Source organism: Episyrphus balteatus, chromosome 4, assembly GCF_945859705.1.
Source record: "Episyrphus balteatus chromosome 4, idEpiBalt1.1, whole genome shotgun sequence".
Lineage (NCBI taxonomy): Eukaryota > Metazoa > Arthropoda > Insecta > Diptera > Syrphidae > Episyrphus > Episyrphus balteatus.
The window spans coordinates 33,606,888-33,720,553 of NC_079137.1; the positions used below are offsets into that span (position 1 = coordinate 33,606,888).

The 113,666-nt window shown below is 32.3% G+C and overlaps 1 protein-coding gene across 1 annotated transcript; it reads right to left on the reverse strand.

Annotated features, from left to right (window-relative positions):
* Nucleotides 1-943: 943 nt before the first annotated feature.
* Nucleotides 944-81,200, reverse strand: LOC129917668 (protein slit). Its single transcript, XM_055997709.1, is given in 22 exon segments — nt 944-4,169; nt 4,384-4,526; nt 6,368-6,521; nt 6,590-7,593; nt 13,673-14,193; nt 14,344-14,487; nt 15,120-15,191; nt 15,293-15,661; nt 20,316-20,387; nt 20,538-20,756; nt 20,826-20,979; nt 24,517-24,674; nt 27,493-27,708; nt 27,982-28,125; nt 28,280-28,421; nt 32,536-32,771; nt 32,903-33,046; nt 33,678-33,749; nt 34,032-34,103; nt 42,708-42,779; nt 70,862-72,517; nt 81,088-81,200. Coding segments are annotated over 21 exon segments (6,495 nt in total). The 5' UTR covers nt 71,224-72,517; nt 81,088-81,200; the 3' UTR covers nt 944-2,144.
* Nucleotides 81,201-113,666: the final 32,466 nt, after the last annotated feature.

Below are 113,666 nucleotides of genomic sequence, written 5' to 3' on the forward strand. Positions count from 1 at the left end.
ATCAGTAATAGACGTTACTCGGTGTGACTCCCACTAGTACGCGCCATTCGCTGGCTCCAACCAACTTCTTTCTTGTCGCATCTTCTTTGCATCCGGATCCGCATGAAGATCCGCATTGATTATTGCGGATGCGGAGGCGGATGTCCCAAATCATGTGGAAGTTCCGCATTTGCGGATGCAAATTCTGTATTTGGGTTATTTTTTTTTGATTGATCAAGTACCTACCACTCAATTTCCTTCTGTCAATTTCCTTCATCCTATGTTAAAAATCAATAAAATTCTCAGTGTAAAGCATTTTACAGTCAGTTTTTTCATTGTTTGTTATTTTTTTTCAATTTTTATTTTATTTTAAATATATGCAATTATATATTTGTTTTATTGTTACGTTATAAATTTAATTTACACTTTTTCTTATATAAAAATGAACTTGTATGCGTATTATTTTTGTTTTGTTTGTAATGTAATATTATTATGCATATAAAACATTTTATTATTAAACATTTATTATTTTCTCTTTTCATAATATTTTTTTGTTTTTATTAAATTTTATTTTGTATGCATTAAAAATAAAAATAATACAAAATTTAAAAAAAAAAATGTTTAAAAAATAATAACTTAAATGCGTTGGATTCGAGAAAAAAATAATATTTATATATATATTCGAAGACTAAAACGCAAAGTATAACAGGTAATAATATATAATTTTTTTTTTAAATACACAAAAATAGATTATAAACAATACTAATAGAATAATTTAGTTTTTTTTTTGTTTTTCTTTTGTATGTATATAATATATATATATATATATTTATGCATATCTATTTGTTAATAATTTTTAAGAGTTAAACATTTTACACATAATTTTTTTTATTAGTTGCATTTGTTTTGTTGTAAATTACTTTTTTATCCGGTTTTTTGTTTTATTTGTTTAGGATTTACATGCGACTACCCAGCTTAGATGTTTAATGTTAAAATTGTGTTTTTTTTTTTTTCTTAAGGACTTAATTTTTTTTATCTGTTTAGAACACGATTTTTTTTTGTATCTTATTTAACGTTAAGGATTCAATACAAAATTAAATAAATACTATCTTATTACATTTCGATTTCTGATTTTTTATCATTTTTTGTTTTTTTTTTTTGGTCTCTAATTACAATTTTATAACAAAATAAGTTACAAAAATTTGTTCAATTATTTAAAAAAAAAAAACAGTCATTTTGTTAATTTTTTTTTCAGTGTACTTGAATGAGTGTGATTCCAATATTTGTTCCGATTTCTTTAAAATTTTTAATTCTTTTTTGTTTTAATTTTATTTTTAAATACCGGAAGGAATGAAGGGAAGGCTCACAACAGGTCAACAGTTATGCTTTTTGTGTTGAGTTTTTTTTTTTGTTTTTATTGCACGAGCACTTATTTGTTTTTTTTTCTTACTAATACATTAATGATTTTTTTTTTGTTTTGTATCGATAAAACTCGATAAGATAAGGGTGTATTTATTTATTCCAATTAAAAGGACATTTTAATGTGGTTTATAATTCTTTCAAAGCCAGTTTTCACTCAATAATTTATTTATCAGTTTGATTTGCACTCAAAACTTGAGTGGAAATCAAAAAGAGTACAATTTTTTCAGAGAAAGCAAACTGGATGCAAAAGAAGTTAACAGTCGATTTCTTAACAGTTTGGGCCGTTGAAAATCATACTTTCGCAACTCAATTGTTTTGATTGATAACTCAAGTTTTCACTCAAAATTACACATTTGAGTCGAGTAAATATGGTTTTCGAAAGCACTACACTGTTGTAGAAAAGACAAAATGTATTGTGGGTGTGAATGCGATGACTAAAACTACGACATTGAGGCGATTGTTGGATTGGAGTTTTTAGAGAGAGAAAGAGTAAAAAGGAAGAATAAACAGTTACAAAGTGAGACAAAAGTTTTTTTTAGTTTTTGTTTAAATTCGATTTTGAAAAAGTCCTCACAAATTGAGACTCAATTAGTAGGGAGAATACGAGGATCACTTTTTTTTTTGTTTTAATTGTTGAAACAACTGGGTAGTTCTCCTTTTGTTAGTTGTTGATGGTGTTGTTAACGGAAACTATAAATGGGTATTCAATGTAATGGCAGCTACAGTTGAATACCCTTGTGATACTACCAATGCATCAGACGAATTTGATCGAGAACTCGCTGCTTAAAGAAGGTACCTAGCATGCCAAAGACAGTTGAAACGGCAGCAATACCCATTGTGGCCTGCATAATGCAGTGAATACTAGACAAATCTTGTTGATTGTGCTTATGACGATGACGTTGTCTATGATGACGCCTAATCTCATGATCTCGGAATCGTTGTTGCCTCTCGAATTCCTCATCAAAGTGTGGAATAATGGCAAGATTGACAACTTCTGTCTTTGAGAGGATATCTTGAGTGGCAATTGAAGATGCATCTGTATGATCGGGTGCATTATTGTTGTCACTTTGCGATTCACTAGCTGCAGGATATTGAGGTTGATTGTGGTTTCGCTTGCGCTCATCCAACATAGTTGTGTCTTGACTGAAATCAAAATCATGATTTCGTGATTTTGATGGATAATTAGCCATATTGACTTTTTTCGTCAGGAAATGCAACCCAAATGGAGGTTCTGTTGTTGTGGTTGTTGGCGAGTCTTTAACTCGAAACTGTCTAAATTGATTCTTTTTAATGCCCAGCACTTCGGACAGTGGCCGATTTATCATCGGCAAAACAGAATTCGATCGATCTATATCGATGACAGGTGGTGGCGTCGGTGCAGCTTGTTCGGTGACGGAGTTTTCATCCGAACTATCCTCCTCGTCACCATCCAAGCTAGCATCGACCTCACTCCCGTCAGAATCCTGATTACTTTGGTCTTCGTCTTCATCTTTATCAGCGTCGGTATTGCTTGGAGCAATAGTAGCAGCACTTGTCTTATTGTCATAGAGATTAAACTTATGTGTTAGATTAAGAATAGGTTCGTATTTTGTGTTTTCAGAGTCTCCACGATAAAGCAGGGCAACCTTGCCATCGGCTGTGAGTACGGGTGTGATTTTCGGATGCAATGACGCCCGACGATGGGTATTGGGGTCGGCTGGTGACAGTGCGTCAAAGTCGGTAAATTGTGTTTTACTTGAACTCAATGAAGTACCAGATGCAGTATCATCGCTCTTAGGTTGTTCTGGTGGTGTCTGTTGGTAGACAATACCAACTTTTCCTAATGGAGTTGATATGATTTTAATAGCATCGTTGGTATTTTTTCGGAAATATCGACTATTTGACTTTCTCTTGGAGGAGAAGAAATCGTCATTTGTACCACCACCATCGTCGTCGTCGTCTTCGTTATCGTCGTCGTCGTTGGCAAAATTACCGCTACCTTCTCGTCTAGGCTCACCATCATCATCATCGTCGTCATCATCATCTTCGCCACCATCGTCGCCCTCATCGGCTCTATAGATCTTTTGTTGTTTTCTTTTGAATTTTTCTAGATAGTCTAACCTAAATCTACTTTGTTGTTTATATCGTCTGCCACTACCTTCTTCATTCATGAAATCCTTTTGATCTCCCTGTGGTGGCAAACGCTTTGGTGGCTCATCATCTTCATCATAGCCCAAATCGACTTCTTCTTCTTCTTGGTCGATTTTTGCCGTTCGTTTAGCTGCTATTGGCATTTCAGCTGTTTCTGTTTCAGTTTCTTCACTATACTCTTCATCGTCCTCTTCTTCCTCATCATCATAGTCATTGTCATCGTAAAAGTCCGTACTCGGATTTGATTGCATTCTTTCGTCTCCGTCGGCATAACTGTCGGTGGTTTGTGCCCAACCTTCTTCTAGCATCTTTTCATTACTATCGCCCTCTATTGCTGCCCTACTACTATCACTTTTCTCATCAGTACTTTCACTATGTTTATCATCGTCCTTATTGAAATAATTAATATTTATATTTATTTTTAAATTACTATCATAACTATTACTATTACTTATACTACTACTACTAGTACTACTACTTAATTGGGTATCTTGTTCTAAATTTACATCTAAGCTTCTATTATTTAATAATTGGGTAGTCGCATCTTTCAGTCAGTAGCATTTCTTTGTACATCCGCATTTACGCACGATATCTAGATTTTTAACGTATTTTTCGTTATTGCTGCACACCATGCGAACCTAGAATAAAAATACAAAATGTTAGTTGTTAAAAACAATGTTGGAATTGGATGCCATTTGATTGGCTAGCTGTCATTTGAGAATTGACAGTTGATAGCGAATCAAATGAGACATCCATTTTGTTTATTTCGATCGTTTTGTATGTATGAAGACGGCTTTCATAGCTGTCAAACATTTACAATTTTTCTCGAGAATTAAGATAAGACAAACTTACCTTTCGTCGTCTTACGACTTTGGCAGCACAGCATTGGTTACCGCAACCGCCAACGCATTTAGCGTATTTAAGTGGCTGCCGCGATCTACAGTCATTCTCAGTGTAGTATTCACGTACTTGTTCTTTTCGACAAGTAGAAGCTGCTATATAGATGAAAGTAATACAAAAAAGTTAATATAAAAAAACATGTCTTTGGAGAAAAATACTCTTGACTATGACCATGATATCACGTCTATTACATTTTACAGTGTCAGATTGCTACTCTTGTTTCAAGTTAAAATATAAGATGGAAGCCCGTTAGTGACTATTAATGACCAATAGAATATGGCTTAAACATAGAGGTTTTTAGAATGAATATGATTATGATTTAGATACGAGAATAATGTTGAATCTACACTAACGAAAAAGTGACATAAATGTTTTTTATATTAAGTTCGCTCTTTCGCAAATTATATTACACTTTTAGCAGAATTCACTATTTTGCAACAAAATTCATTCCTTTGCAAATCAAATTCACCTTCTGAAAATGTAGTATTTTAACCTTTCAAAGGATCTTCTGTTTATACTTGTTTGTATGTTTGTTGGAACTACAGATTTTCAAAAAAAGGATAGGATATTATTTGTTAAAAAAAAGTTTATAACTTAAGTACACAGGTTTGCAAAGATTAAGGTCTCGAGGTTTAAGGAAAAGCACAGAGCATCAGTTCTTATAATTGATGTGTGAATTAATTGAAACATTCTAGTATTTGATTTTATAGAAGGTGAATTTGTTTTGCAAAAATGGGAACTTGGTTTGAAACGGAATTAATTTAGTTTTTGGGTCGCTGAAACTGAATCCGAAGTCCGTTTTGCCCCATCACGTCAGGTTTTCGAGATAACCTCAAAAATGTCACGAAAAAAAAGATTTTTTCTCTGATCTGGATGTGCGAATATGTTAATCATATAGTTTTTGAATCGCTGAATTCAGATTTGAAGTCAATTTTGCCCTATCACGTCAGGTTTCTGAGATATCCTCAAAAAAATGGCAAAACCAAAAAAATAAAATTTCTTATCTGACCTGGGGTTGCGACTAAGTTTTTCATATAGTTTTTGGGTTGCTTAAACCGAATCCGAAGTCTATTTTACCGTGTCGCGTCAGGTTTTTGAGATATCCTCAAAAAATGTCAGATAAGAATTTTTTTTTTGAGTTTAGACATTTTTTGAAGATATTTCAAAAACCTGACGTGATACGGCAAAATAAACTTCGGATTCGGTTTTAGCGACCCAAAAACTATATGAAAAACCTAGTGTCAACTCCAGATAAGAACTTTTGTTTATTTGCTTTTGACATTTTTTGAGGATATCTCAGAAACCTGACGTGATAGGGCGAAATTGACTCCGAATCTGGATTTAGCGATCCAAAAACTATATGATGACATATTCGCACATCCAGATCAGAGAAAAAAATTTTTTTTTTCGTGAAATTTTTTGAGGTTATCTCGAAAACCTGACGTGATGGGGCAAAACGGACTCCGGATTCGGTTTCAGCGACCCAAAAACTATATGAAAAACCTAGTCGCAACCCCAGGTCAGAACTTTTATATTTTTTTGTGTGGCTGTGTTGTTATTATTAAAAATTATTATGTGACGCAATGTTTTTAAATGTAGAAAATTTACGTTGAGTTAAATCTCTATTTAAATACGGTGAGTTAAAATGGAATTTAAAAATGAGTTTAAATATGTAGTAATTTTTACGAAACGTAATGTTGAGTTAAATGTTACAGATTAAGAGCAGAAATGCATATGATGATGAAGTTGTACAACTGACACTGTGAAAATCAAACGTGCTATCATCTTGATTTCTTTCATTTTAATGGCTTTTAGGTTGATGTATTAATAAAAAGCGATCAATTCTATATAATTTTTAGAAATACCTAAAGCCTTATAAAGCGATAGTCAAAAGAGTGCTTAGTTAAATGTTAATATAAAATTAAATAATTAGTACCAGTGACTGCAGGGGGCTCTGTGATGCCCTCACCTTGATCGCAATATCTGCCTTTTGTGCCTTGTTTGCACTTGCAGATGTAGCCCTCCTTTGAACTGCTATTCGCTAGACACCTACCACCTCTTCTGCACTTGTGATTTTCACATGGATCAACCTTGAAAAAAAAAAACACTCAATTTAAGAATCAAATATAAAATACACAAAATCCCTTTTAATACATACCTCTTTGTATGTGTGTGGCGTTTCATGCATAAAATATGACTCCTCATCGTCATCCTCTAAATTGTCGCCCTCCAGCAAACCACAGCCTGGTGTGATTTTTTGCTGCCTTGCCGCATTTCCAAAATCAACTAACTTATGATTTATCCAAACCTCCTTCATGCAACCTTTAAAACTAGTCAAATTCCTCAAGTGCCAGTTTTTATAAGCCTGTTGACCGGGCTCGGCAGGAAGGCCACCCAAAAACAATGGCGTCGTCAATTTCAAATAGTCCTTTGAACCTTCATTGATAATTGAACGTGCCAACCCTCGATCCACACGCAAAGTAAAATTCTTCTTGATGGCCAACAGCTCAACCATATGATATTTCCCATCAGCTACCATCTCGAAACTATACATCGTAGATACTGGATAATTACCCACATCATAGCTAACCCGTATACGCCCATTGAACAATTCCACGGCCAAATGCTCACTCTCTCCATCATACATCAAAATTCCATTTTGTTGTGTACTGCTAAACACTATGGTAACATTAGCTTCGGGCTTCGTACGCAACGGTTCCATTTCGGCAAACGAATTGTTATGAACGAAACTGATGCTGGTCAGATACTCGCACCATTTGCCCGAATAGCCTGGATGACATTTGCAAAGGTAATCCGAACCAGAGGGATTCGGCTGGAAGCATACACCGTGCTTGCATTCGTGATTTTGGCATGGCGATGTTTGGGGATACATCATGGCGACCATTGGGGTGCCTTCACAATATTTACCCGTGTACTCCTCGGGGCACTTGCATACATAATCATTTATGCCATCTACACAAGTGCCACCATTTTGGCAAATGTGATTTTGGCAATCGTCGATGTTATCTGTGCAATTGACACCATGGAAGCCCGGCATACACTCGCACGTGTAGTGAGTGAAATGGTCCACGCATTTGGCTTCGTTGGCACAAGGATTGAATTCCGGTGAGCAAAAGTTAATTTTTAAATCACAAAATTCACCTGGAATGAGAGTAAAGATAAAAATTTCAGAAATAATGCAAAAATAAATTAAAAAAAAAAAAAAGGATTATGCAATGGATGATTCTTTTTTTTAAATGAAAGATAAAAAAAAACTTGAATTCAAATAAAAAAGAAGAGAATAAAACAAAAAAAAAAGAAGTTAATAAACTCATTATTCAGCTGAACTCTTTAAAGGAGCTTCTTGAAACTCATAATTAAATAATTTTTGGAAATGACATACTTGCAGCTATAGCTGTTTCTATAGTTAATTGCATTAATCATTCAGAGATAGCAAAATTTGTAACATTACGTGTATTAGTTTGATTTTTGTTTCGATTGGTTAAAATGTTACTCATACGCCACAGTGACCTTTGAAACTTAAAAAATGTATTTAAAATTCTCTGCTGTTGATAAAATATTAAAATCAATTGACTTCTCTCAAGTATTTTATAACCTTTAAAATATTTAGTCTTCTGAAATTTCTGTGGCAACAAGGAATAACTACAAAAGTCAACTTATGTCGAAATTGAGTTTCTTATGGCGTTTTCGATTGGCAGTCCGGAAGCGTCCGGAATCATTCTGAAAAAATTTTATTCACACAAAACTGTCAGTTTTGTACGAATAAAACGCTTTCAGAATGATTCCGGACGCTTCCGGACTGCCAATCGAAAACGCCATTACAAAATTTGATTCCGTGTGCCATATTTTTTCGTATTTTTTTCTTAAAGAAAAATTATATATATATTGATTTGTAATGAGCAGCCAAATATTCAAAACGCTCACCTGGAAAGTTATAAAAACTGACTTATGTCGTTTTTCCTTGTTACCACTGATTTATTAAATGACGATGGGACATCTCATGGTTTTTTTCCGTTCATTTTATACTTTTAATTTTTTTTTTAAAAGGAAAGTGTTCATTACACAAGAAATTGAATGTTTGGAGGTTGAAAAAGTTCAAAAGCAATTTTGTAATTACTCTTACAAGAATTTTATTATAAACATTTCTTTTAAAATTTCTTTTCAAACTAAAACTAAGTTACTCATTTTTTTTTATTTTTACATACAAAGCGTGATCCTGTCTTGATGTTATGTTTTATTTTACTATTCGATCATTTTCGAGAAAGGCGCAGTTTGTCAACGATTTCTTAAGAAAGTTATAATATTTTTAAAAATAACTTTAAATTTTCGCACCAATTTTTTCAGACAGCTTTTTTTATTTATAGGTACCTAATGGAATTCTAACATAAATTAAGTGGTTTAAGTTAAGAAAGCGTTCCCGGCATGCTTGCTTTTTCGGTTGTTTTAAATTAAATGAAATAAAATAAAAAAATTTAGTAACTTTTTATTATTTTTGTAAGTTCTAATAAGTCTCTCTCTCTGAACTCTTTATAAACTGCACATCTTTGAGTTCTCATACTCCTTACAAGAAATTCTTAATTTGATCTAAATCGAATTTAATCAAAATCAATACTTGCCCTACAATCAATGAAGGAAGTACAAAAAACAGGGCATTCTTTGATGGTAATAAACATTTTTTTTATAAAAAGTAAGTCTGTATAAGAAAAACTAATCAAAAATCTCTTTCAAAAACAACTTTCTTACTTTCTTTCAGAAGAAAAAAAAAAAAAAAAACTCATCATCATCTTCTGGAATCAAAGTCCTCTCTCAAACCAATCTCATTGATGCCTTATTCTACACTCTTCCGTGGGGTTTAATTCAATATCCTACCGATGATATTCTTATCCATCTTTCTATGCCCCCAAAACTTTAAAAACATTTCCAAAATGGCATAGAGTCAATTTCAACGCAAAAAAAAAAAAACTACTCCGAAGGCGTAAATAGGGAACTTCTTTAAGTAAAACCCCATCACTATACTGCTACTGACATCGCATTAACTTTTTGTAGCTTCTTTCCAAACGTTCTTATAGTTGTTCTTTAATGTATACAACTTTTTTTTTTGTATTTTATGAAACTACATTACAATAGTATAGTGAGATGCCATAAACTCCTTTGGGCCATCCAATACCCTATATAGAGAGCATCAAAACGGAAAATTAAACCCAGCAAACGATTTCCCTCCAATGCATTCGATTAATATCTATGTATCTCACTAGCCGCCGAACCTATCTTTTTTAGTGAGCATGGAGAAAGACAGAGTTCGTCCCCCTTCACCACCCTTATCCCGATTGAATAGTTTACACTTTTACATGATAAACTCTGCCAGAATATTACTGCCACTACACGACAACTTCTTCGTCTTCTTTCATCAGTGCGCGGATAAAAATTTTCTAGCCCTCCGGTGTAACTCTGCACTTTTTCATTCAGCACTAAACAAAAAAAAAAAAAAAAAAACTGATAGCAATTCAAAGGACGACCAAGTACTTGCTGAAGAAGAGTGAAAACTTACAAAAAAAAAAAAAGTACCCCAAGACCGACTATACAAAAAAAGACTTTTATGCGGGTTATGCTCGGTATGAAAATATTCTCAAAATGCAGCACCCTTTCCCTTTCCTGGTTGTCACCATATCAACCCCTTAACTGCTTCTTCTTTTATGAAGATCTTTTTCATCCTTTTTACTTAGAACGAAACAGGAGAAGAATCTTGTTAAAAGTTCTCTCAGTAAACTTTTTTTTTTTTTTATAAAGTGCATTTCTATTTGGGCAAAGTGTTGTGGCAGAATGATATCAGTACACAGCTATCTGTGTTTTTGGCCTCCAGGAAGGTGTTTCTGCCAGGATTATGGGAATTTAATTTAAAGTTTTACAAATAATAATTAATAGCGTACATGAAACGGAGCTTGTCGTCTTCGTCCCTGAGACATATCTCAGACTTTGTTCCAAAAATTCTTGAGGTGTATGGTAAGTTACTGCTGGCATTTTCCGGTCGCTTTGTAGTCCTTTAAGGTTTGACAGTTTTGTTAATTGACACAAAAAACACCACCTACACGTATAACATTGACATTACTCCTGTAGTCTTCTCTTCTAATACTCGTTTACTGGTGTGTATACTCTACAGATACACCATGCAAACTTGTTTTAATTAAAAATCAATTGAAAAAGGACGACGACGACGAGGCGTGGGCAATAGTGAGGACGAGAGTCATCAAAGAAGGAACGAGGGGGTGATTGGGTGGACATTTTCGAACTCTGTGCGACGAAGTAGCAATAAGCTAATTGATGTGGGAATGCTGTGTTTTTTTTGTTAGTTCTTTTTTCTTCCCCTAATGGTGTGCTTTTGACAAGCGATAGGACAAGCACTAAGCTCATGTTTAATTAAAAAAGTTTTAATTTTCTTTTCGAGTGCTCACTTCATTGGTTTCGATATCAAATCGATATGTTGTAGTGCTGTGCGAATTGAAATTTACTTAGCTGAATTTTGTTTTTTGTTTCAATTTGTAAATAAAATATTTTTCAAAAATGCCTGAAGTTGAATAATATAGATTTATTTTTAATTGTTGTGCCTTATTTAAAAATATATTGTTATTTCATGGGTTTTGTGGGCGAAGGATAGGTATGCAAATAAATTCTCAGAGTAAAAAAATGAAGCAATGAAGGAATACATATTTTTTGAGTTAAAATTGTATTTATTTTCCAGAAATAATGAATATATTGTATTTTTAACTACCACAAACAATATGTAAATTCAATTTTATTTATAACTAATCCCATTCAAGTTAAATGATTTTTTTTTTGTTTTACTAAAAATTTAATTTCGGAGTTTTTTTTTTTTTATTTAAAGTGGAAAAATCCAATTGAATATCAATATAATTCAAGAGAAAAATGTTTTATGTTTAAATATTTCATTTCATTAAATTCAAAAAAACTATAATGTTCTCAATAGAAAAGTGCAGTGACAATTTAATGGTGAGATCGGCGTGAAAAACGTTTTCTGTGTGACGTGGCCATCAATGTGATGAATGATGGTAGAGATAATCATTCTGCTGTGGAGAAATAAGCAACACAATTACCTAAGAGTTGAAAGAGATCAAAAGAATCATCATCGGCCGGATGAGACTGAAAAAATTCAAAACGTGGAATTTCGAGGAAAGAACTTTTAACTGGAGAAGAAAGTTTTATCGAATATCAATATCATTTTCCCGAGTGAAAAATGAAAATCAAAGTACTTAATTCTGATACATATGCACCAAGTTCTCAACGATTTCAAAAGTGACTCTGACTTTTAAATTATATAAGAGCTATACCGTGCAATATCAAATTAGAGATGGCTCATTGTTTTTCTAGTTCTTTTTCATTGAATTCATGATCTCAGCTTGTAATAATTCTGTGTTAACACCTTAGGTTTTGCATGTGCGCTTTGTTGCCCATTGAATGAATTGTTAGTTTTCTTTATTCGATTAGATTTAAGGTGGTCTGCCTCTTTTTCACCGAAAAGACCTTGGGCTTTATTAAGACCCAGAATTCCAAGGGTTCGTTTTTTGTTACCAATTTAGGTTTCGGTTAGAATAGTTCTATTACCTGAATTGTTGTGGTGGTTCTAGCATGACAGTAACGCTCGTAGTTCGACTATTTAACATCGAAGAAAGTTAGTAAAAAATATTTAGTGTTACTTGTCAAAATCATAGAGGTAGATAATGTAGGCAGGTAGATAGAAATGGCGTCCCCTAGAAAACCTGGCTCAGAAAAGCCTAGTTAGATCTGATTTGCGCCTTTTTGATGAAGCCTCTGATAGTTTTAAGACCTTGGTAGCTTTGGCCAATAAAGGTGCTGAGTTATATACATTGCTCAAACTAATCACTTGGTCACTTGCCTGAGGCAAATTCGTCCTTAATACCCAGTATGCAAGTCTCTTACTCCAAAAGGTTTCAGTGTATTTCACTATTTCATGTCGTTTTGTTAGAGCTTTTAAGTTTTGTTTAGGAAAATTTTAAGGATACCTAATGTATAATTTTCAGGCATTTTTTTTTAAATCAAAATAACATTTAATTAAAGTTTCATAATATGTATGCATCTCGAAATAAATTCGTTTTCATTTTCATTCATCTAATATATATACAAAGAAGCATTTCGGGATCAGTTTCACCAATTAAGAGTCATTTCGGGAACACTTGTTTTGGGATGAATTTAGATTTCTTGGGATGAATTAAGATTTTATTTCGAGATTTTGTCACTACAATATCATCGAAATTTAAAGTTCTACTTATTTAATTCATACAACAATGCGTCGGCGTCGTTTCTAAAACGTGTCCTAAATACTTCGAAATTTTCATCATAAAATGAGATTAACCCTAATATCGTCGGAAAAAAAATGCTAGTATTGTAAGGCTTAAGTTAAGTTGAGTGTTTCAGACTTAAATTTCAAAATCATTTGAGGTTATCTAGAAAACTTGACGTGATCGAGTAGAGCGGACTTCGGATTCGGCTTCCAGCAATCTAAAAAACATTGGCCTCATAAGGAAACCTCGTAACTCCCAAATCAAAGTTTTACAGGAGAGACGAAAGAGTAGAGAAACAACAGAGTAGTTGGGAGTTAAGTGGTGTGCAAAATTTGAATTAAAGTCTATTTATAGTTTTCGGAACGACTTCAAATTTTCTGGGTTGCTCCGGTAAAAAATGGCATTCAAAAGTCATTTTCGAAAAAAGGTGGAGTTACGAGGTTTCCTTATGAGGCCGACGATATGTAAAATTTAAATAGTCGCACTCCAGGTTAGATTTTTTTTTTATTTCGAAAAGCAATAGGTATTTTAGAAGCAGAAGAAATCGTAGAGACGACATTTAACTCATGTTACTACAAAAAAAAATCTATTACCACAAAACTTCTTTAAATACTCAAGAATCAAAAAAATGTTCCTAGTCAATCTGAACTTTTAACAGTCCTCGAATTTAGCTACTCCAGTAAATTGAAACTCACAATACAAAGAAAAAACGTCTAACAAATTTACCACATTACTGTTTAATGAGCCTTAGCAAAAACTTCTTAATTTCTTGTTTTATTTTGCAATTTACTTAAGGACTTCTTTAATTAGAATAATCAAATTAAAAAAAAAAAAAATATATAATACACTAAATTAGTCTTCATAAAAAAATACATTTATATTATAATAGAAAACCATTAACTTACCATTAAATCCAGGCTGACAATTACATGTATAAGATTCCACACCATCAATGCATGTAGCATTATTATGGCACTTGTTGCCATTGCAATCATCAATGTTTGTCTCACATCTGACACCAGTGTAACCCGGCGAACATTGGCAACTGAAACGACCCTCCTCCAGAACAGTGCATGTCGCATTGTTTCGACATGGATTACCATAGCAAGCATCAATCATGAATTCACAATGTCGTCCATGGTAACCGGGCTGACAACGGCATTGATAATCACGTTGCGGTAGTGGATTGCATTCGCCCTTATTTTGGCATGGCATCGTATAGCACGCATCGCATTTCGAAAGGATCTCATTGCTGATTTTCTCCTTGCAGGCAAAATGTTGCGACGGTGTTGATAGGATCAATTTGTCCTTCATCGATTCGGGCTCAGCGCATCGTGCAATACCGGGCTCAACGTAATCCAACTTTATCCAATCTGAGAACCACTTCAGTGAGCAGTCACAATACAGAGGATTACTACCTAGAGCTCTGTAAAATACACACATACCAAAACCAAAAACAGATGAGAATATGTATGAATATCTTAGCAACTATAAAATCCTTTTGTAGGTACCCCCTTTTATCCCCCCCCCCCCCATCTCTTACATATTTTGAATTTATGTAGGGAATTATACTTACATATGCGTTATGGTTTTGAGGTCTTCAAAGGAGCCTTCCGGAAGCATCGATATTTGATTACCGTGCAAGGATAGTACCCGTAGATTATGTAACCCAGTTAGAGCATGTCTTTGTAGGCACTGCAGTTTATTGTAAGAGATTATCCTATATTTCAGAGAAAAATGAATGAAGAAGAGAAGAAAAATAATGTTCTTTAGTTCAAGTATTCGCCTAATTGATTCGAAATTAGTTAGTGGACTGTTTTTTTGTTTTTTTTTTTGCTTTTTCCATCAAGGAGAAAGAAAAAAACATCCAAACCGACGAACATCAGAAAAACAACAAAATCACTTTCGAAACGAGGGCAGCAGGAAACCATTCGTGCTCAAGCATTTGATGGAAAAATTGTGCCATAAAGATTCGTGTACCTACATGTGGATTCATATTAAAAAGGTTACGGAGAGGCTATGTTATAACAGCCCTCGTGAGATCGAAGAGTTCGTTCGGAAATTGGAATCGTGTGCAGTATTTTTTTTTTGTAGTTGATGTTATTCCTTCTGTGTTCCAATAGTACAATGGTACCTATATAGATGCGGAACCTTTTTGTGTGCCACAATAACGACCGCACCACACGTAAATGTGTGCTAAGTGGGCAAGAAAAAACTTCTTCTTCCATCTTGAAGCCTGTGCCCTGCTGCCACCCTTTTTTCGGTTCGGTTCGATTCGACAGTCATTATGATGACGTGGACGTTATTTTTTTTTTTTTTGTAGGTATTCTTTTACTTGTTCGTTATACTTACAGAGTTGACAGCTTCGTGAGATTAGCAAAAGTGTAGTTGGAAAGAATTGTAATTTGATTATTACTCAGATCTCTATAAGGATGGGAAAAAGAAGATGAAGAAGAAAAAAAAATTTAGTACAAAAGTTTCTTTATTATTAGTTTCTCTATCAAAAAAAGGATAAAAAAACTCACAATCTAGTCAATGATTTTAGATGAGCAATGCGGTCCATATGAATCATTGTTATATCATTCGATTCCAAATACAATTCAGATGTTTCGGGTGGTATTCCTTTGGGTATTTCATTCAATTTATTTCTTGAGCAACGTACTACGGTGCCAGTGCACGTACACGAAGGCGGACAATAACCATCGCCAAGGCAACCTTCATTGTTGTCCGGTGTGCATTTGAATTCATTGTGGGGCAGATCCTTGATTTGAACGTCACGTACCTTGGATGGCGATGCACATCGTGCTGCACCACCAATCAGTCCTTTTTTACGCAACCAGTCTGAGAACCAAGCCAAATGACAATTGCAATTGAACGGATTCGATGCTAGGTTTCTGTGCGATGTATCGAAAAAAAGATAGAACACATACAGATTCATTTTTATTCATTTCGTATATCATCCATCCAGTCCAGAGAAGGAGAGTCAAAGTTATATATAAGGAAGCAAAGAAAAGAAAAAGGAATTGAATTTAGTTTTTTTTTTGTAATTTTCAATTTTTTATTTTTTTTTTTGATTTGATACTCGATCTAACTCTAACTCTGTCATCAAAAAGGGTATTGTTGAATTTAATTTCCAATTCGACGACCGACGACGAAGAACGAGTGTGTGGGTATAGATATCGTTTGAATAATAAAAAAAATCGTGCACCAAAAGAATTTTTCTCATGGTCCCCGCAATGTTTGGTCTTTTGTCCTTCCTTTTCCTTCCGTCTGCCCGCCCGTCCCCCATCGCCTCATCTCAAATCAAATTAAATCACGAACAACTTAATCGAGAACAACGAAATTACTATTTTGTACTTTTTCTTTTTTTGGTATGCGCTCTCTGCAAAGAGTGTGTAGGTTTAATCCTTAAGATTGAATATAGATGATATCAGTAATCTGCACACGATGCAGAGAAATGCCTTTGCAGGGAAGAATAATAGGCAAACCATAACTATCGACCATACTTTGTATAGAGAAGCAACAAGATCAAAAATCAAGATACCACATCTAATATGGCTGGGAGAATGGTGTATGGATGATGGTGTGTATGGAGTATGGGGTATTAACACGATTAGATGAAGGAGACTCTTCATTTGTGCAGCATCATTTATATTAGGTAAAGCGTGATGTGATGGGATATACACTACACACTGAATGTTATATGGATGTGAACCAGGTGGAGGAGCCACTCCTTTTAGCATCATTCCGTTTGCCTTTTACTCCCTACTATACTCATTTTTCTCCTCTTTTCCCCCCGTCTTTGAAGCTACTTCACTTGAGTCTGGCTGGGTGGTTGATGGCGGGTATAGAGGTAGAGAGAGTGTGTATAACCGTGCTATGAGTTTCAAGTGGCACAGATGAAGTAGCAGATTTCCCGGTTACCCCATTCAAAAGATTCCAAGTGGATTAAAAAATTAAAATTTAATTAAAGCACAGACATACATACATAGAGAAACGTCAGAGCAGAGTGAAACCAGGAAAAAGCAAAGAAAATTTATAAAAAGGCAGATATACTAAATGGGGAGAACGAGGAAGAAAAAAAATAAAAAAGAGAGAAGGAGAAGAATAAGAAGACAGGTAGTCATGCTGGATTAACATCAATCGGAAATTAGCATCAATAGATTGTAAATCGCGCGTATAGCTGCGATATAATTAAGAGTTGCAAGAACTTTCTTTATTTTAAATAAATAAATTCGAGATGGGGAGAAAGGGTTGTTAAATATATCTACTTTTTTTAAAAGAAAGAAAAATTGGGGAGAGACAAAAATGAATCCCTTTAAATGTGTTTAAGAGTTTATTTTAAATAAAGGATGACAAAACTTTTTAAATTGTTGTTGTTAGAGAATGTTTGGGTGAAAAAGTTTGAAAAAATTTTAGAAAAACTCTTGAAAATAAAATAAATGGCTGGGTTGCTTGTCAAGGGTGATTTTTTTCTTTAAAGATTTTAAAGGATTTTTGGCTCATGGATGTGGTTCATTTTAAAAACAGTTCTTGAACACTTTTTTAAGAATTTGGATTAGGTATATTCCACATAACAGGAATATTTTGACTTTGGCTTCCAAGGCGTCGATATGCCATTGAACTTGACAATCCCCATCAACGAAATAAGTGAAGAGTCGTAAAATGATAAGAAATTGAAATTCTATTTAAATAACTCTATTATACGAAGTAATGTGCTAATTGAATGTTTCCTTCAATTAGAATATCTCGTTTGAGGTATTGTACGTGGAGTAATCTTGCCGGAATCACACCTCTTTCACGTTGATGTCATTAATTTGGGGTAATAGCTTTACCAGGGTGTAGTACGATATTGTGTTGTATCCCGTGGCCAGGGCCGTACGTACCATTGAAATCGACTGGGCGGTGATCCGGGGCCTCAACGGATGCCAGGTACCCACGAGAAATTATATAGGTAAGAAAAAACTGTTTATATAAATTAAACTTAACCCAGCAATCAGATCTAAAAAAACTCATGAAAAAATAACAAAATGTTTTGTTGGAAGTTTCCAGAACCCAAACCTTCAAGAATCTTTTAGTTTGCAGTTATGAATAGAGCTTAAAGAGATCTTTATTTTGTCTAAACAAAAAAGTTCGTTTGTCCGGAGCCCTTGCAGCTCAACGTACCCGTCTTTCCTTGGTACGATGGACTATCACGGCAGAGGTTTTGGTCCTCATCCCAGCCTCTACCACCTTAAAAAAAAATATATTTTCAGGACTATACTACTTCTTACTGCTCAGCCAAGCTTTGTGCCATTTATTGAAACAAACAAGACCTGAAGAGTACGGTAGGTGGAATAAAACTTGCGATTTTAATATTTATTTCCAATAATGCCTTGACGACTTTTGCGGCATGTGGCCGAGCACGTCGGTCATGCTGCAGCATAACTTTATCGTGACTTTTTTGGCACTGTGGATGTTTTTTCTTTATTGTTTGGCTCAATTGTGTTCGATACTCATTCCCTGTGATAGTTTCAACAGCTCAAACAGCAAACAATTTTGCCCCTATAGATTTTTACAAGTGCTAATGCTAATACCTCCCAATGGATTGATTACCTTTACTTTAGCAAACATCTTTAATATGGTAGGGTAATATGGCCTGCAAAATATCTTTTGCAGTTCTTAGTTTTTTCTTATCTTATTTCTTTAATTATCTAGTAATGACAATAATGATCATTAACTCGAGCGAAAACGAAAAATATCGATTATAGCCGACGAAGAAGATCAAATTATTTTGAAGAATATCTCATTTCAGTAAATTAGTGCTTTTTAGCGGACATGCCTTATTACCCACACCAACCTTGCTATGGTCTAAATGGAACAGCAATAAAATCAATTTGCAGCTTATGCAAAGCTTAACCAAAAGTAGTATGTATACAACAAAGTTTTACTGAATTTTTGAGAGCTGGTTTTGAAAAACAAGCTTGATTCATGAGAAGCATTTGTATGACCAATTATTCTACTTTTATGAACGATATAAGAGATAAGCCTTGCACATACTACACCCATCCTCACAACTTTTCCTGACAAGCCGTGTTCATTATAATGAGTTCTCTCGGTCTCGCGGCGCTCAGCTGTCAAAAGGTTTTTTATTTGAATGTCAAAAAAGTACACTTATAAATGATCCCAAAAAAATTTATAAATGTCAAGTAAAATGTAAGGAACTCTTGTAATTTCTCTGTCCCTGAATAACATGAATTCATTTCAAAGCACCAGGTGTCAAGGATATAATACAAATAAAAGACTAAAACCATGTTATAGCACATCAAGTGTTCAATGGCATACAAAACCAGACTCTCAAATTAACAAACAAAAAAAAGAAAAATGCAAAAAAAGCCGCATTAACTCTGAGTGGAGTTAAGACTAAGGGCATCATTTTACAGTCAAATGTTGAATATAAAAGAAGAAATCTTTTTAAAGCCAACAAAGTGTAATAATCTCCTGATGAAAATCCATTACCACAATCATACCCATGCACTTGTTGCAAATCAACATCATGCAGTGTGTCAGCGTGAAGTGAGAAAACGAACAGGATTTCTCATGTTTAATTTTTTTTAACTATTAAGTCCGCGTGGTTTCACTCATAAGTATACTCCCAGAGTTGAATTGTGCGAGAATATTATTCTCACTGTATAAAAGTTAAAAAAAATATGGTGTCCTTGTGACGCGTGTATATTCCAAACATTCTCCCAAACGCACAACGCGCGAACACACTTGTGATAATTTCTCATTTTATTTTTTTCACTGATGATTGCTATATAATATGCATGCATGGAATGCGCGAACGCACTAAGATGTTCGCATTAATCACAAACGGAACGATGGAACAGCCTCCAGAAGGAGTATAATAAATTAGCCCATACATCATCTTGCTGTGGCGCGTTTCGCTTCCAGCCATCGACGTGCTAAAATTAATCCCTAGTGCATGCACAAACTATAGAGGTACGGTACGGATATATGGCGAATAGCTGATGTATATCATCATCATCGCTAGAGCATACTCGCGCGTACTCCTCTCTTGAATAAAACTCAATTTTCCGCAATTAGAGTACACGAGTAGGTATACTCTATATGAGTGCCTACAAGCTACGATGAGAGTCGGATGGCTGCAGAAGCAAATGCAGACGCAGAGAGAGTTGTTGCGGATTCTCCAATGTTATGGTATACTGGGCGTGAAGAAGAGGAAGTTCAGTAAATCGGGTAACTTAATCCGCGTAAAAAAAGGGGGCTTTCTGCATCAGCAAACTGAGTCAACTTATATAAACATCATTTGAGATCAATTAATTTTGATTTCCCGCACAAAAACAGAAGTGATGGAATCAATTATGTGTAAACCTATTGTCAATAAAAAATAAAACACTGTTCTAGATCTATCATTTTATTGATCGATTCATAAATAGATAACTAATGATGGCCTTAATTAAGAAGAATGTCAAATAAGTACGTACTCTACTCGTAGTAAAGTGGGAAATGAAAGGTTTGTTTGTTTGTAAAAAAATATTGACTTACAGTGAATTCAGGGATGTCAAAAAGTCAAATGAGCCCGGCATAACGCAGGAAATCATGTTGTCATAGAGTGACCTAGAAAAAATAAAACAAAGATCATGATTAAATCAAAATGAATTGAACGAACATATAGTACATAAATAAAAAGATAAGATCAAATGTCAAAATAATAACGAGTTAAAGATTGATTAATCATGCTGTCATTTAGGTTTGTTTGTTACTTACAATGTTTTAAGATAGTGTAGTCCGAGGAACATTTTATTATGAACCTCTTTGATTTTATTTTCTCCCAGTTGTAGATCTTGGATTTTAGAGGCTCCTTCAAATGCATTCGGTTCGATTCCGGTGATTTGATTGCGTTTTAAATCGAGTTTAACCAAATTCGGTAAGCGACCAAATAGTCCATCTGATTTAATTCGCCCTAATTCGTTGTCGTTGAGTAAACTGTCAAAAAAAAAAAAAGTGACATTAGGTCAGTGACAATTATAGAAAATGGTGAAAATCAACTCTTACAGTTCGGTTGTATAAAGAGGAATGTCTCGAGGAATTTCCTTTAATCCACGTGCAGAGCAATCCACGGTTGTTCCATCACAATGGCACGTCGAGGGACATTCAGTATCCATTCGGCATTCATTGGTCATTTTCGTGCGAAGCTCATCAGTTGAACCTAAAAGTATAGAAATGTGTAGGTATCCTTGTTATTTGATCGGTGTAGTAAAAAGTTAACCCTTGCATTTGATTCTAAAGCAAAACTTTTGCCCCCATATCCCCGTTTGTTGATAGAAGGTTATAAACCTTTCCCCATACTATATAACAATATCATGAAATCAAGTTTCCACCCTTTCAAACCTCAAACATAACGCCTGATTGGCTTTTGAATTCCGGGCTGTTGAATAAATTCAGTCTCTATGATAGATATAGAGAGCAAAAAGGGTTCATTTAGAAGTGAAATTGTTATCAATTCTTTAGACAGGGGGTGTAATTATTTTATGAAAATGTTGCGCTAGCATAGAGAGATTGTATATGTATAGAAAGAGAGAGAGAGATATATAGGGAAGAAATATCATGCATCCGTAATTTTAGCTTTAACTGTGTTTACCATTAGAGAGGCTTCTATGGAATTGATAACATCTCCCTCTTTGTATCTCAAGGGACAATGATTGCAGTTATTATAGGCAACTTTGTTTTTCCATGGTATTGGTATAGGTTAACTGTAGGTTAGTTTAGTTTGTGATGGGTATAGAATTGCTTCTGGGCAAAAGTGTAACTTCAAAACTCATTGTCTGATGGTATTGTAATTAAAACTACCAATTGATATTTAAATTTTCGGTCTCCCCAAAGTACTTTAGACCTTGATAATTATGTAGATGATTTCCCACTGAATACTTTTGTTGTATGCGTAGAGAATAAGTTTGATTACTTTTTTTATGGACACCCTAAAGACATTTTTCAATTGGTCTTTGGCTTTAAAAATTGTCAAAGTATTTTTGTTTTTGTTTTGTTTCGAAGTTGACGGTGGGTATAAGTTATCAAAATATTTTTGTTAGATAAGGCAGTTTATGGAAATTCAACGTAACAAACTGAATCTCTTAGAACAGTCACGTAATTTGATGAAAATTTACTTTTTTTTTCGTTTGCCCTTAATTCTAGTATAGAATGGTCCAGTTTTCAATAAAATTGACTAAATTGAAAGGAATATTTTGACAACACATCAGAGACGTGAAGATTGACTATACGTTTTTAGTCCCTGAAGCCTATTTCACAAGAAGCTTGAGAAACGCCTAATCAACTTATTTATTCCATTATTTCGTTTTATTTACATTCGTTTTCAATTTGTTCGTTATGCTAATTAGAATGTGTTCCTAACAAATGTCTAATCGGGCCGTTTGGATGATTCGGGCTTCGTGTTTTTTTTTTTTTACCTAAAAAATCACAAGAAATAATTTTTTTTTTATTCAGTGTAAAAATTGTTGGTTTTGCACTGTGGCTCGTTCGCCCAATGTTAGCCCAGGATAGCCCAACTTTTGTTTTTCTTTATTCCACTACTTTTTAAAAAGATACAACAAAAAACTTTGATTTTTTGTTCCTGTAAAAAAATAGTTAGTTTAAAACAGTGGTTTGTTTGCCCAAGGTTAGCCCAGTATAGATCAACTTTTATTTTCGATATCATACGCTTAGTTTAAAAATTATAGAAGCATTACTTTTTATTCACTTCACAAAAAAAAAAAAAAAAAAAAAAATAGTACGCATACACCATAGTGACCTTTTTTTAATTTATTGGTAATTTAGAAAAGGAAGTCTACTGGTGTAGGCAATGCGCCTCAAATGTTATTTTATTTGAATAAGAATTCTAACTTGATTGAATGTAGTCCATATAACATTCCTGTTAAGAAGCTTAAGTTGAATTGTTTCATTGTTGTTTCATATTGTTATAACTTTTTGGTTCTATTTACATTTCTGTAAGTTTTTATATTGTTTTTAACAAGAAAAAAGTTATATTTTTCTCACTAGTTATTATTTAGTATAACTATCTGACACGGTCACGCTTTGATGTGTGTATCTCACAGCGATTCACCACCTTCGCCAATGAACGTTGGATCAAAATTTGAAAGCGATTGGCAAAGAACTTTTTGAGATTTGCTATTAATAGCGAATAAACATTGGATATACCAAACAACTTAAGATTTCTCGAAGTAGAAAAGAGATATTTAAGAGATTTAAACGGATTTAAAAAGACAAAATTAAGTTATTTTGGAAACCGTTACAAATTTATTTAAAACAAATAACCAAACGCTAAGAAATAATCTCGAAAACTGGTAAAAAGTGGCATTTTCGATTATCTAACGGGATTATCTCAAAAACGTGATGTGATAAATTATTCTAACTTCGGATTCGAGCTCAACGCACCTAAAAACCTATAGAAAAATATACCTTGGTTTCTGTAACAAAAAAAAAGTTTAATTTTGTTGAAGGTTTGTTGTTTGTGGTACCGCAGCCGTTTAACGATCTTTCAAAATTTGGATTTGTTTTCAAAATATGCTGAATTTTATTTTCAGTAAAATAAGACAAATAGTTGCTATTTTCAGAAAGACTTAAAAAATATTTGTTCACTGAGTTTTTGATGTCGTTTTCGATCGGGTGAATGTGTTTTAATCGCACGAAAGCGATTCAAGTTGTTTTATTGGTTTTCAGAAAGAGTGAATCCTTGAGTGATTGTCAACCTAGAATCTGTTTTAAAACAATAATATTTAAGTCAAATTGAATATAACAAGTCCCACTGTTTCAGCGAATGATACTCCTCAAACCATAACAATGCATGAAGCATTTAGGGCACCAGTTATTTTCATAGAATACGAGCTCAATTAATGCACTAAACCTGAATGTATTTCCAATAATGTTTAGATAAACCTTCATCAACTTTTGTCCAACGCTGCATTTTTCGCAACGTTTATCTTAGTCAGAAAACCATTTTGAATATCTAACCTATATTTTCGCATGTTACCCGTTGCACAAAATTTTCTTCGAATATTTTTTTTAATGATTTTTGTGAAGTAGATTGCACAAAAGTGAAGTTATCTCTCATTCAGCTCTTACTATATGCTTAAGCTGAATTGCTGAATATTTTCCATTTACAAGTATTTAAATGTAACATTGTGGCAGACAACATATTTGAAATAAATCAAACTCTATAGTTTTCTCAAAACCCATAATCTACTTCACAGAATATATCAAGAATACTTCAAAGTGCATTCAACTATTTTTGTAAGAGGACACAAATATATTGAATCAATAAGAAGAAATTTTGCAATCTCTTATCTAAGCAGTGAGCATACATTGTCAGCATATTTTAAGTCAAAATAATAAAATACAAAATTGCAAACATGAGGTTCCCATTGGGATGGGAGATGGGAGAATAGCTCCTTACCGCCATCTGATATCTGTTAACAAGCACCAAAACAACTACTACTACTCCCTACTCTATTGATAAGATCTCTTGTCTTTTGCCATCAGATTACGAAGGCGATACCCTTTTAAGTTGTCTTTTTCTGCTGTTGCTCCCTTGAAGGTTATTACAATGAAAATGAACACTCTAACACCCCCACTACTGCCATTACTCATGGTATTCTAGACCTTTAGTGTTATCTCGACTCTCCTCGTGAGTCTTAAAAAAAACTACAAAAAATAAATAAAATTAAATACTTACATTTGAATTTCTCATCGCGGAGCGATTCGATTCGTCTGCGTTGCATTCGCTTCGGTGCATCGCACTTAGCTCCGCTCGTCTCGATGGGATTCTTATGCAGGTAATCGGCAAGCCATCTTAAGTTGCAATCACATATGAATGGATTCCTTGCGAGGTGACTATAAGAGATAAAAAAATACAAAAAAAAAATTATAAAAAGGATAAAAGAAAGATTAACAAAGCTCTTTTCATGTAATGTGAAACTGTTGATATGTGTGATGTTGCATAACATAAGGGAAGCAAACCGTCTTCTCTATTGTGTCACAAAATAAAAAGGAAGTATTAAGTAGCTCCCTACTTTTGTACCTACGATGACGACGACAGCGACGAGGACGATGACGACGAATGTGATATAAATATACAAACCCCTCTACTATAATAGAGGTGGTGCTTTCTTCCATAAGGATGCAACAAAAATCCCTCAAATGAGCAGTAAAAATCCACGCATATGTCAAGATCTTATCTTCAAAATGTTAAATGCGCGCCGAATAGGAGCTAACGAGACATCCTATTGAGGATGTCAAGGATTCCCATGAAGACGAAGACTATATACGACTATGTGAGAATAACGACAACGACGACGAAGGAAGACGACGACAACACAATGTTCTGGCTCTGTTGTTACTCTTTAGAGGCGAGAACGATGATGCTATTCAAAGAGCGCATCCAAGCTACTACACAAAACATTAAGCAGCCATGAAGACGATGGCATTCATTTGCCATTGCCATATGATAGCTAGCTTCGTATAATAGTAGTAGTCGTAGGTACTGTTTAGTCGCCTGGTAAGGAGGATATGTGTAGCAATTTTTGAATTGAAACGACACATCACACAGCTAGCAAAGTCTTATATATTCATTCTTATAATTTTCCAGGAGGGATTAATCAAAAAACAAAGCCGGAAACTTAAACAACACACAAACAAACAGAATCAAAGCAGCAACAAGAACTTAAGCTGTTCGAAACAATGCTGTGTGCATATTTGTTGCTAAAATTCATGAAATTAGTTTTTTGGGACAAGATGCTTGGAAGTTATTAAAATTTGAAATTAGAATTTTCGTTCTTAATTTTTTGATGTTTGACAGTCAAAAATCCGGAAAATCTCAGGGATAACGAAGTGCGACGGTTAAATTCGAGGAAATACTATGTATACTTTATATTTCAAGAAAGTTTTTAACACCTTTGCGAACTTATTATGATGATGGGAAACTTAAGCTTCTAAGAGGTCAGTATCATTTACAGTTACAGCGAAAAGGTCTATACAAAGTTTAAACAAAAGTGGTGCCATTAAGTCAAAGCCAGGCACGGAACTGTGATATTTCTTTGCGATGATCCAATGCTTTCGAAGTCTTCTGAAAGTAAATACCAGTGTACCAAATAAAATAACACACAGGGCCTATTTTACGCACTGAGGGCAATCAGCAGTCAAAAATGGGATTAGGGTAAAAATCCTAAAAACCCCAAAAAATGCAGAAAACCCGACACCCAGAAAATCCAAAACCCCGAATGCCAATAATCCGGAAAATCCAAAATCCAGAAAAAACAGAATCTCGAAAGCCCAAAATTCCGAATGGTACGCTAAAATTCTGAAAAATTAGGTATATAAATTCAAAAATTTTTGATTTTATATAATTTTTCGGGATTTTGGTTTCGAAAAAATAATCCTTAGTGTAAATTACAATAATCCTAAATTGAATAGTTTCGTAAGTATCTCTCTGAACATAATTTCAAATTGTTGTTGTGCTTTCAAAAGTGTTGTGTTGTGATTGTGAACAGATAATTTTTAAAAGTTTTTTTTACTTTTTCTGTTTTATTTTCTAGATTTTGGAATTTCAGGATTGTGGGTTTTTGAAACTTGGATTTTCGTAATTCTCTGGATGCAGAATTTTGGGATTGTGTTTTCCATTGCAAATTCGCCATTTTTCACTGGAAACACTTTGATCAACAGTCGATAACAGTCAATTTGAAACATTGTAGATTTTCTTGGTAAAAAGAGATCACCAAGTTTCTGAGAAAAAGCTATTTACGGCAGTTCTGATAATAAAGATGGTCTTGCGTCAAGCTTGTTGTTGCTACAATAAAAGCTACATTTAAGTTTTGAAATAAGAAAAACGAACTTCTCGAATATATTTTGGGACACTGAACAAGCAGGAATCTAACACTAAATTGTTCTATATTATTCATATAAACAGCTATTATTTTCATTTTTATTATCAAAACAATGAGTCCAAATACACTTTCTGCTTACTAGAAGGTTTATGGATGAGTTTAAAATGGAGTAAGTCAAGGTTTCATATTAGCCCGCAAATTATTTTCATTGGCTTGATCCAAAAAATATAGTTTTGATGATGGGAAACACTGATTTCTGAAGAGAGTAGTGAAAATTGGGTGTTCTTAACCCAGAATAAAATTTGGTCAGTTTTGGTCTTATTCGTAATTCGTAGCGTACTAAGAATAGGTACTCCCGTCAGACAAGAAATATTTGCTAAGAAATTTGGTACCTACTATTCAAAAGGTCCTAATTTTGTAGTTAATATTTTGAGTACGACAGGACCCATGATACCAGATTAGTATTATTATTATTACGATGCGACGGAACCTGTGATATCTCTGGGCACCCAAAAATCAAAAAAAGAATTCTGAAATTGTATGTCTCTATCGAAGGCGAAAACCAACAACTTAAACAGCAGAATAAATACATCCTTGATTCCTTCTATCGGACCTCTTCTTTAGTGTCTTTTATCTACTTGATACTTGTCACGAGCGCTTTAGAATTCTTAACTCCTTCCTAAAGTTCTTCCCGCTTGTAAAAATTTGATTCAGAAACTTAAGAATATTAATTTTTTTCACATTACTGTTTAAGTAAAACGATGAACAAAAAGAACTGTCTCTTCCTTGTTCATCGTCATCGTATAAAAATCTTCTAGATATATACTTACAGAGTCTTGATGTTCTTTATTGAATCGAAAGTTCCATTTGCTAGCGACTGAATGTTGTTATCATACAGGGAGAGCAACGTTAAACTGTGTAGATCCTTGAATGCATCCTTTCTTATACACGATATCTCGTTGGCATTAAGCAGAAGTAGCTGCAGCGATGATAGGCCCTTAAATACTCCCGAGGGCAAGTCTTTTATCTTGTTGCCATATAGAACCCTGGTGGTATGGAAGAGAGACAAAAACAAAAAATTGCAAAACAGCGTGTTTAACAACATCAAACCGCAAACAAAATACAATCTATACAGTAAAAATGTATGTGTGTGTGTGTATGTAACTGATGTGAGGTTATGTCATAAACATTTTCTATAACAAAACTGACTTGACTCCTTCAATAGCATTACATACACACAACACACACCGTATACTAGAACTTCAGGTTAACCTTTTAGTGCAACAAAAGAGATGTGTTCTGTTGTGATGTATACTTACAGCGTTGTTAAAGCCTTAAGACCACTCAGGGCATCGTGTGCTATCCGGGAGATGTTATTGTTCGATAGATCGATCCGCCTTAGTCTGCGGAAATTCGCAAATGCCTTCGGAGGAAGTTCGGTGATGTAATTCTGCTCCAATCGACTGCAATGTAATAATAGCTAGGGCTTAAGTTCAGCTCATTTCAACAGTACAACAAAAAAAACAACAACAACAATACAAAATAATCCAAAAGATACGATAGTAGGAGGAAGGAGAAACTATTGTTTCAACTTTTGTGCTAAAGAAGAATACTTACAGTTCAGTGGTGTCATCCGGGAGGGAGTTGGGCACATTCGTGAGGCTTTTCTCTCGGCAATTTACAACGCCATCAGCACACCTACATGGGTGTGGACAACTGCTTGCTGCACCGCACTCCATTGGGGCGTTCTCTGTCAATCCTGCAACGGAATGCAATTGAAGAATAGAATCGCATTAGAGTTCACAGATAGATATAAAATAGATAGTAGTTAACTGCGAGAGGCATCATCATCGTGATGTCTAGTAATGGGTGTAATGTCAAATTGTAAAAAAGTTTAACGTTTAGGTCGGCGAACTGTCGGTCTAAGTCGTGTCGGGTTGTCAGTCATTATGTACAGAGATATAAAAAAAAGAAAATAAACGTGGGGTAAACTACCATCATCGCGGCTATAATTATCTCGTTTTGTAAGTAATTAAAATGCCATGATGGTTTTATTCTCACCCCCTTACAAAAAAAAAAAACGAAAGGCCATTTAAATTGTCGTAAAAATAGTTTTGAGTTGGTCTTTTTTAATGCTTTCCGCGCCCCTATTGTCTCTAAGACAAAAAGTTAAAGAAACGACAGAAAAAGATAATAAAATTTACTTGGGGACACTTGAGAATTTTTGTTTTTTTTTTTTACTACTTTTGCCTTGATTCGATGCACATTTTTATAGTTTTTGTTGAGCGATGATGAGGTTTTTGTTTTCGTTTTGTTGTTTTTTTGTTTCTTTTATTTTACTCTTCTTCAACTTGATGATGACTCGATGATAAGATCTCAGATTTTTTATCTTCTCACCCAAAAAGTCATCATTGTAGTTTTGAATGCAATGGATGGTTTTGATAATTTAAAGACAGACAGAAGTCACTAAATTGAATAGAGAAAGTCATGGAATTTCAGTCATATAGTCTTGGAGACATTGCTGCATTTTAAGGTTATATTTCCTAAATTTATTTTCAAAGAAATTAGCCTCAATTCTCAAATTTTTTTCGATATTCGGGAAATTTTTGAAAACTATCATAAGGTCTGAAGAAATTGAGTCTTAATTTACCTTTCAAAAAAGAAATCTCATTAACATGTTTAACTCGGCTGGAATATGAGGTTTACGGCCAAACCGGGGAGAACCTTAGACCTTTAGGAGGTCCGAAGCCCGAAGATTTGATGAAATTTGAACGTTTTATAGCCTATAACCACTTTACAAGCAATTTACTTCCAACGATACCACATTTGCCAAATTATGATAAGTAGTTTAGATGTTATGAGGGAACATTCATTAACACGTAGGTGCATAGAAGTTCTTTTAGATGGCAAAAGTAGTTCACTTGAACTATCTTATTTAGCACCAGGCAGTCGCAAGTTATGTTCGTGAAATATCGTAACAATAGTTAAAAAAACCTTCACAAGATTGCAAAGATCACCACGACTTGTGAGCTTTTAAGGAAAGGACCTTTACAACTTTATCCCTCAGACTATAACATAAGGTTAAGTATAAATTTGATCGTTCGTCATTCATGTTTTTCCTACCTATAAACATGTGCAACACAGCACAGGAAAATTAGTGGCATCTTTAATATCTGAACTAATCTTTCTATCTGATCTGAGAGAAAAAAAAGGGCATTCGAACCTGATTTCGGATAAATCATTAAATTTTAACCTGCTTTATAGCAATATAACTAATTCTTACCTATATAGACGAAGATATAAGAAATCATTAGATGAGATTAAAACTAAATCTATAGATACTGCAGTGTAGAATTTATAGGTTAAAGTTGGTGAAAGTTTTTTCTCCAGAAAGGGAAACATTATTATGGACTTAGGTTCCCATCATAAACATTGATGGATATAAAAAAAAATAAAACAAAAAAGAAGAAAATAACAAAACAAAATCCTGAGACTATCATTACAACTATTACCTATATAAGTTTTAAGCTGCTTATTATGGTGTGAAATGTGCATTAGGAACGCTTTCGTTTTATCAAAAATTAGACTTTACAACATGAAGATAATTGGAGTTCAAGTACTTTGAAGGCTTTGATTGGTTTTTCCTTGGAAAGGTGAAAGAGAATGTTGAAAATTTGTTACTGATAGAATGGATTTTGATGACAGAGTAACAGAAATAAAACAGGTCAGATAGATAGTATGTTCTTGTTTCTAATTATAAAAATAAACAAGTTGAAAAGCGTAAAGTAAAAGAAAGATGGTTTGCGATATAGCTACCCAAGTATTTGCGAGAATTTTTGGAAGTAAACTTTCAATCATTTATGGTTGGTATAGCAAAGTAGAGATAAGAACTTTTTTTTTTGATGCATAAAAGAATACATTTTTGAGAGTTGAAAGTCGTCATATAAAAACTTCGGTTTTCGATTCGTATATAAAGTCGCAATATCTTCTAAACAATCGCCCGTATTTTTAGTTGTTAAATGAGCGCAACTTTTTTTCGAGAGCCTTGCTATTTAATAGCAAATAGCAGAAAACAACTTTTTCGACTTTTGACAAATTTGTTAAATATTTTCAAAATTGAAGCTTTTAGAAAAAAACCTGTTGATATTTTTGTAAAATATCAAATAATATACAAATTGTGTCAAAACCTACCCAATCAATTTATCCGTTTAAGAGTTCTTTGCAAAAGACTGTTAAGAAATTAAATCCTACGAATTTTCAAAAAAATTTTTTGAACATTTTTTGTTATACAACCAAATTAACTTTATTTGGAAATTGAAACCGTTTTAAAATGTGTTTTCGTAATTTTGAAAAAAAAAAAATTTAAGTTGATACAATTATTTTTTCAGTCTATAAAAAGCTTTAATATTCTTAATTCACTAGAATGTCAAATTACTAAAAATTCTGAATAATAAAATTTTGAAATTAAATAACTGCGATTATCGCGTAAAAATCGTTTTTAACGAATCTAAAGCCTTATATTTGAAATTGCATAAATATTCAATTTTCAACCTAAAAACTATCTATTCCAAAATTCACGAAATTTTGTCAACTCTTTTAGGCGCTTTTGAACTTCGTTTTGTTTCGGTACAAATGGAAAGAACACAGGTGACTTTGGAAATGTTGCCGAAACAAAAATATACTTTTCTGAAGGTTTTCGGTGTGTTGAACTCGAATCCGAAGTCAGAAACAACTAATGAGCTCCCGTTTTTGAGATATTACCGTTAGAAAATGCAAAAACACGTTTTTCTGAGTTCTTCGGACCTTATTCTATTGTATAAGGAAAATTGTCTGAGCATAGTTAGTAACGGTTTCTATAAGAACTATTTTCCATCTTTCGATACCTGTTTAAATCTTTTCAATATCTTTTTCATTGCCCGAGATATCTTAAAATGAAGTAAGTGGGTTTGGCTTTATATAACATAAAAGAGATAATGACGTTATAAAATTTATAAAAATACCAAACAACTGAGGATATCTCGGGCAGTAAAAAAGATATCGGAAAGATTTAAAAAGATTTAAAAAGGTGGAAAATAGTTCTTATAAAAATCGTTACTAAATATGCTCAAACAATTTTCCTTATATAAAAGAAAAAGGTCCGAAGTACTGCAATTTCTAACGGTAATATTTCAAAAACGGGAGCTGATTCATTTTTTTTGGCTTCGGATTCGAGTTCAGCACACCGAAAACCTTCAGAAAAGTATATTTTTGTTTCGGCAACAAAAAAAAGTTAAATTTTGTTAACCAGTGTAATCGATTTCAAACGAACTCGCAATCAATTTGAAACTAATTTGTAATCGATTTGAAACTAATTTGAACACACTCAGAAACATATCGTCGGTCTCATGAGAAAACCTCGTAACTCCCGCAGGAGAGACGAAAGAATAAACAAACAACAGAGTAGTTTGGAAGAAGCGCGCTGTGCAAAATTTGAATTTAAATCTATTTAGAGTTTTCGGAATGACCTCCAATTTTTTTTGAAAAAAAGTGGAGTTACGAGGTTTTCTTATGAGACCGACGATATTTATTATTTAAGATTTTTATTTTCTTATTTTTAATTTTTATAATTTTTTAGTAAACAAGTATAAAAATATAATTTTAAAATTAAATTTGTTTGTTTAAATTTTAGTTTGTATATAATTGTTCCAATTTTCAACATAATTTATCCCACTGTTAAAACAAAAATAAATACAAAAACATTCAAAGTTAAACAAAATCCCCCAAGTTATAAACAATTCAAATGCTGTTAGTCCTCACGGTCAGACATATATTTCACAATATCGATTGATTTCCAATTCCAAAATGACTATTTGTACAGATCACCGATCACTTACCTGAGCATTTAAAGTCCTGATCGTGCAGATCTGCCACGTTTTGGCCCTTCAACTGACTCGGCGAATGGCATTTTGTGTACGGTGCCAGCCGCGGAGCACTGCGTAAGAATCTCGACAGCCAAGATAAATGGCAATCGCACGAAAACGGATTGTCAGATAGCCTTAGGGCTCGTAATCTTCCCAGTCCGGTGAAGACATTGTGCGGCAGCATCGTCAAATTGTTGTTGTTTAAAGTTCTATATAAAAAAAAACATCGAAAGAAGAAAAAAAAAAGTATTAAAAAAAAATCACAGTGTGTGTGGGGCAAATTTTAATATGCATTATGGATGAGGCATAGCAAATACAAAAAAAAAAAATAGAAGCTTACAATATCTCCAAGTCGACAAGACCCTTGAACGCCTGCTCGTCCATGCACATAATTTGATTGTTGTCCATTTGGAGGCTTCGCATCGATTGAGCACCTTTGAAGGCTTTCCTTGGAATTGTCGTAATGCCATTGTGTGAGATGTCCCTGAATAATGATGATGACGAAAATGATGATGATGATGAAAATAAAAAAAATTATTACTTAGAAAACTCTAAAGTACGCAACAGTAAATAAAATCAATGAATTCAATTCATAAATGAAGAAAAAAAAATTTGTATCTCTAAATACTATTTGTCAAAGTTGAAGCAATACGCTTTTTTTTTTTTTTACTTGGGTATAATATTTATTATTCCTTTCCGCCTCCTTTTTCTTCGTCTTCTTCATCTTTTTATTTTCCCTAAGGACATAATTTTGATTCAAACATATTTCACAATTGACTGACCCAAAATTGGTTCGACCCTTTTGCTGTTTCAAATCTATCTCTAGGTAAAATATAGCATCATCGGAAGACCGTCATCGAGAGAGAGCAAAATTGTTTCATGACCCCAACTGCTATCTAAATATTTACTCAATATTTCCATTAATCAAAATTTAGTCCTGGGTTGCGGTTGAAAAAGGGGCGATTTGCAAAAATTACTTCTAAATAAAGTTTAAAAGATAAACACAAAACAATTTTTTTTCTTTCTTTTGTGTTCTCTTTGACTATATTAAAAAAAAATATATATGTAGCTGTGTAAAATCTAAGAAGAAATGGAAAAAAAGCAAAACTACTTACAATCGCAAAAGACTCGCTGAACTTGTCACAAAGTTTTCAGGAATTGCCTTAAGCCGATTGTTGTTTAGGCGTCTGAGGCGTGCATCAAAAATATTACAGAAAAATAAAAGAAATAAGAAGAACAAAAATAAAAATTACAAAAAAAAATAACAAAATAAATAAAAAGAGATGGAAGATAAAATAGCAAAAATAAATTCAATCAAAATAATTTTTTTGTATTTATCAATAAATTTGCAGAAAAATATTTTCATAGTAGTAATTGATTAATCGTGCAAAAAATCGTTTTAGCATTTATATTATTAATTATGTTGCATGCTTTTAGGCTACTTGAATTAATTTTACTCCACTACTTACAGCCTCTCGAGTGAGATTAAATCCTGGAAGGCATCCTTCTCTATCGTGTGGATTTGATTGTCAGTTAGTTGTCTATTAAGATGAGAGATAGAAAAAGAAAAACAAGTATTATATAACCGCCTTGTGATATGCAACAAAAAATGAAAATAAACAAAAAACAAAAAAAAGTAAACAAATAGCTGAGAGGCTGACATAATTTCCACCTGTCAACCTAAGTTAGAGGGAAATTCCCTGCCAGAGGCCACAACCATGGTGGTAGTGGTGTGTTGGCTCCTAAGCTTGGACAGTGATGATGATGAGTCTAAGCACACACCTCCTTTACTGGCACATACAATATTCAAATGAATTTGGAGCACTCTATACTGCAGAAAGGCATAGAGTATAAAAGAGAGACGTTGTGCATATATGCATGCACAAAAGCTGACAGACATGAGACTTGCAGGTGAAGCAAATGATAATAGACGATGGCACCGCGATGACATATGGGAGGAGCACACACAAACAGTAGCAACAGAGTAGTAACAGCAGCAGTAGCACCTCTATTCTATCACCGTTGCCCGTTTGCCACTGATGCCTGTCAAACTATGTTTTGTGTGTGTGTTTGACATCGTGCTAAAGTCAGACGTGACTGTAATTCCAATAAATTGTGTTTTCTATCTGTAATTACATTATTCTCTACTCCCAATGTGCTAGGGATGAGTAAGTAAATCACATAAAGTGCCTGCTTGGTGTCTGCCTGCCTGCCTGCGGGACACCTGCTTGATTGCAGCATATAAATAATTATTATGTATAGTATATTTTTAGGAGGAGGAATGGGAAAAACAAGAATGTGTGGGGGGAGAAGGCAATTATCTCTGAAATGTTAAATACATTTCATGAGCACACACACACACAAGGAACCACTTTACGGGGCGATTATCTTTGAAAACCGCCACATTAAAAGCAACGATATTAAGAAACAAATTCAAAAGTGAGTATAGTGAACCAATGGAAATGAACAGTAGGGTTTAAAATTAATGATAAGTTTTTTCAAAACTTTTTTAGATAAAAAGTTTGAACATTTGAGCAGGCTGATTTACCTGAGATTTGAGGCAAGTTTTCAATCAATTGCAGGCTGATTTACAATCGATTTGAAACTAATTTGCAATCAGTTGCAGGCTGATTTAGCAGAGATTTCAAACTTATTCAAAAACAGTTGCAGGTTGATTTACCAGCGACTTAAAACTAGTTTTCAACCAGTTGCAGACTGATTTGATAGCAATTTGAAATCAGTTGCATTCTGAATTGAATTGAAATCAATTTGCAATCAGTTACAGGGTGATTTACTAATAAAATTCGAAATGAGTTGCAGGTTGACTTAACAACGATTTAAATCTAATTTACAATCAGTTTTTGACTGATTTACTATCAATTTGAAAATAATTTGCAATCAGTTGCAGGCTGATTTATCAGCAATTTAAGACGAAAACAGTTGCAGGTTGATTTACCAGCGATTTGGAACTAGTTTTAGACCAGTTGCAGACTGACTTCCAGAGCCAGAGATTTGAAACCAGTTTTCAACCAGTTGCAGGCTGATTTACTAGCGATTTGGAACTATTTTGCAATCAGTTGTAGACTGATTTACTACCAATTTGAAACTAATTTGCAATCAGTTGCAGTCTGATCTATCAACGATTTCAAACTTATTCGAAAACAGTTGCGAGTTGATTTACCAGTGATTTGAAACTTGTTTTCAACCAGTTGCAGACTGATTTACCAGAGATTTGAAACAAGTTTTCAACCAGTTGCAGGCTGATTTACCAGCGATTTAAAACTAGTTTGCAATCAGTCGTAGGCTGATTTTGTATCAGTGATTTGAAACTAATTTGCAATTGATTTTAAATTAATTTGTGATCGAACTTAAACTGATTTGCAATTAATTTTCAAAAACTCTAGATTGATTCTGATGTTTTAGAAATTTGAAAAAAAAACTGCAATTATTTTTTCTTTAATAAACAGTAAGTTCAAAATGTCTTGGCTGAACACGTAGTTTATTGGAAACAAAATTCAAAAATAATATTCATTTTGTAGAATTAATCAAGTGTATTTTGATTTTTATGCCACAGTGTTTTTTTTTTTTTATTGCCATCGACCCAGCGAAAAGATACATCTCGCCCTCGCTCGCCCAACTCCAACTGTATTGTATATCTTTTTACATATATATGAACTTAATTAAGATTTGAAAATTTCCAAATGTTTATGAACACGAAACTCATTTAAGCCGAAAATGTAATAAAGATAACAACCGAGGAGCATTCATCAAGATGAGGAGCAACAGCGGCAGCAACAACTCCAATGTTTGATGTTTTTGGCTTTTTTGGTCGAAGATGAGAGCAGTAACAGAACCAGCAGTGGCAGAGTAACAGAAGGAGAGAGGTGGTGCAGTGTAAAGAGTATTTCTCACTTGTGATATTGTTGAAGTTGAAGCTTGATGCACATGTGTGTAATGCTCTCTGATGCTAGCTAGGTACCATAAGTCCGTCCTTGGTTTGGGTTTTCGGTTCTACCAAATGCATGCGGCATTATGTTATATTGCCAGTGATAAACTTATCAAGCAAAAAACAGTGATGTGTGGCTGGTTGTTGTTGTTACTGCTGCTTGTGTTTTCCATTTTTTTTAAGGGATACCTACTCTCTGGTATATAGTATGCGTTTACCATCAGGAGCATGCTTTAGCTATTAAGCGAGCTGTTGCTATTATGGCTAAAGCTGACGCTGATGGCATAGAAGAGCAAGGAACACACAGATAAATTGGTGTTGTTAAACATTTGTAATTACTTACTGAGGTTGTTTCTGTTGGTATAATGTATAAAGTGAAGTGGTAGGGATATAGTTTTTCGTAAGCGTAGCCAATGAAAAGTTTTTTTTTTTCATTTTATTTATTGCAAAATGATTACATTTAACGGGGAAGAAGAAAAAATATACAATATTTTTTAAGTTGAGTGCTTAAGTGAGTTTAGTTATACATCATGAAGTTGTCAAAATTAATAATTTTGGATATTATGTTTCATAATATTTCAAAATTACTTGTTGATGATGAGGGCAATAAAATGAAAATGCTTCATGAATATTGAAAAGTTTCTAGCAAATTAGGGACATGACGAGATGATTGCACATGGACGTTGAAAGTTTCAAAGAGGTTCTACAAATACTATGAATGTAAGAAAAAAATAATAAAAATATGTCAAGGCTTTTTTAGCTATATGTTATAGATATTGGGTCACTGTGGTGTATACGTAACTTTCTTTTTACTACTACTTTTTAGTTTATATTCGACATGAAATGAGTATAAGAAGTATACTCAATTACAATGAAGGTTAGTACAAAACTTTTTTAGTTCATATATCTCATTAATATAATAGGAATTCTGTGTATTAAATTTTGTTTCTTAAATTTTGATTTGAATCGCGTGCAGTGAACTAGATTTTTAAATTATTGTATGGAATTAATATTTTTGAAGTTGAAAAATGTTATAATAAAAGCTTTGGTCCGTGTTTCTATAAAAATTGTGATAACTGGTAAAGATGAAAAAAATTGATTTTTTTTTTTTGAAAAATCAAATTTTCGAAAACGGGCAATTAAACTTTTTAAAATTTTATTTTTCAAAAAATGATTTATAAAAAAGTAGTTAAAAAAATGGCTATTTTAAAATTTTTTTCTAAAAATGCGTATAAATAAAATAAATTTGATTGTATGTTGTTTTTTCTCTTTGTGTATAAAAAATATTTATCAAACTAAGTATTTGTCTAAATGATTCTTACAAATCAGACTTTTTAGTTTTTCTTTTGACTGTTATGTTTATCTTTTAAAAAATTGAACCGCTTAAAAAATATAGTTCTTCTGATTTCACTGGTCGGCAACGAAAATAGAGCTTGAACCAAACCATACTTTTCTAAATGATTTTTGTGTGCTGATTCCGAATCCAAAGTTAAAATTTCACTGGCACGTCACATTTTAGAAATATTTTAATATTAACAGGTCAAAAACGCGTTTTTTGGTATTTTTGACAAAAGCCTTAAATATTTATTTTTTTTTTTCAAAATAATATTTTTCTAAAAGTTATTTGATATATGTAGAAATGTATGATATTTGAAAATCTTGGTGGTTAAGGTAACTTTTTGTTTTTTGAAGCAGATTTGAAATCAATTCCAGTTTTCGACTACTGATTTGGATGAAAAAAAAAGTAAAATATTACCTAAAAATATATATTTTAAATCAAATGTCAAAAAATATTACATTTAAAAATAAACGAAAATAGTGATGAACAGAGTTCAAAAATTAGACGTGATGGAATAAATCTGTAAGCAATTTTGAATTCTGCACATTCAAGTTAATCAAAATCACCTTACAGAGTTCTTGCTCCAGACTTTTTTTGTTTTTGCCGTGGAGTGTTTTTAAGGACAAAATGTATTAAAATTCTCAAAAAAAAAAAAAAAAATTGAAAATATAAAAAAAATAATATAATTTGGTTCGGATTTTTTTTTTTAATTTTTCAATTGATAAAATTAACAAAAGCTTTATTTTTCTTTATATTTTTAATAAAGCTCATAAATTGAATTCAAATGTCAAAGCAATATTAAATGTATTTGAAAAGTTTGCCGCAATATAGACATCAGTATTTCTTATTCCTGTTAACTGCGTGAAATCGACTGAATTAGTTAATTTTCAACTGAAGCATTTAGAGCTGAGAAATTTTCGATACCTATACCTACGTTGGCTGGCGACTTGTTTTACTGGTCACAAACAGTTTTATTAACCACGCACGGCTTAACAGAGAAATGAGTCCTTTAAATATATACAGCAAAATATAAACAAAAAAAAAGGACGTGATGGAAATTCGATGCAATCCCCGCTGTGAATTTAAATCTTCAAAACAATTTCTTTCTTAAAGCAGCGTTTGCCACTGCTTTCGAAATTGCAGATTTTCTTATGTTTAAAAGTTATTGAACATTTAGTTCAATTCTTATCGATTGAATAATAAAGAAAAAGACAATTATTTGTTCGATTGCGTTTAGATTTTTGACTGAAAACAAATAAAATATCAAAACAAATTTCACTTTCATTAAATGACAATGTCAATTGTAGAATCAGATAAAAATATTTTTGTTTAAAAGATATCCTCTTCTGTTGTATTTAAACCCGTAATACTTAAAAACACACTTATGTATAATTTATCAAGTTTTTTTTTTTAATTACAAAAACAAAATTAAAACCCTCACAATGCTATTTTTTCAATGAAAAGAGAAGCTTAACTTTATTTCAAAGAAATTATTTTTATACTTTACGCATTTAAAAAAAAAAACGTTTATTTTTTTGTCCAGCAAAATTAAATACTCAGACATAAATTTTTCATTCAATTTAATTATATTATAGTCTATTGAATAGACCCTTTTGGATGGAACAAATTCGTTCAAGAGTTTTTATTGCTGATTATGATTCCTTGGCATACAAGAATACTCCAGCCAAAAGTGCTACTAAATCCATTGATGCATTTCTGAGAAAACGGCAACACTGGTCGGTTTTCAGTTTTTTTGATTTAACTCGAAAACCAAGCCTGACTTTGAAATTGTTCAAAGACACTTTTCATAGCAAATTAAATTTTCTGTCAAGTTAAGATGGTTAAAAAATTTTAAAAATTATTTTTGACTAAAATTCTAACCTAAAATCAAAGAAAAAAAAGTTAAAAAATTGACAATTTTATTTTTTTTTACTAAATCAAGGGGCATTTTGTGTATGTAGCCGAGACGTCCAAACTTTGTACTAATGAAATAAAGTAGAGGTAAAATCCTTTGATAATATGCAATTTTTAATTTTTTTTGTCAAGAAACAACTTAAATGTACCTATTCAAAAACTAGCACTTTTTCTAAATTTTTGACTTTTTTAGTGAAAAGCAAGTTTTTAAAACTCGATAAAATCCTATTAATTGGTAACTTTTAGACTTTTAAAGTAAACATACTTCGAGGGATTGATTTAATATAAACTAAATATGACAAACAAAAAAATTTATTTGCATCCTTATGGCCTTTTGTGCAATTTTGTGTATGTGCATTTTTATAAATTCGGGTCGAATGGATGGACGGAGAGCCATTAGCTTTGGTCTATTGCATAGAAGAACATTTAATACCAACTCTTTTACTGTTTTCAATGGCCTGAAAAACAATTCTTGTAAAATCCGCGACCAACGAAAAGTTTCTCTTGAAAAACGAAAAAAATACTGTAATGAGTTTGAAACAAAATAGCTCAGGCAAATTAGTAAATCAAATTGCACTTTTCGCGGGACAAATTTTTTTCATGGAACGTGTTTAGGTGAATGTCCTGAATGAATTTTTTGGGATGATAAGATATCGGGAACAGCCGCCATCTTGGAAAAGAGGTCGGTGCCGTTTTTATTTTATAACTCCATTTTTACTCATTTAAACCAAAAATGTCCGAGGATAAACTTATTATCAATTAAATTATCTAAAAAATGATATACAAATGAATTCCGTGAGTTAGTTAAATTCAATTTTATAGTCGGTCAAAGTCCGGGTTCTTCTCGCTCGGTTAAGACAATATGACATTTTTTCAAATATCTGAAGAACTTTTGATTTGTTTGGGATTTTCTTCAAGAATGAATTATAGCACTTTTAATTATCTATGAAATGAACCCTTTATTGTTTTTGTAACCATCACATTGTAGAAGCAACCAAACGTCGAGGTCATGATATACGATTTTTTAACTGAACTTATTTGGGATTTCAATAGTTCAAATAAACAATCAAAAATTAAACACAATAGTCTCGAAAAGGTAACGGCTTACACACCTCATATCTTGAGTTATACTTATCGTAATGCTGAGATTGAGGTGTTCATGTTTTGGAAAAATGACAGGGCATCAGTTCTTATATTTAGAATCTTAAATAGTGTCACTTTAGCTTATTCACGTTAATTGGAAAATTCACTTCATTTAAAACCTCGAAAACCATATAAAGGTTAACATTAAAGATTTCAAACTTTGAATTCAATATTTAGACGAATATAGTTAAAAAACTGTTTACTTATATTTTGGTTATACCTCCACTTCAAAAATTTGCTCGGTCTAATAGAAGAAAACTTGTTATTTTCTCACTTTTGACTAGTAGAATGTGAACTTCGACGTTAGATGGCTTATACATTATGTTGGTTACAGTTTAGATAAAGGGCTCATTTTATAGATAATCAAAAGTGCTATAATTCATTCTTGAAGAAAATCCCAAACAAATCAAAAGTTCTTCAGATATTTGAAAAAATATCATATTGTCTTAACCTTGCGAGAAGAATTTGGACTTTGACCGACTATAAAATTGAATTTAACTAACTCACGGAATTCATTTGTATATCATTTTTTAGATAATTTAATTGTGAATAAGTCTATCCTCGGACATTTTTGGTTTAAATGAGTAAAAATGGAGTTATAAAATAAAAACGGCACCAACCTCTTTTCCAAGATGGCGGCTGTTCCCGATATCTTATCATCCCAAAAAATTCACTTTTACGATAAGGACATTCACCTAAACACGTTCCATGAAAAAAATTTGTCCCGCGAAAAGTGCAATTTGATTTACTAATTTGCCTGAGCTATTTTGTTTCAAACTCATTACAGTATTTTTTTCGTTTTTCAAGAGAAACTTTTCGTTGGTCGCGGATTTTACAAGAATTGTTTTTCAGGCCATTGAAAACAGTAAATGAGTTGGTATTAAATGTTCTTCTATGCAATAGACCAAAGCTAATGGCTCTCCGTCCATCCATTCGACCCGTATTTATAAAAATGCACATACACAAAATTGCACAAAAGGCCATAAGGATGCAAATAAATTTTTTTGTTTGTCATATTTAGTTTATATTAAATCAATCCCTCGAAGTATGTTTACTTTAAAAGTCTAAAAGTTACCAATTAATAGGATTTTATCGAGTTTTAAAAACTTGCTTTTCACTAAAAAAGTCAAAAATTTAGAAAAAGTGCTAGTTTTTGAATAGGTACATTTAAGTTGTTTCTTGACAAAAAAAATTAAAAATTACGTATTATCAAAGGATTTTACCTCTACTTTATTTCATTAGTACAAAGTTTGGACGTCCCGGCTACAGACACATAATGCCCCTTGATTTAGTAAAAAAAAATAAAATTGTCAATTTTTTAACTTTTTTTTCTTTGATTTTAGGTTAGAATTTTAGTCAAAAATAATTTTTAAAATTTTTTAACCATCTTAACTTGACAGAAAATTTAATTTGCTATGAAAAGTGTCTTTGAACAATTTCAAAGTCAGGCTTGGTTTTCGAGTTAAATCAAAAAAACTGAAAACCGACCAGTGTTGCCGTTTTCTCAGAAATGCACCAATGGATTTAGTAGCACTTTTGGCTGGAGTATTCTTGTATGCCAAGGAACCATAATCGCCAATAAAAAGTCTTGAACGAATTTGTTCTATTTTTGCTCTGGAGCTCGGGTCTATTAAATAGACTATTATTTGTGAAAGAAGAAATAAAAAAAAAAAATCAAATTTAAAAGCCACTTCAGCCATCATCAGGCTATACTATACAACATTCAAATATAGAATATAATTCCATTCAAGTCAAATTAAATTTTTATTCAAAAATCCCCACCAAAATAGAGTAGATACTTACAATATTCGCAGTTTGGTCAAGTGCTGGAAATCTGACTCAAATATCACTGTGATATTATTTCCTTGGAGGTCTCTGCAAATGAAAAGAAAAAGAAAAAAAAATTATGAGAAATAAAATAAAATATTTCATCTGCCTAATCATCGCTTTAAGTATCTCTTTAGAGATTTATTATATCAAAAACAAATACACACATACAATATAATAATTTATAGAGTGTTTTGGGGGTGGTAGAGAGGGGGTAGTTGGAAACGAAAAAATGGTGGTGGGGATATCGTTATTCATTACTTCCGCTGGCACTTAATGGCAGACGACTATACGATGACGACAACAACACAGTCTATATATTCGACATCCTGAATCGCCCAACGGGATGGAGCGTATAACGACGACGTAAAGATTTCCCACAGATTTTTCAACAAATCTTTCTACTAAAAGACGACATCCCTTTTTTTTTTTTCTTCTATCCGGGGGTATCCTGGGTGTACGATTTTTCTATCTCAGATTTTTGTTATTTTCAATTCGTTACTTTTTTTTTTATTATTTTTCTTCCTTTCACAAATTGAAAAGAAAAGCGAGTCAGGAAGTAAAGGAAGAACAAAATCTTTCGGTCTGATGTTATTCGGCATTCGTCCTGCAACTGTCGCAATTTATTTGCTAGCAATAAAATGTTTGAAGGCACACACATCCTTGTGACAATACTTAAAGTTTGTCAGCAAAAAAAAAATATATATAAGAAGAAAATTGTCGAACATCACCAATTTAACCTTCCTTCAAGGTTTGGCGCTTCACATCGATTTTTTTTTGTTTTGTCATTTTTTTGTTGTTCTTTCTTCAACATTATTTTGGAATTCTGGTCACATGAGTGAAAAGAACAATGTTTTAATGGAGAATCCAGTAAACAAAAAAAACAACAACACAAAAAACAACAAGTTACTCATTTTATCGGACGAAAGGTACCTACCTATCTTACCCACATTCATACCTACCTTTACGTGCCTGCATTTTTTCTTGTTAAGTTATTTATCTTGTTTTTTTTTGTTTTCATATTTCATATCTTTGAGATGTATCTCAGCTCTTATGATATATAATTACTAATGTTTGTGCGTGTACCTGCCTACAATTCCAGTTCTTCAAAAAGAAAACAGACAGACGGTCGGACGGACGGAAAAATGAACATCATCAGTGCGAGTAAAGGAACAAAAAAAAAAAAACCTACCTACAGTATGGACAAAAAATGGAAAGATAATATCCCCTCGTGTTCAGTTTTGTCTAAATCTTGTAAAACCATTTACCTTTGGGGTGTTTAGCAGCAAAAAAAAATGCCAACAACAAAAAAAAAGTATATTTTCTATAGTATCTATAACGAACCATCATCAGATGATATACACGGAGGTCATAAGTCATATCCAGGTAGTAGGCAAGTAAATTAGCCTGCGGGTGTTGTTTAGGTATTATGGCCGGGACGGGACATGGACGGCATTTTATGTCGACTGCCATTTTTAGAACTTTAACAAAAAAAAAAAAAACAAGAAAAAACAACACAGTGAAAAAAATAAATCTAAGAATCTTCCTTGAATTTAATGTTTTGATAAATGAGGAGCTACAGATATGGTTAAAGCGGTGTGTGTGTGTCTCGGCATATCGTCATCCTTAAATTCTTGGGGAAATCACATTTTTCTTTTGAGATATCTACGCCTTATCGGCGTGACAGTGGGGTTGAATGTCCTTTAAGATGAAAACTTTAGAAATCAAAAATGGGTCAAATGTTTATACGGGTAAGAATCCCGACGAAAAAAGAAAGAAAATTGTATGTCCTTAAACCCCTATTTGTCCTTACACCCGGTTTTTTAAGATTCGGGGTTTAATTAGAAGTTTTTACGAATACCTGCTTTTTTAAATTTTATTGGTTTGAGGAGTGAAAATTTCGGGTTTTTAGGTATTTGATGTTCCCAGAATTTAATGTTTTTGTTTAATTTCAATTTCAGCTACAGGATTTCTGGGTTTTTGGGATTTTGAAGTTTGATATTTTAGATTTCGTGACTAGAAAATTTTAAAACATTTTGTTATACAAGATTTTGGGTTTCGGAAGTGAACATTTTTTGGAATATTGGGTTTTTGAGGTTTTTGACTTTTGGAATTTCGGATTTGAAGATTTTTTTCGGATTGTTTACTTTTTGAATTTTTTAGATTTTGGATTCGGAGATCTTATAGTATCTTTGGAGTTTTGGGTTGGATTTTCTGGACTTCGGACTTTAAACTTCTTGGGTTTTGCGAGTCTATCGGTTTTCTGGTTTAATGGGTTATAGTTGTCCGATATAGATTTTAATTCTGGACTTTCTTTATTTTTAGCAGTTCAATTCAGTTTCTCTAAAATTAAACAGTTAATGGATTTTCGAGCTTGCGAGTTTTAGAAATTTTCCATTCGGGGATTTTAGAGTTTCGTAAATTTGTTGTTGAATTTTCTGGTTTTTGGATTTTTAGGTTCACATAACATTGACACATTGGTTTCAAATTAAAATTTTTGTGGACATGGTTTTTGAACACTAAGATTTTCTGAAATTTCTAGAAACTTTACAAATAACTTTGCAAGTTTTGATATTATTTTTACGCTCAAATGTTCGATTTGCCTGACTTTCAGCAATTTTTTTTTGCATTTTTGGAATTTCGGGTTTTTGAAATTTTGACTTTTTCGGGATAGAAATTTCCGATGATCTGGATCTGGATTGAAATTTTTCTGAATTTCAGTCTTTCTTAATTTTGAGTCTCTGGATTTCGGGCATAGCAAATTTGAGCTACAGCGATAGGTTTAATTAACAATGTTTAAAATTTTAAATAAACTGCTGCAAAGATGTCAATTTTGTGCCACTGTATACTCTGGCGGCGCCGGTGAAAGAAAAGTATCGCAAATTTTTTCTCTATGGGGGGACGCATTAAAAAGCCATCATACGCAGGCGAGATGAATTGTTTACCCCGCCCTTATGCTCCAAACCAGGATATTTTTTTTTGTCATTTTTTGTGTCATTTGTTTTGTATGTCAGACATCGCATCATCATTTACTCTAATTGCAACATTTAAATAAACAAACAATCATCCACCAAAACAGGTGTCGGATGGGGAAACACTGTTTTTTTTCTTCCTTCTGTCTTTCTTTTTCATCAAACGATTGCATTCCTGATGATGATGCATTATAACAAAAAATAAGAAAGGAGAGAATTTCCCAGAAGAACCGTGTCAATGCACATACAAACAAACAACAAAAAAGAACAGGATGTGAGAAACTATAAAACGCTCAACACGGAAGATCTCACACCAAGATATGCAACTAAATACATACATACGACCCCTCTATACGATATATGCATTTTTTAAACGTTTTTCAACATCACATACAGACATTCGTATGAAGTTCTAGAACGCTTATTTTCCTATTTTGTTGTTCTTTTATATGAGAAGAAAAAAGTATATTTTATGATATTTGACAGTTGTTGGTTTTGGTATTGAGAGGGAGGCGAAAAAATTCTTTGAAACATTCCCAAGGTTTTTCTTTTTCAGTTGAATTATTTTTTTTTTAGGTTTTTGGAGTTTGATGGAATGCAGACAGTCTTATATGAGCTGTTGCATATTTTAATACAAATCAAGAAGATTGGTGTGAAATTATTGTGTGTTATTAATGAGGGTTTTTTTGTTTCTGTTCGTCAACATTATTAAATTTATATATCTCTCGTTTTATTATGGATCTGATGGATTTCCATCATAAATTTATTATTTTTTTTTTGTGTCTCTCAACGAAATTTGAAACTTTTATAATTTTAGGAATGCTCTAATATTGATATTGTTATGTGTGAACAAATTTTTTTTGTTTGATTTTTTTTTAGAATGGAAGTATTGAATTTTTTATGGGCCAGTATTATGAGTTTAAATATTTATACATATATTAGAAATAATCCAGGTAGAAATGCTTTGATAAATTAAATTTATTTAAATACAAAATTAGATGAAATATATCATTTAACAAAAAGGTTAAAATGCGGGTGAAAATTCATTCAAACATACAAATTGAAATAATAAAAATGTTTCAGATATAATATTGCAAATGATTTTATTCATTTGTATTTAGATTTACTTTAAGTGTAAGTCCTTCCGAAAAAATTAAAAATTTGTGTAATTAGGTGTTAATGGATTAGTTGCCCACCATTTAATTTATAAATGCAATGAGTTTTACACACAGGGCTCAGAGCTGTGCTGGACAAAGTCCCAGAAATTTAATTAGTTGATATAAAAGGAGTTCAAAGTAAATACATTCCGTATGTCCTAGATCCTATCGATATAAAATTGTATTGTCTTAACATTAGAATTGGATACGTGAAAACCGAATAAAACTGTTGAGATATTCGTGATATTCGTATTCATGGATAATATTTATGTCAGAAAATGTTGTTGTTACAATTAAAAAGGGCTTTTGTGACAATTGAGGCAAAAACTCGATGTTTAAACACCAATTTAGAATCAAAAGGTCAGTTGTTCAAATATTTAAACCAAATGTTCACTGAAATCGGTGGTACAGCTGAAGTTAAGTTAATTAATATGTAAAAATAGCCAAGAAAATACTTAAAAAACCAGAAAAAATTAATAGCTAAAACGCAAAAATAGGACTTTGAAAAACTTAACTCAATGAATTATTATCTATATTTATTGATAATCCCATCAAAAAATCTTGCAAATGAAACATTGTGCAGGAAGTTTAATCATTGAAAATATTGTTTATAGTAATTAAAATTAGTTATTGTTGAATTTTTGTTTTTGTAATTTTGTTTTTAATAAAAAAAAACGTTTTCCTAGTTTCAGCATTGAATTTAAAAAAAGCACGTAGTTAGGTACTTCTACAGCTTATTTTTATTCCTATTTCAAAAAATCTCAATTTTAGCTCTAGGAAAGCTTCTAAGAGCTGTTTGCTCAAACGAAACTTAAGAATTTAAGTGCTACATTAAACTTTATATACAAAGTAGGGAATAAGAATTTACGTTCTACTTAAATTATTTGAGTTTCGTTTCAGCAAGCGGCTATAAGTATTTTAAATCGGTAAATTGCTAGGTAGTTCGGTTCGGGATTCATTGTGACTCGAGATAGACTCAGAATTACAATTACATTACTCTAGGTTTATTTTATCATAATATAGTAAAATATATCAGAAACAAGCTTAAATAAACCAGACGTAAAGTTGTCCGTGCGTTATATTCTATCTGTGTAAACTTGCTTTTACAGTAGGAAGAAACAATGAAATTATTGTAACTAATATTTGAATCGTTTATTTCAGAAACAGCATAAGTCCATGAGCACTAACTTTTCAGGAGCAACAAAAAACTGTTTTTTATGTTAAAACTCCACAACACTTCAAATTTAGAGTATGCCGAGTTATAATCTAGCTAAAGACGCATTTAAAAACCTTAAAAATATAAACTTTTTTTCAAGTCTTAGCGGGTTTTTAAGACTTTAAAGTCGCTGGACTTATGTCGTTTCTGCTCAAAACGAATTTTTGTTGGTTAAACTTTTGTTTTCATCTAGCTATAGCTTTTTAACCCCGCTTATGATTTTAATGAATAATATAGCAGTAGATAGAATAAATATTTACCTCTTCATTGATATATAATTTCAAAGCTTGCGTGTCATGATGGCTGCCAAAATAATTTAAAACTGGTAAAATGTCATACATTCAACATTTAAAAAAGCTGCCACCGCGAGAAATCTGGCTATAACTTTTGAACCCTGCGTTCAATTTTAATGAATTTAATAGATATAGATAGAGTGATTCCTTACCTTTTTAAAGATATATAACAAAAGGGTGTGCGTATCAAGATTACTGGCAAAATAATTTAAAACTGGTAAAAAGTCATGTATTTAACAATCAAAAATTTTGTCACCGGGTGAAATCTTGCCATATATTTTGAACCCTTTTCTTTCAGTTTTCGTATTTGGGGGGGGTCTGACACACTTAATTTTTTTCCAGAAGATGAATAACTATACATAAGTGAGAAATCTCTAAAAAAATTCATTTGACATGATTCGAATGTCAATAGCCAACAATCGGCATTTGCGTTACTTTAATAAATGTCTGAAACTTAAGGTCTTTTTTGAAAAACGAGAAGAAACTTATTAATTATTATTTTTTTTTTTTACTATTGTGTATTACCAATCTGCTCACCAGTAATAAAAAGTTTTGACATTAAACAAATTTTTAACAGAATTTTGCTCGTAATTATTCCTCGAAGTCAATAAATCTTGAAAAGACAATTTGGCGTATTCCCATATCAGCTTTGTGTCCTAGAAATTCTGAATAAATTCAATGGAAAATCTTTGAAGAGAGATTAGCATGTTTTGTGCACGAAGAATTTGAAAATTGAAGCCTTATTATTATTAAAACATTGCGTACTAAAAATTCCTTAGTCAATTTTGAAAAAAAAAAAATATTTAGAATTAAAAAACCGGTTTGTTTAATTGCGAAAATCCCAAATTACTTGTTTTACGTATGCCATAAAACAAATTGTCTCCTTAATTGAATTTTTTATGGCGAGTTAAACCATGCATTATATAAAATATATTAAATGACACCTAAATTCTTTTTACTAAAACAAAACAATAAAATGTAAAAAAAAAAAAAATATAAAATGCTATCGTAATGCAGGAATGGAATTTGCCAATTTTCCTTGGGGTAAATGTTTATTTCGGCTTTGCCGTTCCCAAAAAATAATTTCTGTCTTTTTTTCTCCCATAAACTTTCTAGCACAGCTTACTTTTGGGTTCTTAAATATTGTTTTTTTTTTTTAGTTAGTTCCCTAGTACCAACTATATTTTTAAACCATTTTCTTATAACATTCGAATCAGTCCAAAGAAAGAGTAGCTTACTTATTCAGTAAAAAAAAAAAAAATACATCAACAACTTCCCCTTCTGTATAATAACTTCTGTTCAAGAATAATGTAGAACCACTCAATCACCATCATTTAGTTTAATGACATTTTATGATTTACACCCAGAGTTTTCGGAAAGAAAAAGTTAAACTACCTTTTTTCTCGTCAACATTGGAATGTAATTTTTAATATTTTTTTCTCAGCCACTTGAATCAAGTCTAACAAAATTCTCCAACCATTTCAACTGAACAAATATAACTACATATTCATATGAAACATATATGATCTTAGGTCAAACAAGCCCACAATCTCACTCAATTAGAAAAAGTTCAAGTAAAACCGACATAACCTAGTTTTTATTGCAACAACAACAAGAGTCATCATCGTAAATGTTATTTGATTTACTTTTTCCTCCATTTTTTTACATGGCAAGTTGATTTACAGACCCTTTTCCTAGTTTTTAATATAGTTATAGTTAGCTTAAGAGGTCAAATTGTGTATAGCTATACTATAACCACTATAGCTCTGGGGTGTACCTAGCTTGCCAAGGTGAACCAGAGAGAGCCAGACCCTGTGCATTTTTTTTTTCTAAAAAAAGGGCAATGTTCACTGTCAACTCACATGCGATAAGATGGGAAAATATTTTTTTGTTTTGTTTATTTCGTCCTTGAAGAATAAAACAAATAAAACCGGTGAAGCAAAAGTTTTGAACTTAATTTGAGGCAATTCTCTTTTTTATGTGAATGTCTATATGCATGTGACTATATCTAACGTATCTAGAGCGAAAGTTTGTTATGAATATATCTATCGGAAGTTGGCCAGTTTTATAAATGAAATTTACATGAAATATGCAAACATAAACCAATCCCTTCTTCTACTTCTGGCCTTTTTATATTTCTGTCAACATTTCATTTGAAATTCCAGCACAGTAGCAATTTCCTATAGCTACTTCTTTTTTTTATTTTTTTTTTGTTTTGTTTGTATTCCTACTTAAATTATAGAACTTTTGAGTTAGTCTGTAAATGTACCTGATGGAACTTTTGCAATATGGAAGTGAAGTTCATTCAAAAGTAAAAATAAAAGAGTAGGTATGGAAAAGGTAAAAGAAGAAGATACTTTTTGCAGCAATATGATGATGATGATGACGATGGGTATAAATGTATAAGTTAAACCAGTAATCGTATATACGTAAACTATTAGAATGGTCTGTCTCCTATTGATGGTAACAAATATACAAGAACAACAAACAACTCCTGGTTGATGTTGACAAAGGCACTCGAATACGAAATGAGCATCGTGCAGAACATAAAACTCCAAAGTTCCAAAGAGGACCAAGACTAAGACGAACACCGACAGTTATAGCTAAGCTATTTGGGAAAAAAGACGAAACGAACTCGAACTCGGCCAACGTGCTGCTGCTGCTGCAACAAATCCATTTGGAGAAGAAATGAAATTAATCTTTGAACTTCGCGCACAGCAAAAGAGAAAGACTTTAAACTGGTCTTTGGTTAGGTTGATGCTGAATGCCTGCCTGCCTTGTAAAGCTATATTCCCGAGAAGACGGGTCGTCTGGTGAATGGGTGAACCACGACAACGACAACGACGACAAACAGCAACAACGTTGACTACCAAACTATAACAGGAAGACGTGGGGTTCCAATGACGTGGACCTCAAACGCAATCAGTAAAACAGCAAACATGGAATAAAAGCAAAAAAAAAAAAAAGAGGATAGAAAAAATGTCTTCAAAAGGAACAAAAAGGCTTTCTGGGTTTTAGTACTTTTTGACTTGGGTCTTAAGGGCACGTATTGGTATAAAAGAAAAAGTTTCTTTAGAGGATTCACTGAACTACGCTGAATTTAATTGAAATGAACTGATTAAAGCCGAAATAAACTGAATTAAGTTGAACTGAATTGAACTGATATGAATTAAACTGGATTGTACTGAACTGAACTGAATTGAGCTCTACTGAATTGGAAAGATCTAATGTGAACAATCACTGAACTTACATAACTAAGCTGAGCTGAAATGAAATGAACAGAATTGAACTGAACTGAATTGAACTGATATGAACTAAACTAGATTGTACTGAACTGAATTGAACTGAACTGAACTGAACGGAACTGAACTGAACTGAACTGAACTGAAGTCAAGTGAAGTGAACTGAACTGAACGGAACTGAACTGAACTGAACTGAACGGAACTGAACTAAACTAAACTAAACTAAACTAAACTAAACTAAACTAAACTAAACTAAACTAAACTAAACTAAACTAAACTAAACTAAACTGAACTGAACTGAACTGAACTGAACTGAACGGAACGGAACGGAACTGACTGAACTGAACTGAACTGAACTGAAGTGAAGTGAAGTGAAGTGAAGTGAAGTGAAGTGAAGTGAAGTGAAGTGAAGTGAAGTGAAGTGAAGTGAAGTGAAGTGAAGTGAAGTGAAGTGAAGTGAAGTGAAGTGAAGTGAAGTGAAGTGAAGTGAAGTGAAGTGAAGTGAAGTGAAGTGAAGTGAAGTGAAGTGAAGTGAAGTGAAGTGAAGTGAAGTGAAGTGAAGTGAAGTGAAGTGAAGTGAAGTGAAGTGAAGTGAAGTGAAGTGAAGTGAAGTGAAGTGAAGTGAACTGAATTGAACTAAACTAAACTTAATTGAACTTAAATGAATTAAACTGATGAGAAGTTAACTGATCTGAACTTAACTGATTTTTTGATATGAGTTTCCGCAAGTTCAATTGTGCTAAGTAAACCTGCGTAGAGTAGTGCACTGTACAGCGTTGTCGTTTGACAATTGTCACGGTTGAATAAATAACCTGCCTTTCAAAAATACTCTTGCGAAGAATTTCTTCGAAGTTAAAAAAAAATTCTTATGCCCAAGTCCTTGCGACTAAGTCATACCTTTTTCACATTTTACAGCCGCTACTCAACAAACTGGGATACTTGCAAGTAATGGCCTGGCCAGAAAACGAGGTTCATTCATCAGTACAAGTTGGTAGAAAGATATGTGTGCTCCACTAGAGAGACAAGAAACTAAATCGATAAAAATTATGTTGGATATAAAAGTTACTAGAGCGCGAGTTTTTCTTTTTTTCGTTTTTTTTTTTTTGTATGTTGTCTTATATCACTTGAACCTTAAGGAAAGGATATTTCCTATGTTTGAGCCTAGGCGAGAAATTTAATACAGCCACTGACTCACCCAACTATGTCAACAATGTTAACCAAAGATGATTGGCACAGGACAATGAATAAAAGATCCAAACTGAGCGATTAAAATCAAAAGACACAAAAAAAAAAAAAAGAAAATAAAAGTCGAAAAGGTTTTTTTTTTATATAAATATTTATGACAACTTGGACATGACATGCACTACTTACAAATTGTCGTGCCGTTTCTCATTTTAAATTTTTTAAAGTTTTGAATTAAAGAAAAAAAAAATTCCAACGAACTTGTTTAACAAGAAGTGATTAAATACAAAACATAAAAAAAACAACGAAATTGAAGAAAGAAAACACAAGTCTAAAGGATCGACATGAATTTTGATTAATTTTATAAATTGCGTACATGAAACGTGACAAGCAGACAGATCTTCAGAAATTAATGTATACAACACAATAATACCGTCTCATTCTAAAAAAAAAGGATTTAAAATGACAAAATGTTCTTGGCACAGAAATAAAGAAATGGAATTAAAAGATAAAAAAAATAAAGGTTTTTTTATTCCTAAAAAAAAAAAATAAGTCGTTGATTGATGTGATACAAAGATTTTTGATGATAATGGTATTTATGTAACTTAAAACTATAAGTTATAAGCTGCGCTTACTTTTACATGTAAATTCCCTTCAAGGCTGAGAAGATTTTTCCAAAAGCAAAGGGAATTACGAGTATTTTAGTTTTTGTCTTTTTATTATGATTACTAATGATTTATGTAATTGTTTCGACATTGGCTATAGTCTAGGCTTTTGTGATTCTATTTTAATAGGCATAACCCTGATAGGAGCTTGCGCTTCGAGTTGACAGTTTTAAGCTTTTGGCTTTATATTTATGACATTTTACCTACTTATCTAGATTTTTGAATAAATTATATTATTGTACCCAAATAATTATATTGGTTTGGCGCTGCTGGTCAATTATATATTTATGTGTATATTTTTTTAGAGACTTAACCTAATGATGTGATTTTAAGCTTCAAAAGAGAAGACATAAGTGGTAGTTATGAACAATGGAGTTTATTTTTTTAAGACCAAATAGGCTTTGTTTTGATTAAAATATTTTTGACAAAAGTCTACGTAATGGTTTTTTGTTTTTGTTTTTTTTATTTTTCTTTAGGTTTAGCATACAATTCAACTAGATTATAATTTGTGTAAGGCAAAAGTATTTCTAATTTGTTTCTTAAGAAAAGTTACTAGTAACGCCAATTTGTTTAAATGCTTAAGTCTTCTTAATAAACTGTTACATGAGTGCTTATATGTTTCTCTTAATTGGAAAAGTTTGGAATCATAAAAAGTGTTTTCAACACCAAACAGTAATTGTTGTGAAATATACACTAGACCTTTTTCAAAATGTTTCAAATCAATTTTTTTTTTTTGGGATCTTGGAAATAAATAAAATAACTTTTAAAGAAATATTTTTTTGTAGAGAGGGTCATTCAAGTTGCATATCGAAATTTTCGCAGGTCACGGTGGCGTATGCGTAACTTTTTTTCTGTAGAAAAACTACAACGATTAAATTAAAATAAAATATAACTGAAGAAATAATAGAACTAATATAATGTTTTTCATTCTTCATTTAAGGTGTTAAATTTGGATGTTCCGGAATGAGATAAGAACATTTTGAGGGATGATTCTTGGGCATATGTATTCTAAGAAAAAAATTGTTCTACAGTAACTCTCTATCTGCAAAGTTGATACCCTTTATCGATGATTTAAGAAAACTCTTACTTTGGAATGCCTTTACTCATGTTAATGTTAATAACTCCGTTAATACTTATGATAGAAACTTCATTAATGTCTTGATTTTTAGAAGAAATGCTATTCTTTGTAACTGCATTTAAAAAATGTTAACATCTTTTTTTTGCCCAGACATTAATTTTTAAAGGGAATTATTTTTTTCTTACCCATGATAATTTTTGACTTTAGGGCCGATTTTCTTCGATAAATGTGTTATAAACATAGTGTTTTATAAACTTATTTTTATGAAGAAACCAATATTGAACAAAAATGCTGTTCACAAGTTTGCCAGAAAACTCATAGATTTTATGATATCTAGGAAAACCTTTTTGTTTTCTTATCAGAATAAAAAAATAAAATCTTTTTAAACATGCACTTTTGAATGAAAACTTTTCTCTTCTTCTTTTTTTCTCAAAGATGTAGCGCATTTTGTTTAATGCTTCCAGTTTGAGAGTTAGTAGATTTTAACAAGGAACAAATCCAATCCAGTTGACTGTTGACTGTTTTTGAAATATCACGAAAACACGATTATTATAACGACGCAAAAAGCTCACATCAACAGGTTTCCTTCACAAACAGTACACACAGAAAAAAAATATGGTAAAATCATTAAAAATATACATGATTCATCATAATTTTACAAATGATTTTGCTCCATAGGTGTTTCCGATTATATTGAAAGGATTCCATTCCTATTAAGACAACATTTTGTTCCTGTTAAAACAACTTTTTTTATGTATCTAAAAAAAAACACTACGCCACATTTGCACTTTTCTATCTTCTCTGTGCACTTCCCTTTTGCTTCCGAGCAACAAATCAATAAATGAAGATGGTTGTTTAAATTTTGCTTTTATTCTCAAATTTTTTTTTTAGCCGAAGAAGTAGAAATGATTTTCAATTCAAAAGGGAACTCCTTTTGTTTTAAAATGTAAATACCGAGTTTCATGTTGAATCAAAACTAAAACATCTTGTTCTTACATTGTTCAGAACAAAAAAAGTATAATTCATGTCATTTTAAAACGAAACCAGTACAAATCGAATTGAAAAAAAAAAAACAAAATAAAAGGTTGAGAATTATTATTTTAAAAAACATCAATTTTTCCCTATGATTTTACCTTGGTTTTTGAAGTGAAAACTTCTTTAGTATCGTAGTGATTTAGGTATTCAAATAAACTATGATTGTGCAGAATTTCAATTAATTTCATATTCAAAATTCTGAGATAACGGTGAAAAGACGTTCTTAAACACGTTATATCTAGAGCACATACAAATTTTATTTAACTTTGATACGCATGCTGATAAAATATTACCTTTCATTTGAACACATAACGGAACGTGCTCTTCAAGTTACACAATCTTGAAAAATACCTCTTAGCATAGAGGTATCATCTGTTTCCGATGACCAGCCACCCCCACACCAGTGTAAAAAGTTCCGTAATCTCAGTTTGAAATTTCGACATGGTTGGCTTTAAAAAATTATCAATTTTTTTGTAGACATGGTAGAAATATGATTGAAGCGTCATATAAAAGGTGAAATAATAAGCTTTCAGAGGATATAAAATTTATTATAGGTTGTCATATAAAAAAATGGATTTAAAGGTGATGAGAAAAAAATTTAGATTTTTTTCAATTTTTGCAAGAAAAATGATTTTTTAAGGTGAATTGCACACATGATTTTTTTTATTTTTCTCTGTGTAGGTTCTATGTATTACTAGGTAACCGACTTTTTTGTTCTTGAGAACTTAAACTCTGCTTTTGTTCATCCAACTTGGCTCATGCAATGAGAACGCAGTTAAATTGTAAATTTTCAAAAAAACCTGCAACAAATTCTTTCAAAAACATCCAGAGGGACTTAAATGAGCGCCTGTGGTGTCCTAAAGTAAACAAAACATCCACTTTCTCAATATACTTATGCTTTTCAACTTTTCAAAAAATATATGTCGAAGTCAACAGTGTTAAACAAATTTTTGTTTGAAATACCAATGAAAACACAATTAAAACAAAATAAATCCCACTTCTGACGCAAGAAACTCACTTCAACAAATTTCCTTCACAAACAATATCTTTCTCTCTTAGCCCAGGGAAATTAGTAATTTAAATCGCATTTTTCGCGGGACAAAATTTTTTTCATGGAATGTGTTCGGGTGGTTGTCCTTATCATAAAAGTCAATTTGTTGGGAAAATTGGAGGTTGGGAACAGCCGCCATCTTGGAAAAGAGATTGGTATCTTTTTTATTGAATAGCTCCATTGTTATTCATTTTAACAAAAAATGACAAAGGTAAGACTTATTAACAATAAAATTATCTAAAAAATGATATACAAAACAATTCCGTGAGTTGATTAAATAAAATTTTATAGTTGGTCAAAGTGCGGGTTTGTATCGCAAGGTTGGGACAAAATGACATTTGTTCATATATCTGACGAACTTTTGATTTGTTTGGATAATTCTTCAAGAATGAATTATAGTACTTATAATTACCTATTAAATGAGCCCACAATTGTTACTGTAACAATCGTATTGTAGAAGTAATCTTACTCCGAAACTCTCCATGTACTAATTAAAAGTGAGAAAAAAGCTAGTTTTTTGCTAGAAGGCCTAGAAAATTTTGGGAGTAGAGGTATAACCAAAATATAAGTACGCAGTTTTGCAGCCATACGCTTGTCAATGTCGATTTCAAAGGTCTGACAACTCTAATTTTGTGCTTTATACGTTTTTTGGGGGGTTAAATAAGGTAAGTTTTCCAGTTAACGTGAATACGCTAAATTTATACTATTTGAAATTATAAATATACAAGCTGATGCTCTATTATTTTTCGTAAATCTAGACACCCCAATCTTGAGGATGTGACCAATAGAACTTAAGATATAAGCCGTTTATACGATTATGTTTTAGAGGCTATTTTGTTTAGATTTTTGTTTGTTTATTTGAATTGAAAAGCCTGATATGGTTAGTTAAAAAAGCCTATATCGTGAGTTCTATTAACCCCATAGCCAAGATTGAGGTGTCCAGATTTAGGAAAAATAATAGAGCATCAGCTTGTATATTTATAATTTCAAATAGTATAAATTTAGCGTATTCACGTTAACTGGAAAACTTACCTTATTTAACCCCCCAAAAACCGTATAAAGCACAAAATTAGAGTTGTCAGACCTTTGAAATCGACATTGACAAGCGTATGGCTGCAAAACTGCGTACTTATTATTTTGGTTATACCTCTACTCCCAAAATTTTCTAGGCCTTCTAGCAAAAAACTAGCTTTTTTCTCACTTTTAACTAGTACATGGAGAGTTTCGGAGTAAGATTACTTCTACAATACGATGGTTACAATAACAATTGTGGGCTCATTTAATAGGTAATTATAAGTACTATAATTCCTTCTTGAAGAATTATCCAAACAAATCAAAAGTTCGTCAGATATATGAACAAATGTCATTTTGTCCCAACCTTGCGATACAAACCCGCACTTTGACCAACTATAAAATTTTATTTAATCAACTCACGGAATTGTTTTGTATATCATTTTTTAGATAATTTTATTGTTAATAAGTCTTACCTTTGTCATTTTTTGTTAAAATGAATAACAATGGAGCTATTCAATAAAAACGATACCAATCTCTTTTCCAAGATGGCGGCTGTTCCCAACCTCCAATTTTCCCAACAAATTGACTTTTATGATAAGGACAACCACCCGAACACATTCCATGAAAAAAATTTTGTCCCGCGAAAAATGCGATTTCATGCCCATATTTTGACTAATTTCCCTGAGCTATCTTGAGAAATAAACTTCAATTAAAATTTCGACAAAAATTGTTCAAACAATACAATTAAAATAATTGATGTGACTTCCTGTATCCTGTATCCTGGCCAAAAACCAAATCAACAATCTGTTCTTCCTATATTAAATAATGATGAGAAAATCATCCAAGACATACTCGTACATAAAAGAAAAACACAAAACAACTAATAAATATCTTTCGGTTGTTGTTGTTGTCGTTAATGGCGACAAAAGATTGAAATTCCTTTCAAACCGAATTACTCTGTCAATCAGACAAGGTCACTCCTCTCACCTCTACGTACACACTATAGCCTTTGAATTTGACTTGACACACACAATATATAATATTATATTCACCATCATCCACCATCACCACCCTTTTTGACATTTTGTATTATTTCTGTCATTTTCGAAAGGCAAAACTGGTGGAGGCTATATGGAGACGTGATGATGAGGTGCGTGTGTGCTTTTGACGTGATTACTGAAAATTTCGAATGACATTCATGAGTGGTTTCGTATGTGGTGTTGTATAGCATAGCTGTTGCTGAGCTGCTACTGGCTGCTGTTATAGTTGATGGTCGATGTGATGTGTGTATATTTTAATTGACAGATGTTAATTTTTCCCTAAAACTCATGTAGTACACGTTATGGGAGGCAATTCATGCTGATTTATTAATCACATCCCAAATTGGAATGATGACATATTTCAAATTTAAAACCGATTGTTCAAGTATTTAAAGGGAATTTCAATCTGTCTGTGTTGTAGAATGAAGTGTGTTATGTGTAGTTGAAAATGAAAAATGATTGATTGACAACAAAGAAAGACGTTTTTTTTTTTTAACTGCCACTTAAGTTGAATTTTAATTTTCTGTCCCATCCTTGTCGCATGTGTCAAACTCGATCATTGCACTTCATTCAAGTATTTTGCTTCCTCTCTATGAGCTACCGTTTGATGCAGTACCTTTAGCTGCTGGTGAAGAAAACAAAAAAAACACTCAAACGAATTGACAAGGATCTTCAAACAACGTTATTCGTTGTGTTTTTTTTATAGACCAACAAACTAGCTACCAGCCACTCCCAAAAAGTCCACTTTTTTTTTTGCTATAAACTCTGCTAACTTGCTATAATAACTGTGTTCGCCGCAGATATAATCGCACATTAGCGTAGCTTATAGACTTTGATTGGTTGGTGCATAATGCTGCTGGCATAGCATCGAATCAATTGCACACATCTATTAATGAAAGGAGTCTCCTTGCCTAGTATCTTGGTGTTGAAGCTGCTTGTATTCAATAACAATTTCAAATAGCCTGCAGAGCATCTTGAAGAGAGATTTTTTGTTGTTGTTGGTTGCTTTTTTCCTTCTTGTTGTTATAAATAATAAAACGAAACGAATTCGCCGCATTTATAACAAAAGAAAATGAGAAAAAAAAACACACACTATGCGATAGATAAACGATTTGCCACCATTCATGTGTGCACTTTTGTGCCTTAGAGCAAATACACTATAATACAAAATCTAAAGGTCCAACAACTCCAGCTATATAGAAAATGTGAATTTATTGTTGCAGCAGTATGGTTTGTTAATAATATTTCACAACTCGTTAAACATATTGAATGGTGCTGCACAAAACAATATACTCTTGGTACAAGAACAAGTACATCCATACCATGAGCGTATCTAAGGAGGTTATGTCCAAGGCCTTTGTGTATGGAAGATTCAATGGGTCTTAATATTGGTATTGAACATAATTTTTGTGGTGGTGGTACGAAAATATAACCCTCCTCTGCTTAATTTCTGCTAAATTTATTCAATTAAAGAGGCCTTGCTCCTACAAGATGTTAATGTAGTAAAAGCTGGTATAAATGTTCTATGAAGTACTTTATATCAGCTTTACAGGAGCAATGAATCGATTGATTTTCAAATAACACTTCATATGCATTCTATAAAATCTTTGAAGGTGATTCGCTTAAATATAATTTACAGCAAAAATCTGTTAACTACATGGTTGGCGACTGAACTTTCCATCAACATAGACACAAAGTTACAGCTATTTCGTACTAAATGGCATGATTCTATCTGCAAAACTCGTCGCAAGAGAGCAGAAGAAAATAATAATAATAATAAAAATCCCTCTGGACGACACCTTTTTCAATATTTTTTTATGAAAAACTGAAAGCACTTATTGAAATTTGGAAAAAGACAAGATATTACTGACATTATTAAGTATTGAAACATTTTTTTTTGAAATGAAAAAATAACAAAATGGCGGCTCTGGAGCCTTTCAAAATTGAGGCCTCTAGTTTACGCCGTGCAATGCACAGGTCCAGGAAATCATCTTAAATCAAAAAGGAATTTTTTTTCCGTTAGATGATATTAGTACGCATTGCATGAACCTAAATTAATTTTTTTTAATGAAAAATAAAAATTAGAAATCAAAAAAACGAAAAAAACCATGTTTTTTTTACAAAGAAGTAGTTAAAAAAAATATTTACTGTAAAAATTTTATTCAACTTTTAGGTTCATGTTGAGGCCAATAAGTTAAGGAGTAATTTGCTTCAAATTTCAAGTCGATAGCTTCATTAGTTTTTGAGTAACATTGCACGGCGCGGAAAAAAACTAGTTTCGAAAAAAATGCGTTTAAAGTTTTCGTTTTCGTACTATGGTAGGTTCGGAGCGCATTGGTTTCGGGACTATCTAGGCACTTTTGAGGCTTCATTTAAGGCTAAGACCACTGAAAATAGTTTCTTCGGTTGATAAATAAATTTAGTACGCAAAAAAAATAATGCAAAAATAAAAAATTCCAGAGGGATTTCCCCCTTAACAAATTTATCTTTATTCTCTTAATTTTTTTTATGTTTTTCTTATATAACTTCTCCTGAAAAATCGTATTGTTTGAGTTGTGACACTATCTTTCTAATCGTAGGTAGATGACTCCCTGGCGACCAAACATACTTTTAATGTACGGAGAGTAAAAGGGCTCCTGAAACTAAGATGATGCCCACTTTAAATCCCACCACCTTAAAACAATAGAATTTCCGCTTAAAATAAGTGGAATCCGCTTAAATTCTGTTAAATTTAAGGTGAGCTTCATTTCATTTTAATGTGAATTTTTTCGTAAACATACCGACTAAAAATAAAAATTTTAAAATTATCGTCAGACAACAGCGATAGCTTGATGGTAAAAGCACTCGCCTAGAGACCAAACAGTTGTATAGGATCGATCCCCAGTAATAAGATAGTTTTCCGCTTAAATTAAGTGGAAAGAAATTCAAAAGATTTATCCGCCTAATTTAAGACGGAAATCAGCGATTCAAAAAATTATGAAAATTCGCTTAAATTAAAAATTATGAAAATCCGCTTAATCTAATACGGAATCCGCTTATTTTTGGGTGATCGTTTTTCTCCGTGTGAGAAATGAAGTTCATTGAGTGATAATGACTCCAGAGGAAAAAAAAAAACATTTATAAAACTGATTGAGTTATCTACGTTGCTATAAATTAGAACTATTATTGACAATAAAGACGTGTGCTTCAGTAGAATAACGAAGTTAATTGAAATTGTCTGGCTGCCAAAATTGAGTTTTTTCTTTACTATGCCAAGCAGTTTAGAAGCCGAAATGTTAGTTAAGAAAATTCGAGAGGCTGTCTAGTAACTGAAAATAGGATAATAGGAGTAAATTAGATAGGGTAGTGGTAGTGGGCCGCAGAAAGCTAAGATGGCTCCAGTCTGAAAGGTCTTTATACCCAATAGACCATCTGGTGGAGGAAGATCTGATCTTGTAGTGGCATTTGCAACCTATTACAGATCTAGTCTTCCTAAACGGAGTATATCAATCCACCCGAAAGACCTTGGCGAAATCAATCCCGGAGGTGATTAAGTCACCATCCAGTCTGAACCTCAGTGACCTTAGGGATATTGCTAAAATAAGTCGAACAAAAACCTTAGAGGGCTCTCACATGCAGTAATGATCTTCTTAGCTATATTCTCAATAACTGTATTAACAGCAGCTACTTTTATCAGAAATAGAAATTTGTCATAACTTGGCTATTCCTGAGAAAGGTACCAGAAACATGATCTCCAACTGGCCAATATTTCTACTTAAGTATGTTCTAAGAAGACTCAACTAACAACTTGCCTTCTATTAAGCTAAATAGAGGAATGTGTAAAGGCTTCAAAAAAGGACATTTTTTAGCTGGGGAACTGATACTACGGAAGCTCAAGAAGTTTTTTAGCGATAGCCACAGCGGTAACCAAATTGCCGTAGAATGATTTCTGAATGCCGAGGAAAAACTCGACAGCGCATGGTGTAAAGCTCAAGTTCATAAACTTCACTTTCAGAACTCTTGAGTGTTAGACAATTGAAAATATCTTTGTAAGTGAAATGAAACTGCATAACCTATTGGACCTAGGTACAGTTTCTAGGCCTTAGGATTCTATGATTCATTAATCCAGCCTTTTTCTGTTAACCGGTACCCAACGCAAGACTAAATGGTGAACCTAATTCGGTCCTGGTTTGTTTTCTGTTTACAGTCGGTGTTAGCACAACACGACAGATAGTTACAGGTATTCGAGTGTTCGAAAGAGTAGATGTATTTAAGTATATCTATCTCCATCAATTTTTTTTCCTTGTCTTGTTGTTGTTAGTATGTATGTAAGAGATATCTGGGGAGAATTTTTATTGTGGCCCCATGGTGAATAAACAAGATTGAGATCCAAAATAAATGGCTGCATGGGTTATAAATTCCTGCTTCCAATCTTTCTCTCTCTCTCGCTTTTTCTAAAGCTTGAATGTTATGTTTAGCATTTGTACCTTTAACTGAAAATATATGTTTGGACGTGAGTGAGGAGTGTTACTACTCGTTTGTACAACACACACACACATATAATAGTGTGGCGGCAATTCAAAAAGTTCACAAAATCACTTCGCACGAAACTTGTCCGAATTGGAATTTATAGGCTGCCCCTGGTTCGGCCAGCAGCTCCAGCTCCAGCTCAATAGCCAACGACCGACACACACATTCTATATGTTGTGTGATGGCATTGATGCAGAGGATAAAGATGACGAATCATAACTCTTGGAAAGTATCTACTATCTATGTAGGTAGTCGAGAGTTGAGAGTATCTTCCAGAGTGTGTGCAAATTGTATCTATCTATCTAACTATAACTGTCTATATTGTAGGTATACTTATAGAGATGTTTTGAAGCCTTTCACACAAAACTCTCGAAGATACAAGATTAAGTTAATTGCACAAGACTTGCACAGCAGCCCCAAGAAGCGAAGAGAGAGAGAGAGAGGAAACTTGTTTTTTGATTACTGTTTGTGGAAATGAACGCCTTATTCCTTACTTCCTTACAATGAGGATTTCAAATGGCATCACAAAGGGAATTCCACTCAATTGAATATGTTTTGAATTCATAAAATCTCCATATATACTCCAACAAGTATAGAGATGAAGAAGAAGGGTTTTTTTTTTTATATACATAACTCTCTGATTGGTATTTGAAAAGCAATTCAAAAGATAGAAGAGCCCAGAAGATTGTAGCTCAAGTTTTTTTTGGTTGATTTTTAATTTGTAGCAAGTTCTGTTCATTATGTATGCCAAATTGCCAAAAATGTTCATACATACATGGAATTAATTGAGAAATTCGTATATAATGTATATTGTATGAGTTTGTATAGGAGGTAGGAGGTATACCTACTTTTGAGGGAATAGATATTTACTAACGAATTTCTTGATTTGATGAGTATTCCAAAAGTGTGTCTTCTTCGAATGAAAGATGATGAGTGTGTATGTAGTCAAATGTTTGAGATTTAATTGCTTCAGGCATGTAGAGAGTGATTGCGAAATTAGAAAAAAAACAATAAATAAAATTCCTACAAATTAAAATTAGTTTATAAGAAAACTGAAACCAAATAAATTGGTTTTGCGGAAATGCCATCATACCAAACAATTTGGGCAAAATTCCTGAACCCACATTTAAATATGTTCAATTCTATTTTGCTAACAAAACCGATACAAAAATAAATCTTTTTCAGTTAAGCTGTAATCTTAGATACCTTAAAAGATACCAAAGTTTTAAGACTGGATTACAAAACTGCTTTGCCTGGAGAACTAACTCGAAATTTTTAGATAGATTTCGGAGATAAGTTCTTAAAAGAGTTATAACAGAAGCTTATAGGATTCCACTTTCCACTTTCAAATTTCTTTCAAAAACAAAGATTTTTTTTAAAGCCGAGCTACATGTATGTGAAATGCAACTCCCAGCCCTTTAATGTGTATTTTTATAACATTCAAAAATCTGAAAATCTCACATCATTTCAAATGGTCTTTAGCACTTTTATACGCATTGAAATTATTAATCATTTAACTACTTCCAATTTAAGATTTAAATATAAGTAGTTATTATTGAAAGAATTACAATTTTTGGCGGGTAAATAAAATGGAAAGCAAAATTACTAGTAAAGAAATGTTATAAGCTAGGAATGTAGCTTAACAAAATTAGATTGAATTAATTTTACCCAAAGCTTATATAAACACAAGAATACTAAAAATAGTTATTATCTATTATGTTTTTTATTATAATGGACCACTTAATTTGTGCTTGATTTGATAGCTATCACTAAAAGGTTTTCAATAAAAAGAGTTCATTAAAATTTGGAGAGCATGTAGGTACGGTATAAAAAAAATTAATTGTTTATTTAATCGGGTAAATTTGATTTATTCTCAATGCGAAATAGCTCTAAAGAAAAAATAGTTTCAAATAGGTATACATAATGGTAAAATTTTAGGTAACTTTTTATTATTACTGTTGTTGATATATTTTTATGTAACTTCTTACTTCTGTCATTTCATATGAATTCAAAAAATATGGTGTGCATGATTAAAAAAATTGAAGACACTCTTTAAAAAATGCGAAATCACCACCATTTATTGTTTGACTGATAGATTTTGTCCAAAAAAAAAAAAATTACAATTTCAATCTTTGACATTTCGTCGCCGTAAAGCAAAATTGTTCCAAGTCACAAAAAGCAAATTTTACAGGGGACGATTTTTAAGTTTCAAATAGCAACAATTTTCTCATCGTTTGCCATTCAAGTTATGTTTTTTATAATGTTTTCAAATTCGGAAAGAGCACCTCAAATTAGTAAAACTGCATCATTAACTCATTTTCGGTAATAAGTGGATTTAGAACAATTTTGCTTTACGCCGAGGATTTATTTGTCTGACAATGATATTTCAGAAAATATTGTCATTTTGAAAATTGTCAGTTCACGCAATAGTAGAAGTTACCTCTTCAAATAGTATATATTATCTATATGAAATCTTTTTGGCTCCAGGCTCCAGGTCAAACGAATTTCATTGTTGGCAGTTGGCAATAGTTTGTTTACAAAAAAAATCAACAAATTATTTTATGGGTATTTGTGATAGGTATCGACAATTTTTTTGTAGTCGTCAATAGCAAGGTTTTTGTTTAAATTAATTTTTTTAATGCATATTTCGAGCTTTATAAAAAAATATTTCAAAAAAAATTTTGGGCTAGGTTGGTCAAATAAATACGTATGATCAAATAGGTAAATATGTAAAAAAGTCAACGAAGATTGTTTAAAAATATTAATTTGAAATATTATTTTCAATGCGAACAATTTTAATTAAGTACCTATAGCATATTTTATTGCAAACATTTTTAACCCTCTGTCGGCACACGGGTGCGAATTTGGCAGGACAAAAATAAAAAAGTTACGATTTTTTAAAGATGTGGTCACAAAAAAGTCTCTCTATAAGGGTGAAAATATATATTTTTTTGAAATTGTGAATACAATATTCGAATTCCTCGGAAAATTCTACATCAATTTCATATATGATTCTCTATAAAATATTTTGACCGGAAAAAGTTCTAGCGACATTAAAAAGTATAAACCAAATGCGCACCCGTGTGACTTTCACGTCACAAAAAAGAGGTGTAGGGTTAATTTGCATTGTTTTTTTTTCTTAATTGCAAAAAAAAATTTAAACGAAAAAAAAATTTCATTCCAAAAATATTGGAATGAATCGGTCCCACTTTAGATTTGTTTAAAAATGTTTTGAACAAAAATACGCACTTGTGTTTTAAGTAAAATAATCTGCATAGGTATAATCTGGTAGATATTTGACAAAAAAAAAAATTGTCAGATTTCATAATTGGATTTTATCTGGCAAAAACAAAATAAAATGTAACCTTATACTTGTTTACTTGCATGTCAGATATACTAAACAATTAAAATACAATTTGCCGTCTGACAATTTTCGGAGAATGGGTTATATGCATACAAAATAGTAAATGCTTTAGCTTGAAAAATTGTAAATTATGAACTTTTTTATCCATGTGGGTAGAGATGTACGTAAGTAAACTTTTTTTTTACGATTAATGATGTCGAATTTGGTACATGTACGTACAACAAATACGTTCTTAAAACATACCGAAAAAGTACCCCTTAAATTTTTGTAATACGGAGCTCCCTGCTCCCTGTATATTTTGAGTTACTATTCACCTTCCGCAATAAACATTTTCAAATTTTGACGTGTTTTACTGGTGCTAAAGTTTTGTTACTCCTAAAAATATTTGCTTTAAAAATGCTAAAGTTTATTCATCTATAAGGTACCTACTAATTTATATTTTTTTTTTGTGAATATATTCTTCACATCATTGCTCAATTTCATTTTCAAAATATACATAACTAAATAAACCTTATTATTATTTTAACTATCCAAATTATAAAATATCATTTTTTTTTAAATTGTTAACTATTTTATTTGCATTTTTTCAATTTAAATTTCTGTCTAGGCCTATATACCTTCAATTATAATAATCAACAAAAAAGTTTGTCATTTTGGGATTGAAATTCCTGAAAGTCTCTGACTAATCGACCTTTAAATTTATACATACCATTCAATATAGAAAAAAAAAAAAACTAATGAGCGCACAATTTAATTAATGATATTTTTTTTCTGATCATGAAACAATTTTCAATTAAAACCGCAAACTTTTAATGAAATCAAATTCCAACCCCAAATCTGATTCGCTATGCATCAACTACCTATATAACCATTTCCTCTTTCTCTTTACCAAAAGTAAAAAAAAAAATACCAATAAACCTATATTGAACATTGTAACAAAAAAAAAAAAATAAAAAATCATTAAAATTTATAAATGACATTCAATAAATCTAACAAAGTCAAGCAATTAACATGATATCTAGGCTCATTAACACTTCAGAGTTGAAGGCATAAAATGTGAAGACTTGTGAAGTTTTTTTTTTTTTGTATTCATTCCACAGATCTATTGGTGTCCATTAACACACGGTTCCCTGCATCATTTCATTATGTTGCATGGAGCTCTGTTCGATGGAACAAAAGGAAACTTTTTTATCTTCTTTTTTTTTGTGTATTTGAGGCAGAACTGAATGACTGAATGCATCAGTTGGTTTGTTCGTCTGCTCTCATGCTATATATTTTTGTGGTCACACAACACAACAAGTGCCATCAATCTGTAACACGAGGATTGATTGACAAATGGGTGCCGAAATAATAAAAAAAAAACAAAGAATTTACAAACAAAGAACCGCGAGGTAGATAAAAGCTATAAATTCAACGTCAAAATCTGAATTTTGTAATACAGGGCTGCCCAATAGAATCTGTATTCACGGGCCATTTTCATAGTAAACTGAAACTGTTAGTGGCTTAGTATAATCAGAAGGTAAGGTGGTCACAAAGCAGAACGCCTAACCACAAGCGACCTAGTTAACTTCTAGGGAAACATTAAAAATGTAACCGGAAATGACCGGAAACAGAAGTTTCAGGCCATCAAACACCTGATAAAATTCTAATTAAAACCTCAATCTGCTATTACAATGTTGAATTTTCTTTGCATTTGGCCCGAGGACCTTGCTTTGGCGATCCCTGTTGTAAGATGTGTCGTGTGGATCCGTGTGAAGGGCCTCCGTACAGATCCGAGTTGACAAGGGGAGATTGGGTCTAATATTTTGTATTTTTTCTCTCCAACAAAATGTGGTGTATGTTGAAAAAAAATTTGCATTGGATTTATTAATTAGACATTTGAGAATACCGCTTAATTTCATAGAAAATTTAAATTATAAATGTTTATGCGGGATATAATGTGGGCGATGCCGCCGTCAACAACATTCGGGATATATTGTCAACGTATTTTGTTTAAAAATCTAATCTTACCGTGTGGTAATAAAATATAATTTATTGAATTCAAATGTAAATTAATATCTTTTGTTCAAAATGAAAACAGACTTTTTTTTTTAAATTTAAATATTTATAAATAAACCTACGCTATATGGACTGATAGGGAATCCAATTAATTTTAAATTTAACAAAATAATAGACAACGTATGTTATATAAATTAATGAGAATTGGGTTTTTGAAAAATTTTAATTTAAATTTATTCGTGTAATCTACATTGGAAGATAAGTAGGTAGGTACTCATAAAGATTTTTATTCGTTTTTGATAATTTGATTGGTTTCAATTTAAAGTAGGTATAATTAGCAGCAGGTTTTAATTAAAAATCAAGTCAATTATGAACTGAGTGTGATTTTTACGATTGAATAGTTATTTTTTTTGTGTGATTTTATTTTGGGGAACACTATTACCAAAAGTAATAGTGTTATGCATTTGCAATATTAAATATTTTCCGCGATTTAATTAAACTATTTGAAAACATCTATAAACGGAGACATTTTTGTGAACTCGTAGTGCTATTTCTTCCGCCGGTATAGAATTATTTTCTTTGTTTTATTTGTTTTATAGAAAATCTTCAAAAAATGATTTCTTTTCTAACGATCTTTTTGATTTTGAGGCTCAAGTATGAAATTCGTGTGTCTTTGTTTCAGGAATGTCCCTCACTGCAATCGGCTTCAAGGATTTATTCGGCAACAAATGACATCACTTTTTCATGTAGAAAAAGAAGGCGTATGAAAAAGTCAAGTTCTAGGAACTTATGGTTCCCTAACTGTGAATTTGAAACTGTCAGATCGACTGTAGACACTCTTAAAATACAAGAGATGCTTGATCTTTCCAAGGAACCAACATTTACTTCGATTAACAAATAAAAAGTATATACAACAAAAAGTCAAGAACCTTTTCGAATCGAGTACAAACAGTGATGAGGTTTAATGATGGTGGTGGGATTCTCAAAACCGCCAGATAGGTACTTTTTTATTTGGTTCTCTAGCGCAAATTTATTTTTTATTCCTACATATCGTTTGCACAAAACCAAAACCAAGAATCTTAAAAATTTTAGTTTTGAGAAAAACAGTTTTGGAAGCTCATGCAAACTCAAACTCAAATTCGTGCAACAGAAATTGATAGTTAAGGCTGCTAGGCAACAGATGGAAGATTGGGGACAACTCAGTGAATAGAGGTTCTGATAACAAGTTAAATGATAACAGTGAAAATGTGCAAAAATGCAGATTCGCGGTTTTGGCTTTGTGCCAATGATATGGTCAACGCGATAAAGTTTCCGCTCTTAAAAGTATCAGAAGTAAAAAGAAAAGTAGGTCTAAGAACTTCTCGTACAAGCAAGTGCAAAAACACTAGCAGTCAGCTGGAAATGGAACAATATAAAATCGGGAGGCTTGTCGGCAATTTCTAAAGTCAACCCGTCGAATCCCACAGGCGGATCACTAGTGTGAAGCAGATACGTTTGAGAGTTATGATCCTGTCGACATCGAGAGCATAACAGCTCCAAATTTAAGGAAGAAAAAGATATATTTTCCGATCAAAGCCCTTATAACAGATAAATCCATTTTCTATACACTGCACAAAACACTATTTTCCGTGTTGGGAAATCGTTTGAATTTATTTTTAATCATGAAATGTGTAAGTTAGGCCTTTGACGAGAAAAATCCCGGTAGTGGCAAAACCATATTATAAAAAAGTCCTTTCATTGATTGCAAGGCCGTTTAAAATTTTATGATGACACACTGATTATAGAACATATGAGATATCTGTCAAGCTTGTTTGGCATTTGCATCAGGGTGACTATAATATTGGGAGAATATGTCACAAATTTTTGATAGTTTTTGTGTTTTGTTTAATTTGCTAAAAAGCCCTTAGAAAAGCTAAAGCTCAAAGGGACTTGACTATTGATAAATAAGAGAGTTAAAATTGTTAAGGTTGTTTGATGAGAAACAGACCGAATAGTCCCATCAAAAAAACATTCTTAGCAATAATCAAGTTTGCCCTGATATTCTAAAAAAAAAATCCATGAACTCTTAAAAATAAGATCTATACGTATACTATTAAAAGAACTACCAACGCCAATATTTCTTATTTACCTATCCAATAGACCACCTGGTCTTGATTTAAACTTGAAACCCAAATTTAATTAAACTGACTTCAGCAGAATTGAATAACGATGTCAAACAAATCCTCCCCTCTCAATAAACAACTCAATAAAAATATAATGAAAAGAATAAATACAATTTTTGTCATACATTAAAGTAAAATAAAATGACACTTACAATCTCTCGACATCTGCAGATATCTTTCGTGGAACTTGTGTCAATCCACGATGCGAACAATCGACAGTTAATCCATTACACGAACAAACCCGCGGACATCTTGTCTCACTGAGGATGCCAACACCACCGCCAGGTATATGTATCCCAACACTAGTGATGCCACCCCCATAGGGTTCAGCTGCAGCGCCCGTAAATGCATTCGTTGAACCACCGCCACAAATAACATGCAACAATGCTACGCTGGACCATAGTAATAACTGAATTGTTTTGAATATCCTCCTCGATGAAACTTTGTGCTGCCGAAGCTGAACCCTATAATTCTTCTTAAGGGTTGCTGATGTCGTAGCTGTTTTTAGCGACATAATATGAATATATATTCCCCGTGCTCACTTCACTTGCTCACTCATAAAAACAAAACGACCGTCGTCGTCGTCGATCTCAGCGACAATACCGATAAAACCAACAACAACTGCATTAACATTTACGAGTTATAATGAAAAACCCGCGAGCTGAGGATACTTCAAGTGGAAAAAAATAAAAAAAAAAAAAATTAAAGGGTTGTTCTGCTAGAAATCTGCTGAAGCTGATGATGTTGATGATGTTGATAGCTGATGCAACTGCAACCAAAAAGCTCTTCAATTGCGCTCAGTTTGTTGAATAAGAATAAACAACAAAATGATTAACAAAAAACGAAAAAAAAAAATATCGAAACTAGTTGATCGACAATACGGCGACGTATGGTAGCACCAACAACAACGGGGTCCATTCACCTTCACAAATTACACCCCTTTTTTGCGCGTTTTTGTTTGCGTTTTTTTTTCAGCAAATTTTTTTTGCGCGAGCTATATCGTGGACCGTCAAACAATCACAATAGGCTCGTTCGAGATGTGTATATATTTGAAACAAGAGGAGAGACAAGCTGTATATTGTTTGAGAGACTTCCCTCCGCTCCAACACCGACCGACGCGCCACAAACGGATGACGACGACAACAACACGATTTCAATTCGATTTCGATAACACACAATGACGGACGACGATATATGCGGGACACTTGGTGTTAAAAACACGACCAGAGCGAAGATTGCGTTCCGGCAGCTGGTACACCTTTTTTTTTACCCCTTTTTATTATGCACAACTCAAAATAAAAATAAAATTAAAATGAAAAAAAAAAAATAAATCAAACAGCACTTCACACTTTAATTTGAATTTCTCAATCGGATTAATGTAGTTTTTTTTTTTTTTATTCGTATTTGCTTTTCATTGAATAAATTCACCACGATTATGCTGAGCAGATACACAAACTATATCTAACAGATACACGACATCAGTACACAGAAAGATACACGGCGCATTTGTTTGCTATAGCTTGTTTTTGTTTGAAGTTGGATTCTATATAGTGCGTTGTGCTCTATTTCCTTTTCTCGTGTTGGTTGCTGCTGATGGCGATGCTGCTAGAATACTAGAAATGATGATGCTGCTGTTGACAGTCAGACCTAGACACAGGGAGTCTTGGGATTTTTTTTTTTTTTGAAAGAGGGATGATTTCAATACGTCAAGACTATATTGTGCACTTGACCGACCCGAAGAACTTGTGTCTTCTTTGATGATATTGATGATGATGTACAGCTGGGCAATATCAACTACTATTGAGCATCTGCAAATAAAGGAAGAAATGTTTTTTTTTAAAGATTTTTTTTTACAGATTTGTTTTTTTTTTTTGTTGTTGGTATATGAAAGTGAATGGAATGGATATTTTTAAATGTGATTTTATGAAAGTACTCAAAGGGCAGGTTATTGAATTGTTAGGAAACAAATTTTTGAACAGCAAAGGAGGGAATAGGTATACAAAAGATCGTTTATATCATTAGAATGCTGAGACTTGCAAAATACTTGTTATTGATTTCATCAATAAATAATAATAATTTTTTCTGGATGTGGATTTTATTTCCATTTTATAAGTTTCTTTTATCGTGATATATCAAACCAAACCAAATAAATGGGCATTAGAAATGAATAGTCTTTAACAAGAGTTGAAAATTAAATAAAAATTGTCTAAGCTAATTTTTTAAGAAATTTTTGTACCTAGAAAAAATCCATATCGTCGGTGAAACCAGAAAAGTGTGTAACTCCAAATTTTCTGAAAATCAGATTTGAATGCCATCTGTTAGTCAAACCTGATATCTACCGTTCCTTAAACTGGGAATCCCCTTAAAGTTCATAGTTTTTACATTGTATATATATTCTTATAGTACTCTCATGAAGTAGAATTTTCTGTTTTGCGTCGCCACCGCTGGGATCGCTAGTTTATTTTATGTTTGAACCTTATGCAGAAAATTGAAGTGCAGATCTACCAAAAGATGTCGCTAAAGTATTTTCTTCGATTGATAGTACTATAGAAATATATATACAATGGTTTTTATTTTATTTATGCAAATTAGAAAATGGAATCTCATACAAATGCCTTCAAAACGATGAGGTTTTAATGCTCTCCTACAAAATTTGCTAAAATGGAGTTACATACTTTTCTGGTTTAACCGAAAAATTCGGAAATTCAATTTTTTTTACAAAAAGTTACTTACCTACATATAGTAAAATTTTCAAATACGGCTTGCTTCGAATCGGAAAGTAACAAAAAGAGTCAAAATTTTTTATCGTTACAAAAACTGTCATATCCTTTTACAGTATCCATATATTTTTGCTATTTTTGGCCAGAAATCAGACTTCAAAATTTATAATTTTAAGGTTTCGAAAGATTTTGAATTTATCTTTGAGTAAAAATTTGTTTTGTCAAAAATTTCCTTTATAAAAAATATTTTTTTTAGAAATATTTTTCAAAGATATTGATTCATTGGACTTAATTCTCTAGTGTTTCTTGCTTATTTATTCAGCATTTGCTGGTTCTTCTGTTCTGAATGGTTATTTCTTACTCAAAATAAGCCCGAAGCTTGGAAAAATAATGACAGAAAACTTTGAAAAATCTTATCTGGAAAACATATCCATTCTAATTTTTTTAAATGTCATTTCCCAATTAACGGCAGCTGTCATAGAATATTTTTCTTGGTCTGAATTTGTCGATTATTTTTTACCAAAAAAATTTTAGTAGCCTTTATTTTAAAATTATATAATTAAATTCAGTTTTTTGAAAACGAAATTGGGAATAACAATTTTTTTCAAATTTTTGTTTATTTTTCATTGAAAATCTAAAATCTAAAAATAATCTCCCCCACTTTTCAGCATGTTGCTTGTTCTTTAAAAAAAAACTCAAAAATTATTGCAACAAAATTCTCATGCCTGATTCACATAAATACGTTGGGAGAGTAAAATTGAAAACTTGTTTTCGATAAAAATAATATCCTTCTTTTCACACACATTCTTCTATATCCTGTCAAAAATAAACAATTACCCAAAACAAATCGTAAGATAACCGAATGGCTTACGATTAAAATGACCAAGAAAAAATCTCGTCTCGCTCTCGTCTCATGCGTCGTCTCGCAATATTGCAAATCAGGAATCAATTGATTTTGTTTAATTTTTTTGTTGTAATGTCTTGTTGTTTTGTTTTGTGTATTTTCTTACTTTGTTTTTCAGATATTTTTAAAAAGAAAATTAAAATAAATTCATCAATATTTTTGAGTGGCAAAAAAGTTCGTTTTTCAAAATACATTTCACAATGAAAGGGGTGTTTATTCCTATCAAACAGATCATTATGTCGAACTTTTTAATATTTTTTTTAAATATGCCTTCATGCAAAATTTTCCTAGATAAATAATTCAAGTAAAAAATCGAAATACTTATGGGCCACTATGGCGTATGCGTAACATTTTGTTCTATAGAAAAATAAACTGAAATAGAAATTATAAAATTTCTGTCGGTGAACTATTTAATCTAACCAATTTATTTTCGTATAATAATAACATTTATTATAATGTAACAATAACAGTGACCACAGTTTATAAAACCGATATCAATGAGTCTCTAAATTGTCTGTGAAATTGGTTATTTCAAAATTTGATCTTCTTTTTTTTTCCTTTTTATTCAAAGCTGGTATGATCTCGATATCGAGGGGATCACAACTGTCCTACGAATTTGTTTTACCTGTGGGGTTCAACGGGTTTAGTCAAATTTAGATATGGGAGGGTAAATTAATTTGAGGATTTTCGAAATTTAGGTTTAAAATAACCTTTTTTTTATAACCTCCTAACTTTAAAATTAAGTTAATATATGAATTAATTTCCATGAATTATAACAGTCATTAAATAATTCCGATGTGCAATCCATTATCCAGTCCAAGAGTACAAAATAAAAAAAAAAAACGAATCAATAAAATTCCCTAGATTTTTCTTGCTAAATGCTGATTGACTGATGTTTACTTTCAGTAGCCCCCTTGTCTTGGTCTGATTTTCTCATCATGTGGTAGCTTCAAACTTATTAAAAGATCTCGTCTTTCAGTCATCTCCTAATGCGAACGTTATTCGCGCACAATCTTTACCACATTAATTGGTTAAATTGACGACTATGACAGACAAGGCTGCGAACGCACATTAAATTAGGAAATCAAATGAACCAATTTACGTAGATTTTTGTCAATTGCTTTTTTTTTGTATATTAAAGAGGCTGAAAAAATAAGATCGTCAAAAAAAAGTAGAAGACCGACGACGACGACGGCAAAGGAGGGAAAGTGTTTGTATATAGAAATTTTCTTTCTTCATAAAATGTGAAATGCCAAACGTAATCCCTGCATTTCCATGTCTCATCACAAAGTAATCCCAAAAAAAAGCAGTAAAAGGGATTTTGGGTTTGCGATAAAATATAACAAAAAAAAAGTAAAGGGAACGCCCGCTATACACCCTCAACCCCAAAGTGAGGGTGTTATTCTAATGTGTCTATCTATCTTTACAAAAAGGGACAGTGTCTCAATCTCAATACCTAGCTTTTACTTGTCCCCCCAAACCACCACTACCATCAGCACTTCACCTATATAAAGTCCCCCCAACACTCTGTTGTCGAACCTCACTTCAGAGAGATATTGACACAATAAAACCCTTAATTTTATTTGGATTTTTTTTTTTGTTGTTGTAGGTACTTTAAAACGAAAAGCAAAGCAGAAATTTCTATATCCTCTCTAGACAGAGCTAAGGGCATTTGCATTGCGTTCGAGTTAAGTCATCACATCTTTTTTGTGAACAAGATAATCGATCTTCAAATTGTCTACACATTTTGTATATGTTGTCGTCTTCTTCGCTTATCAGAGAGAAGAGTTTTGTATAGTTTGTTTATTGCGGCCTTCCTGGAGTCATACGGGCGGCAAAAACATTGATGGTATATATAAGGTAGTATGAGGTTTTTTTTTTGAGAACGATGTGAGACAATCGAGATAAGAAGGTAGGTTGCTTTGTTTTATTTATATAATATAGAAGGTGTTGTTGGCATTAAATGCGTGTGGACGATTTGTTTAGTTTTGTGTTACCTTTTTTTTTTTAAATAAATGCCTGATGATGGTTGTCGCTCTCTTCATTTCATTTTATGACTATAAAGATACGATATGATGTGATGAGTCATAAATGGGTCTTTTATAAGAGTATTGGATTTGTTATGAAAATTTGATAACTTTCAATAAATGAAACTGAGTTCAAATGGTTTGGGTGAAATGCACTGATACATTTGGGGGATTTTACAATTCCTCTGTTAGGAGTTTTATTTATAAAACAAACAAAAACAAAACTAATATGCACGTCTGGGTGGCCCTTATTGTTTAGAATTTTAGTTATTTTTTAAAAATCATACAAAATAAATTTAATTTAATTTTATTATTAATTTTATAAGAAATGTAAAAAAAAGTACTAAAAGTTGTTTTAAAATTACGAAAACATCTTTTTAAATCATTTAAATTTCAAAATGAAGTATATGGCATTTAATTTCTTGTATAAAAAGTATTTTTGAATTTTTTTTATTTTGAAAATTGTTTGAGTCGCTATTTAAAAAACTAATTTTTTGTATACAAAAATTTTTGAAAACTAAAAAAAATTATACATATGCTATTTTGAAATTATTGTTACACACATTTGAATCAAATTTTAAGAAAATTCATTAATTAATTTTGAAAAAAGTTGATTTTTCAAAAAAAAAATTAAAATTTTTATTTATGTATCTAAAATTGATATTTGTTTTCTGACGAGAACGTCAGAAATCAAGAAAAATGTTTCAAGACAGGTACATTAAAGGTTCAAAAAATATAATTTTTTTTATATTATTCAAAAATTTACTTTCAATTTTAGGGGTGTGAGTTTAAGAAATTTTAAATGCATTTTTTAATTTTTTTTATGAATCGTAGTCTTTTAAAATAGAAAAAAAATTACCGACTGAGGTTGGCAACTCTCCACCCAACATAAAGACTTTTTGCCTGTACTCTAATAAATGCTTCCACTTTTTTTTATCATATTATTTTAAAGAAGAGGAAATAAAATTAAATTAAAAGAATCTAATTGCAAGTGACATGAAATGTTTTGCGTGAATGACACAATTTCGAAAACCATTGAAAAGTAGACGAAAGTTTGAACTTGCCCTTTCTTTTTACTGGCAAATTGCCAATAAATGACTTCATGTTGCCAAATGTATATAAAAAAATTACTTTGGCAATTCTCGGTTTGATATAAATCTGGCAAACATTAGGTATTTTCGAGTTCAAATGAAAAAACAATGCTGACATGTTCAAGTAATTTAAAATTGACACACGAACAACTGCAGATTGAGAAGATGATTAAAAAAAAATTAAAAGGGAAATAACTTTGATAAAAATAAATCTGCAGCACTACTGCCCTGAAAAAGTGACTTCAATCTTGTCTCGCCACCTTGGTTGTTTGCACTAAATTTTTGTCTGGCATTTTGAACTTGCCTTTGAGAAAAATTGATCTTTATCGAACTTTGTCAAAGGGTTGCTCAAAACAATTTATTTTAAAGAGAAGCAGGTGCTCTATGGATCTGCAAATTAAGTGCTTTTAGTCATTTGTTGAACTGTTTAATGTTTTTCTTCGACGTTTTCCGACAGACTTTTAAATTTATTTTCAAAACAGTTTCGAAGTAAAATATTTATTGTTTTCCTTGATCTTATTGCATGAAATTTTTTATTTAAATTTTGTTTAATTACATTTTAAAACCTTCAACTCATTAATTGCATAGGGCAAGGTGCAGATAGATAGCTACCACCTACCATAAAAGGTAAATTGTTAAAATATGAAAAAGGGCCTCTTTCCTATAATGAAACTTGCCTTGAAATGTCTGTTAACATCCGAATCGATGATTATAAATTTTGATGGGAACCAATATTTATGTAACACAATCATACATTAATCAATTCCCACACAGACTTGTTTATTAAAATTTTATATAAACAGAGGCCTACCGTCATATTTATTATGTTCATTACAAGATTTTTTTGATTTTCTCAAAGAATGTGACAACATATACAAACTCGTATGCATATAAATTGCTTGTTTTTCTTTAATTTTAATTTTGAAAGTCTTAACAGAGATTAGTGTTAATCTCAGCTTGAACTGTCATTCATCAACGCATTTACTGTGTTTTACCAACAACCATTGATTGGATTATTAATCAAATTTTATAAAAAAAATATATTAAACTTGTTCAAAAAAAAATAAATAAAACATAAAAGAGATTAATCAATTTTTATTGTAAATGATGTTTTCGAAGATGATTAATCACAAAATGATGTTTTTTTTACTTAATTCTTGCATCGATAAAGATGTTCTTTGGGTGAAAGTTCAATAATAAAAATTAATTAAATCAGTGGCTAATGTCTTTGATTACAACTAAGTATTTGATAATGATAACATATAATCGTTCATGTGAATGTGTGTATTTGAATAAAAGATAAGGAATTTATAAATAAATATTATGAGTCTCTGATACATAACTTGTCTGATTTGCATTGCATCTGATCGAAAGGCATGATTGATTGGGAAAGTTAATATAGTAAATGATCCCGAAAAACGTGATCTGTGTAGCAGCAGTTTAGCACAGCAGCAATGTATTTTTACATTCTAAAAAATGCAGTTACCTAATAGTTGGCGCTACACAGCATGTATTTAAGTGCACGTCGTAGTCGCATTAAATTGCTCCTACATTTAAAACTGTAAATTTAATTTAAAAAAAAAAAAATACTTAAGAAATACATTCAACATGATGTTTTTCACATACAGGGTGTCCAAAAAGTAATGCTTCATGTTGAAAATGGTAAAAGATTAGGGACTTTCAGAATTCAGTTAAAATTTTTCCCGAATCATGACATTTTTCAGTGAAAGGAAATTTTGATTTAATTTTAAAAAATAGTACATGAAAAAGTTTTTAATTCTCACGTTTGTAGTAATTTTTTTTTCAAATGTGTTGCTTTATACAGGGTGTCTTAAAAGTAAAGGTTCAAAAGAAATAGTCTGATAGACCAACTTAAGGGCTCTTAGAATTTGGAAACTTATTCATCCCAAATCATTCCAGTTCGAAATATCCTTACTTTACAACAGTAATTTTTCGTAAATGCACCCGGGGTTCATCGATTTATAAGACGTTATAACGTCAAACAATGGAATGAAAGGAGCTTCAACTCAATTTAAGTAAATGATAAACTTACTTTTTTGAAGGTTTAATGTGTGTTAATCTCGAATCCGAAGTCAGATATATTTTATTAGTGTCCGTTTTTGAAAAACAGTTCTTAATGAAAACTTTGCAAATTATGTTGAAACAAACTACCACACATTATAGCATAACTTAAAAAATAAAAACAGTCAATATGCTACTTTGGCCCACTCTTGCAGTTTTTTTTGCTGATATATTTTTATAATTTTATGCTGGTGATTAAAATTAAAAAAGTTGTTTTTCTCGAAAACGACGATTTTTTAAATGAAATACATGTGATTCAACAAATAAGTTGTTTCTGTTGAAATAAAACTATTTTTTTTAAACTTTTAACGGTAGGTAGGTCGTTTTTTTTGTTTTCTGACTTTCTCGTAAACGACTAAACCGATTTCAACGGAAATTTTGAACGAAAACATTTTAAATATAGGAACCTACCTACCAAAATTAAGAAAAAATTCCAGAATACGAACTTTGGATTTTTTAGATACATATTTAATTTTTTATATTAATTACTTCTTTAGAATGGCATATCAATTTTTTTTGAATTTTTATACACAAAAAATATTTAAAAAAAAAAACGGGTTTTACAATTAAAAAAATAATTCTAAAATTTTTTGAACACCTTTTTGACACTACTCAAATTAATAAAGGATTAACTATTCATGAAAAAAATTAAATAATCATTTTTATCAAAAAACAAAACCGACTTCCATGGCTTAAACTTGGTTTTTTTGGTTTTTCTAATAGTTCATATGGCCAGAACTGAACTAAATTAAAATAGAACCACATGGCAGCAACCAGCTTTCCAATACAAAAAGAATTATCAAAATTGGTTCACTCAGTACAAAGTTATAAGGTAACAAAAAAAAAAAAAAAAAAAAAAACAAAGAAACATAGTCATATTGAATACCTCCTCCTTTTCTCCTTTTTGGAAGTCGGTAAAAAGAAACATGACACAATTTACTTAACCTCGATGAGAATCAGTGTGGATTTTATTTTTGTATGTTTTTGACTTCAATTAATAAAATAATTTACAAAAATAAGCCTTTCAAATAATATTTGAGATTTCAAAATATAGGTACATATAGCTTAACCTCACTTATCAATCCAATAGTATTTTAAAAACATTTTTGAACTGATACCAATTTTTGTATTGTTAAACTATTATACTTTTTTTTTTCCTAAGATGTTTTTCCTTTAGTTTTCTATGGATCATTAAATAAGTTTGTATCAGGGATTATATCACCAACCACTTTTATGAGAACTTTGAAAAAAAAAAAAAAAAAATAATACCAAAGGATTAATGAAAAAAAAAAAAAAAATAAATTAATAGGGATATAATTTGAAACTTGATCACACATCATTAAAACATCACCTTTAACCATAGACTTCCAAAATTATTAATGCCAGTAATAAAAAAAAGGATATATTCTTTTTTTTTTGTTACAAGGGTCTATTTATAAAATTCAATAATAATAATAAAATTCCCTTCTTTAAAAAAAAAGAGAGATATCAAGTATCACTAAAAAAGAAAAAGAGGTAAATGTCATTATGATGAACTGCCAACCTTATTCTTACCTTGTAGGTACGTTGTTTCTGGGAAACAGTATTTACGATGTAAAAAAAATGCAGCTACGTTGCATCCATGTCCTCATTCGGTTTAATTAAAATTCCAAGAATTAAGAGTGTGTCTGGAATGAGAGAGAAAATAAAAAATAAATATTAATTATTTCCATTATACTGAAAAAAACTATTTGTTTAATTAAAAAAAAAAAAAAACATTTTTATCTCTGCTACTACACTTGATTCTAGAAGTGCTATCGCACATTGTTGCATTCCAAATTTACTTAGATAATCTCTCAAGTAAACTTGGTATTTTTTGAAATACAAAAAAAAAAAAAAAAAATAGAGCAGATAAATGTAAGTATATGAAGCTACCTCTCATTATTTTATATCAACAATAATGTTGTAGCCGGAAACATAAATAATAAACTCGCCTATTTTATCCACAAACCACGAGTGGAGTCATAATTTTTGTTGCTTTTTTGTTATAGAAGACCATGTATAGAAGTAGCAATCACATTTGTCTAAATTATTATTATCTCAAAGTTCATCTTGAGTCCCTCCTCCCTTTTATAAAAATTTTATGTGGTGGCTTAATGGATGTAATGGACTTGTAAGGGGGGCATTTTTTTTTCGTTCAAATGATGGATGTCTAAGCTTAATCGTTTCAAGAGATTGGTCATAGAAAAAAAAAAAACAGACTTATATAGAAACCAGCAGAAAAAAAAAAACCACGGCAGCAAGTGTGTTTAAACAATTTATCAAGTAGGTACGTACGTACGCACTCTTGAATTACGATTTTGGCTAAAGATTTTGGCCTTTGAAGTGTAATGAAGAGCCCTCAAAAATTCCTCTGCGTGCATGGAAAAATAACGAATGCTCTATTTTTGGATTGTTTTTTTTTTATCTTCTTCTTTGAAACGAACAGATTGACTGCTCTATGATGTGCCCTCGAAAAATACCCGGAAATTATAATTGAAAGACCAGACTGATTGTACGAAGTGGATTTCTCAGTCTCTTAGAAAACAAAAAAAAGAGCAACAGACTTTTCCATTAACATGATGATTGTGCTGGTGGAATATTGCTTGTCGTTAAAATTTATCCTTGCTGCTGCGCGAAATTACCTAAAAGGTTTAACACTGCAACAGAAGGGAAAATGCACTTCTTTTTCTTCTTTAGTGTGCAGCCTACACGCCCTGTTTTGATCCTTTTTCTATTGTTTCGCAAAAAAAAAAAAAAAAAACGAAAAAAAAAAAAAAATTGTACGAAAAGAATAAAGAAACACATTTTCAAGGAATTATGTCGAGCATTGTTCGATTACAAAGCCGGGAAATTGAAATGTGAATTTATAATGGACAAAGATTGCATCCTGCAGGTAAAAAGGACTACATCGACAACAACAACAAGAACTGTGATGACGATGAAGTTGATGGTGATGACTACGACGATGGCTATAAAACACACAATAGAACACGTTGCTCGTTTTAAGGTGGTTTACGAGTAGTATATCTAGACTTTTTATATAGAGAAAGGAACAACGCAGACGATTTGTTTGATGGGAATCACTACACTCTCAATCTCAGCTCAACCACCTGAGGCATATTGGATATTTTCTGTTTGGGTTTTTATTGCGTTGTTGTGTCCTAATCCTTGGTATTTCAATTTTATTTTTTTTTTGTTGTCCTTTTTTTTTTTCCTTTCTTTTTGTTTTGAAATTCCATTTGGGTATTGAAAAACACGTTTAAAAAGTGCAACACAAAGTGCGGAGGATTTAGAAAAGTGCAAAACGAAGGAGGAGGACACAAAATGGGTATTGATTTCAAAAGCAATTGTTTGGACATTGCAAAAGGAATACCGACTTTGCTAATTGACATGTTGCAATTGCAAGGATTTCTTTTTGTTTGTTCATTTTTTTTTTTTGGAAAATAGATAAAATGACCAATTTCTTTTGGTAAACCAAGGGATTTCTATTAATTATTTTCTTTGAAGTGGGAAATTAATGGAACTTTCTAGGTTAAGGATATTTGACAAAAAAAACGTGTTTTTAGGAACAGTGTTAGAGTAGTTCAAAGAAGATTATTTTATAGGAAATCATTCAAAGGATTAATTTATTTTGGAGACTTTCCTTTTATCCATTGTAATGTAGATAAGAAGGTTTTTTTGAGCAAACCGTCAAATCTTCGTGATACCATTTTTCAACACCTAATTTATTTAAGAGATTTATTGCGTACTAATTCTCTCATTCTTTTATACATATTTCTTCTTCTACCTCCTCTTATTTTCCTTCAAAATACATTTCGATTTTCAAATGGTAAGGAATGCCATTTAGAGACACTACAAAGGGAATTGTTTGGGAAATCGACATTCCTAATTGAGATTGAGATGTTTCGGAAAAAATGACCAATACCTCAATTGACTTTATCCCCACATATATTTTGGGTCACTTTTTTACTGTCCGTTTTAATTTAGAAGTAAGAAAAAGAATTTTCTTTAGATTTAGGAAAATTGGCTCTTCGGTCATTTAAATCTGAATTTTGTATTTAAGTTTTAGGATGAAATGACATGTCTGCAAGGAATATCTCTTATTATGGCACTGAATTTAATATTTGCGTATCGGTTTATGGCAGAAATAAAAAATTATCAACAAACGTAAGGCTATATATTCCAGCTTTAACTAGTTTTATGCAAAGTCACTGTGCGTTAAAAAGCATCATCATATAGCTATCGGAAGAGTAAGCCGCTTCCAACAATACCTCATTTGTTGAACTACTACAAGTAGTTTGATAGTTGTGATGGAACAGATGAACAATTAACTCAATCGGCCATAGGAGAAACTGACAAGCTAGAGTACCTATTTTTAAACCGAATTTTTTGGAAAAGGGCAATATATTAGTGCCTTGTTAGAGACAACTTCAATCGATAGCAATATTTAATGAGTCAAATCGATGAAATCCAGCTGGGAAAATTGCCAACAGCTCTAATTTCCAAATAAAGTTCATTTCCAACAAAACTCGAAAACGAAGAATTTTCTATTGATGAACCTATGAGATTATCTAGTTAGTAGTCAGGATGTCTACCTATTGGTAAAATTTTTAGAGTTCTTCAATACAAAAGAGTTTAGAAGTCAGTAGTCAGCAAGTGTGCTTTTCTGTCAGCTTGATTTGGGAACAAAAGTTCGTTCAGCAAGTGAATACATATCTGGCTGGCGGCTTGCAAACACTTGCATGCAAAAGGAAAATATGTTGGGGATTTAGTAAGCTTGTAAGAAGGTAAGTTTCCCTGGTTCATTCATGTTTGCTAACAAAAGTTAAAGATGTTTAATCGCTGGCTGTTAAAAAATTGACAATATAATATCGAATTTATGGGTAACAAGGAGTAGAGTATAAGACTGTACGACTGACAGCTGAATGTGATTCAGCTCAGATAGATATTAAGACATGGTCAGTTAACTTGAATTTTAGTTGTTTTTAAATATCCTTGTCTCAAAAAACAGAAAGTCATTTGTTTGGTTTAATTTTTCCAATTTTAGTAATATCAATTTTCAAAAAGATGTGATCACGCATTTTTTAAACACTTATCAACCTTTTCAACGTTTGCGTTCAAACTAAAAGCAATGCTTTTCAAAATTTGGATAGAAAATATCACTCACAGTTGCAAATACATATTAAATACGGTCAAATTCATCAAATACTTAGATACAAAATTTTCTTATTTTTTCTGGTAATTTTAAAAATTGATCCACTTCAGATATTCACTAATGTTTCCACATACCTAATATTCTTGCCCTTTATTTATTTTGAACGATTCTATTAAAAAAGTCTTTGATGGATTTATTCTTGTTTGCAGCAATTACCGTAGGCTTTCAACAATTTTCTTTACACACAAATTCCGACTTCCGACGCGATATTCCTTTCCACTGCAAATACCATCAATAACTGTGGAGAAATTCATTGCTAGTAAATTTCCAGAGTCATTATAATGCACCATGAGACATTTCTGTTCTTTTGTTTTCATTCAGAACCTTTAAGCAAACAGGTAAACGTACATACCCACAATTAACATAGGTAGGAAACAATCAACTGTCCATCCATGTTAGTCATCAACAAAGTTGATGGGTAGACGAAAATTTATAGGAAGCCAAATAAATTTTACGAGGGATATGGTTAAGTGGTTTGTCATAAAAATTTCGGCATAAAATTTGTTTAATCATTACCTATACGCAATCTTGAAATACCAGCACGCAACAATTTATAAACTAAGAAATTTTGGTTTTTGTTTTTGGTTAGTTTTTTTTTTTTTTTTTTGGTGCGATCTGAAAATTACATTTTTGCCTTCAGAGCATGATCGTTAATTCGCTGGTGAACACTCTGATGGATGAGTAATATAAAAGTATACTCATATTAAATTTCGAGCAAGATAATTTTTATTGATGTTCAGCACTATAATTTTTTAAGTACAAAAAAACTTTTAGTACCTACCTACGCCTGATCTGATAAAAATTTAATTTAAAATCGAGATGATTTTAGATGACTTATGACCTAGAGATTTTAAAGGGATTTCACTCAGAAGTGTACAATTTCTGAAATGCTATATTCTGCACACAGAGAAAAAAGCGTAGAAGCTTCTGGTATATTTAACTATATTTCTAGTATATTTTACTATATTCTGGTATTTTTAACTATATAGTATGATTAAATATACCAGATGCTTAGTATTCCAGTTGGATATCAACTGTGTTGTTACCTCATGTTCTTAGCAGAAAAATTGAGTAACATTCCAAACTCAACACATTAAATTGTACTTAATCTATATTTGTAGATACCTGCACTTGTGTTCCATATCTCGGAGAACTACATTATGTCGCCATCCATCGCCATTGAAGCATGTGAGTCATTACAAAATTTGAAATTCAATACATTCCAATTGTGACGGGTAGCTGTATGGTGCAGTATTTCATTCCGAGAGATCGAGATTGAGAATCGAGATCACTTAGAAAAACAAAAAAAATGTGTGCGTTATCTAATCTGTCATGCAACGACACATACAATGACTCTCTGACGACGACACATTGCACTCGCCACAAAAAGTAAAATAAGGAAAATTACCTAAGTGCGGCGAATGAAAAAAAAAACTAGTCTAGCATATCAACTATACGTTTTATATCAAGACCGTACATCATTGGGGTTGTCGTCGTCGGCGAAAAAATACGATCTTAATTAAGGGGTGCGAAGAGACGAGTGGGAGAGTGCAGTGCAACATAACTTGTAGACTTGTACTACTACATTATACCTCTTTGCCGCATTTATGTGAAATAGATATTTTTAACACCTGATTTTATTAGTTAAAGAGAAGAGTAACGCTAGCAGCGTACAAGTGATCATGTTGATGATTGAACATTGAGCAATAATACCGCAAAGCGCACCAAATGAAAAATTTCTTTAATTAAAATCCGAAGCAGCGAGAAAAAAATATATATGAAAAAAGAGACACAGAAAACGAATTCATAAATCAAGCATTCATCTTTGTAAAGTGAAGAGCGGATATACGATATGCAAGTAAATTCTCAAAAAGAGTAGTGCGGGAGATCAGTCTCACAATCAGTGAACCGCGAACAGATAAATCAAATCCATAATGCAGTCTGTCTGGTCTGTCGGTCGTATATATAGTTGTCGTTGTCGGTGTGGGGTTTGTTCTCTTCGGAAAAGCTGTCAGCGTTTTGGGAGCGTCGATCGTCGTAGTTGTCGACTTCGTCGCAAGTCGCAAGTCGACTTTAACGTTATATTGTTGTTGTTGGTCGTATAAGTCGTGTGCTGAAAATTATTGCTATTGCCGCCACTGACACCGCGCCACGCCAGCCATGGCAGAGATGTAATTCCAGCGTTTGGTGGTCTAGTCAGTACTACTTTGCGTTGGGGGCTCTGTCTCTTGTCGGAAATATATTGCAAACATTTCGAAATTATACAGAGAAGCTGTATTTTTTTTTTGTTAAGGGTTATTCGGTTAAGATTTCGCACATTGCATACAAAATGATGTCAACGATTTTTGGTTTTGTAATGACAAATAATGGAATTTTCATTTTTAAGTGGAAATTTTTATTCATTTAAGATTTGGAGTTTATTGCTTTCATTTGTTTTTTCAAATTTATTTCGGAAGATCAACGTTTTCTATAGATCATTTCTCGTCAGAAATGGTACTTTTTCCTTAGCTCCGGTTGGCAGTTGACGGATATTTTAATTCTCTGTATTTTACGGCTGGTTTTCTCCGTAAAATTCTCCGTTTTTAGGCGAACACGTAATATCTGAATTCTACGTACAATTCATATCAATTGGTTGTCCAGGTAAATCACGAGATTAGCCAATATACCTTACAACGCGGTGTTATCTAGTAAAAAATACGGACACGTTAAAACTTCAGTAACAACCCAGACCCTCTTTAGTAAAATGAAATGGTTAGATCAACAGGTTGCTGGAAATCAGGGATGATCTCATAAAACCAACGAAATTCTTCAGTAAAAGGACGAGTTTCTACGTTTTTTTTTTTAGTTCCGTTAAATAAATAGGGTATCCCCGATATCATGACGGGTTTCAGTGATCAAATCACAAATTTCTGTAGTCACACCATAAATATTGTCCACAGATTGGTGTATTGTAATCACAATTTGACTCAGTAAAAATAATCGTGATGTTCGGAAAAATCACAAAACTTCCGTAAAATTCCATTAAAATGTGGATTCCTTTTAGTTTTTTTCGATAAGATCATGCTTTTTTTATGATAATATCAGAAGATACTTCAGTAAACAAAAAAAAAAAAAAAAAACAGACAGCACCGATAACATCAGGAGTTTTTTGGAATAAACGGTTCCGTTTCGTAAAATTGACGAGTTGGTCTGAGAAAATTTCACACTTCGATTTTTTTCAGTTACATGTATTTATGATTTTTTCTCGTCAAAATGGAGAGTTACTTTAATTAAATCGGCATTTTATCTCGGTAAAATAAAAAAATTACGGATTGTTCAAGTAAAATTCGTTGATTGTTCTTGGATTACTACAAACTGTCCAATTTTTCTTATAAACGTTCTTTTAAACATTCAGTGAAATCATATGGTTTTTCCAGATAATATTACTGATACCTACGGTGTTATCGGTGGATTGACCAAGTAAAATGACAAATCGCTCCGAAAAAATCTGTAATCTTTGTAATCCTTGATTGCTGTTGTAAATTTTTTTTTGTTTTACCGGTTAGTTAACGAATTATGCCAGTAAATTAACGGATTTCTCAGAAAATCACAAGATTTTTTCACAAATCCAGCGGTAAAGTTACCGCAGTTACCTCAGTACCATTAACAATAGCTTGGGTTTAATTGCGAAGAAGTCCCTAAAGATAATCTTCGTTGATAATCGGGTTGGCTAGACAAACTCCAAATTGCCTCACCAATGTTATCAATAGCTCCTCTAAAATCGGCAAGATGTTATGCTAAAATCACGTATAGGTAAGAATAGATTTTTCAAGAATCGTTTCAGTAAAAAAAATGGGTTTCTCTGATAACGCTCCGTTAAAGTTTATCAGTTACTGAAATCATGTTAAAATTACTGAATTCTCCAGTCAAATCAAGAGCTTCCAAAGTATCAAAAAGATGTGTATCAGTGAAACGAATCCGTTACAAAAGTGTGAAAACAAAAAGTATTCACGACTTTTAGTATTAGGTAGGAAAGTATGAAACAATAAATGTATTCAAGGAAAAAAGTATGCGCGACAAAAGTTCGAAAAATGGAAAACTATTATTTTGACCGGGTTTTGAGCTGGCAACAATTACAAAGAGAAAAGAGAATTTGCGAAAACAAAATTGGCGGTGGACAATTCTGATTGGTCAAGAAGGAAGAAATAGACGAATTTATTGTTAGATAGGGCTGGGGTCTCAGGAAAAAAGAGAGTATACAGAAATATTTATTCATAAGGATAGGAGGTCTAAATTTAATTTTCAGTCTCGCAGGTCGCAGCTGCGATGAGCAAGGCAAGAACAAAAGTGTGAATAAATAGACGAATTTATTGATAGGGCTGGGGTCTCAGAAAAAAAGAGAGTATACCTACAGAAATATTTATTCATAAGGATAGGAGGTCTAAATTTAATTTTCAGTCTCGCAGGTCGCAGCTGCGATGAGCGAGGCAAGAACAAAAGTGTGAATAAATAGACGAATTTATTGTTAGATAGGGCTGGGGTCTCAGAAAAAAAGAGAGTATACCTACAGAAATATTTATTCATAAGGATAGGAGGTCTAAATTTAATTTTCAGTCTCGCAGCTGCGATGAGCGAGGCAAGAACCAAAGTGTGAATAAATAGATGAATTTATTGTTAGATAGGGCTGGGGTCTCAGAAAAAAAGAGAGTATGCCTACAGAAATATTTATTCATAAGGATAGGAGGTATAAATTTAATTTTCAGTCTCGCAGGTCGCAGCTGCGATGAGCGAGGCAAGAACAAAAGTGTGAAAACAAAAAGTATTCTGGACTTTTATAAGGTAGGAAAGTATGAACAGATAAAAGTATTCAAGGAAAAAAGTATGCGCGACAAAAGTTCGAAAATTGAAAATTATTATTTTGACTGGCAAAAGTTACAAAGAGAAATGAGAATTTGCGAAAACAAATGTGGCGATGGACAATTCTGATTGGTCAAGAAAGAATTAATAGACGAATTTATTGTTAAATAGGGCTGGGGTCTCAGAAAAAAAGAGAGTATACAAAAATATTTATTCATTTAATTTTCAGTCCCGCAGCTGCGATGAGGGAGGCAAGATTAAGAGTGCGCTCGATTATTTTTTTTTAATTAATGAGAGTGGAGTATTTGTATGGAAGGTGGACGTCCCGCGGCCAATATATTGTTATAGGCCAGTCATTATGTCGTAAAAAACGGCTTATAAATGCAAAATGACCGAGAAAGCTAAATTTTGGATATGTTGTAGGGGATGCTTAAAAAAGCTTAACTTGAAGTTTTCGACCAAGATTTCCTATGAGCTTTTTCCGCCACTTTGAAAAAAAGGATAAAATTTGTTTTTTGACAATAACTCGGCTATCTGACGAGATACGAAGATACCCCTTTCTACCAACTAGTTTGTGGGCAATTTATTTTTTCCCTTTCATTTATCCATTTATCCTAAATTTTCCAACCAGCCATATGCTGCTAATAATTTTTTTATTTTCAAAAGTTATTGACACTGATCTAATTGCAATTTTGATAAACTAAATAATATAGAGATTGAAACAAATTACAAAATGCACACTCAACACAAAAAGCCGGTATATGTACTTACAAAATTTGGGTTAATAAAATTGGGGTTAAAAGAAACCATTGCTATTTTCTTCTCATTATTTATTAAATAAATACATACATATGTATGCATGTGTTAATGATATAATAATATAAACATTAAAAAAAACATGAATGATTGTTTTTTTTACAACCGAACGAGCGGCTTTCTTGGCGGTGGGCGCGTACTTAACGACCTTGAGGCCAGCTGGAAGTCGTAATTTTTGTCCAAAAAAAAAACTAAAAATACAAAATTGTAGGTCTGAGTATGGTCTACAAATTTTATGTTAATAATTTTTTCGATATTCATCACACAAAAATAGATAATGTCAAAAAAACAAATGGCATGTCCCAAATTTTTGACTTTTTTAATCGATATCTCGAAAACGGTTCATGATACGCAAAAAATATGTATCCATGAATTGTAGAACATGGTAAAAGCTACAAAAAAGCTTATTGTAAAATTTTCGTATCTCGTCGGATAGCCAAGTTATTGTCAAAAAACCAATTTTATCCTTTTTTTCAAAGTGGCGGAAAAAGCTCATAGGAAATCTTGGTCGAAAACTTCAAGTTAAGCTTTTTTAAGCATCCACTACAACATATCCAAAATTTAGCTTTCTCGGTCATTTTGCATTTCTAAGCCGTTTTTTACGACATAATGACTGGCCTATAACAATATATTGGCCGCGGGACGTCCACCTTCCATACAAAAACTCCACTCTCCCTAATTAAAAAAAAATAATCGAGCGCACTCTTAATCTTGCCTCCCTCATCGCAGCTGCGGGACTGAAAATTAAATGAATAAATATTTTTGTATACTCTCTTTTTTTCTGAGACCCCAGCCCTATTTAACAATAAATTCGTCTATTTATTCTTTCTTGACCAATCAGAATTGTCCATCGCCACATTTGTTTTCGCAAATTCTCATTTCTCTTTTTAACTTTTGCCAGTCAAAATAATAATTTTCAATTTTCGAACTTTTGTCGCGCATACTTTTTTCCTTGAATACTTTTATCTGTTCATACTTTCCTACCTTATAAAAGTCCAGAATACTTTTTGTTTTCACACTTTTGTTCTTGCCTCGCTCATCGCAGCTGCGACCTGCGAGACTGAAAATTAAATTTATACCTCCTATCCTTATGAATAAATATTTCTGTAGGTAAACTCTCTTTTTTTCTGAGACCCCAGCCCTATCTAACAATAAATTCATCTATTTATTCACACTTTGGTTCTTGCCTCGCTCATCGCAGCTGCGAGACTGAAAATTAAATTAAGACCTCCTATCCTTATGAATAAATATTTCTGTAGGTATACTCTCTTTTTTTCTGAGACCCCAGCCCTATCTAACAATAAATTCATCTATTTATTCACACTTTTGTTCTTGCCTCGCTCATCGCAGCTGCGACCTGCGAGACTGAAAATTAAATTTAGACCTCCTATCCTTATAAATAAATATTTCTGTAGGTATACTCTCTTTTTTTCTGAGACCCCAGCCCTATCTAACAATAAATTCGTCTATTTATTCACACTTTTGTTCTTGCCTTGCTCATCGCAGCTGCGACCTGCGAGACTGAAAATTAAATTTAGACCTCCTATCCTTATGAATAAATATTTCTGTATACTCTCTTTTTTTCTGAGACCCCAGCCCTATCTAACAATAAATTCGTCTATTTCTTCCTTCTTGACCAATCAGAATTGTCCACCGCCAATTTTGTTTTCGCAAATTCTCTTTTCTCTTTGTAATTGTTGCCAGCTCAAAACCCGGTCAAAATAATAGTTTTCCATTTTTCGAACTTTTGTCGCGCATACTTTTTTCCTTGAATACATTTATTGTTTCATACTTTCCTACCTAATACTAAAAGTCGTGAATACTTTTTGTTTTCACACTTTTGACGGGTTCCCCAGTGAAACTATGAATTTGTACAGTAAAATCAAAAGGTATGTCTCTCCGGCAAATCCGATTGCCTCGTCAAAGTCGAAAAGATGTGTTGATTTCAGAATTCAAGGTTGCCCAAGAAGGTAACTCCAAAGATTTATTCCAGTTAAACTAAGCATTTCTTACTTAAATTGAAAAGGCAAGTCCTGACTGTCAATTGGTTACTCCGGTAAAATCACGAATGAATTTTTGTAATTTTTAAGGGCAGGTAAAATAACGAATTACTCAGGAGTTGCCAAGGAGTTCTTACTGCAGCAAAATCACGAACCTTGGCGAACTTCCTGCAGAAGAGAACGGATAGTTCAAGATTTGCCAGAGTAACAAAAAAGAAGTGTTCTAGTAAAATAACAGCTTTATACAGCAAAAAAATTTCCTCCGTTAAAGTGGATTTGTTGCTTCTATAAAATCACAAATTGCCTATGAAATATTGACGAACTGCAGACTAAGATCAAGTAAGTAAGTAACACTGAAAAGAAATTCCAGTGAGATCATGGATTTCTTCGGTAAACTTCAAGAATACGTCCGTGAAGTTAATGGGTTGCTCCGGTAGATTTCGCCAGCTAAAACCATCAAATTTTCCCAATTAAATCACTACCTACATCATGAAAATTTACTCAACCAACTCTGATTCTTTTGTTTTCAATTTTACCTTAAAAATTTTTCCAATTCAGTAAATTATTCAGATAAAAAATTTCAAATCAACAATCAACTCTGTACAACATTACCCTATATTTGTCAGCTATGCATAGCTCCTCTCCTAGTACCTAGTTAGTATATCTAGGAAATACAAGATATACAAAAAAAAATATAACTCATCTGATGATGTATTTGATCTACGGTTCATTTACGCATATACGACGACTATATGACTCCTTCTCCTCTCCATCAGCTGCGCCTGTTTACTTTTTGATTTATTATTCAGCAGAGCTATGAATAGAGTTCCCTAAAGAGAAGACGACTTTTGCAAACATTCACATTAAACCGAAAGGAGGACTACAACAACAACAAAAAACAGCAAAATAAAAAAAAAAAAAAAAACACGCAAAATACGTATACGTCAATCCGCGCGTTCTCTTGCTTTTCCGCGTGTGCAAGCAACAAAATAACATGCTCAAAGATGATAATTGAATGAGCTCCTTCCGTGACACGACTATACGACGACCATTACGACAACGATCATCACCAGCGCAGCTTGGTGAGCACAGAGAGCACCCCGGTCACATTGTCTCAAGCCCGCGGTGATGTGATGATGCCATGCCATTGCAACGCTTTTATACAAACGCGCACAAAACCTCACCCAACATATGGACACGCGTTAATAAATTGCATTTAATGGAAATTGGCTAAGTGAAAGATTTGAAATAATCAGATGCCAGAAGAGTTGGTTCATCTCACCGCCTTCTCCTCCATTTCCATTCATCCATCCATCCGTCCGGTTAAAAGCTGTGTAGCTTTGCGCTACAGTGCGGCGCGGCGAGGGCAACGGCAACGCACGGTAGTAGAGCGCTGATGGTGTTTGCGGTCATTGCATTGCACACAACTCGTCGACACTTACGAGCGCCATGCAATCACTTAAAATTCCATTTCTCTTTGCAACAAAATTGAATTATAATTTTTTTTTTGTTTTATTAAATTGATGATGTGTGTGTTTTTTTTATATTTTTGTTTTGGTATAGTTCATGATCGTTCACTAACTCACATATTTATTTACCCCGCATTTTTGTTTAAAAATTTAAAACAAAAAATAATCTTTAATGGCTTTAGCGCACCCCCCAATGTCAAACATAAGCACATTGGCAATATTTTTATATGTAAGAATATTTCGCTAAATTTAGCCCAAACAACCGATATCAAGGAGACCAATATTTTTTCTTTTTTTTTTTTTTTGATTTTTTTCGTTTGGATTTCGAAGAAAGGATGCGCACTACAGGTTATACGATTGAATTAATAATATTTCTTCTTATTCTTCTCAAGTTTTGTATATTTTTTTGAGCAAAATCCTTGTATAGAAGAACCCTTCTTAATTTTTGATGCGATTTATTTAAGGTCAAGTTAATGGATTTTTGAAAAATTATTCTTGGAGTTCAATTTTTACTCTACTTGACAAAATTTGTTCTTTCATCGATAGTTATCGATTATTAAATTAAGATTATCGAAATATATCGATTATCGATATACATTGTTAAGTATAAATTGTTAGTAACCTTTGCTTCAGAATTATATTGTATTGTTCATAGTTATAAATGGTAATGGGTAACAGTATTAAATTTTCGATAATCGATAGTTTTATTTACATTTCTCGAAAATTTGTATTAACAGGAATATAAAAGAGCAAATCATACTAACGGATAGATTGTAATGATTTAAAACCTAAATGATCAGTAAACTAAAACAAGACCAAAGGACAATCGAAAGGTATATTTTCGGAAAAAAAAACTCAAGTCCTTGGATATTTGTGTTATCTATTTCAAAGTTAGTAGGAATGTTTGAAATTGATATATATGGGTATGTTTATCTTGATAGAAACTTTCATTTAAAAGTTATATGTTTCCGGTCTTCGTTTTTTGGGGAGAATATTTGTTCTGCTATAGGCACAAGAATTAGTTTATATGTAGATTAAAATATAAAAACATAAATAGGTTAACTAAACGGGTCCAGATAAAGGTTATACCAATTGAAATGTCATCGATTTCATGATAACAACAAGAAACATCAGTTAACCAAGAAACAGTCAACCATAAGAAGAAAGGACAATGAACTTTTCAAAATGCGTTCTCTTAAAGAAATTTTTGCGCAGCTTGCAGGTTGTTTTCGATACTTTTTATCGACATATTTACGTTATCGGTATGCACATTTTTGAATAAATTAATTCAAAATCTGTGGTTTCTGTGCCATTGATTGTAATCGATACATATTTATCGATACATTGATGTTATCGATATGTTTACTTTTAAGAAATAAATACAAATTCTCAAGTGATGTCAAGATTTATGGTGTCTCTGCTATCGATCGTTAAAGGGTTACTAATTTATCGATTATTTAAGAGTGTGGGCTCATTATAACCATTTGAATTATCGATCGAGGCACAATATCTTGAACAAAATTTACCATGATTTACTGATAAGTACCTACATCATGAAAATGCGATATATTAATAGTTTTAACCATCAAATGTTATGATTAGTTATCATTATCGAAAGTTATCGATATACTTCGATAGTTTATTGTGACGGGATGGGAAAACAAAGAAATAAGAAAGAGAAGACATATTTGCTAACGCCCACTCCAATGTATTTATTGCAATGGAGATATATCTAATTTTCCAATTTTATCGATAAATATCGATAGTTTTATATAGCACTGTTTAGGAATTATTATAATACCAATAACTTAATTTCTTGAAAACTGTTTTAAACTCCTTCAAGCCAAAACATACGACCGAAATCTTGGACTTAACTTTCTATGGGGAATTCTTCCACGTTCCTCCTCGGTTTTTTGTCGAACGAACAAGTTCACAAAAAAAAAAAAAAAATAACAAAAAAAAGTCAAAGCACATTTACCTACCTTTGCCTTCGTCTCTCCGCCCCGCCACCAACCGCTCAGGTGGTTGATGTGTACCGCGGAGAGGGCTGAATGTTTCCCTTTTGATTTCTGCCTCGATTTTAAAATTAACAAATCAGTGAATACACTCAGTGTAGCGTAATATTTTAACAACGTAGAGTACACACACACATACACTGACATATATCCCCCATAGAGGGTGGAAGTTGGTATAAGGAATTTTAAGGCGCAAGCTTTTCTCCCCTTCCGCTTGGTGTAGTTTATAACACAATAGGGTTGCAGCGCAGTACTATAGAGAAATACGTACGACGACGAACGACTACTAGCAAAAGTGATGGTATAGTGGCAATGGCAGCAAGAACGGAACCCCGTTGGTAACGTTTATTGAAATCAGAAGTTTTGTATTTTTTTCTACTCAGTTTTATACTTTATTTTGTTTTTTTTGAAGATGAGGACGGGATTCAAAAAGCGTGAAAAGCTCACTACTAAATGTGTGTATATGGTACCGCACCAACCTTCTTGCCCCTTCGGTATGCTTCTGATGCCAAGTTAAGACTATGCTTCGTTCTATTATTGTGGTCCTTTAGCTTCAAAACTCCTTCCATTCTTTGGTTTTTTGTAGAATGTTGGCAAAAGGTGGGGAGGGGTAGGTAAGGCGACTGTTTGAGTAAAGGGATATGATGATTTGAACTGTTGAGCGCACACCCTCTGAACAGCTGAAGCAAGCAACCTTATACTCGCGTAAAAGGTTAAAGGAATTATGAAAATATTTCCTTCCCCATACCCATAGCCGTGGTCCTGTGACTTTCTGTCCTCATTTATATTTGTTCTGAGAACACACGTTGAAAAGGGAGGGGGGGAGGATGAATAACGAACATTGTTAGCGTGTGCCGTAAACATTATTCCGCTCAGGAAGTGTATGTCTTTTAATAAGGTACCCAGGACCTTTTGTCTTTGAAAATCCAATCTCGCAACCATCAGCAGCCCATCAACCCACTATGGCGCCACCAACAGAAAACAGCCGATAAGAAAGCAACGCAGTAGGAAGAAGAACATTGAGAAGCACAGTTTTCCTGCAGATTTCTGCAAAAGAAGGTCCTCCCTGAGTAGGTTGACACTTAATTTCTTCACCAGCAGAGAGAAATAAATGTGAGGCATCGCCGCCACCGAAGCAGTCGTGGTAACTGCTTGAGATTTTATAATTTACGATTTTGGAGTTGGAGGATGAACAAGAACATTCCATCGCTGCGTGCCAAGGGTTATGGTTTAAGAAATGGTATGTTGTAGTAGTGCGCGCTCCTTTGTGATTCAATCACAATTTCAATATTTTGTGAGGCAGAAATTCAAATGTTGTTCCAGGAAGCCAAAGACAAAAGCACTTCGTTTTCGTTTCTATGCTTCTGCTGCTAGAGCTTGTAAAGACTTCAAGTTAGAGTTGTAACGAGTATTCTTTAGGGAGTTATGGTCCCGCTATTGTTTGTTTTTTCTTCTTCTTCTTTCATTTCTACATCATCATAATCATTATCAACATCGTCTCGTCGTCATCATCATCATCATGTCGTTTGTTAGTAAAAGTTGACTGCAATTATAATTGTACAACTTGGCGATCTTTTGCGGTACCCAGAGTGAGCGCAATTAAAGTTGTCGGAATGCCATCACATTTTGAAGGGAAATTCCACCCATGCAAGTTGAAGCTATAGAGTAACCCAATACAAAGAATTAATTGAATAAAAGACTAGCAGCCAGTTTAGAAAAGGGTCCGTTTTTCTCAAGACATTTAATGACGACTTTCATTGAGATGGCTTTCCAATGTCTGTTGATTTAATTGGTTTGATTAAAAACACATGTTTATGGCTTCTTATTCTTTTCAATTCGATTCCAAGAAAAATACCAACTATTGTGCTGCCATCCCGGAAGTCCCTCTTCTTCTTTTAGTTGAGAGGGTTACAATTTATTGTAGTTGATTAAAGTCCGCCGCCGACTTCTTATAGAGTCTTTGGAGGTTCTTTTATTATTTTTTTCTTGTAAGTATAACATTGAAGCAGGTGCTTAGTGTTTAGCGCTTCCTTAACTTCCCGGGATTTTAATCTTAACTGTTGTGCTATAGCCTAGGCCACCTGGGGGGCTTCAAATATAGACAGAGATCCTATGACAGCAGTTAAATAGAGCTCACCCTTCCGCAATGGGACGGCTATATCCGTAATTAATGATGTCGCGCGAGTTATTTTTCCCTCGTGCATCCATTTGAAAGCTAAAGTAGGTAAGGTATAGGTTAGGTGCCTTAACGTTGCAATATAAATTGCTTGTTGCCTGTTGTGTTAATAAGTTTTCTGGGATATAAATTATTCATGGGCCCGTGACGTACTAATAAACACCCCTTATTCCATCTAATAGCCTGTAATTAACTCCCAACGTCGTCGGTCGTCGTCGTAGTAGTAGCTTCGGACGTTTCATCGTCCGTGGTGGAGGTGGGACGAGGAGGAACATGAATAACAATAACAACAAGAGGTGTCCACCGACACTGTGCTGCTGCTCATGGTCACAAAAGCAAAAAGCCCAGAGTTTTGTATTAGATAGAGTGTGTAGGATAACATAGCTCCAGGAGACCGACCGACACGGACGACGACGGGTAAAAGGGGGAAATTGTTGTACAAAACTCCCATATCGCTAGGGAAAAGAGTTCGATTAGTTAAAGAAGGGCCAGTGTTTTGGTGCTCTGTGGCCGAATACCACCATGAAACGTGGGTAGAAAGTTGGAACAACTGAGGTTTGCGTGTCGGATATTGCTGTCGTTCAGTATCCCTTTTAATATATGCTGCCTGGCTAGAGCTAGAGAGAGTCACCCACTCACTATTTAACAAAAGTGAATGGATGCAATCCAACTAGATATATGTATGGTAAATTTATTAGGATCCCCCATATTCACACTTATACATAGAAAATACTTGTGGTATGCGTGTGTGTCCTGACCAAATGGGTAATTACGAAATCGGCTTTTGCAATTGTGTTTATCCTGCGTGTATTGTAATAGTTCTTGTTGTTGTTGGTATTATGGAAAAGGACCACGCAATATACTCGTACAAACATACTATAGGTATAGAGAAAGGACTTTTGATATAGTTGAGAGATTTTGTGCGATTTGAAAATTAACTCGAGAGTTCAGAGTTGAATTAGTCTTTGGTGTTTAGTATTTTGTTGTTCCAATTACTATCCTCTCATATAGAGGCTAAAGACATGTTGTGTATAGAACAAAACACAACACACACACACAGTTTCATTAAAAATCGCTTAGTGTTCTTATGTGTGAGCATGATGAGTGTTTTATCTTGATTGGGAAAATGTATGGGTATACAAACATGGTTTTGCGTTATATTAATTTTTTTTTTTCCAAGGATCAAAAGTTTGGATGGAAGGTTTTAAAGAATGACAAATAACGGCTATTTTTTTTTACTTTGCAGTGGATAATGTTGGATTTTTTTTGTTTTATGGATAACAAAAGGAAGGTTGTTAATTAAAAAGTTAGGAATCTTTATTTTTATATTTATAAAATAACATAAGTATACAAGTATGTATGTAGGTATGCAAATATAGATGCGTGATGGTTTTCAACAAAAACTTAATTACATATTCAATGTTTTTAAACATGTACAGACGAGTATAGCCAGCTTCTAATTGGCACCCAACAAAATTTTTGGTTCGTTTGTGTATATTTAAAATATGGGGCAAGGTTATTAAATGAAAATCACATAACAATTTCACAAGAGAATATTTTCAAATTTTATTTTATATATTTTATAGAGCTTGATTTCAGAATAATTGGGTTTGAATTTTTGAATTTATTTTTTAATTCACGACTTTTAGATAAGCTTACCTATTTGAAAGTCAAGAAAAAAAAATATTTTTTGCAACTATTTTACGGTTGGTTTTTGGTTGGTGTATGTAGTTTGAAACATCTTATATCATGTAATCTCAACTACAAAAAGAAGAAAGAATTTTTTTTTTTGATAAAACGAACGATTTTTTAGAAATTATGAAAACCCACTTTTTTTTATCATAGCCTTCTAATATAAAACCTAGCAGAACTCTTATCATTGGGGAGTTTTTGGAAAATGTACTTTAAATAGACTATTTTTTGTAAAAACAAATTTTTGGACACTTGACAAATATTTTTAAACACCTTACAAAGCGTTATAAATTGTTTTAAAATATTTGAAATTTTCTATATAATTATATTGTTTTAAACATTTTGATTTAAAAAAAACACACTTAAAAAATTTAATTAATGCAACATTGTCCATTATCCCTTAATCCAATGTAACACTTGTTCCCGAACTAGAAAAAGCGTTTCGAACTGACTTCAATAGACCTTATACAGCTTCCTAGATTGACTAGTAAATTTTTTTCTCCTTAAATTTATAGAGGATATGTTTGGGGGGAATTTAAAGCAAACAATCCATCCTTAAGCACTTAAGCTCAAAAATGCATGATACCTAATATCGCATTATTAGACCTATAAAGTAAGTTACGGTACGTCAAAGATACTTCTTCTAGTATTTAGGGCAATTGGAAACAAAACCAAATCTTAAACTGTCCAAATTTTGATAGAATCTTGGGGTAGAATAGACCCGTTTTAGACTTTTGTAAAAAAAAGCGGGATTAAATTTTGAAAAAATTGCCGTTAAACCGATAAAAAACACCACAGAAAATAATTTCAGAGAAAACAAAATTTTAAGTTCACTAAACCAAAGGTGTTTTCTAATACTATAAACAGATATCATATCGGTGCAATGCCAAAGTCAACAATTCAAATTTTTATAATCACTAGGTTTCTAGTTCAAACCCATCTCGAGTGTGGAAGTTTTTCTAGTTTTTCGAACACAAGCATAGAGCCTCTAAAAAAGGATAGGTCTTGTAGAACAGTTTAAAATTCAGCTTCTAAACTTTAGAGTGACACAAAAAGATGATGATATTCATTCAAAACCTTCAATATGAATTCGCAATTTGTTTCGAAACTTTCTTTTTTGCCTCTCAATTTTATTATTTCTAAGATCTTTTCATTCTTTATATTTTGCATATTTTAAAATAGCTCTATCTTGTTTGGCTAACATTTATTTTGTTTAACATCTTTCCGTTTTATTACATTTAGGCCCAATTTATTCACCCTCCATTAAATATTGGATTTCATCGTTTTAGTTAACAACGCCATTAAACTATTGAAGCAATTAAATACACGCCATTTAATATTCTATTTATTCACTCTCCTTTAGTTAAATAGTTTGTTTTTAATGGAAACTTTAATGTCGTTTTCGATTGGCTCTCCGGAAGCGTCCGGAATCATTCAGAAGCCTTCTGAAAGCGTTTTATTCGCACGAATATGACAGGCAGAACGCTTCTCAGAAGAGAAATTCTCTTCTCGATTTAAAATCAGAATTCACTCGAGAAGCACTAATACACGAATATTTAAAAGTCAAATTAATCACTCAATCAATATTTTTTTTATTTTTTTAAATAAATTAATTTTTTTCCGAAATAAATTTTTTAATTAATTTTCAAACTTACTTAAAACATTTTGGAAACCAAATTTCCTATTAATTTCTTTAACATTACCAATTTTTAAAAAATTTAAAACATTTCATTTGAAAGAAAAATAAATTAATATAAATATTTGACATTTGAAATTTAAAATAAAAACACACAAACACAAAAAAAAATAGAATTGAGTGGAAGCTATTTGACCTGTTCCATTCGATTTTAGAATGAGTGAATCCTTGAGTGAAACCAATCGAAAACGACATAAGTTTAAAACTCCGTTAAAAAAATCCCAGGGAATTTTAATTTATTTTGATAAAAAATCTGTCAAAAGCTAAATTCTGTCAAGTCAAAAAGATTTAATTTTTTTTTTTACATTTTAAAAAGGATGAAGAAGCACATATATGTTGATATTTTAAAGTGGGATATCCTCCGAAAACGAATTACTACATTATGCACAAGCACATGCATCGTTATAAAATAACCGTCGAATGTAGCTTGGAAGAAAAGACAACTGGTTTTGGAATATAAGCGATTTTCACCCGAAAGTGCAATTCAAGAATCAACTGGCTAGCTTGATTTTGGCAATAGATTGAACAGAATTTGATCTTTATCACGTCACAAATAACACATAATAAAATAGTATATAATTTGACATTTAACGCTAACGGAGAGTGAATAAATAGAAATTCTGTTTAAAACCTTCATTAGCTCTAAAAATTCCTCTTAAAAGGTCGAATTTGGTGTTTTAACTAAAACGACTTTTAAATTTAATGCTCAATTAGTTAATGATGCCAAACTTCAAAAAAATCCTTAAAAGAGACTGAATTAAATGAATTTGGTTTTTAATTTTAAAATTCCCTTTTTTAATGGCGATTTAAGTTTAATGGAGAGTCAATAAATTGGGCCTTAGTCATTTATATTATTGACAAAATGTCATTTGCAAAATGAAATTGGTCTATCGCCAATGGTCTTCTCAAAAAGTCTGCATAGAACCATGTCTTCTCATTACCAACAAAAGTATTTATGGAATCACCATTAGTAAGGCTTCACACACCAAAAACTGCGTAGTTCGATGATCATTAATAACCTAATCAGAAAAAAAAGTTATTTCCTATTTGCCAGAAAATTAAAGATCATCAGCATCACATAGAAATTACGTTATATCGAATTTCAAAAACAAATTTAAAGAAAATAAAAAAAATGCTTCTCACCAAAAGTATTGATGTCCTTTTTTAGGTAGCCAATTAGATACTTTTCACAAAATAAAATACAAAATAATAATAAAAAACAAAAAAAAAACCATTACAAATTTTCTACTTTTTTACTCCATCACACCGGAAAGAATGTTGGAAAAATAAATCAAAAGGCACATGAAACATTTTATTGCATTTTTCCCTCATAAAAAAGAAAGGAAAAAAAAAAATACCTACAAAAAAAAAAAAAGAAAAAAAAAACCTAAATGACTATCATTACGAGGAAAGACCATAATAGCCTCTAGCCGCGTAAGGGATAAGGGATGGTTGTTAAGTTTCATTTTATTGGTCTTGACTATACCTATAGTATAGAGGTGAATAAACGAGTATGTGTAGGAGACACATCTATACCTACAAAGATGGGTGCAACCCGCCCTCTGGTGTTTCAAGTTGAACCAACTGTCCGAATACCAGAGACAGGTGACATTAACATTAATAATTAATACCTTTTTTTGTATCTGAACAAAAAAAAAAAATTAGAAAAAAAAATACAATAAAAAACTTTTCCACTTGATTAAAGACTGTATCAATTTCACTGCACACTATACAACCAACTATAACCACATCAGGATCGGGGTTATTCTCAGGGAAGAACTCGGAACAACAGGAATCTTGTTGTTGTACCTTATAAGTCCATAAAAAAATATTACAAAGAAAAAAAAAAACAACAACAGAGAAAGGCGGTTCTCGAGTAGATTGCTTCAGCGGACTCTGGCTGGTTCATGTTTGTAAATAAATTATGAGATAATTCACTCTTACTTGACTGCAAAGAAGGAGCACCGAACTTCACTCTCAGATTTGCCTGAGTCCCTGATGTGCGTCTCTTGTTGTATTTTTTTTTTTTTAATTTTGCAATTTCGGTACATTCCATGAAGGCACGGTATGGATTTGTGAAAAATATACCCGATTATAAAACATGACCTTATGATGATGAAGGAGCTACAGTAAGATGCAATGAATTCACTTCATACTAAATCATCATTTTGGAGAGCTGAACTCATTAAACAAAATCAAAGTTCAAACGAACATTCTCAAGGTCTGAAATATGGTAATTTTTTGTGGAAATTTTGATCAATTTTATTACCAAGACAATTGTTATGTATAATGTAGACCATTTTAAATGTCTTTGATTGGTTGAAATTACACTTTTAAGAAAAATGGTAACAATTTAAATGCAGATTTTTGAACTTTCACTTTTACTTTACATCGAAAATTCGATGCTCAATTATTTAACATTGTTAACTTTTGTCATTCGAAGTTTTTTTTCGGGAGAGTAAAAAAAGTGAGAGTAGAAAAAATAAAATTTGAAAGCTAAAGGCTTTTTGTGTGGGTATTTTTTTAATCAACTTAAATAGGTATACTGGTAATTTTTAACAAATTTACAGCCATTTATAAAATTGTTAAAAATTTTTAATTTTGTTTGATCCTTTAATTTATAGTAGGTATAGTATTGATACCTTGGACTTCAAACAACAAAAAAGTAACTGTTCATAATTTTTGGTTTGAATGTACTAAATTCTTAAGATTCGTTTCCCCATGAGATTTTTTAATGCCTACTAATCCCAAAGACAGAATAATGGAATTTTGAGGAAATGAGGAAAAAATTCTAATAAAATAGAACCAGAATAATGTGTCAAACTCTTTGCAAGGTGAATTTTTTTATACTTTTACCATTTTATTATTTTTAGTGCCATCGCATTACCTGAAATAAAAAAGAAAAAAAGTTTTAGTATAAAGTGTTAAAAATATTTAAAAAAAAATAACAATAATGTTATAACTTAATTATAATAAAAAAAGTTTTATAACATTGACCAGTTTGTACTGCGAAAATTTGTTTTTCCACTGAAAGAGTGGAATTGAGTTTTTTTTCTACAGACCACTGTTACCTATATCAGAAGACCACTGTTGTAGAAGAAGTAGCATTGGCTTGACAGTGACACATCGACCAAGCAATTCTCAATTTCAAGGTGAGAAATTGAGAAATGAGTGGGATGATAATGTAGCGACAAAATATTGGCAAAACTGCAGTATTAGCTGTTAGCTTAGAAAATGAGAGCCTATGTAGTGGCTGATTGGGTTGTTATTGAGTGCCTAAAATCTGATTTAGGCCAGTGGCGCAACATTTAGTCTCGATGAAGTGCTTTTCCCTTGTGGTATTCCCCAGACAGTTATTCATGTATCCTTTGATACATAAATAAGCATAAGTGCGAAAGTCCTTGCTTCCTTAAGGATAGTTCAAGAAAGTTCAATAATTTAACAAGTCCAATTAAATATAGTCCTTATTCTTCTACTTTCCTGATTTCAGTTGTATATGGAATTTGTATTAAAAAACCAATCTTCTTCTTCTTTACAGTTTAAGAAGGTTATTGTTCTCCGTAAATGACCCATTGGATAAAGAATCATGACACGTTGAAGACTTTTGGCTACTGTACCCGGACATATATTGGTTTCTGGAATGTAAGGTCCGACAGCAGAACTGTCTATATACACGGAGAAAAAGACCACCTAAAAACAAGCGGATTACTGCATGATATTTTTTCCAATATGACTTCTGTCTTAAAGTAAGCGGAAATCCACTTCATTTAAGATGAAAACCTTCTTATTCTTTTTTTTTAAGTTCATATAGTGGAGCCAGGCTAGACTATGGAAGGACATTAAGAAATCGTGGGTCTGAAATCAACATGGAACAAAAAAAAGATGATCCACCTCAAAATCATGTCATCCTATCAAATAAATATTTCTCAACAGAGCTTAAGCTTAGTACACAGCTGAAGCGAAACGAAATTTTCCATACAAGATTTCGTTAACGAAATCTTGAACGAAATTAAATTTGTTTTCTTTTTGCTTTTAAACTTATTTTCTGATTTTTTTTTTTAGAATTATTTGATTTGTATTTGTATTTTTATTATTTATTGCTATAATAATACTCGAAGGTATTTTTTCTGTTATATGTTCGCTGTTGACTTTTTCGTTTCGTTTCAGCACGTGTTCTAGGCTTTACAAAGAAAGCAAAGTCTCCAATATCATAGAATTTTCTGATCCGAAAGTGGTACCGAACAAGATATTCAGATCCGGGAAAAGTCAAGACTGCGTTTGGATGCTGTCATATATTTGGAAGAATACCTTCTTCAGCATGAAGAAAAAGTAACAACATTGTAACAACGATTGTTGAATCTTTTGATACAGCTGTACGCCTATACAGATGCAGCCTTTGGAAATTTAGAAAAACTCTTAAAGGAAATTATTCAAAACTTCGTCTAAAGATGTCAACGAAACATCAGTAGATTGGGTAATTGCATTTAATCGCTGATAACTTTTTCTTCAAAACAAGGTTGACAATATTTCATTTGAAGACAAAGAATTGTTGCAAAAATGTATAAAATAAAAATAAAGTCCTGGGAAATACATAAAATATTTCGAAATTTTTTGTATTTACCTTCTGTGTTCCACTTTAATTCAAACTTTTACATAGGTACCATCAGTGTAAAGGTAAATTCATGACCCCGTTAATTCTTCATATAAAATAAACTTTTCACGACAATAAGGTGAAAAATCAATTCAACACATTTTTTTTTGCCACAAGTACAAACTCTGGATACAAAAAAAAAATAATCTGTTCCGTTCGACCTAGTTGTCCACTTTATTTTTTATTCTTTTCTTTTTTTTATGGAAGTTTTTTGGTTATTCAGAGCCGTGTTGTGGGATAAAAGTTATTTCAACATTTTCTCTCTCACGCTCATATTCAGAGGCTCACAGTAATGAGAGTTATTTTTCTGTTTAATTTTTATGTGTATTCCTATACAGAACCAAAAGGACCACACTTTTAATGTTGAAAATATGTCAGTCCAATAAACATTCAAACTGTCAGCACCTGGTTAAGAAGGGTGTCGACATTAGCCCACCCTTTGTATGTTTCAGAAAATGTAGAAAAAAGAAAACAACAAAAAAAAAAACAATAATATAAATTTTGGTGCACTGATCCTTGTATTGCAAAAACCATTCACCAATATCACCACCACAGTCACCACCGTACACCTTCATCCGAAATAACCGCCATCATCATCCATTGGAAAATTGCTGTTTTATATTCGTCATGTCGTCATGTATTAGTTTAATTTTTGTTGTCCTATTTCAAAAATACAATTCGAAAATGTGAACTGTCACACGGAATTTGTTTAATGGCAAGTAATTTATTTTTCCTGTCTGGGCGCTCTCTCCGACTCCGTTTCTGACTTTAATTCCAATTCCGACTATACTACACAAAGTAGGGTGTTCCCTGTGTACAAAATACGATGTTGTATATTTAGAAGCTGATTTTGAATACCCCCAGTGGTGTATTTACGCCGACCGAATCGCCGATTAGAAGTCAATTTATCGATTTTTTCCCTCTTTTGTCTATGTTTTTTTTTTTCGGTTCAAAACCTGAACGGAACCACCCTCATTTATTTATCAAAGGCTCTGTATCAAGAGGGGACTGTGGTAAAGGCATGAGGGATGACACATTCACCGCGCTTAAATTGGACAGGAGACAGCTTGTATCCGTGATAGATAGTCCCTGTTTTTTCTGTTCTTGTTGTTGTTGCTTTCGTTCGTTTTTGTATTTGTCATTTGCAACGCATTTGGAAAATTGAAAGTAGGTATAATATGTGCGTCGGTCTTCCCTAAAAACTAAAAATGAGAGGGAAAGGGACAGACAAACATTATGACCTAACAAAAACAGATAAAAATAATGACGCATGCCAAAATGACTGGTATCCGCTTTCAAACGCAGATTTATTGCAAAGTGGAAATTGTGGAAACCAAGTCTGTCTCTCTGTCTCTTAATCTAGTATTCTTGCACCGCGCCGGTATATTATATTTGCAAAGATGCGCGCACCATCCCATCAGCCCGCAAATTACGCACATTAATTGAAATCTCCGAGAATGTCGTTTGCAGGGTTCAATAATCGTAAAAAAGTCGACGACTCTTTTAGAAAACTAATAGCCATGTCCAGCTGGTTTGACACAAATGAGTCTGTCAGCAAAATACACTACAACACGACTATTATATAAACACACCGGATAGAATGTGTTGTATATTTGTGTTGGGCGCGCGATTCAAATGTTTTATGTTTTCCCCCTCGCGCAAAAGGCACAGCGGGAGGGCCATTTTTAAATGACCCTTTTGAATGTTTGCCGCAAAAAAGGACGCGATTTGGGTGTCAAATGTTGCAATTTCTATAATGGGGACTCCCTTCTCTCCTACCCTAGCTTTATACTTTTGATGGTGTGTATAGTGCATTTATAACTATAAATTATTTCCACGATTCCTATTATATTATAGGTACACCGTTAGCTTGCGGGTCGTATATTTCGTGCTTTTAGACCATTAACTTTGGCTAACGCGAGTAATTAGGCTTCGTGTGCTGCTGGTGTGGTAGCAATTGTTTATAGAGTTCATGAAAAGCGATTTTTCCACAATTTTCTCTTTTTTTGTTAATAAAAAAAATTTCCTTTTTTTGTATTTCTTGTTGTTGTTGCCTTTTTTTTTTCTATGCTAATATTTTTCATTTATTAGTGTCGTATCCTTTAGGAGGCAATAAGAACGTGTTTTTGTGTTATGAATCCTAATTACAAGTGTACGGTTATAAATTAAGAATTTCAAGTTGTTGTTGGTTTGGTTTTTTTTTTTGCGCTCGAGGAAAAAACAAATAAAAATTTTCGATAAGTGTATGATAATGGGCTTAAATTAAAATGAATTGGTGTAGGGTTTTTGTTTTTTGTTTGTTTATTTGGTTTATAATATTTTTTGTGTCGTGTGACTTGTGACCTTGTTGGATAATATACAAAATGAAATGGGTTATACTGGAATTTCTTGCGGGATTATTATTTTTTTTTTTTGTGGGAAAATTTCTTGAAACATGAATAAGGAATTCCTATTATAATTACACTTCCTACTAAATTAGATTTAAAAAAAAAAATACCTAATCTAATATCGGTGCTGTGTTGTGTGATAAATGAGTTTGATAGAGAACCGACAATTCGACTTATCTTGAATTTAACTTATACTTTCTCATGTATTTATTTGCCTATATTTGACATAAGTTCATGATTTATTACGGGATTTGATATTTAGTTAGAATTAGGAACAGGTATTTTCAAAAAAAATGTTTGAAGAAAGGAAGGATTATATTGGTACAAGAGCTTTCTTGGGTTTGTTGGAAAAAGTAAAAGAAAAACTTCATCCTTTTTGGTGCAGGATATAAGGAAATAATATTTTTAGTGGCACAATAAATAAAAGTTGAAATTTATTTCTTTACAGTGGCAATATGGATAATAGGTTATAAAAATTTTTGGAGGTATTTTTGGGAGCTATTTTCATCAGATCCAGAACGCTTTACGACATAAATAGGTTGAGTGGTCGAAATGTCGAAGTAAAACTTTTATGAGACAAGTGGGAATTAAAATATGTTTATAACCGCAGAACAAAATTACTATCAATCAACATTTTTAAACCAATAAATAAAAACTTCATCCTACAAATGTGTATAAAAAATTGGATGATGATGAATTTTTTAACGCTCAGGTGGCAAAAATATTATTTCCATGTGATACCTATAGCCGACTTAAAGCTAGCGACAAAAATTCAAGGTTACCAGCTATTAAGTTTATGTTATTCAAGGGAATTTTAGACTATTCAAGGGAATTTAAGGCTGTTAAAGGCAATAGCAGAAGTCAAAAGAATTGCAGAAAATAGTTTTAGAATTAACGAAATAGGAACTTAAGCTTAGTAAACACGGATTTAGAATTTATTCCACTATTGGCAGACCTAATAGACATCTTCCAATTGCCAAACAGAAATTGGTTAAAACTTTCTTCGAAAAATTTGCCAGTATTGGAAGATCTTCTAATCGTGGAATTAAGGTTGAAAATGTATGCCAAAGGTTGACACAAACAAAAAGTTAAAAGCTCTGATGAAATTCAAGAACTGTACTTTCCTACACATCATAAGCTTTTTGAAGCAAAGAACCATAGGGTTGCTATAGGTTGGGTTGTCGTAAAATCATCAGGCTTAAAATTGTACCGTTAATACTCTTGTGAATGATTGATATTTTATTGGTAAAAAATTTTTTTTTTCTAAGAAGGTAAAACTAATATTACCTTAGATTCCGAAACTAGTACAGTTTGTCGGTGAAAGGCAAAACTTCAAAAATTGTCAAAAATATTATTTCATTGAAATATTATATCGAAAGTTTTATGTGTAGAAAGTTCTTTATTGTTTTAAAGCTATGGTATTTCATTTAAATAAATCGTTGATGTAACCTAGAAATTGGACCGTTTCTGTCCCATTTTCAAGAAGATTTAGTATCAAAAATGATACCAAATAGTTTGTACTTTTTCTTTTTCAAAACCTTCAAGTAAAATCTTCGTCTTGCGTGCGTGTAGTTAATTTGCAAGAATAGAAGGGGCCTACCATTTACCACTAAGCTTATGAAATTTTTAGAGGCTTTTCAATTTATCTCAATAGGCAGTATACCCGTGAACAATGTTTAAATGGTGAAGACTGGAATTCGAACCCAAACCTCTAGCCAAAATCAGTGGTGAAATCACTTCAAACGAGATACATAACTTTTCGCCAAAGGGCTGCTACTCGATGGTTTTTGGAGATCTCGTTAATCCAAGATCTAAAGAAGAAAACACAGCAATACTTTTCAATACCTATATTGTAGTTTGTAGTAACTTCAAACCCGACAAGAAAAACTTCAAACTGAAGCACTTTTTCCAATGTTTTTTTCTGTTTATCGACGATTCTTGCTGTTTTTGTTTGCAGTTTTTTTTTTTTTTTATTTAATGCTTCGATGTATTAAACTTGTCCAAGATCACAAGTTACCCAGTGAAAAATCCGGTGGTGTTGGAACACACTCCTTTTCGATCTGACTGAAAATTGGCTTTTAACAATTTTTGCAATACCTACTTCAAATTCCTATAGCTTTTCATTTCCCACAGAATACGTAGTAACACCAGGGCCGTCTTTAACTATCCTAGGGCCCTTGGGCACACGAGAATTTGGGGCCCTTTTGGAAAGTAAAATAAGTGCAATGGTTGGCTTCAAAGCAATTGTTGGTGAAAAAGGCGAGCCAATATATCGTTCCATATAAAGTACCTAGCGTCTTTATTATTGGCAGGGGGCGCCAATAATACGTGCATTGAGACATCAATCGTTGCCACTGCCAATAATAACCCTGTATCCGTTATAAGTTTCAGTTTGAAGAATTGGAAAAAAGAGCTCAAACGGATTGATAGATTTGCTAAAAACTCGGTACAGACGATTTGTACGGATTTAACGGATCTCCAATATAAAGTTTTCGAGATATTGCAATTTTCTCAAAAACGGATAACGATTTTAGTTTGAAAAAAAAACATGTAATGCTGCAAATAAGCCGCACTTTTGAAATAAGAAAAATATTTTTTTGGACCGTTATTAACGATACCTACTTGCCATAGAACCGATTTTTTAATGTAAACGACACAATCGATTTTAATGAAAATTTTGACATAAGAAAGGTTTATACTGATATTAAAATTAATGGCGTTTTCGATTGGCAGTCCGGAAGCGTCCGGAATCATTCTGAAAAAATTTTATTCATACAAAACTGTCAGTTTTGTGTGAATAAAACGCTTTCAGAATGATTCCGGACGCTTCCAGACTTCCAATCGAAAACGCCATAAGAAAACTTTTAAAAAAAATTATTTTTGGATTTAACAAAAAAATATTTTTTTTGAAAAACAATTTTTTTAAGTTATTTAATGAATTTTATGTGTCAATCTTTAAATACGAGAGCAATTAGCAATTCAAATTAAAAAATGTTTGGGGTTGCCAACCATTGTACCATGGCGTTTTCCATTGAACCAAAACATTGATGTACCGTCGACGAGCCGGCAATAGTTTTTTCTTAAACGTTTTCCAACGGAAAAAGTATTGATGTTTTTTTGCCGACGAATTGATTCTTTTTTCGTCTTTTAATACGAATCTACACATATTTTTACATAAGCACTAAAAATTTGACAGTTTTGCAAACTTCAAACGAAATTATTATTTAAGGAAAAAGATAATGGAAGAGAATTCGTTGTTGTTATTAATAAATAATCCTAGCTACAGTGGAAAAAAAAGATATTTTTCTTGTTTTTTTTGAAAATATTATTGTCTTATTTTTTGGAAAATTGAATTTTGGTTTGGTCGTTTGGATTTAGAATTTTGTCCGCATACAACGCCACATAATTTGTTTTCATTTTGAAAACATATATTTTCCGTATAGTAGAAAAAACTTTATTTGATTGTTTGATTGCCATATAAAAACTAAAACTTTTTTGGTAGATGGTCTACCCGACAAAAATGTTTTGAGAATAAATGTGTGAGAGAAATTTTCGTTCCTTCGGGGCCCCCCTGAGAATGGGGGCCCTGGGCACGGGCCCCGTGTGCCCTTATGGTAAAGACGGCATTGAGTAACACATCGTCTATTAATTAACTTCATATCTTGTATTTTTCTTTGACATTAATCCTTGAAAAATCCTCACACATATTCATGCCAAACTCCACATCTGTAAAATCTACGCATTACGCATTTTGCTACTCACATCAAGAATACTATCATAATCGAAAAAGCCTCCTTCTACACATTGTATATTTCAGAAAAAAATAAAATCCAGGTACCTACTTAAAATCAAACACAAAATCAATGAATTATGAGTCCTTAGAGGATTATACTACATCAAGACTCGTCTTTGAACTTCACTTAAATATCCTTTGAGAGCTACTTTGACATCTCCCCGTAAATCTTAGGCGCATATAAGCGGATTTCTTATAGGGATTCCCTCCATCAATTGCAATTTGATGGACTAAGCACATGAGAAATTACTCTAAATGAGCCACCGCTGCAAGTCTTAAAAATCTTGCTCACACGAAACACAGACACAAAAAAACTAATAATCAAATCTAAACTACCAAACCACATATGGATTTTATATGCCTCTGCGCTTAAGTCAAGTTATGTTTTTTCTTATTTTTGTACTGCAAATGCCTTGGCTGCAGTAATAAAACTGTAATAATGCGATTAAGTGCAATTTATTTGCACATTTCTGCCTTGGTGCATTTTGCCAGTGCTTGGTGCATTTGCGTGCGATCACGAAATCCAAACGAACGAGTCGAAGAACCAGGAGGAAACAATAATAATACGAATATGAATTTAAGTCTTTGGCATGGAGACGAAACGGTGCGGTGCTGGAGAACCCTCTGTTGCCTGTTGTTTTCTGTTTCGCTCTGTGTTAATGCTGCTGCACCCCACACGACAAGACATATCTCCATCCACTTAAGGAAAGTCGTGACATGACCGTACAGTTCATATACATTGAAAACGCGATGCCAAAAAAATAAAATGCACGACTGGGGCCGCACGTACTTGCTCTTGTAGTTCAAAGTATCTATATCTTAGATAACTATTGGAAATTAAATTTTTTTTCAAAACTTTTTAGATTTTTTTTTACACTTCTAAATGACAAGAAATATCTGTCTGCAAATTTTGAATAAAATTGGCTCAGCCTTTGATGAAATATACGACATTAACTAAAAAATACATCAATTTGGCAGAAAACGGCAACGCCATACCGTTCTAGGAAATTTTTGTGAAAAACTAAAAAAGCTGTTTTATTAGACTCATTAAGACTATAACGAATACCAAATTTAATCGAAATCGTTAGAGTCGTTTTCGAGAAAATTGCAATAACTCATTAACGATACACGGGAAGAGCCGACATTAGCGATTAAAAAAAAAGAAATTGTCATATTTCCACTATCCGTATTTTTTGAGAAAAACTAAAAACGCAGTTATATTAGATATACGTACAGCATTACTTGTGTCAAATTTAATCAAAATCGTTAGAGCCGTTTTCGAGAAATTTGCAATACCTCGAAAAGTTTGTATGGGAGGTATACGTTCTAGGCGAGATATTAAAAAACAAAAAAAAACAAACCTTGG